The sequence below is a fragment of the Pseudonaja textilis genome, chromosome 3, assembly GCF_049901715.1.
Source record: "Pseudonaja textilis isolate UNSWEBS1 chromosome 3, rPseTex1.2, whole genome shotgun sequence".
Taxonomy (NCBI): Eukaryota; Metazoa; Chordata; class Lepidosauria; order Squamata; family Elapidae; genus Pseudonaja; species Pseudonaja textilis.
Window position 1 is genome coordinate 25,235,957 of NC_141992.1, and position 144,179 is coordinate 25,380,135.

Genomic DNA, 144,179 nt, shown 5'->3' on the forward strand with positions numbered 1-144,179 from the left:
GCATAGAAGAAATACAAAATTAATTCCTTCCACTTCTGAATCAGAGACTCTACTGCAAAAAGAAGCAGCCCTCTTTTGCGGGTAAAAGCAACTCAGCAACTAAAGCCATATTGGGAGTTTTTTTCCTGTACATATATTCTGTGTTGATTGCAGTTTCCAAATAATAATAATAAAATAAAATGCCAACTCCAATCTAAAAGTCTGGCAGATATAAGGTTCTGAACATTATCATAGCAACAGGTAGGAATGCCAGGCAAATATTATTGCTATGTACATTTAATTGGCCCACATGTTTTACATAATCATGTTTTATTTTATTTTTCTATAATCATGTTGTGTTTTCAAAACTTTTCAAAACTTTTGTTTTCAAAACTTGTGTTTTCAAAACTTTTGAAAATAGTTGATAGCAGAAGAAACCAACAAAAATCACAAAGTCCCACATAATATTATATAATATAGTGAAAAAAATGTTCTTTTTGATTTCCTTATACTTAAGAAATAAGTTTTCTATTTCAATTTGCAGGGTAACACTCTTCTAGAAGTACAGCATATGTAAATCCCACAGATGACCCCTGAATCACTTTGATTCTAATGCATTTGGCCAGGAATTATGCAAATTTTTAGTTATAATGTGTATCATTCCTAATGGAAAAGCTGCTTCATCCAAGCTTGCAAAGCAAGATCATGTCTAATTTCCTTTTGGTTAAGCTACTGATACTTTTGTGTTAACTGATCCAGATTTCAAGTGCAAAAATTCTCTACCTACATACACAAATGGCAAAAACTATTAAAATGACTATAATTCCAGCAGGAATTTAATTCCATGAAAAATATGCATATGTCCTTATTTTATCTCATCGTGATTTTCAAAATTGTTTTAAAGAAATTTAGGGTTCCCTGGAGGCTTAAAGTCTTTGGACAGAAGATCAATAGACATCAGTAGACAACCTTCCATTAAAGAAACTTTGCTTGCCAGTATAAATCTTTCAATTAAAGTATATGTGAAACAAGAGTTAAGCAAGTTCTTGTTTGGTGCTCACAATTAAGGCAATCCATTAATCTAGTCTAAAGCATTACCCTGTCCGCCCGTCCCCCCCCCCCCCGAAAAGCACAAAGGTTTCTCACGCAATATATTAATTTTGGTTCAGCCAAATCCCTTAGTTTGTAACATGGTTTAGAATATGTGTTGCTAGATGGTGTTTTGACAGTGGCAGGATATAGAAAAGGTTAACTGAGGACTAAAACTTAAGAACCAGATGTCTGCTACTACATCTTCATCCAAACTGTTTATAAGGGACTACAGCAACCCTTCTGTCTAATTACTTCCAAAGCTAGCAGGAGAAAAGTTTAGCTCCTAATATTTATTAATTAAACAAATTTACATAATATTTTTTGGCCTTGGAGGTCTCCAAGATGCATTGACAAGGTTTAGGGCAGCTTTACTGTAGCAATAAGCTCACCAGATTTACCTAACATGACTTAACGGACTGTGTTATTTGGACAAAACCTTATTGAGAGAATTCTAACAGCAGTCCTGAAGGGCAAACCTGCCACTCCCACAGCCTCTGCCCTCATGCAGTTACCACATAACCTCTTGGCAGCTTATGTGGTCCGGAGGGTGTCTCAGCCAAAGTAAATCTTGTGCTCTGCAGTTCATGAGGTTTCCAAATCCCCCATTTACAAAAATGCTGCTTTGAGACTTGCTGACCATTTGGAAAATTTGTAATCTTTACATCTGCTCTGACTCCTGAAGTTCCTTAAAAAAAAAAACCCCGTGGCTAAGGGATTGGGTAAAGTGGTAAAAGGTTTAAGTCTTACAACAACAACATTGAGCAAGAAAAGAGAAATATCACTTTATTCAGTTTTATGACTACACAGTTCTAAGGAAGTTCAGAGAATCCTTCTGTCAGCAGACTCTGCTGAGGTTATGCTCATGCACCGATTCAACTCTGCAGATATCAAACAAAAGGCCTTGTTGTGCAAGACCTCCACCCCATCCCTCCAACTATATTTCATCCATACAAACTACGTTTTAAAATAAAGCCACTTTTGAATGGGAACTAATCCTATGGGCTCAGAGAGGTAGAACACTTGGATTTTATGTGCCTTCAGGTTATTTTCAACCACTGATGTCCACATAGATTTCTTCAATGGTCTGCCCTTAACTCTTCCAACACTGCACCCATTGCCATTCTAACTGGATTCATTCACCTTGCTGCTGGTCATTCTCTTCTTCCCTTCCACCTTTCCTAGCATTAGAGACTTTTCCAGGAAGCACTTGCAATCATTCTGAATATATGAATTACAAGAACATGAATGTTAACAGAATAAGCAAGGGAAAAAAGCTAAAATTCCTTAAATTATCTAAAGATAGCATTTAGGTAAATAAAGCAGTGGTCCGGAGACCATTCACTTAGTATAAGCAGTCCAAAGCTATGCTAAGTAAGAGAGAGAAAGAAAGAGTTGACATTGATTTCTCATATCAGTAGTATACTTGGACCCAGCCAGGTACATAGCTTGATATCCAAGTTATCAAACAAAATAAAGAAGAACCAATTTTAAATTGCAGAAAATTAGAAATTTAAGTGCTTTATTTATTTGTGATATGGCACGTGTTAGCCAGGGATCACCGAGGTGGCTGGCTGCCTCTGTGAAAGGAATTTTTTTGGGCAGTGTTATCTTTACCTGCGGGATGCCTGAATGCCAAAAGGCATTCGGAGGAGGCTTTCTTGTCCCTACACGGTTTATTCACTCATGGGAATCGAACCGCCGAGCTGTCAACCTCAGAGGTGCGCAGGCCCAGTGTCTTACTATGTGAGTGTCTTACTTTGTTCTGCTAGAACAGAACAAAGCATTATGCGTTGTTAGTTCATAGTGCCCAACCAAATCATTAGTCATGAGCATAAAACATGTACTGGTACAACTGGTACTCAGAAACATGTAGCTTTGGATCTTCCATTTTGACTATATACTATCTTTTGCTTTGAGGTTAACATAAATCTTTTCAACACAAAGTATTCTACCTCCTGCTTAGTCTATTTTTTTTAACTATGCCTCTCAACTAGTTTGCCATATCAGATTAACTTTTTAGTGTCAAGAAAGCTTGATTTAATTATTTAAGTGTCTGGCACTCTCCCACTTGTTATATCTGGGATATTTCAGATGTAGTTAGCTTGTGTTCAGATATACTAAGAAGATAATCCAGGCTTGTTTGTACAGCTAAATTCTTGCATGATGTCCATGCTATCTGTTTTAATCTAATCAGGATGCCTAAAGATTAGCATAACTTTTTAAATTTGTAACTAATTAAGATATAGCTGGTGACCTTTATGGTTAATTCTGCTTTGCAAAATCATCAGTTTTGACTGACCTAAGTCTCCCTATCACCATCCCTAGGACATTATATGTAACAATTCCAATCTAGTTCATGATTTCAAGTTACATTGGAAACCTGTGTGGCTCTTCAACTATACTTCCCAGAATTCCTCAACTATAGTCCCCAGACTTTGACCAGAGTTGCTGAGAACTCCAGTTCACTAACATCTGGACAGATTGCTCATCCCATTTTATAAAATAAAGATACTTAATTAGGCAAATAGATGTATTAATAGTAACAGCAGAAGTTACTTTCTAGCCAAGAAAGATAATTATTGTCTTGCTTTACTCCCATGAACATTTTAAATCAAGATGGCCTCAAAAACAGCGTTTATCCAACTTGGGGGAAAGGACTTGGAAAAGTTAGGCAATGTTTATTTTTATTTGTCAATTGCTTACAAGATAATAGGTATAAGTAAAAACATAGTTATGAATACATGGATGCATATAAGAAAAATATATATAAAAGAAACAATAAGACAGGGACGGTAGGCACATTGGTGCGCTTATGTCTCAGGACCCTAATTTGGACTGAAAAACTAAAAAAATATCTCAGAAGGCAGCAATGGCTAGAAAATTAGAAAATATGTCCATACAGTCATCAGAAATCTAGTTCTCAAAGGACATTTTTATGATGACATTACCACAAAAATAATAATTCATTCCATTAAAAAAATTAAGTTACTTTGGAGTCAAGTTCAACCTCTTGTGTTTATACAGATGTTTCCAGTGCAATGTTCTTGGCAAGATATAAGAATACTTCGTCATTTCCTTCTTCCAGGATGCACTTTGCCTTACTAGTCTGGTCTACAGCAATAATCTTCCAGTGCATTTACACCCAAATATTAACCTGACCCAGCTTAAGAGTCTAGTTAGGCAAGGTGGCCAAACAGGATCACCTTCATACTTCACTGAAAATCCTGGAAGTTTTACTTTACCCAAAGGATGCCCGTATTGTTAACAGAAATATTACTTTTCCTGCTCCCACAAAAAGCCTCCTTCAAATCCCCTGATTAGATAAGAGTAGATTCTTTTTCTGTAGGACTGCAAAGATTCTTCCTTCTAATTAAAAACAATCTCAAGAGTCAAACATGTCTTAAATAGATACTAATAATGTCCAAAGCATATTTAACTTTTGGAAATTTCTGCATACAATGCTTTGAATTTTCCAGTCTATTCAGAAAAGTAAATAAATGTTTTTGCTGAATTATACTACAAGACTGGATTGGAAAGGCTAACCACTAACTAATACAGTAGGTTCTTAGAAAACCTGCTGTAGTTAACATCAGTTCCCCATTTTCTGGGTCCAGAGGTCATTGTGTCAGATAATCAGTTTACATACCCGCTCTTCCCCCCCCACAAGTTAAATTTTGTTTGTGTCCAACGCAAGGTTAAAAGCAAAATCTGTTAAGTGATTAAATGAAATACATCAGTATTAGCATTTGGCCAGCTGTAGAATGTTGATTAAGGAGCAGCAAATGACCACTTCATGTGAGGGGTTTTAAATAGTCATTACAATAAATGCTTCCCAAAAAACCAAGAGTTTCCATAAGCTATGCTTATTTAATTATCATGTCTCATTTACAAAGAGCAAGGTGGGGAAGATTGATAGATTGTGAACTCCTTGACAGAAGGATTCAACCTTTCTACATGTATTTACAAAAAAAACAATGTAAGTGGACTGCTTCTTAGTGAGGCTGTAAATGCTAACTCTCAACATTTTTTTGAAAATAGTTAGCAATGGCAGCAGGTCTTATACGTGACTTAAACTTCTGAGAATGTCAAGTTGTTTAGAAAGCTTGACTTACTGGGTATAATGAGTTTAAGAAAGAATGTTCTTTTCAGAGGCAAATAGCACTGATTCAATTTCATTTGCGTTACAGTCTTAGCATATAATCATAAAAAATACGTAAAAAGGTGTGTATTGCAGTGATATCAGAATATATAGATTTCCCATAATTCTCCACATCACAGCCACATTCCTATAACCTCTTATCAGACAGTCAACTCAGAGAAGATTACTTGCAAGTATGTGTGTATGTATGTATGTATGTATACACACACACACACACACACACACATTAGAAGAACAGTGGGTGTATATATAAAACTGCAATGCATGTCTGCATATAAAAGATATTATACAGTTTTTCTTTTAAAGAAACATTTCTTATTCGCTTCAGAATTGGAATATACCAAGGTTATTCCTCTTAAGTTTCACTTTACTTACAAAAGGCAAGTCTCATTAAAGCTTTTAAAAAGAAAACTATCAAAACTAAGATAATCAGTTGCTTGAAAATGATCATATTGCTATCTTGGGGGAGCTTCATCACTGGAAGCTTTCGAGAAGAGACTGCTATCTGTCAAAAATCATGTAGGGTCTTCTTGGGCGAAGGGTTGGACTAGATGACCTACAAGGTCCCTTCCAACTCTCTTACTCTGTAAATATCCGCTCACACCTCCATAGATAGGTTCTGTTGCAAACTAGCAGTGCAACCTCCTGTGTTTCTGGCCTGAGGAAAAATTGATGTTCACAGGTTTACCCCATATTTTTTAATATCAACAGGAACGCAAAACCTAATATTCTCATGCTGAGCACTGATGCTTTCAAATCTGATCTTATATAATAACTATGGATACATCTTGCTTGGAATTATTTGCAGAATCTCTCTTTCTCTGAACTTCCCGAGGCCTTCATATCTATATTCTATGGCAGAATTTGTCTGAGGGCTTCTATTGCTTCCAAATCTAAGCAATTTGCCAAACAGTCAATAACAAATGCTAGGACATCAAACATCTCTTGGGAAAATTTACCTTCCCTGTCGAGTTCATAACAACGCAACAGCTACAAAAAGGTAGAGAAATGCTGAGCTTTCAGGATGCTTGTGTACATTCTGTGTGCATGTTGACTTGATGCTAGATCGCCATACAAGGTCTCCTCATTCCATTGCTGTAGTTGATAGAACCAATATTTCCTAACTACGCTTTCTCTGCTCTACAAGACCCCAAAGGTTTCAGGTCAGATGGACACAGGATATATTATTTATGAAATACTGTTGCCACTGATTTTGCAATATACCTTCCTCCATTTCCTATGTGACATAAAACAAGCACTAGGGGGTTGTCTTTACCACCCAGGAGTTGTTTCCACTTAGTCATCTTCCATCTCAAGTAGCAACTTGTAGACAAAATCAATATGCCACAGTACTACGTCATACTTTTTCCACATGTTTAGTCTTTCCATAGACTTTCCAGCGTGACATACTGGGCCAAGAGAGCAAGGCATATCAACTATAAGCAAGAATTTTCCTAGGAAGAGTTCAGCCAGAATCACTTACTCAGCTTTCTATGTTGCCATTCCCCGCTCTATATAAAGTTTTACAGTACTACAGCCGTACATTTACACTCAAGAATTCTGAGCATTTTGCTTAGAAGAACTGTGGGTGTTTGACAAGCGGCGAAGTCGTACAGTTTCAAGTGATAGCAATGAACAGGTGGACAGAAAATATCTTACCGTTATTAAAGTCTCACAATGTAATAAACCAAGTCCTAATTCATTTACTAGTAAATATGAAAAAAAGCTAACTCAATTTAGGGTGGCAGGATTGACAATGAAACTGAGCCAAAACAATGCAATAATATCAATATTCTGAAATATATTTTATAATGGCCCTAATTTTGTGCAACTTTTCTACATTCAGCTCTAGATTAATACACAATCAAAAAAATATATAATCTTTCTGCTGCTACCATGTTTCTCCAACAATACACCTCCCCAATAGGAAGACCAAGCATGTTTTCTAAGCATAAAATGAAGTTAAGCCCCTCCCCCAAAATTAGGCCTAGTTTAAAACATGCAAAATTGGGGGGGGGGGAGGCAGGGGGGGAACTTGCCATTAGGAGTGCCCTGCGGGCAGCTATGCCTCACCATCAGCCGCTCCTAACAGCCAATCATGGTGGAGCACAGAGGGCTCCCTTACCCCTCCCTTACCCGGGTCAGCAGGCGGGCAGCGTTGGCATGGATGTCCGGCAGCGTTTCAGCCGCCTCTCAGGCCTCTGTAGCTTCCATGCTTCCCACTGGTGCTGGCGCCTCTCTCGCCAGCTCCAGCTTTCCCCCCGTCCCCGTAACAACAGGAAAAAAAAAAACATTTTGAGGCACCTGGGAGTGCCGCACGCTGCATTTTGATTTAATCCCAAGTGGCTGGGTGGGTGTGAGAAGAGCCGAATGAGTGTCTGCTGCTGCTACCCTTAGTGCTCCTGCCTCGGGCTCTGCAAGTTTGCAAAAGTCCCAGTGCGCAGCCTGTTCCTGCATTCCAAGCGCCCAGGCCGAGCTGCACCTGTCCCTCTGTCACCAGCGCCATCTCCAATAACAACGGCAGCAGCGGCGGGAACATGGAAGCATTTCAGCTGCTTCTCGGATGGGGGAGCCGCCTCCGTAACTTCCACGGTTCCCGCCTTAATCATCCCACTGTTTTGCTGATTTCTTCATTATTTGTTGTTTCTGCTACTTTACGTTCTATTAAAGTGGGAACATGTCTAATTCATTTGCCATAACAGTTATATGGGAAATATTATGAAGTCAAAGACTGAAGCCATTTCAGATAACATGTACAAACTAAACAAACGTCCATTTTTCTTTCAAATTTCTTTCCTATGTGTTTAAAAGATTTAAGATACTCCCATCTTCTGGAGACATGAGTTGATAGCTTTGGATGGTACAGGCCCAACCATATTTTAATTCTATGGCATATTCTGTCTGCTGTCACATATCCCTACATGTTTGATGACGAGAAACTATAGAAAAATCTCAAGAACTACACAAAATATTTGGCTATTCACTGATAAACATATTCTGAAGATGCTAGTAAAGGAAGCTAGTCCTCTTTGACTTTGTTTCAAGATGTTTCTAAGATGGCCAGTCTTTGAACAGGGAGTTATATCATACTGGCCCAATGAGGGCATATGCATCTGTACTGTGTCTCAGCCTGTCTAAACCACATGTTATAGATTGGAAATAAAATTACATATTTAGGCTAACAATGATGATTTGATTGTGAGAAACAGAAAACAAAACTGGGAAAGAGTAGAAAGAACAAGCCTGGGGGATCCATGGCAGCAGGACAGGACAAACCGGTTTGTTCATTAATAATGCTGCACTACTTTTCAAAACAATACGCTCAGCCAGATTCTTATATATATTTTTTGAATTTGATTAACACTGCCTGAACACCAAGATGGAAAAAAAACTTGGCATGCTGCATTTACAACACAATCCAATTCCCCACAGCAAGGCTTTGTGAATGCCAACTGTCACAGCACTGTAAAATATGATTCATGCACCACCCTTTCGTTATAATCCTTGGGGGGGCCTTCCAGAAAGAGTTAAGAGGAATTTGTGCAAAATAAAGAGTAAACAGCAGCATCAAACCAGATGCATGCACTGTAGATAAACCTATATCATAGAGATTAATCCATCAGCGTTCTATTAAAATATGTCAGGTGAATAAGCCCACAAGGAACCTGGAACACAGTTTTCAGCAAAAACAGAAGGTCCGGGGGAAATGACTAAATAGACTACAAGTTTCACAGCTTGGGCTACAGTAATTTTAATTCAGTTCATCCCAACCATATAAGACATTCTTTTATAGAAAAGGCATGTACAGGTAGTCTTTGACTTACAACAGTTCATTTAGTGACCATTCAAAGTTACAATGGCACTGAAAAAAGGGACTTATGATCTTTTTTGCACACTTACTTTTGTAGCCTGCCTATGATCGTGTGATCAAAATTCAGATGCTTGGTAACTGACCCATACTTATATGACCCATACATTGTGGTGTCCCAAGGTCATGTGGCCATCTCTTGCAACCTTTTGACAAGCAAAAACTTAACAACTGTGTTACTAGCTCATCAACCGCAGTGATTCACTTAACAACAGTGGAAAGAGATCATAAAATGGGCAAAATTCACTTAACAACAGAAATTTTGTGCACAATTGTGGTCGTAAATTGAGGACTACCTGTAATCTATCACAATCCAGATGTCGCTGAGCTACCACTCCCAGCATCCCTCAGCACTGGTTAAATTGCTGAGAACAGCAATTCAGCATCTCCTAGAAGTCCTTTCTGATCCTTCTTTTACAGAATACCAAGCAGTTAGAATCTCTGAACTTTTTGACTAACCCAATATGGCCTCAGATTCATGTAACTTTCTGCATGGATTCACTTAAAACAAGTTAGAACCTCTCATGCATTTTAGTATTCCATAAAATTAAGGTCAGTTAGTATTTAGGACACCTTCTGAAAAGCTAGATAACTACATATTTTACTAAAGACTGAAGAGACCATCAACAGAACCTTTGACTGAGAAACTGCAGGAATGTTTAAAACAAAAGTGATCAATTTCAGAAATGTTTTGTTATCTTGAAATTCTCTCAGACTCATCGGTTTTGAGGCCAAGACTTTTTGCATTTTTAAGCTAAGTGAATGTTGCTGATGAAAGCTTTACAAATTACTACTGCTTATAAATAAAATAAGCTATGCCGATCCATTACTAAGAAATGAAAGTCTATGTTCCATTAATTAAATGCAGAATTTTTAGGAACAATCAGGCAAAGGAGAGTAAACAGCAAGTACAAGAGGGTTAAAAAAATTACGCTTCTGAAGTCTACAGATAACTGCAATCCATACCCAAATCCAACGGAAATAAAAAACCAATTTGCAAGAGAAGATCACAGAACATCACAGTACAATTACAGGCAAAGGCTCAAATGACAGACAAGAAACCAGGACAAAAACTAAACTGGCAAAGGAATAATAGAGCTACATTTGAAATAAGATAAAGGGGAGGGATTAAACATGAAGCCCCAGTTTATAAATGTCACCCTTCCCCACTAGAAATACAAACTCACTCAAGTTGCTAAAAACATAAGCAAGTACATAACCTAAATACAATTTAGCCTGAATTATTCCTCTGTGCTGCTGTTCAAGCTTTCTGATCTTCTCCCAGCATAACCTTATAAAGCAAGTTGCAACTAATCTCCCACCATCTCCTCCGAGGAATCACAAAGCTTTAACGAATTTTATTTATTAGATTTTTATCAAGCCTTTATTACTTTATAAGCAACTCTGGTGGTGAACATGTCAAATACCACTTCCTCCTCCTGTTTTTTCCCACAACAAGGACTCTGTGAGGGAGGGTTGGGCTGAGGGAGAGTGACTGCCCCGGTCACCCAGCTGGCTTTCTTGGCTAGGGCTGTTACTAGAACTCAGTCTCCTGATTTCTAGACCAGTAACCTAACCCACTCTACCCAAACTTGAGAGATCAGCAACAGGCAGACCAGTGTTTGGCAAGGTGAAAGGTTGAAGAGTGTTTGCAGGAGGATAAAACAGCCTGGCCAAATAACTGAAGAGAGGAGAAGCAAAACAGGCTTTCTTTTCTCAAAAAGCAGAAGGAGGTGAATGCCTCAGGAGCAAAGCAACCACATTCAGATTTACAGGAAAACCCCAGATCTCTAATGTGTCAGACACTTGGGAATTTCACTTAATGGGTTCTGTGTGACGATGGAGAATTGCAACAGAGCCAGGCTTTGGGTCAGCGGTTACTCATTCCACAGCTATGAGCTGGAGGAAGTGCTAAATAAGGCAACAACACGGCATGCTGTTTGCTGGTACTTGGGAGACTCTGAGAACATTTGGGGCGGGTGGGGGGGGGGGAGAGAGGCTAGGAATCCACCAGGCAGTCAATGAGATGATGAAAACCATCCCGCTGGTCGTAAAGGACGGCTGAAGAGATTGCCAAGCATGAGCGAAGCTTCTCCCCCTTCCCCAATCGCAGTACGCTCAAAAGGACCGAGGAGATAGCTGCGGGTTAAGCAAACGCTGCGCTAAAAAGTAATACAAGACCGAGTAAGAATAAACTACTAAGCGGGGGCCAAAGGGGTGGCAGCGTCTCTCTCTCTCTCCCTCCCTCTTTCCTAACTTCCTGCGAAGAAAGGGAGACTCGCCCCGGCTTTAGCCCAGCGACCCTCGCTTGGAGAGAGGGTTACTTGAGAATGTGTGGACGTCTCTCCAGAAAAATGGGGACAAGGGTCTCCCTCTCCGGCGTGGCACCGGGAGTAAAGGGCGATCTCCTTTTCCACATTACTTGACCCGCAAAGCCATCAAGGGCGAAGAAGATCGAATCCCGGTACCCAACTTCGTCTTCCCTCCTAACTCCGCCAGCGAGAATGGCTTAGAAATCAAGGCCGGACAATCCCGGGCAAATTTCCCTCCTTCCCACCCCCCACAAAACCCACCGCGAACCTTTTGCTGCTCCCCCTCCTCCTCCTCCTCCACGCAAATCCCCGACAACGCCACTCACCGACTCCGCAGCCACGCAGACGGCGAGCAGGAGAGCGGCGTAAAGGCCGGCGAGGCGAGCGACTTGCATGGCGTTCTGCAAGGAGGCGAAGAGCACGGAGCGAAATCAGCCGCGATGATTCCGATGTAACCCCCCCGCGTCGGCGCTCAGCTTTCTTATAGGCGGCCCCGGCGTGGCCCGTCCTCGTTCGAGGTGGAGCCGAAGAGGGGCCTCTCGCTGGGCGGACGGCGGGAAATTTCCCTGCTTTCGCGATTCCTTTCGTATTGCTTGCGCCGCCCCTCTCGCTCCCTTTTAGGCACGTTCCCCGGGCCCGGAGGATGCTTCGTTGTAGATGGTGCCCCCCCTCTTGGACGTACAGGTAGGCATCGACTTACGACGACAGTGGAACCCCAAATTTATCTTGTTAAGCGAGACATTGTTAACAGAATAGAATAGAATACTTATATTGTCATTGCATTCCACGAATACAATGAAATTTGAAAGCTACTCCATCGCAGTGCCCCAAACACCACATCACAATCACACTACAGAGCTTAAAACTTAAAATAATTTAATAATAATAATAATAATAGTAATAATAGTAATAATAATAATAATAATAATAATAATAATAATAATAATAATAATAATAATAATAATAATAATAATAATAGTAGGACTAAATCACAAATGCACTGTTTGAATTCAAGACAATTACTGCCTTGGAAAAGAAACTGTTTCTCAATCTATTAGTCCTCATTTTAAGATACCTATAACGCCTCCCTGATGGTAACATATCAAAATATGAGTGTCCAGGATGAGAACTTTCTGTGGTGATTTTTAGTGCTCTAGAGGAATCTGGTCTTCACAATCTCTTCCAAAGAGGAAAGAGAGCAACCAGTGATATTTTGTGCTGTGTTTATAACTCTCTGGAGTATCTTCTTAGCCGCTGAAGAGCATCCAGCATACTTTTGCCCCATTTTACGACCTTTCTTGCAACCGTTGTTAAGTGAATCATTGTTAAGTGAATCTGGCTTCCCCCATTGACTTTGATTGTCAGAAGGTCTCAAAAGGGGATCCTATCCCAAGATATTGCAATGGCCATAAACATGAGTCAGTTGCCAAGCATCTGAATTTTGATCACATAACTATGGGGATGCTGCAACAGTCGTAAATGTGAAAGCCGGTCATAAATAACTTTTTTCAGTGCCGTTGTAACTTTGAACGGTCACTAAACGAACTGTTGTAATTCGAAGACTATCTGTGCTCCATGTAAAATTAGTTAGAAAACAAGGAGCAACTCAGCCAAAGCCTTGTAATTTACACAATGAGCTGCTGCTTTCAAGTTTTCTGGGAAAATTTGCAAGGGACAGAATAAGGGGAGTAATTAGGTATGGATTTCTTTCAAAATACTTGGGAAATAAGGGGCACTGCCCCAGGGCCTGGTCTCCCTCTAGATCAGTAGTTCCTAAACTTTTTGCCATCACATCTCCCTTTAGTGTAGCTCTAATGTACACACTTCCCATAAAAACTCCAACATGAACGAACACAAGTAAGAATGAAAACAATACAATAAAACTTTGGGAAAAGTGGATTTATTTTCTGCACTCCCCAAAGGAGATACACCTCACAGTTTAGGAAATTATGCTCTGGATGCATTGCAGATGCTGCTTCCTGAGTACCCACTTACTTTTTCTCACATTGGCTAGAAATATCAACTTTGAGTCATCTAAAAAAAATTCCAGGTTGTGGAAGTTCCAAAGATGCTTTTTCAGTAGGCAACTGGGCTTTCTTGTTTTTCTTTGAAGACTTTTCACTTCTCATTCAAAAAGTTTCCTCATCTCCGACTGGATGGTGGGGAATGGAAGGATTTATATTCATTGCAGACAACTGGTCATTTGCGTTCTTTTAGAGAGTCCTTGAGACCACTAGGAGGTTTATTTTATTTTTTATTTATTTTGTCAAGCGATTATAAAATAACAGGTATAAGTATAACATAGTTATGAATACATGAAATGGATATATATAAGAAAAATAAAAAGAAACAATAGGACAGGGACGGTAGGCACGTTGGTGCACTTATGCACGCCCTCTACAGACCTCTTAGGAAAGGGGTGAGGTCAATAGCAGACAGTCTAAGGTTAAAGTTTTTGGGGTTTGGGAAAGAAATCACAGAGTCAGGTAGAGTATTCCAAACATTGACCACTCTGTTGCTGAACTCGTATTTCCTGCAATCAAGTTTGGTGCGGTTAACCATGACTTTGTATCTGTTGTATCTTTTGTATTGTATTGTATCTCTTGCATTGTTATGGTTGAAGCTGAAGTATTCATTGACAGGTAGGACATTGCAATGTATGATTTTATATACTATACTTAGATCGGACCGAAGGCGGCATAGTTCTAGATTTTCTAGGTCTAGAATTTCAAGTCTGGTGGCATAAGGTATTCTGCAACAAGTAGAGGAGTGGAGAACTCTTTTTGTGAAATATTTCTGGACTTTCTCCACTGTGTTAATATCAGATACGTAATGTGGGTTCCAGACTGATGAGCTGTATTTGAGTATTGGTCTAGCAAATGTTTTGTAAGCTCTAGTTAGTAGTGTGATATTACCAGAGAAAAAGCTACGTAGGATTAGGTTAACAACTCATAATGCCTATTTGGCTATGTAGTTGGCTCTAGCACTTAGATCATTTGAGATGAGTACTCCAAGGTTCTTGACAGAGTTTGGATAATCAACAAGGTCTTGACTATTCAGCTTGTATTTTATTTTCTGGTTTTTTTGCCAGTATGTAAGACAGAGCATTTATTTGTTGAGATTTGAAGTTGCCATTTGTTTGACCATTCTGATACATAGTCGAGGTCTTTTTGAAGGGTAGCAGAATTATCTGTGGTGTAATGTGGATTCCAGACTGAAGAGCTGTATTCATGTATTGGTCTAGCAAATGTTTTGTATCTGTGTCCTCAGAGTCCCCTGAGCAGTGCATATGGGTGTGGAGCCTTCTTGGCTGCAGGATGTTTTCTCCCCTGTGTCCCTTCACTGTTGAAGACAGGAGCAAGCTGTTGGGGATGAATCTGTGATGTCTGCATCTCAAACTGAAGCACAAATGGTTCCTGCAGACTTGTAGGTTGTGGAAGGTTACAAGGTTATGGTAATTAGGTTTGGAAGATGCTTTTGGCAGGATTGCTTTCAAAGATTCACACCAGGCCTGGAGGAGAGAAGGGAGGATTTCCATGAGGCCATATGAAAAAGCAGTGGGAGAAGTAGAAAAAAATTCTAGACTGTAGTCTGTAGGCCAGTCCAGTAGCTTAGAGATGAGGAATATGATTTGTTGGATCTTCTGAACTACAGTTTCAGGCATTCCTCACTCCTGGAAGTTATAAGTTACTGTAATCTGGAGGGTGAAAGGTTTCACATACTTAACATCCCCTACCTCTTCATCATCCACATTACTTGCAACAAATAGTTTTACAAAGCTGATCACCCAATGCTGTGTCTCCAGCTGCAGAGAACTGAAACTTATCTCATTCCCAGTTATTTGTTTAACTAACCCTGCTGTCTGCGAGATGACATGGTGTTGATCTCGCTCTCTGCAAATAGGCAAGGTGTGACATTTGGATGCTTAAAGATGCAGGTTACAGGTAGTCCTCAAATTGCAACCATTTGTTTCGTGTCCATTCTTACATTCTTGAGTTGGAATTTAAGTACAGCTGGTCCTTGACTTATGACCATTTGCTTAGACGACTCTTCGAAGTTACGATAGCACTGAAAAAAGTAATGGCAGTCCTTGTGCTCACAACTGTCCCAGCACTCCCAGAATTACGTTATCAAAATTTAAGTGCTTGACAAGCACAGGCATACATTTACAACCATTGCAGGGTCTCAGGGTCATGTGATCGCCATTGCGATCTACCCAGATGGCTTCTGACAAGCAAATGGGGAAGGCACGTTTACTTAATGACTGCATGATTCACTTAATGGCTGCAGTGAATCGCCTAACAACCATGGCAAAAAAAGGTCATGAAACCGGGCACAACTTTCTTAACAACCACCTTGCGTAGCAATGGAAATGCTGGTCCCAACTCTGGTCATAAACTGAGGACTACCTGTAGTGACGGCCCCATTGCAACTGGGTAGAGAAGGGACAAAAATTGGATGTAATTTAAAAATATAGTGCATTAAAACCATGTGGCTTTTCAAAAGGATGCCTTGCCTTGTTGAAGGCTGGAGCAAAACTACCCTACAAAGAATAGGTAGTCCTCAACTTGCGACCACAATTGAGCCCAAAATTTATGTTGCTAAAGTGAGAAATTTGTTAAGTGAGTCTTGCCCCATTTTACAACTTTTCTTGCCTTATTTGTTAAATGAATCACTGCATTTGTTAAATTAGTAACATAGTTGTTAAGTGAATCTGGTTTCCCCATTGATTTGCTTGTCAGAAGGTCATAAAAGTTGGTCCCATGACTCCAAGACACTGCGATGGCCATAATTATGAGTCAGTTGCCAAGCGTCTGAATTTTGATCCCATGACCATGGGGATTCTACTACAGTCGTAAGTGTGAAAAACAGTCATGTCACTTTTTTTAGTGCTACTGTAACTTTGAGTGGTCACTAAGTGAACTGTTGTAAGTCAAGGTCCACCTGTACTTCATCAAGGCAGATCTGAATACTCTACCTATAGTTCATACAGTTCTAGTCTAGGCTCTTTCTAATGGCCCACTAATAAGCTTTCCTTACATTTTTGAGTTGGAATTTAAGTCCTCCACTTATGACCATCTGTTTAGACCAGAGGTCTCCAAACTTGGCAATTTTAAGACTTGTGGACTTCAACTCCCAGAATTGGAGTTGGAGCTATGCTGGCTGGAGAATTTTGGGAATTGAAATCCACAAGTCTTAAAGTTGCCAAGTTTGGGGACCCCTGGTTTTGACGACTCTTTGAAGTTATGATGGCACTGAAAAAAGTGATTTACCACCAGTCCTCATACTTCCCACTGTTGCTGCATGCCAGGGTCACATGATCGTCATTTGTGACCTTCCCATGGGCTTCCAGCAAGCAATGTGGGAAGTTGGATTTGCTTAGCAACCACATGATTCACTTAACAACTGAAGAGAAAAAAGGTTGTAAAATTGGTGTAACTCGCTTAAAGAACCGTGATGGAAGTTGCAGTCCAATTACGGTTGTAAGTTAAGAACTACCTGCATAACTATTTAAATTCTTTTGGCCCCACAGCCTTTCTTCTGCATGTCCTAGCAACTAGCTTAGGCAGTGTTGCTATCCTGGCATAACCCATTGCAATGCAGTTTTGGGCAGCAGTTTGTGGCTTCGCTACAGTTCTTTCCCCTCCACACAGCATCATCCGCCAGCAGGAAAACCAGCTAAATTCTGCCAACCTCTCTTTCTCTGCCCACAGAGACGTGGCCTTTCTAGCAAGAGATCTTGCTTTATTCTGACCCCAAAAGCTGCGCTATAAGCAACTCTAGCAAGAAAAAAGAAGAGCAAAACTTCAAGGGAGCTTGGAATAATGTTTAGATTTGGAATACCTTTTTTTTCTTCCCTCAGACATACATGTGTGCCTGGGGTCCCTCGTGAAAGAAATGTGCCAAGAGCAACTTTTACAAGTGGAGTGGGGGAAAGAAGCAAAAGTTCTGGGCAGGGACCCAGCTCTGTTTCTGGATGTGAAATCAGTTGGCAGAAGTGCTAAATTTTATTGCAGACGTATGAAGAAAAGCAAACCAAGGTTGGTCTTTGGCATCGAAGGAAGTGTCTTTCCTGCTGTTTCATCACAAATACTTCCACAGCTAGCAGTTCTTAAGGGCCAAATTTCCCTCAAGAGTTGGAAACCATCTTTTGATCAAAAACGAGCTTAAATTGCCGAGTAAATACTCCTGAATTACATTGAAATCAGAAATCTGTATGTCACCACCGATCATGGATTTACAGTAGCTGAAGAAACACTGGTCCACATTTCGGCCAAATGTAGCATCTTCCAATTCCTCCCAAGGAGCCTCACTTTTCCCATCTATATCTTGCTCGTTCCAAAGCTCTTAAGGGCCACATGTCTCAACAGAAATACAGTAAATAGTTATTGCACAGAATATTGGAGAAATGCCACAGCCTTCATTCTTACTTTTCCTATTTATTTCTATGAGCCATCCTTTTTTTTAATTGCTTCTAACCCAGTAAACTGTAGGAAGAAATTACATAAAGATGCTTGGGATTTTATGTTTTGGGAGGATAACTTGGAGGATAACTCTTCGAAACCTGAACAGAAACAAATCTGGTGTGGTAGAAGAAACCAGACAGAGAAACATTAAGTAAAGAAATGGTCTGAGTGTGACAGAAGGTTGGGGGAGAAAAACAGCCCAGAAAAATAAAATCACCCAATGCATCCTTATGAGACTGGCGGTTGGGCACTCTGTGGGAATGCCATCAATTGTTCCATGCTTCGCCTCTGCCTTCTGATTAGGTGACCCAAACTGGAGCTGTTACAGGTAGTCCTCAACTTACAACCACAATGGAACCCAAAATTTCTGTTGTTAAGCGGGACAATTGTTAAGTGGATTTTGCCTCATTTTACCATTTTTCTTGCACAGTTGTTAAGTGAGTCATTGTAATTATTTAGTAACATGGTTAATTTCCTCATTGACTTTGTGGGTCAGAATCTAAAACTGCTGGACACTGCTACTGTTATAAATATGAGTCAATTGCCAAGCATCTGAATTTTGATCAGGTGACACTGAGGATGTTCAACAGTTGTTAAGTGTGAATGTGCCATAGGTCACATTTTTCAGGGCTGTTGTAACTTCAACGGTCACTCAACGAACTGTTGTAAGTCAAGAACTACGTGTATTAAGGGTCTAGATATTAATTTAGAAGTCATGCTCTCCATGCTTTTCTTATGTTGTTATTCTTCCTAACTCAAAGGAATGTTGAAAAGAAATTGCCAAAGAGATTCGGGACTTTCCTTTTGCCTGTCTCATCAGCAGAATAACTTCAAAACTGAGCAGAAGAGAACCAAATGCAGTGTGCGTGGAGAGATCAAAAATGGACTGGATCTGGCTTAAGACCACAGAGAAGATAAGCTCGGGGGTGGGGGGAATCCGTAAATGTATTTATGTGGAAGAGACATTTGGGTGGCAAATAGTAATGTAATCAGCTCTTTCATTCTAAGAAACCACACTGTGAATATTTTCTGTAACTTATTATCTTCATCCATTCTGTGAATGTTTCCATTTAAGACAGAAACAAAATGTAGTGGTTTGTCTCCAAAGCAATTTTTTGGAAAGTTTTGTTTTGCACCTGGAAAGGCCAGTCTGATCTTCTGGATTAGTTACATTTCAAGAACAGGAGATGGTTCCAATGGAGTACTGGGCCATGTATGAACCGTTCCAGTTCCAGTTCCAACCATACACTTTTGGAAAAGCAAAACCGCTTCAAAACTTCAAATCTGCCCATAGAGAAGAAAGTTGCAGAAACCACCATTTTGTTTTCCTTGATGCCCCTCAAGTTTCTTCGTGCTCCAAATTTTTAAAGAGTTTTTTTAATTTAGAAAAATGACTGAAAAGCTGATTTGCCAGCGTAAATTGTACTTTGTATCTTCTGGACTGTTTTTGGACCCCAGGTAGATTCCAGTAGTTTATTTTTACAAACAAAAAATTAAAAATAGCAATTTGGATGGCTACAAATGCTTTGTTTCGCTTCTAGAACAGTGCTTCTCAGCCTTGGTAACTTTAAGGTGTGTGGATTTCAACACCCATAATTCCCTAGCTAGCATCCATGCTCTCACATCCCAGCATCCATTTTGGAAGTCCATCTTAAAATTGCCAAGACTGAGAAACACTGTTCTGAATATGAATGTTTTTTGTAATTGGTGGTGTCCACAATCACAACTTTATGACTATCTCCCTCCTATGTTCTTAAAAGTCCAGTATGTCCACTGGGCTGTATCTAACAAAATGAAATTCAATGTAGAGAAAAGTAAAGTCCTACACTTAGGCAAGAAAAACCAAAAGTACACATATAGACTGGGTGAAACCAGGCTCAGTAGCAGTAACTGTGAGAGGGATCTTGGAGTCCTAGTGGACAACCAGCTAAATATGAGCCGCCAAAAAAGCTAATGCAATCCTAAATTGTATTAACAGAGGGATACAAACAAGATCAAGGAAGTACTAATACCACTCTATAAAGCCTTAGTAAGACCACACCTAGAGTACTGCATCCAGTTTTGTTCACCACATTATAAAAACGATGTTGAGACTCTAGAAAAAGTACAGAGAAGAGCAACCAGGATGATTAGGGGACTAGAGGCTAAAACAAACAATGAATGGTTGCAGGAGCTGGGCTTGGCTAATCTAGTAAACGCAATCTAAAACCATCTCTATCTATTGGACCAGATGGAATATGTGCCTACTTCTTAAGGGAGACCCCAGCCTATTTGAAATTTATAGACCAATCTCTTTATGCTGTGTCACCTGTAAAGTCATGGAATCAATTATCCTCCACTTAGAAACAAACAGCCTACTCTCTAATAAACAATTTGGTTTTAGGAAAAAACTTATCATGTAATCTGCAACTCTTACACTGCAAAAACATATGGACTACACAACTCGATCAGGGCAAAGCAATAGACGCAATCTACATAGACTTCTGTAAAGCCTTTGATTCAGTGGTACATGACAAACTACTAAAACTAAAATCTTACGGTATCTCTGGACAACTGCATAACTGGATAGAAGCATTCCTGTCAAACAGACAACAAATGGTCAAAATTTGGGAGCATCCTATCAAATTCTGTACCTGTCAACAGTGGTGTCCCCCAAGGCAGTGTTCTAGGACCAACTCTTTTCATACTCTACATAAATGACCTCTGTGATCATATCAAGAGCAACTGCATTCTCTTCGCTGATGATGTAAAGCTATTCAACACCACAGACAATACAGCTACCCTTCAAAAAGACCTTGACTATGTATCAGAATGGTCAAACAAATGGCACCTTCAAATCTCAACAAATAAATGCTCTGTCCTACCTATTGGCAAAAAAAAATAATTCAGAAAATAAAATACAGGCTGAATAGTCAAGACCTTGTTGATGATCCAAACTCTGTCAAAGATCTTGGAGTACTCATCTCTAATGACCTAAGTGCTAGAGCCCACTGTAACTACATAGCCAAAAAGGCGTTCAGAGTTGTTAACCTAATCTTACGTAGCTTTTTCTCTGGTAATATTACACTAATAACTAGAGCATACAAAACATTTGCTAGATCAATACTCAAATACATACTCGTTGCAGAATACCTTATGTCACTAGACTCGAAATTCTAGACCTAGAAAATCTAGAACTATGCCGCCTTCAGTCTGATCTAAGTATAGTATATAAAATCATACATTGCAATGTCCTATCTGTCAATGAATACTTCAGCTTCAACCATAACAACACAAGAGGAAACAATAGATACAAACTCAAGGTTAATCACACCAAACTTGATTCCAGGAAATACGACTTCTGCAACAGAGTAGTCAATGTCTGGAATACTCTACCTGACTCTTTGGTTTCTTCCCCAAACCCCAAAAACTTTAACCTTAGACTGTCTACTATTGATCTCACCCCTTTCCTAAGAGGTCTGCAGGGGGCGTGCATAAACGTACCAACGTGCCTACCATCCCTGTCCTATTTTTTCTTTTATTTTTATTTTTCTTATATGTATCCATGTATTCATAACTATGTTTTTACTTGTACCTATTTTTTTGTAAGCAATTCACAAAAATAAATGAATGAATGAATGAATACATAAATAAATAAATAATTGAATAAATAAATAGAAGGACTAGTGGAGACATGATAGCGGTCTTCCAATATTTGAAGGGCTGCCACTGGGAGGAAGGAGTTAAGCTATTTTCTAAAGCACCTGAAGGCCAGACAAGGAATAATGGATGGAAACTGAACAAGGAGAGATTTAACTTGGATATAAGGAGAAACTTTCTGACGGTGAGAACAATCAACCAACGGAACAGCTTGCCCTCGGAAGTTGGGGGAGCGCCATCACTTGAGATTTTCAAGAAGAGATTGGACTGCCATTTGTCAAAAATGGTGTAGCGTCTCCCGCTTGGACGGGCGGTTGGACTAATGACATATAAGGTCCCTTCCAACTCTCTTTATCTGTTATTTAAATATTAGGGATACTTTTAGTCAACAACTTCCAAATAAATGATTAGAGTTAACATTGATCATTGATAATGAAAGATCACTTCAAATAAGGAATACAAAATATTAGACACAAAGAGGAGAATGTGGCTGAAAGACCAGTGTTTAACTTCATTTTTATTTTTTTCTTGTTTGGTATTTTGCTTTTTTTAAAAAAAAAAAGCCATTTAACTGTTTCAATTATCACTCATAATCTGCCAGATGAACTTCAATGTGGTCTTACTGGATAAATAATACATACGTTATGCATAGTCCTTACTTTAGAGGCACAACTTAGTGCACATTTCATTTTTTTATTAGTCCAGTTGATTTTTAAAATTCTAAAGAGATTATGTAAGAGGTTCACTTCCAATGCATAAAAACAAAATTATCTTTAAGCCTCAATGGAAAATATTTTTTCCTTTTGTAGAAAAAGCAGATTCAGAATACAGTCCTATATTTAAAAGTAACTGCTATTAAAATCCAGAATAAAAATTACGCTTAAGAAGATTTGTATAGGATAAATTAGAATTCATTTGAAAAATGAATACAAATTCATGCCCATTTATTGGAATTAAATATAGTAAGAATTGCACTTAGATAAGCACACTTAGGATCATATTATAAAAAAAGTGCATCTCATAACTTCGTCTTTCATGTTTCAAAAAGAATTAATTCCATTAAATTATTTCCTGTTACTTGTTTTAAGTGTGTAGTATATGCAGTTGCTTTTGATAAAGTTCAAAGATGGATTGCAAATCAGTTATAACTTTCAAGTTTAAAAAGTACAAATTTTCTCAGGACAGAATCAAAACACTTGTAACTGATTTTATCTTCTGTATTATTTGTATGGGAAAAGAATATTTTCAAAGACGTGCTGCTTACTTCTAAAGTATACTGCAATGGCACAAAGATTTTACTTATGAATGGTAAGTCTTTGTCAGTGTACTATTCTGTCTCTGAGAAATTTCTGAAGGTGTTACACTACTCTGATTTTTGCATCTAAAATTGCTATAAGCTGAACCCTGAGGAAATGTGCCTTAAAGCATGTTAAAGGAGCAGTTGATCGCTTTGATGCCAAAGAAAGCATATAGATGGTGGGCAGCGATGATTCATCTTTATTTCCTTCACATGGAAGGACAAGCTACTCATGTGGGTGGCTTGTCATTTGAATAGCTTGTGCCGGAACTGTATAGGAGTTCTAGGGAATTCATGAAGCTACAGGATTTCAGAGACAAAGCCAAACAGTATCTAGGCTGCCAAAATCCTGACAGTCATGAAATAGCAGCAAAGAGTTATTGTATGTATGTGTTTTATGATTGTCCTGAATTATATAGAAGCCTTGTTTTTAAATAACTAAAACCTGGGCAAAAGCTCATGGTTCCACAGATGTGTGCAATAAACAACAGTGGCAGGAAGATGACAATGTTCATGCAGTAACATCATAACACAAGCAGTGGTATTTGTGTTGTGATTCACATTCCATTGTTTTCACATCACATTCCTTTCCTACAGAAACCTATGTATGCAGCCACATGTCTGCTTAAAAGTGGGGTATATGCATGTACATTGGTTTCTTCATCTGACCTCTACATGAGCATGCAACAAAATGATATGCCTGGAGCTCATCCCAAGCTTGTGATTGAAGATCCCGAATTGTATTGTTCTTTCCTTCTTATTTTGATACTGTCCAAGGACAGGCTCAAGTGTACAAAATCTGGTGGGCTTGATCATCCATTATCTTGGAGGGAAGCCAGTGATGGTAGGGAATTGAAATCAAGGCAGTGGCAAGGCAGCAATGGAGGTGTCAGTTTTGTTCTGATCTTTTCTGAATCAAGGATGAATAGTGAGCACTTCCATTCAGCAGTGGGGAAAGACTTTTGGCCCATCTCCTAACTACTTGCCTTGTGATACGTAGTCTTGATCTGAATCTAGAGATGTGATGACTCCCTCAGACCCGTCCCCAGATATCTCTTCAGGTGTGAGTTCAGAGGAGGATAAACCAGTCCCAGGCATATCAGAAGAAGAGAGTTGGTCAATGGCTCCAAGAAGCCATCTGAGAGTGATTTGGCTGAAGCACAGCTGCAGTTGGCCAGCCCTGAAGCTTCAGATGAGGAAAGCGCACAGCTACAGCCAGTTAGTGATGAGGAGGAACTGCCTTCTGCATTTAATCCAAGAACACATAGGGCAGACAAAAGGCAGCTAAAATCAGCTTATTATTCACAAGTAGCCTCTATCAGCGTTCCAGAAAAACCCAACTCCAATTAAAACTGAGACAGGCATTTTCTCAAAGTTTCCTTTTATTAAAGTAGTTATACTGGCACATCGGGAAAATTGGAATCTGAAAGTTCCAGGTTTTCTTCCAATAAGTAAAAAACTACAAATCCATCCCCTGCACCCATCATTCCATCACATGCCCCAATCACCATCCATTCCAACCTATGACATCCCCTCTACTACTACTCAACCAGGTGCAGGAATAACATGACCTTAACTGTAAAGAAGAATGCTATTATGTCTAACCACACACACTCCAAGAAATTCCCCCCTCCCATTTTCCCAGGCTCAAGAATGTGGCAGCATGGAAGCTTCTGGTACTAATATGGCTTCCAAAGCCGAGAGGGACAAATACTTTGTCCCTCTTGATCAGAAACTGGCTATTTAGCACAGCAGACATTTGGAGCCAATGCTGGGAACAATATGTTTATTTCCTAGCTGTGTGTCTCCTGGTCATTATGATTCCTGCCTTGCTTTGGATTGACACTGACTTTGGATCGTGTCTTATGAACTGCCTTGTGAATCCTCTTGTGTGGTGGATTTAATTTTGCCTGGCGGATTTATTTTGTTTGGGAAACTATTCAAGTGCCTTGTGGACTCATTGGCCATTGCTCTGTGGACTAGCATTGGTCTGCCTTTGGCTGGACTTAATTGGGACAGTTCTGGGTTTTTGGTAAAGAAAATTGCTGGGGAATATTAGTAAACCTACTAAACCATCATTATGTGTGTGAGTAAGCAGGACAGCACAAGGGATGGTTTTCCAGGATTTCATAAACTTAGATGGAAAAAATATATTACAGGTAGTCCTCACAGTGATAATTGAGACCTGGAACTCTGTTGCTAAGCAATGCAGTCATAAAGGCATATGGTGGTACATCACATGACTGTACTGCCATATGCCCACAATTCTGGCAGTCCCAGTTGCCATTATTAGGTAAATCCCAAATGATTATAGCAGGGGTGTAAAACTCACATCATCACGGTGGCGTCAAGTGACATATCAGGACTTTTTTTTCCTCCTTTGCTAAACTGGGCATGGGCGTGGCCAGTGTGTGACAGCCCGCAGGCCAGGAGTTTGACAGCCCTGGATTACAGCATCCCAGAGTCACATAATTGCCATTTGCAACTTCTTGTCAGCTTCCCCGTTGACTTTGCTTGTTAGAAGCCAGCAGTGAACGTGGTAGGATACTGTGATGTCAAGTTGGATGTTGAGCTCCCGAACTGTGATCATGTGATTGTGGGGATACCATGATGATTGCAGCTGTGAGGGCCCATCATAAATGTCCTCGTTCATAACTTCTTTTTTTATATATAAATTTATTTATTCAACATTTCAACATTTAAAAAACAATTTCCACTTTTTACAAAGATTCCGTAACAGTGTTCACACTAGTTAATAAAGTCTATAACTATATCAATTCATAATTTCTAACAAGTGGATGTTAAACAAGGACTGCTTATATTGTCACTAACCCCTATCTGAAATTTAGCTTTTCTTGTTTTTGAGTCTTGTTTACTTTGTGATACAGACTAGAGCTATGGACTTTATTTTATGCACTTAAAATCTTCTGAGAAAGGGTTAATTGATTTTACCAGACTCTCAGAGGGTTAATAACCTGTGTTTTGTGACTATTCTGTTTTCTTTCTTTATTTCTTCATCTCTCTAAACTGAAACATGTCATTCTGGTGATCTTTGTACTTCGAATTTGCATGATGTTTTTGTAGCAGGCTCTCTTGGCAGCTGGTGTCCTTGCATCAAATAAGTAAAAACACTAAACACTACTGAATTGTAATCCTGATTGCTAAAACTCTCTTACGTCCATTGGTTTATTCTCAATTAACGGTTCCTTCCAAGAGGACTTACAGCAACTTTCAGTAGCCTGTAAATGCAAAAATTAGCAAATCTCTTAATTCATAGGGAGTACTTAATATTGTTGAAAATAAATTCCCCAGAGGCAAGCTAGCAAAAATTTAGATTTAAACCGATTTACAAAGGAAAAGGGGAGCATTATCCATTTATCACAACTATATCACAAAACAAAAAAAATGTTTTTATTGTGAAAAATAAAATCATATAAACGTCCATTGTTCAATATATTTAGTAAATTATCTATTTGTATCTGTTAAGAAAGTATAAATGAAAATTGGGAGATGGGGGGAGGAATAGATTTAAAGTTTCTCTCTTGATTCTTACTGGTGAAAAATTTCAGGAAATTTTCTCACAAAAGCAATTGACTGAAAAGTGTTGATTAACTCAATCACTACTAGTAGTAGGGATTTATTTCTGTCAGTATTTTACTAAAATAAATTCTACCGGTAACTACAATGTCATACTTCATTCTTTCCTTTTCTCTGAAATATAGTTTAATTGATATATATGGAAAGATATCTGCCCTTTGAAGCCAGCGTCATGAGGTGAATAATGTATTGGAGTGGGAATGAGAAGTCCAAGTTAAAATCCAGCCTGGGCCAAACATCTTTCCTCCCTATTTTGCAAAATGTATGTTGTAAGAAAAATGAAAAAAAAAAGAGAGTTGTGTACCAATTTGAGGAAGAAATATAGGATATATAGTAAATGCAGTGAATAACTAACATCAATACATCACGAGAAAAGATACATTTATATTATAATGTTCTGATTAATTAAGAAACTGAGGAACGCATTCTTCAAAAACATTACTATGTATTTTTATATTGCTTTGAGACTCAGAGCACTACGTAACATTAAATCTAATTCAGATCTATGAATTCAAATAGCAACAAGTGTCATATTTTCATATTTTGCAAGTAAGGAAAAGTAGGTAATATGAATTCCAAGATGGCAGACACAATCATGCAATAGAAATTTCCTCCCTTCTTACATGCATGTAAGAAATTGTGAGGCTTTTAATGATTCACTTGTGGGGGCCATTTTGATTTTTTTCAATGTTCCCCTCCCCAACCCAGATGCCCTGGGTGGACGTTAACATTTATTTTCTTTTCAAAAGACGTGACCTTCTTTTGGCAAAGGGTAAAACCACAAGACAGCTAATAAAATTGTTCAAAGCATCTCTTATCAGAATAGTTTAGAGAGGAAACCCTATCTCAAAATTATCTCAAAATAGATACCGTTTATTTTCATTTCATTATACTGGTTATTTAAATCCCATTCCTTTATTAAAATAATAATCAAATCAATATTAAAAATGCAGCATTGAAAAAAAAAACAAGCAGATATAAATACAAAAGGCATATCAAGAAGATAGCAATATTAAATATTCCAATACAGCAGGTTAATGTTTAAAAGCTATTTTAAATACAAGGTCATTATCAAATAAACATTATACTATCTTTTCAGACTTTTTGTATGGTTTGTATCACTTCAATTCATGTTTGTATTTTACCTTACTCATGTATTGGGTATTGGATAATTTACAGTGCTTTGGCGGCATATTTTTGTGTAACACCTGGCATTTCTAGTAAAATTGCATTTTTTTCTGGACCAAGAAAAATATCTCAGCAGCTACATTCCAAAACAAAGTGAGTCAATGTAAAAAGAATTTAGAGATGACCTTAGGATGGTATGAAGCATCTATTAAGGAGGGACCCGAAGAAGTGGTTAGACTGTACCGTGACTGATAATGAAAAATGCTCACTATCACCAGCCCCCACCTTGTTTTTATTTAGTATGAGAAAAAAGTCTAAACTTTCATATTATAATACCCAGAATAATAAAGTACTATTCCTAGAATCCTTGTGGGTCTTTCCTAAATTTGGCTGGCCTCAAATAACTGATAGTAGGGCTAGGACAAAACCTAAATTTGATATACAGCTAATCCTTGACTTACGATCATAATTGGGACCACAGTTTGCATTGCTAATGAAGGCAATTATTAAACAATTTGCACCCAATTTTATAACCTTTTTGTCATGGTTGTTAAGCAAATCACTATAGTTATTAAGTAAATCGCGTATGTTAAGTGAATCCGGTTTCCTCCATTGACTGCTTGTCAGAAGTCAACAGGGAAGATGATCCTGGGATACTGCAACTATTGTAAATACATGCCAGTTGCCAAGAGTCCAACATTTGATCACATGACCATAGGGATATTGTGGTGGTCATAAGTGCAAGGACCAGTTATAAATCACTTTTTTTCAGTGCCATTGTAACTTTGGTCATTAAACGAATGGTGATAAATCAAGCACTACCTGTAATTTATATTTAATTAACATTAAATATTACACTCAATCGTCATTATGTGTAGGAACGCAGTTTCCCTGTGTAGCTCATATTTAACACTGGGCAGTAAGACTCTCACACACTTTTCCCTATTCTGCATAGGACATAGGACCTATTCTACATAGAACCATGTTGAGTCTGTGTTTCATGAAAAATGGATTACACTTTTACAGACACATATAAGCAAATCTGCAGAAGCAGAATGCATGGATAATGAGGATTACTATCTTTTAGTCATCTGTTGAATAATTTTCTCTCCCTGGCACATTAAAAATTATAATTTTGGAGATCTATTGGGGATATATCCAACATTCTTGAAAACTGCCTTAATATATTTAAGCCAAAAGGATTTCTAGCTGAAACCTTGAAGAACTGCTGCTAGGTAACATAGACAAGACTCAATCCCATGGTCTAACTCTTTGCCTTCATTCAAATGCCATAATAAGAACATATTTATCCTTAGTATTAGCTTTATTTCGCCAGGAAATTGCAACTAGCTGCATCAGCTAAACTGATGACCATGGTTAATTTTATTGACCATGGTTTATTCTAGCCAAACATCACTACATTTCATCCCGAGCTTGGGTGTTAATCAAATGTGGAAGCAAATGTTCCCCATCTCTTCTTTGTAAAGAATAGGGAAGAGAAAGTGAGAGTCCACAGGATTTGTTCTCATAAGAATGAATCATCCAGTATTTTTACCATGTCTGAAAATTCTCAGTATGATTTATCTTAATACATGGTTATTTTCCTCCTGAGAAGTTTTATGAAAATGGCATCTAGTGATTAGCTACTTGGAGAAAAAAATAAAGGTAGCCCTTAACTTATGACCACAACTGTGCCCAAAATTTTTGTTCTCAAGCAAGACCATGGTTAAATGAGTTCTGTCCCATTTTATGACCTTTCTTGCCACAGTTGTTAAGTAAATGATTGCTGTTCCTAAGTTAGTAACATAATCATTACATGAATCTGATTTCCCCGTTGACTTTGCTTATCAGAGGTTCACAAAAAAGTGATCATGTGATCCCAGGAAATAAATACATGCCAGTTGCCAAGCATTCGAATTTTGATCATATGACCATGGGAATGCTGCAATGGTCATAAGTGTGAAAAAAAAACCATGAGTAACTTTTTTCAGTGTTGTTGTAACTTTGAACAGTCACTAAATGAATGGCTGTTAAGTTGAGGAGTACCTGTAATAAAAGTAGCTGTGGGATTCAGAGAACAAAACAGGACAATATGACAATGAAGAAATCCACAAATTTAGAAGATTGTTTTTGCTATCTTGGCTGGACTCTCCCTGCGATGTTGGGTTGCAGAAGCTTAATCGTTACTTCTTCTTATCATCCAAAGCCAGGGCATTTTCAATTTCAGTACTTACTTTGAACTTTCAAGATGAAAAATGCAAAGATCTTGGTTTCTCGTGCCTAAACAAAGTGATTAAAAAAAGAAAAAGATCACTGACTTGAGGCCAGTGAGTAATACATGAAGTGGGAAATCAACCGATGTGCTGGTGTGTTTTCCAGATTTGAATGAATTCAGTAACATTTCCTGAACAAACACTGAAGGTTTTCATCTCTAGTTTTAAGTTGAAACTTTTCAAATTACACTGATTCTTGCCCTATGGTATATAGTTTTCAAAGTAAGACTATGAATATCATTTTCCAATCAGACAAAAACAATTATTCTTTCAAAGCTACCCGTGCAACATCGCTAACTTTAATTCTCCATACAATATTGAGGAAATCTTGACTACATCTATAAAATACGATTTTTATAATCATAGTCAAGGTTTGTTTGGTATTGTTGCTGTAAATAGCATGCAGCAGGAGAAAGGTGTGAAAACTGCTTTTTTTCAAGACTATCCTTAAATCACATTTTAAAAGCACAGTTCATACCTGGGATTCCATTAGAGCAATATATAATAGGAATTCTGCTCAAACCACCTATAATTAATGTTTGAAAGGTAAAACAAAGGAAAATAACTTTGGTTCACCTGCCTTTTTTCAGAACAAGTATTAGTTAGGAGTCTAGAAATTATGTACATTCTGCCAAACCTGTTACAATAAATATTTTTTGTTGAAAATTTTATTTGGGTTTTCACAAAAACAAAATACAAATAAAACATCTTTTTTGAAAATAGCATGGTCCCAGGTTATCACTTCTTCATACAGACACAAAACTCAATTTCATGCTCATTTTTATATTCTATTCCATATCTTATTACCATTTTATATTTTCTACATAGTTTTTCCCCTCTTCTAATTTTCTCAACTTTGTTTTAATTATCTCAATTCAAATCATTATATTTATACTTTTGTCTGTCCTGTTACAATTTCACATTATCTTTTCTTATTAAGCAAATTTTTCCCTGTAGTTACCAATTAGAGTACGACACCTTTATATCCTTTAATTTTATCCATTCAAGCTCTTATTTAAGCTTCGATGTATAGCTTTAAGATTATAGCATTCAATATAATACATAACTTCCAATCATATTCTGATTGTTACATTCTTAAAATACACACTATATTCTTAAAAAGAAAAAATTATATATATATATGTAAATAAAACACATTCCATTCCAATTCAATTCTATCATTAATATGCATTAAAATCTTAACATCTTTAACATTTCTTTTCAATTGAATATCATACTTCCTTGGGAACACTTATAAACTTTCCATAGTTAATTCTTTTTTTCCCCATATTTTTCACTTATATTTTTATAAATCATTATTAATAATTAAAAATGTTCCCTTTTAATTCTCTCAATCATTTTAATCCATTTATTTATTAACAAACAACCCACTGCATCACAATAAATATTTTATCCATCATCATATTTTCTAAAGTTACTTCTATTTGTAATATAACAAAGCTATCTTATGTACCTTTGCAGAATCCCTTTACAATTAAATTTTCACTCATTATCTCTAAACAAGCTTATGGTTACAATCCTTATATCTTTTCCCTGTTTCTCCATTTCTTGTTTCTGTCTTTTACAACTTCTTTTCCTTGCCTTCTTCCCCCTCTTCTTCTCCCTCTCCTTTTTACCCCCTCGTCTCTCTACTTCTAACTCTCTCATCTGTAATCCCCTCTTCTGTTGCTTTCTAATATACTTATCTTTCAAATTGTTCTTCTTCTTTTTGGTTGTTTTTTCTAATCTTAAACCTTTCACTCTCTTTCCCCCCTTTTCTTTTTTTCCCCCCACTTAAAATTATTTGATCATTAAAGATGGCTTCTTCTTTGTCCCAATCTTCTTGTTCTGCAAGCGTTTCTTGTTGCCTCTCATAGTTCCAGATCTTCATTTCTAAGAATTGAAACACGAAGCCAAAAGAACTTCTCCCTTCTTGTGCGTCTTCTTTCCATTTTTTAAGTTCAGTTTTCAGTTGTTCTAAGAGTGATACCATTTTAAAAACTTTTAAACAACCACCCAGTTAATTTTAGTCATCTAGATGGAAAAACCAAAAATCACCAAGTAATCCAAATAATCCAAGGCTTTTTCTACTTGCTTCTTTTTTCCACTTTCTCTTCCTGGGGTTCTATTATTTTGTTACCAAGTTTCCATTAAAATGTATCTTTGAGGAATCTTGTTAAGATTTCACTGTAAATTCCTTTTAATTACAGTTCCATTCCTTAGTTCCTCCATTTTTCCAGATCCTGCCCTTCTATTCTTTTTTTTTCTCCTTTCCAGCTTTTAAAAACTTTTAAATATCCAAAAATCTTTATTATCCCTTTGACTTTTATTTTAAGCTTAGATGCCTATTAATGTCAAAGTGGATTTTTTTTTCAGTTTCTTGCTTAAGTCTCTTAGCTGTCAGTATAAGGAAGGGAAGAAAAAAAAACCTAATCCTTTCCCTTCTCTCTCTCCTTTGTAGCTTCAAAATCTTCTTTGGGAACAATGTTGTTAAGTTTAAATTCCAGGATACCTTATTTGTTGCTTTTGCTGTTTGACCCGGTCAACCAAAACTTTCTCTTCTTATCTTCCTCCTGCACATTCTTTTCCGGTCGAGTTCTTCTTTGTGGTGGCCATTTCTGACCACCGCTACAAACGCCTTCAGGAAAGGGAGTAATAGCCAGCTTGGGAGGAGAGATGCGGCTCTCCTCAACCCTGCAGGCAGTCTCCACCCTCTTTACCACCTCTACGGGGTGGCTTAGCCCTGAAACCAGCCGGCTCAGGGCGCTCCAGCGGCGAGCACGGATCGAAGCCTTGGAGAGATGAGGTTTCGGTCTGTCGCCAGAGAAGCTCTAACTGGAAGTCCCTACAATAAACATTTTTAAAGTGTGCTTAACCTTCCCAACTTACTATAATTTTGAAGAAATTACCCTATATATTTTTTCTTGTCAATGTCGACCCCAATTATTCCAATTTCTGCTGAAAACTCTCCTCTCAATTACCAACACCTAAAAGACCATGGAGAGATTGTTAATAGTAAAGAGCACCTACATGGACAAATGACAGTCCAAAGGATAAAGTGTGAGCCTTCAGATCAGATTGGGAGTAACTTTTGGATCAAATCCTACAGCTATTTCTTCTTCAAAACAGTAGCATATGCTTTTTAATAAGTATTTCCCCCAACATATAGTTTTAACTTTGTCACCGTTCAAGTGCAGTTTTACATTCACCTTTGAAAATTTTGCCTTACTCAAAAAGACAATGACCTTCACCTAGCTGTCCTATAAGAACTTTGCTGGATTAAGTCAAAAGCCAACCTAACATAATGTTTGGTTCCCCCAGAAGTCAAGTGCTATTATTTGCAAAACACTGGTGTTAGGTGAAATAATAATAATATTCTGGATTTAAAATATGTGAATCTACACCAAGGGTTATCTGTTATTATTTTCAAAACAACAGTATGTTAAAAAGAAACTATGCAAAGGGGCTCAGAATGCCATCCAATGAACCATAGTGAGATGACTTCCTCCAAATGGAAAAGAATGAGATTACAGTAAATGTGGTGTGGTGGGAGAAGCTGGCAAAATATGGGTTTGGAACTGCTTTGGGTTGTGGGAAAAACATTCCAGAAAAAGAATCCCAAATTCCCATTAGGAAAGGCTGCTGAATGCCCCTATCCTAAGCCCTTTTCCTGGTCATATGATCCAGAGCAAAGCACATCCAGCTTGCTCTATGCTTCCCAGTGCACACATACGGTAAATACTCAAGCACAGACAGATGTAGCACAAGGGGGAAACAAAAACACAGACACAATACACTACTTCATTGCATGGGGGAAAGTGGCCTCTTATGACCACTGCTCATAAAGGGATTGGAAAGAATTTAAAACCCGTGCTCTGCATTTTCTTAAACTTGTTTTTTTTAAAAAAAAGCCCACAGGAATTACAAAAGGATCTGGCCTTCTGTTCAGAAGATGGAAATAAAAAACATCCACTACCTTGTCCAACAAAAACCAAAACTCATGAGCAATAGCTTTCTGCAGTTCAGCTACCGTATGAATAGCATGCAGTATCTTCATCCCATAAAACTGTTGGCATCATGTATCAGTTCCCCCGACTTTGAAGGATGAACATGTATATTTGGAGCAGAGGATCAGATACGAGAGTGAGAAAATATTTTCAGAATGAGTTCTTGACCACACCAGCTTTAGAAGTGGCATTTCTGTACCATTACAAACCTATAAATTGGAATAGTAATATCTTATACTGAACTCCTCCCATTTCTACTACAAAGAGGAAAGGTGAAATCCATTGCTTAAATATTAGGAATAAATCATATTTCTTGGCAAACAATCAAAAATAATTTTGGGGTAGAGGATTAGGCAGTGGATCACAAGGTGTGGATCACACAAGGAATATGTGGAGTGATGATGCAAAAGAAATGGATTGAACAGAAAAGATTCCCGGGTAAGTGGAAAATAGGGGGAGAAAGTTTCTTCAGGGGTGGGATTCAAATTTTTTAACAACCTGTTCTATGGGCGTGGCTAGATGGGCATGGCCATGAGACTAGGTGGGTGTGGCTTTTGCAGAACCACCACCACCACCACCCATTTTCGGGCCTCCTGGGCCTTAGGAAAGACTCCTGTGGGGGGCATTTTTGCTCCCAGAAAGCTTCCCTGGGGCCCAGGAAGGAAAAAGTGGAGCTGGGGGGCACACAACACCCCCACGCTCTATTTTGGGGCCTTCTGGGCCTCAGGGAAGCCTCCTGAGGGGGCGTTTTTGCTCCCAGGAAGCTTCCCTGGGGCCCGGGAAAGAAAAAAAATAGAGGGGGGGCAACCACCACCCCGGACCACCCCCCTTTTTTGCCTCCTGGACCTCAGGGAAACCTGGCCAAAGCAGTAAGACAGCAAGGGGGATTGCAGCATAGCTGATCATCAGAACAGCTGATCGTCGGGAGGGGACAAAAAAGAAATACCTTAAGTAGTGACTGGGCTGGGGAGAATCCAGTCAGTTATGTCGGGCATGCGTGATAAGGACTGGGCGGGGAGGTGTGGGGTGGGCAGAGAGGGGCAGGACCAACCAGGGGCATGATTTGCCGGTTCTCCAAACTGCAGAATCAAAACAACTTGTTCTATAGAACCGGTCCGAACCAGTAGAATCCCACCCCTGAGGCAATTGTGCAACTGAAAATTGGGAGTTCAAGTCAGAGATGAGTCCAGGAATGGTACAACTGGATTTAAACGACTTCGCCTGGCTTTGGAGCAATACCCATTTCTTATACATCATTTCATGCCATCATCCGAACATCCACTTGTCTTAATGAAGATGCACCCCAAAGACGGATTCTGAGAATTTCAGTTCTCTGAAGTGCTCAGGAGATATCTAAAAAATGGAAACTAATTGTTTCAAATTTCTGGTATAAGAGGAAATTCTGTGGTTTTGTGGTTCTTTGTAGAGCAGGCTGAACAGCTGAGCTGGGACTTTCCCAAACATAATGGTTGATTACATCACAATCAAATTATCTGAAAAAGGCCATTTCCGGTCTTGTTGCCTGGAAAAGTCAGTAGCTACCCAAGTGGGATTTTCCTTCTTCTTTCTAGCTAAATAACTTATCATGTTTAGAAAGCTGTCCACAAATAGCAGAGTTGTGTCACATTCAAATTGACAAAAGGAAAAGGGAAGCTGTAGAATGTAACAAGCAAAGTGGAAAAATTCCTAACACAACAAATTAATCTTGCAAACAACAGTATCAAACCTCTCCTTATGCACAGAGAAGCAGGTTTTTTAAATTATTATTCACCTTTCTGAAAGCTGGGAAATTTCTGTAAAATATTATTGCTGGACCTTCCTTTTCCCTTCATACAGAAGAATATTACTCAGTTTCTTATCTCACACTGCCTTGGAGGTATCCCTGTTTATAAACCTTGGGAGCAGAATTATTTTCCTAAATAATTATAAATAAAATCATAAGAGTATAGAGGTTTGAGATAGAAACTTAAATAACCTATAGTACATGTGCACCAGTTCCATACACTTCATATATTATACACAGTACATGTTCTGCATAATAAAGAAGTAAAAGAAACACGACTTATGTAAGGAAGGCAACCCCAACTTGATGCCCTCCAGATGTTTCCCCCCAAAAGTGATGTCCTCTATAATCTATATACTGGATGTTAGGCACAGCTACTACTAGTCCACTTATCAATTGTCCAAAGATTGTTTGAAAACTGCTCACAATCTACTTTACTGATGATGGACCTTTCAGTAACAAGAACCCCAAAACATTGCTCATTCTGTGTTGTTGCAGCTGTTCTTCTGCAGCAATAACTTGCAGAGCAAATGGGTGAAACTGAAAATATTACTAATTTCGTAAGTAGTAACCTGTTCTGAATACCACTGCTAGAGGTTCTAGGGGAAAGATATGAAGCTGTCAAACAAACCTCCCTTCAGAGCAGAGGTGGAGAACTATGGTCCCTTTATGACTTGTGGACTTCAAGCAGAATTCCTGATCCAGCATGGCTGGCTCAGGAATTATGGGAATTGAAGTCCACAGGTCAAAAAGGGCCATAGTTCTCTCCCCCCCCCACTTTAAAGCTACTGTAGGTGGCCAAAGTTTTAGGATGTGTGGGGACCACACTTGAGCTGGAAAAAGATGAGTCTGAACTATTTCTGCACAGTTCCTCATTTTTTGTAGCAATGGAAACATGAGGATTCTGAAATAAATAATTTCCATTCCCTCCTCCTTTAATTATTCCAACCCACTGAAAAATTGCATAACATGGCTGCACTTGGGGAGGGTTTTGAGCAGAGGTGGTATTCAGTAGGTTCTGACCAGTTCTGGAGATCTGGTGGTAGAAATTTTGAGTAGTTCAGAGAACCAGCAAATACCACCTCTGACTGGCCCCACCCCCATCTATTCTCTGCCTCCCAAATCCCAGCTGATCGGCAGGGTCTTCTTTAGTTGCCCTGCACAGGAGAACGGAGCTGGAAAGCAGCTTAGTGGGGTGGGGAAGGAATGGGATTTTGCAGTAAGATTCCCCCAGAAGTGGGGAGGGAATGGGGATTTTACAGTATCCTTCCCATGTCACGCCCACCAAGCCACGCCACACCACAGAACCCGTAGTAAAAAAAAATTGAATCCCACCACTGGTTTTGAGATGGGAGTTGTTTCCCTTTCAGAAGCTTCTTGCTCCTTTCCCAGCTTTGAAACTCTTCGAGAATGTGGAAACCTGCCTGAAATCAAGATCCTGAAAGAAAAAAAAACTTGGGGGCATTTTTTGGTGCACTGAAGAATGGGGATAGGAGAGAGAGAGAGAGAGAGAGATCTCCCATTTCCAAACCCTCCTTTAATTCATAAAACAAAACAACAAAAGCAACACTGCAATTTGACCAACTTGCTATCACAAAGAGCTAATAGGTTATGGCCACCTGTATCTTGCAGGAATTCACCTGCTTCTAAACTACAGGGTAACAACATTTCCATATGAAAACCAGCTTCAAAGTGATGCCTTTGCAACTGAACCAGAAGTAAAAAGGTTCATCTGCTAAAGCATAGTGACAGCATGGTTTAAGAGTACTACAAAACCAATTCAGGGGGAATGTAAGCATCTGGTATAGAATTGTCCTTAGATGACATTCTTCATCACTTCCATCTCTGTAGGTAACAGAATAGGGAAAACTTGACACAAATAGCACCATATAAAACAATTAGGAAATTTAAGGCCCATGGACATTTAAAGGAATATTCAGGCCCAGTAACCCAGAAAAGTAACATGGACTATATTAATCTCCCTCATACATTGAAAAGACTGCTTTTTGAAAATATTATAATACAGGTACTCCTTGACTAACAAGTGAATCGTTCAAATTTGCAACAGCACTGAAAAGAGTTATGACCATTTTTCACACTTACGACCATTTCAGCATCCCTATGGTCACATGAGCAAAATTCAGATGCTTGGCAACTGACTCGTATTTATGACAATTGCAGCATCTTGGGGTCATATGATCCTCTTTTGTGACCATCTTTTAAACAAAGTCAATGAGGAAGCCAGACTCACTTATCAATGGTGTTGCTAACAACTGCACTGATTCAGTTAACAACTGTGGCAAGAAGGGTCGTAAAATGGGGTAAAATTCACTTTACAAATGTTTCACTTGGCAACAGACATTTTGGGCTCAATGTGGTCATAAGCTGAGGATTACCTATAGTTCATCTAATAAGCCGCATAGACCCTGACAGATCGCGTAATAATTATTTCCATCCAAATGGAATAGCTATTTTGAAGGCTTGCTCAGGAAGAGCTAGTGTAGGAATGGACACTCTTCAAGCTACCCCAAACATAAGCATTCTCAGTAGTCTTTACCAATCTGATGCTGTGCTAGTTTGGGAGCAATGGAAGTTGTAATTCAATTCAATCTGGAAAGCCTGAGGTTGGGGAAGAAAAGGAGCAAACTTATTTAAAATGTATGCTGAAATAAATGAGTTTCACACTATGCACAGGTTGACAAATACGTAAGTTGTGTTCCATCTTCATGGAAGCCATTCCTTAGAGTTTTACTACCCCCATTCAGTTATTCTAGGTCTAGGAAATAGACAGGCATTCTAGTAAGTCTCTAGAGCAGAGGTGTCAAACTTGCATCATTATAGCAGCATCACATGATGTATCACAACTTTTTCCCCCTTCACTAAACTGGACTTAGGTGTGACCAGTGCGTGACGCATCCGGCCCATGGGCCACAAGTTTGACACCCCTGCTCTAGAGGCTGCCTTAGAGTTCCTCATGTCAGTATCACTTATGTGAAATACACATATTTTGTTTTGCTTAAGTGAAACCAAACCATTGGAAGAATCACATCTTGTTTCAATTCTGCACAGCTGAAGTTGTTGCTTTCATGCTGCCAGATGGCATTCCCCTTGTGTACTTGTAAAGACCATATTAAAGCCTATTGTAGTGAAGGGAATTAGCCCAGCATGTAGAGTGAGCTAGCTTTTTCCTGCTTACGGGCACAATACTTCTGTACTAAACTGAAATAAGCACTGAGTGTGACCCAGACAAAAGTGTTCTCTGAGTCTCCCCTTTTTCTCTCTCTTGTCATCCTCTTCTCTTTCTTCCAAGTCAAGTAGGCCCTTAGCATGTCTCTGATTAGATTTTCTGCAGTGGGTCTCTGAGAGCCACAAAGGATTGCATTGTTGAGTCTATTAGAAGATTAATTTTCTTTTCTATAAATCAGTTGCCAAAGAAAATGAAAACTAGAACAAAAGTGGTTGCTCGTTGGGAAAATAAGTCATATTGGGCATGGTTTGTTGTGAATGAGAAGTCTTGATTTGTTCTTCCCTTTATACAACTGGGTAAAATTAACCAGGAATTCATGATATTTTAACCTGATTTAGCTGCCTTACCTTCCTGTCTCGTTGATTCTGTATTCAGACACCAAAATAAGTTACCTTTTCCTAGTTTACTTGCTTGCATTTCACTGTATAAATTGGGAATTCTGGTTCATTGTTGTTATATATGAGTATGCACATGTCTAAGATTGTTTAAAGCATTAGAATCATCTCAGGAAGAAAAAAGAATGCCAAAAGCAGTTATGGGCTTTATTTAAATATTTTCTGCAGCAAAAACAACCAAGTGCCCAATACTTATTTCAGACTTTAAGCCCCATCATCCCCAGTCACTATAAATATTGGGGAATGATTGTTGGGATTGCCCCAAATACCTAGAAAATGTCAGATTATTTGCTAGATCAAACCAGGCAATTTGGAAATGTTTGATATGTTCAAAGAGTTGCTCCCCATATGAAATAATGGGCTTTTGCAACTAAGAGGAAATTCAAAAGCAGTTTGTGAAAATTCAACCAAATATTTCACAAACTCATATAAGGTTAGCATCATTATTGCACTAATGCTATAAAACTTTGGGACAGTGTGATAATGGTTACCTCACACTAGATAGAGAATGAAAATGAAAAGGAATGTATTTATCTGAAAAAAGTAGGTCACAACCTATGCAGAAGTAATCTAGACAAAAGTCCTTTCGTTATATTAGTAAGCCCCACCTGCCCAGGGATTTCCAGTGTCTCTGACTGGGGAAAGCACCCTGCTGTGTGTAATGGACCTGCATATTATTTCTGCTTTGAATATGATAATGAGAGAAGTAGGTGGGGCTCAACAGGTTTTTGAATACAACACGGCATTCAAAGATTAGAAGTATATGAACAAAAGGAACACATTTATATGATAATACACATTTCAAGAACTTAAACTATTTTATGGTTAAATAATACTTGTTTACTTCTTAGATTTGTCTCCATATCTCTTATTGCCTTAAGTTTATTGTGGCATGCACTATTACATTTTTATTTTGTTAATCTATATTTTATTTACTTGGGCTATGCTTAATATTTTAATTTTGCTCTAGATCATTTTTCTCTTCTACATTTTGCATCATCTCCCAGAATTCCCCTATATTTTCTTGTTTCATTCTTCCAGGATTTATTTATGCCTAGTTTTCACTATTTCACATAGATTAATGTATTGCTCACACATGTGTTATTTATAATATTTCCACCAATGACTAAATTGTGAGGGTGCTGGAAGTTAAAAATAACAATATGTGGAATGCCACAGGTTGTCCATTCCTCTGCTAAGTCCTACCTAAAGAAATCTCATGTAAATAACATTACTCATTTTATCCCTCTGAATTTGTTTGGCTTATCTAGGCTTCAAGCCAATTGGAAATGTAGACAGAGGATTCTGCAATGCAGATGAGAAGTAGGGAAGTGGGGCAAGTAAGTTGTGCCAAACCATCACAATTGTCTATTTGTTAACTCTTTATAGCCCCCCCATCTTGTCAGCTTTTCCTCATAAATGTAAGTGATAATATAGTACATGGCACACTGCCATGACAGTCTTAGCAAGGCTCTAAAGTGGATCATCCAGAAGACCTGATTCAGTCAACCAGAAAAAGTACATGAAAAATCTGCACAGGAGTTGGAAGAGTCATATTTTCTCCTCCCTCCATCAATAGCATGAGAACAAACATTTCCTCATTTTTAACAATCCAAATTACAGGCATGTTACTACAAGCTGTGGAAAGCAGCTACATTAGAAAAGAAGTTCATATACAAAATTATACATCCCTGAAAATAAGATGTCCCAAAAAATTAAAGAGCATTCTTTAAAAAATTTGATTTGGTTAACATTAGTTATGCAATTCTTAAAAATAATTGTTGCAACCAAACCTAGATTATTTACTGTATTAAGAGGATTTGCCGCCTAGTGACAGCAAAGCAACATGACACCAAGATAATTACAAATATTTCAGGGTAGGATTTGCCCATCATAGATCATTAATGTATCTTTAAAAAACTGGTTTAATGTGCTTTAATCTGTTTTTTGAGATGGTAAGTTTGCTGGCACAATGTTCCACCTACATTTGTCAGTCTCTTCTCTACTCGATAACAAAGCCAGCAAGTCCTGCTTAAGAGCTTTCTCTAGGAATTATTGTTCTACTAGCAGATAGACTAGGAACTTTCTAAAACAACCTGCCTGTTAGGACCATGTAACAACAAATTCCCTAACAGGCAAACAAGATTGTTAGAGAAGTGAAAATCTAAGACATTTCTGAAGTGATTCAGTATGGTGTCAGTCCACCATCACCAATCATAATGCTCAAGAAGGAAAATTGGCAATGACTGGAGAGGAAAATGGTTGCAGAAACCAACAGGAACTACATGAGCTGCAAAGCTTGTATTTGGAGAGAATATAGAGACACACTGTTTGCATATGAGATCAGGACACCCTGATATTAGCTGGACTTGGATGTAAATTGTGGATGACAAAGAAGATTATCACATAGCCATGTCCCTAAAGAAGCTCAGTGAGGCATTTTCAAGTTGAAGGTAGAGGAATGCGGATGTGCCCCTTTTGATACCTTAAAGTTGGTTGAAGAGAAGGATGGAAGAAGACAGAGGTAGTATATGACGAATAAAATTATCTTTGTTCCTTTCCAAATTCAGAAAGTAAGATTCCAGAAATCCTTGCAAAATGTTTTTAGGATGATACTTATTTATATTTTCCACTTTGCTTAAGAGTTCAGAGTTGCACTGAAAACAGTTTCACAATCCTTACTTTATGATCGCAAGAATCCTGCAAAATAATCATGACAGAGAAACAATGCCTTATTTTAATTTCCTTCTTGTAAGTTTCAATGCATAAACATAAAGCACAGAGTGGTGAGAAGAAGAAAGACTAAAGGCTGTTCTGCAATAAAAATAAAAAAGCAATTCACAGAACCAAATGCAATGTATGACTTCATTATTTCCGTTAAACTCAGACATAACCATTCTCAGACAAGACTTTGCATATATCAGCCAGCCTTCATTATGGATGTCCTCTGTTTTACTTATACCATTTTTGTTTCTCAATAGAATTTGCACTTCATTCAGTAAGACTGAATATGATTTAATCCCAGAATCTATGTTTACTGCATGGGCTTAGTCTTGGATTACAACATGGAACAATTGACTTTGTGCCTTGACTAAGAAAAAATGAGGCACTTCTCTTTACCAAAAATGCCCATGAAAGAGTTGTCTTGGCTCATGTAAGAACTACTGAATGCCTTTGACTGTATTATAGAATGATCTCAAAGGATTACTTCCATTAAGGCTTTGATAAACATGCCTTTGCAAAAGGTTTGCACAGCCATCACTGCAGTAATCAGCCTCTATTCAAAGAGAAATATGGATCTAAAAGTCATTGCCCCATTGCAATTTTTCCTGGCTGGGCCTCCAGAACTAGGCTGGCAGTCTCTGTCCTCCAATAAGGATAGTGATTGCTACTGCTCCTGACATGAGTAGCAAGAGTTGTTCTAAACGGGTTGTAGGCAGGCTGTAAACATCTAGAGACTTCAGGCCCTTGCTTCTACAAATACCCAAAAGAAGGGGATGTAGACAATGTGGGACCTATCCACCTATGTATCCTTAATTATCAATATGTAGGGCCAGGGCAGACACTGTAGTTTATTGATAGTTAGCCCAAGAAAGAGGACAGCGGAGACTATGGACAGCCGCTCCAAAGTCCCAAGTGAGTGCAAGTCCCATCATGTACAGCTGAACTGGGAGAGCCATTGTCAGCGCAACCCCTTCCTACTGGAGCTACTGATGTGAGCCTACAAACTCAGACAGCTACTGATGTGGGCCTACAACCTCATATTATTTTTGTTTTTGTGAAGAAATGGAATATTGTCTTTTGTGAGGTTAAGACTTTCTTGACACATACATTGAAAACTAATCAATCTTGTGACTCAAAATATTCATATAAGAGGTTTTCTTCCATTTTCCTATCTGAGCAACCTTGATCTAGCTTTAGTCTGCCTCAGCAGCCAACTGGCTCCAAGATGGAGGCCTTGATGTGAGGACACATCATAAACAGTAATCAGGCTATCTTGAAGGCAAGAGATAATATGAATGAGCTCAGTGTCCGGATAAGCTACCTACTTGCTTAGTCTTAGTGTTCCTTTTATTTTACTTACTCAATTTACTTACTTACTAAGACTCAGTTTAGTCTTTGTGTTTATTTTATTTACTTAATGTCCAATTTTCATGTGCTGGGAACATGTAGGAAAGTCTTAACTGTTGAAAGGCAACTTCAAAGCTTTCCTTTCTTGTAGCTCTTTATTTTTAAATCCAACAGCACTTTAAGTAGAGGATACTTTCAAACAAAGAAATGTCCTTCATAAAGGAGAGCATATTTCACAAGATCGCAGTATAACTGTTTACCTTTCTTGAGAATTTTCAAAGAAAGATTAGAAAAACCACCAGTCTGGCAACCCGATGTCTCATTCTTCAAAGGTAAATGCCACTGTTGCTTCCAAGAAAACATACCCAGGTTTGCAGATTCAGAAATTGACTTTTTAGTTAATTCTTCTTTGAAAAGGAACTAAACCCATTTCACAAGGGTCAGCAGAAACAAACTTGCTTTCCGATAGCATATTTCATTAGTCACTGCACATGGTTGTTTTTGGTCTGTGTCAAGGAGGTTGATTCATCTGTCTTATGATTCAGATAATTTCACCTTAATAAGTTTTTTCTAGTACTCTTGATTTTGAAACTTCTTCCTCCTTCCTTCTTTTCTTCGTTTCCTTTGTTTCATCATATAGAGCCTGGCTAGGCTAGGAATGGTGAGTGTAGACATTTTGAAACTCACAATGTTTTCCAAAACTTCCTTGATTGTCTTAGTAATGGAACGATGACATGAGGTTAGCTGGAATGAGAAAAACAACATTGGAAACAAACAAATAGAGAATAAGAAAAGGGATGTTATTTTCATGTTTGTTTTCACAACTACAATGAGGATAGCATAGGATAGCCTTTCCAACTGGATTTCTTCAAGATATATTACTGCTTACCAGGCAGCTAGAAGATAGTAAGCAAGATAAAGCAGCCGTACATATTTAGAAGTTCTGTGTTCTAATCAACTTGTGTTTTTTTTTTTTTAATCTTTGCACAGCACAACACTTGTTGGAAAATATTGGGGGTGGTACTAGACAATCCTGAAATAAGAATCAAAGGTTTTGCATAGAATCTTATAGTTGAATAAATGCTCCTCGATGTTATTTTCTGAACAGTGTCATTTGATTAGCAATGTATTCCTGCATTAAAACAGCCCGTTTAAACTGATAAGAATGTGGTCAGTTATTTCTGGTGACTGCACATGCCTTGTTTATTTGCAACAACTAAATTATTTGGCACTGCTTTTATTCTGGAAAGTTTTTTGGGATGTCCCATCTTAGGTACAACTCAGGATTTTCTGATATTCTCAAAAAAAAAAAAATCCTGTCCAGTGCAACACTTAACGGTATTGTACGCTACGCCTATTTGGTTTTGAATTTCTCAGCTGCCCCATGGGGGCGGGATTGGGTATTCTAATCCAAGATACAGGAGGAGTTGCATTAATTGAATTCTCCTATCGGGTATCAAGAAGAGGTTTAAGTTTTCTCTCTTTACATCTTCGGCTGGGAAACCGACGGCCCAAAGAAGTTATTACACAATGTGAACGTGACGGAACGAGTAAGGCTGACTCAGCGCTGGGTCATCCCGACCCCTCTAAAGCAGGGCTCCCCAAACTTGCCAACTTTACGACTTGTGGATTTCAACTCCCAGAATTCTCCAGCCCGCATAGCTCCAACTCCAATTCTGGGAGTTGAAGTCCACAAGTCGTAAAGTTGGCAAGTTTGGGGACCTCTGCTCTAGAGGTTCCCTAGGAAGTGATGCCTCTGGAACTAAGATTCAGGCAACATACTCAGACATGCTTGAAATGGAGAGTGAAACACTGCCTGTACTTTTGGGGAAACATTTAAATATTGTGTTAGCACCGTGGCATTAGCACTTACCACTGTTCTGTGCACCGTCCAATGTTCACACTGGAAATTAGAGCCAGTTCACTTTTTTAATGAGAGTTTGTAAATATTCAGGCGTATTTAATGAATGGATTAGAGCAAACTATCTTCTCTTCATTCTAAAAGGACTCCTAGAAAAATATTCAACGATTTATATTTTTTTAAAAAAATGTATTCTCTAATCTTCTATCTCTACGGCTCAGGGACAACATAGAATCATAAGCTCCACCCGGCCCGCACGTTTCCTGTGGTTGATGTCACTTCCTTTTTACTGGCTACCTTTCTAGGCGCGCGGGGTTGTTTCTATGGTTCTTTCGAGGGATGTGGTTGTCTCAATGCTCCTTCTAGGCGAGTGGAGGCCGCGTGACTCGATGGTTCGACGAACGGAGTCAGCTGCGAAGAACGGGCCTGGCGGTGGATGAGCGGAGCCTGTGCTGTCGTGGCTTCTCGGTCTGGCTGAAGAGAAGGACCGAGGAAATAAATGCGAAGGGTAAATCGGGAGGATTTGGGGGAAATTACGGGATTGCCGCTGAACGCCGCGTCCATTGGGAGCAGCGGTCGTGAGAAGTGGGGCGGATGGGCTCCTTTTTAGGATGATGCGTCTTTCTTTCGTTTCCTTCCCTTGACAGAAAACCAGCAGAGATGTTTTCTCCCATCACGATCTACAACAATGGACTGATCTTTCTTTTCCTTCTCCCCCCACCCTTTTCTTTTCTCTTTTCTTTCTTTCTTTCTTTTTTTTGTAAAGACACCGGAAGCCGTGAGCTATTATTTTGGTCTTTTAAAGGTCTATACTTTCAGAGATCATTTCCATAGTATCCAACTAGAGAAGTGCACTCAAGCACTGGAGGCTTTCAAGAAGAGATTGGACTGCCATCTGTCAGAAATGGTGTAGCGACTCCTGCTTGGGCAGGGGGTTGGACTGGATGACCTACAAGGTCCCTTCCAACTCTGTTAATCTAAAGTCTACTTTTGTACAACCCCCGAAGCCTATGGTTTGTAACTCGTGCAAAGAAAACTCAGTAAGACGTGGGAACCATGTCAAAAGATCTGGGGTTGGCTTCACAAACCTGACCAGGCACAAACTCATATGTACATGCATAATTTTGTATTTATCTATTTACTTATTTATCTTGTCATGTTTATGTTTATATTAGAGATGGAGACCCTTTGAGAGCTGTATGCAACATAATTTCATTTTAATGCATGCCAATTAGTATTCAAAGTGACAATAAAGTTATTCTAAGTCAGCCAATCGTGGTTTAGGGTGACTTGTGAATTCAGTCATTTGTGGTTTGTTGCATAAATAGTGAGTAAACCATTAGTGACTTGGAATTATACATAAAGCCAATTCGTGGACCAAGCCCTTCACCTAGCATCTTTCAAGCTTAGTATATGTTGATGGTGAAAAGGTTGCCATGACTGTAGAATTGAAGTTTATTAAGGCTTTTGAATCTCTTGTTAACATGAGTGATGGTGACTAGGTTTCTACATCATGTTAGACTATAATGTGATTGTTTTGGGCTTAGTATAATGTAGGAATCCAGTCACTGTGATTGGCAGTCTATGTTTTTTGCCTGTATTGTTTATGAACCCAATTATAGTAACATAACATCAGTCTGGTTGCAGTCTAAATAGATAAATATATCCGTCAGTTAAAATAATATGTGAGATGCCACCAACTTCTTGGATTTTGGAGATGTATATTAGAATGCCTTCTTTTTGTAGGGTTTAATTGGAATGAAACTTTTTTTTTTCAGATGCTGATGGAATCACTCTGCATTCTCTAGACAGTGACACGAGGGATTTCATGTTTTGAGACATCCGTGGGTTATTTATATATTTCTATGCAGTCTATGGGCTGTTGCTTCAGGAATGGCTCCGCAGTTCCGCAGTTATGTTTGGGATCCTGCACTTATCATTTCTCAAATCATGCTCATGCAAGCAATTTATTACAGCAGTCTGGGGCTTTGGTTGGCTCTAGTAGATAGTTTGGTGCAGAGCAACCCTTCATTGGATCAGATTTTTAGTTATGAGGTAGGTAATTACATTTTCAGTATATCAAAAAGAAATTCTGACAAATCAAAGAAGGCAGTAGGGAAAGAAAAATCTTGTAGAAAATTTTTAAGAGGAATTACTGAAAACTATAACTTCATGGATAACTTCTCATATAATTTACATTTAAATTTAAAGTACTTTTCTGGTATATATTATAAATGAAATCATGAATATCTCAAAAGTTAATATGCACTGTTTCAAATAAGTGCCTTTATTATATCAGTATTAAAATGACTTTGATTACTTGTCCAGATAGTGCCTCTTGAACTATAGAGCTGATGTAACAGGATGTATCATTGAAGCCAATAGATCTTAGCTGGTTTACAGTTTATTGCAATGGCTATGTTTCTTTGTATCTGTACAGGTTTTGGGATTTGCCACCTCTCCTGGAAGACTTTCCACAATGGCGTTTATCCTAAATGCACTCACCTGGTAAGTCGTGATATATATTTCTGACATCCTCAAACTAAACACCTTTAGAGTGGTGAGCTGCCTCTTGATAAAAACAGAAGCATTCAGATTATCAGTGCTGAAAATTGAAGGCCAAACTAAAGAAGGTTGGGATTAGGCATTTGACATGATTAGCTAAGTAGCCCAAAATATCTTTCTGCCAGGTGGGCAGATTGAGCTACAGAAGCAATGGATACACATCTGAAAAGACCAGGCTGGGAACACAGTGCCCAGGAGAAAATTTACCTATGTAATTCCTAAGAGAGGACACTGAGTTGATAACACATAATGAAATCAGGTTGGATGAACTGCTCAAATCCTATGGAGAGATCCTGAAGAGGAATCCAGAGAAAAAGTATAGAAGCAGGGCCATACAGAAAGATGAAGCCAAGGTTGCTAAATTATAAGCCAAATAATGGTGACATCTAATGCAAAAGAAAAAGAAATTGGAGTTGTTTAAGGTGCAATGAAGAAAAGGAAAGAGTTTCAAGAGGGAGAATATCCAAGAAAAATATGCTTAAAATTTACAGTTTTAGAAAGGAAAAACACGTGATTTTAATTACCCAAATTTTCCACAACTCACAACCATTCATTTACTGACCATTCAAAGTTACAATGATCGTGAAAAAAGTGACACAGAACCATTTTTCACATGATGGTTGCAACAAACCCTGTGTCATGCCCCCGGTGGAGACTGACTCTAAGGGAGAGGAGGAACAGCGGACAGGGAGTGGAAGTGTGGCTCCGGAGGTTGTGGAGGAGGCTGGGGAAGGGCAGAGCCAGCTGAGCAATCAGAAGAGGATCCAGGCCCATCCCCTACCCATCCTAGAGCACGCAGAGAGGAGAAGATAAGGGAGAGACGTGGTCTACTCGGGAGGAGTGGGCCTTGATCCTCTTCATGGGCTGCAGCTGTGACAACTGAATAAGAGTACGGACATGCATACGGGCGAATGCTGGAAACAAAGCGTAGAAATATCTCTAGTTGATGGTTCCTCTCTGAGTTTGGCATCCTTCCCAGTGTGTTGTATCTGTGGATGTCCTCCAGCCCTTATCTTGCCTGGTTTGTGTTGCTTTTTTCCTTATAACTGTGTGGGAGTTTTTTGTCTTCCGTCAAGAATATTCGGAGCTTGAAAGCAAAGTGAAAGAATAAAAGGGGCTTCACCTGTTTTCTGTGACTGTTTATTTTGTATCCCACCCTGGCTCATCACACCCTGTGGCCAGGTGATCAAAATTCAGGCACTTAGCAACTGGCATGTATTTATGTCAGTTGCATTGTTCCATTGTCATACGATCACAATTTGTAACCCAAGAGACTTCAGACAACGTTAAGGAGGTGAAACTAGATTTGCTTAATGACCACATGATTCATTCAACAGCTGCAGTGATTTGCTTAACAACTGTGGCAAAAAAATCGTAAAATGGGGGAAACTCACTTAACAACTGCCTTGCTTAGCAGTGGAAATTTTGGGCCCAATTGTGGTTGTAAGTCAAGGACTACCTGTACATAATTACTCTTCTAGAGACAATGATAAAAAAATCAAAGGCATACATATAAAACAGAAGAGTAAGGAAATTTTTATATTAGAATTTCACTTTATTTTCAGCTACCAATTTTTTAAAGGGCCTAAAAGTGCTGAAATGGAAAAGAATATAAAATGTCTATCTTTTGAATCTAAAGTTTCCTTTAATTTCTTTGCTTTCTCACATCGCTTGGATAAGGGTTTAAATGAAAATCCATGAGCTATATCTTGCATAGCTTATATGGAAAATACCATGTTGAAGATGGTGTGTCTTAAGGTTTGACACCATTCTTTTCTTTTCTTCTGCAGTGCCATCGGTTTATTGTATTTCATTCGACGCGGAAAGCAGTGCTTGGATTTCACCGCCACCGTTCATTTTTTCCACCTGTTGGGCTGCTGGATTTACAACGGATACTTTCCAACAGCTTTGACCTGGTGGCTTGTACATACTGTGTGCACAGCACTCATGGCTGTGATTGGGGAATACCTCTGTATGAGGACAGAACTGAAAGAAATCCCATTAAATTCAGCCCCCAAATCCAGTGTATAGGCCGTCAGGGGGCCTGTGTTTCTCCATCAGTATCAGCATCTTGGTGCTAGTTTGTAAAACGTGGAAATGCAACCGAAGAAATCCAGAGGGCCTTAAATATATTAGCTGGGAGACTGACATTTGCAATACTTTGATAGGCCAAGATGAATATAGTTTTTACATAACTCATTTGTATTACTATGCAGACACGCCCAATTTGCCAAAGTGATCAGACTCGAGTATTGGATAAAATCCATAAAAGACTTGGGAAATATTTTGAGAAGCGTGCAGTGAGTGGTGATGATCACAGTTTCCCTTCTCTATAGTGTGAACATCAGTTGACTAGAGAACTCCAACAATTGCACAATGGACACTTTGTTCCCTTTTATCCTTCATATACCTGATACTTGTTTTACTTCCACTTTTTGAATTAAAGGATCAAGGAGATGAAACAATGCAGAAAGGCACAGTACTGTGACTCACTTGGCTGCTCAGATTCCAGAAAGCTTATTAACAACAAAGAGTAATGTGACTGTATTTATTGGACTGAAAAAAATTACTATTTTATTTAATAAAGATTTCAACTTTCCATTGAAGTTTTATAATGTATTCATCGGGCTGGATTGTATTACTGATATGACTATGAAATGAGAAAGTCATCAGTTGGTAATACAATTTAGAAAACCATGGCCTAGACAGTTTTAAACTACTGGCTTCAAAAAGGTGAACAAGGACTAACCACTCTTGTTCATAATGTGTGGCATAGAGAGATAACTGCCCCTGGTCACATACTTCGAGACTGGAGTTGTTTCAAATAAGTCCTCTTGTTTACTGCAATGAATGTTTCATCTTGAAGATTCACTGTTCATAACCAAGGAAATGTGCAAGGTGTTGTGCAGGGCACATAAAGCAGGATGGTTAATTCTTTTTGTAACTGCTACTACTGTCAAACTTGTTTTGCATATAATTGTAATTGTCTTCTTAGAATGGAACCTGAGTAAACTCCAGAGCTCATATTGACTTCCTGTAAAAAGAAAGGATGTGAATGGAAGGTTCATCTATAATGCACCCCAGGGTAGCTGTAAAAATATATATATATACATACATACATACATACATACATACATACATACATACATACACACACACACACACACACACACACACACACACACATATCCCAGAGTTTTCCTTTTTTACATAAATGTTTGGGAATGCTAATAATTTGTGTCGGTTACAGTTGGGAAGCTAATGCTTATAATGATTAAGGTGAATAATTTTGGAAAATGAATTTTATCAACCATCTCTCAAAGTACTCATATGGGATCCATTGATAACATATAAAAGAAACCCCAAAGTTCTGCCAAAATAGCATGTTCTGGTCCACATACTTAAATATAGATTTGGGCAGAAGTAATATCTTTCCTTGCACCATTGCTGTAGTTGGGAAATATAGGTGAGTCACACTGCCTTCATCCAACGTTAACATATTGTACTGTATAGTATGCTTGTTGAATTATAGCTGTGATAATATCACTTCTTCCAGAAGATGGCACTGCTTTCTTTTGAGACAGCAATGTAAGCCACTGCAATTCCTGTTGTAAGCTAAGGTATTAAGCAATCTGTCTGCAGTGTTTATGTGTATGAGCATGTGTGCTCAAGGCATTTGTTTTCCTTTGGGAGTATCATAATAGCATACCTAACACAGCAAAGGAGATTTTCAGCTATTTCAGTGAATCTCTGTAGACTAACATTGACTAAAGACTAGAATCTAATTAGGCAAACAGTGAAAATCTAAGTGCCAAGTTTTTCCATCCCCATTATTTAAGGTCTATTTAGCAGATGTTAGCAGGGATTCACTTGTCCTTCCTTGATGTGGTATTAATGATATGCTTTGAAGAAAAACTAGGGTGCACATTTATTTATGGTTGACTATGTTTGGAATTCAGGGACGTGCTTAAATAAGGCAAAGTGAAGAAGTAGTTAAAAAGAAATGACTTTGTTTGCAACTTATTCGACCCCCACCTACCTTTCCATACATTGACAGAATTCACAAGCAAAACATGAATCATAAGGCCAAGGAAACCTGGAAAATTAAGCAAAATAGTGACTTTCTGGTAACAATGACAATAATTAGTTTCTGCTAATCAAATTATTTCTTGATTGCTGACACAAGTCTTCAGATCACGAAAAGCATACCTGTATGTGTGGACATCACCTGATGGACTAAGCAGAAAGAAAATCAATTGTATTATTGACACAACAAGATTTAGTTAAGAAAGACTGAAGTGCGAGACTGATTGAAGATCACAAACTGATCGTGTACAAGATGTAAGTCAATGTCCATGTGATTTTGAGCATATATCCATCATTTTCAAGACTAATACCAATAATTTCTTCAAGATCCTGGCTCTTATTGACAGGCAACCAGAGGAACAATAGAATGAAGTCAAAGAGGCTGTTAAAGATTGATGTCAGAAGTTCTTTAACTCAGAAGGAAATATAATCCTTAAATTAGTATAGTAAGGGACTCTAATGTACAGATAGCAAAAGTTGTCCTCAACACACAACTATAATTGGGACTGGAGTGTGGTTGTAAGTCATTGTAGTTATAAATTGAGGCATCCACATGACAGGACACAATTTTTTAATGGTTTTTACTGTGGCCATTAAGTGGATCATGTGTTCATAACTATGAAGCCACTCTAACTTTGAACAGTCATTAAACAATTGGTCATAAATCGAAGATTACCTGTAATGATTCAAAGAAGATCAAACAAAAACAGAAGTAATATACTGACATTCTGTACAGCGTGATGTTAATATCCAAGATACCTTAGAAGATTTCACCTATTTACATGAATGTCAAATACTAAAAAAACAAATTTGATCAACACTCCAGTAATTATCAAGTCAGAAGGCTACAAGAATTGATGAAAAAGCTACGGAAATATAGCAAGCAACAGAAGAAGGATCGGTAAAGGTTCTAACCAACCATGCCATCAAATCTGGAGAACAGCACAGTGGCCAACAGATGGGAAGAAATCAGTCTAAATACCAATATTAAACAAAGGCAACTTAACATTAATGGTGGCAATTTAAGGTTGCTTTGTATATTCAGTACAAATTAGAGAGGCGGAATTGGAAAGTAAGAGAAATTATGAGAATACGTTGAAAATAGCTGCAACACATGGCATATGTATAGCATAGAGCAGAAGTGTCAAACTCGATTTCATTGAGGGCCGCATTAGGGTTGTGTTTGACTTTGGCGGAGGCAGAGTGGACGTGGCCATGGGGCATGGCCAACTCGGCGTAACTCTTGTCGGAAGTGCCTGTGGTAGCCCAAGCGCTCTGCTAGTGAAAACAGGCTCCTGAGCTCCATTTCCAGCTGCAATGGCCTCTTGCAACCCCCTGCCAGCACAAGCGAAGCTCAGGAGGGTTGCACATGACCCTCCTGAGGTTTGTTTGCACTGGCAGAAGCGCCACGGGCCAGTCCTTCGCTGTTTCCAGGGCCAGATCTAAGCACTCCACAGGCTGCATCCGGCCCCAAGGCCTTGAGTTTTGACACCCCTGGCATAGTTATACAAGAATTCATATGGACTTTAGGGTGGGGGTAAGGAATGTAGGGAATTTCCAAAGTTGAACTGCAATTCCCATGAGCCTCAACCAGAATAGGCAGTTATCAAAAATATAGCCAGAGAAGCAATGAACAAGGCAATTCCATGTCTCCACTGCTATTTTACAGCCATGGTCATACTTGATTCAAGTGATCAACCTGCAATACAAAAGTTTTCCTTTAAAAAAATTGCAAGAATGTTTACTTCTCACTGAATTGTTTCTTTCCATTTCAGAAATATTTACTATACATGACTGTATTTTGCGACATCCATGGGAAAATCACGGAGGAGGAAAAACTAGTTGTCAGGAATGGAGGAAAAAGGGTATCACAGCATTATTCCTTGCAAACCTGTAGATGGGTTCAGAACTTCAGATGCTATTCCTTAAGTTATCTCAGAGTTTCGGTCAATCTTCTTTAATTCTCAAGTCAAATACAACATAAACTAATCTAAACTAATCATTCCTTCAAACACCTCTATAACAAGTCAATCATCAGTCTGTAATCTTTCGACATTTTGGGTAATGAAACCAGCATGTTCTGCTGAGAGAATCCAGTTATTTTAAAAGCTCATATTATCCTCTTGAGTTCCCCAACATTTTATTTCCTAAAACTGCCAATCTATTAATTACAGAAGTTACATCTATATACAAAAAGAAAGTTGCTACAAAGTTCTTTAAATGGAGAAATTAGTACAACTGTTGGAATGAAAGGCTTACCTAATTAGCAGATCAAGATACAAAATCTAGCAACAGCATTCCATTCCTGCCACAGTTTCCTATTCAAGCTGTATTTTAGTAATTTAATTTTGAGATCCTTAAGGCATGCACAACTTTTGATTGTCAAAATTCAATTGGAACACTTGCCATATTTACAACTGATCTCACTGGAAAAAATAAATACTAGAAAATTCTGCTACCACAATCAAAAAAATCACTAAAAAAGAAAAAGAAATGCCCCAAACAATATTTTCCAAATATTAAGGGGAGAGAAAGCATATGTTCATTTGTACAAAATCACAGAGCTGTTGCTTTGGTTTCATAAATTGAGCCAAATGAGCATCAGTGTGATGCCTAATAGAAAAAGGGTTGGGACCTGGGATGAGGGTAAATTCTGGTAGTTATTGGAGATGCAGAGGTCAAAAAGATTGCCTTCAAATTTGATTTTTCTAGATTCCTTTTTCAATTTCTCCCAGACAGTCACCATCTCCTTCTGGCATACCCAAAGAGTAGCCATCACACAATTATGAAATTCATTCCAATATCTGCAAAAGAAAAAGGAAACAATAAGTTATTTACCACCAACAGAAGAGAATATTTATAGCTCGGGGTTGAACTGTGGGGTCCTTGGTGCTCTCTGAGATCCCATCAAGTGCAGAGAGCACTAAAGACTTCACAGTTCTTTGCCACAAAAGTCACAGATAGACATGGGCCATCTATGAAGAACATAACCTGTCCCAACATCATAATATCTGGTTAATTGGTCCATGCATTTAAGATCTTCTTTAGTTCTTTTTTAAATAAATTACCTGCTTTAATTCTATCCATTATAGAAAGTCAACTTTGAAAAACAAAGGAACCTACCCTCACACAATTACTATAATTAATATATAGTTCCTCTGTACAGAATCTTTTCCAGGTCACAGAAGGATACTGTTCCAAGTATGCAGCAGGATCTCCAAAATAATCCTAATGGAGTATTTAACACTATGCAGCTGAAAAGTGAAATATTAGTGCCTGCCATATAAGACCATACATGTTTATCTAGTCAAGAATGGGAAATTTTCTAATGATTTGGGGGGGGGTGCATTATAGGGAACTCAAAACAGACACCTAAGTAAGGAGAATCGCACACATTGATGCAATTGCTATTTTCTGAGAGTTTATAATTTTTTTAGACTGAGCATTTTTCCATATCTATTTATCTGAAGCCTATTTTAAAGTTTCAGAAACACTTTTTGTAAGCTTCCTGCAGCCTGCCTAGAAATTCCAAGACATATTTCCACTTATTTTTTACTGTTAGTCAGGCAAGATTACAGGGCAGCAATGAAGGGTTTCAGAGATAACTCTTCATCTGTGTATTTTTCAAACTTCAGATGGGTAGAATTCAACTCCCAGTCCATCCATCTTAAAGTTGCCAAATTTAAAAACTTCTGATTTATGTGGATGCAGACCTTCAAAATACTTTTTTCCCCTTCCCTTGTTTGTTTACCAAGATTAGAACTAAGAATCTGGTTTCTAGTCTAATCCTTTAACTGCTACACCAAACTGGTGATATATTTACAATCTTATATTGTTCATATATTGTGCTTTCATGTATCATGCTTTTATAGTGTGCTAAAGCAGCCTTAGTGAAACGGTTTTTGTCCAGAAGTATTGTGTTAAAACTGAGAACAAGAAATAGTGTTGGTACCACTTTAAACCACTAATATGGCTATTTTAAGAGAAATGTTTATCTAAACAACCCACCACTATATATTCTTAGTACATTCTATATCAATGTAATGCTTTTCTCCATTTACTTTTATTTTGTACATTGAAATACAAAGCATAATAAGAAACCATTATAAATTGACAAAATAGCTTTTGCCAATTTGCATGAAAAAATATTAAAGCATTGGATGATTTCAAATGTTAATTTATCCTTTGGAGGGAGCTTCCACCGTGTGGTGGTGCCCAGGGCAACTGCTTTCCCTTTAAAAAAAAATCCCTGAAATCACACGAAAGAGCCTCTAGTTGGCTGCCAACTGTCAAGAACTCATTAAATAGAAGAAATGCAGTAGAAGAAATCTTTTAAGACAATAATAAGAGATTGGTGCAAAACAAGGTAAACTCTGTTTTGATTTTCTCTGGTTATTTCCTCCTAATCCTGCAGCAATGTGTGTGTGTGTGTGTTAGAGTAAGGGGACACAATCCAGTGTGAAAGCAGGTACCTGGTTCCATATTAAAAACAAAAACAAAAAGAAAGGGGGAGTAACTAGTAAGGAGAGAGGACACCAAATCAGGATTCTCTTTTTTCACTTTTCCACTTTCAATTGGATAATTGAAATTTCACAGTGCCTGGTTTTTAGAGACTTTATTTGTTTGGGAATGAAATTATGTCACATAATTTGTCAGTTCTCTGTCAGTTCTAGATTTTGGGGGATGTTACACAATTCAATCCCCCCCAAAGGCAAATAAACCAAAACAAAACAACCCTAATGCTATTATAAATCATTTTCCATTCTAATCATATCTGTCACCAATGAGCCTTTTCTTCTTGTAGACAGCAGAAAAGTAGAAGCTTCCTCAGAAAAGGTGCTAGTCTTAGATGCACAACAGTACTGTAGAAGGAAGACTAAGATTGTTGTCTTTGTCTGATTCAAGTCTTGTATCGCAACAATAGAGACTTTGTTTATTTGTGCTAGAAACCCTCAGGAACCAAAATTGTTCCTGATGCATAGGTACTAGGAAGATTTATGAGATTCGCACAACAGAGTGCTTCCTCACAAAGAGGAGGGAAAGTTAGAAAAATATGACATGGGAACAGGAAAATGCCAAATAGACTCCCCATCAACACAGCAAATGTGCTGTCAAATCTGTGACCAATATAACATCAACACAGCAAATGTGCTGTCAAATCTGTGACTAATATAACATGGCTATAAAAAGACAAACTTTTCAGTAAAGTATCTATGTATTATGTAATGATTGCCTTAAGCCGCATCTTCTAATGCTGGCAAATACTCAGGGTGGACAACAAAATGTATGAAAAACAAACATAGAGTATAAAAAGGTTTAAAACAAATTTAAAGTATCCCATATCATCTATATTAAAATCACTGAACAATTAGGAACCTGGAAAAAGGATTAACATTTTTTCTTAAATGCTAAGAGACTGATGACAAATATAATTCCTGAACAACAGCATCCTATCAAGTGGGAGCCAAACAAGAGCAGAACTTCTCTGTCAGGAACCAGAAAAATAATCTAATAGGGGCATTTTCAAAAGGACTTCTCCTGCATGCCAGGTTTGGAGAATTGTACCCTAAGTTATCTGGACTTTCAAAGCCAAGACCAACATCTTAAATTATGCTTGGCAAGTAACTGGCAGTACTGCAAATCTTTCAAACTGGGAACTATGATTCCTGTCCCTTGCATCAGCCTAACTATACGTTTTACATCAAGCCGTATTCTGTAATAGCTCTGTTCATTTTTTCTGCCTGTGGGAAAAAATTATTACATTTTTCATCTTCACTTTTTCTCAAGGTTGCACATTGTCATATTTTCATTGTTCATGTGTGTAAAAGTGTTCCTTCAGCACTGAATCAAGAACCACTTTCATTTTTCAATGGTTTTTTTTTAGTTAAGCTTCATTATCAGACTATTGGTTTATTTTCCATTACTTTCTGTTTTGCATTTCTTCACATTTTGCGTATGCAAACAGGCCTAATACCAGCACACATTTAAGTTTGAAGATTCTTCTGGTAACTGATTTTTCTTTTCTTTTTAAAAAAAATTGAAGTGAGTTTTAGAAAATCTTGTTCTGTTGTGTGATAGATGAGGAAAAAACAAAAGCTTTGGCATCTTTTGGGGATCTGTCAGCCCCCAGAGATAATGTAAACTAAGAAACCAATGCCACATAGGTCTGGACTGTTTTTATTTTAACAGATTTAGTACCGTTATAGAATCTTCCAAGTCTGAATGTACTTTCCCCTCCCTCATTTTGTCTTTGTGTGAACTAAGGAGAGACTTGTCTGAGACGTTTTTCTCAAGTTATTATTATTTTTGGCCCAGGAACCATTAATAAGATATTGACTCTTCCTCCCGTCCTTCTCTATTCTCAATACTCAACCTGAAGGAAGTGTATCTAGCTTTCAATATCCCACTTTAGCTGCAATGGTGGACTCATAAGCACCTTCACTGCCATTGTCTTTCATGATAAACACAGCTAATTTTGTGCAGAGGCTACAAAGTGACTGATGCATTGTAAAACATCCAGTTCAAATCTTCTGTGAATTCATGCTGACCTTGTATAAATCTTTCCCACCCTCCCTATTGAAAAAAAAAAAGGACTGGGGACTGAATGATGTGGCAGGATTGTTGGGAGCAACAAAATAATACATTTAAAGTGCTTTTAATATTCGAAAGCACTGTGCAATCTTAACTTCTGTTCCTCTTGGTCACAGACTCTGCTTCTTTTGCATTATGCTAACTTACTGTAGTTCACACAGCAAAGCTAGCAGCTCATGATGCCACAAGAGGTTCTGTTTTCCTGCCAGCTCGTTACAAGGCCTAACAATGAATAGGGCTGAGAGGGAGTGACTGACCCACCATCACTCAGCTGACATCCATGTCTAAGAAAGGACATGAATCTCCCCAGCCTTAATCCAACATCTTAACCACTACAACAGGCTGGCTCTTTTGAAAGTGTTATACAGTTAGTCCTCGACTTACAGTAGTTTGTTTAGTGACTGCTTGAAGTTATCATGGCTCTTTAAAAAGGTGACTTATGATCATTTTTCACACTTACAATATTTGCAGCATCCCTATGGTCACCTGATCAAAATTCGGATGCTTGGCAACTGACTCATATTATTGATAGTTGCAGTGTTCTGGGGTCCTGTGATTAGCTTTGGCGACCTTCTGACAAGCCAAATCAATGGCAATAGCACAGACATATACACCACTTTACAGTATTTACAGCACTCTCTAAGCAGGTTACAGAGTCAGCATATTTCCCCCCAACAATTTGGGTCCTCATTTTATCCACCTCAGAAGGATGGAAGGCTACTGAGTCAACCTTGAGCCTGGTGGGATTCGATCTGCCAAATTGCAGGCAGCTGGTAGCCAGCAGAAGTAGCTTGTAGTACTACACTCTAACCACTGCGCCACTGAGGCTCAGTAGGGGAACTCAGATTCACTTAATAACTTTGTTACTAACTTAATAACTGCAGTGTTTCTCTTAAGAACCGAGGCAAGAAAAGTCATAAAATGAGGCAACGTTCCCTTAACAAATGTCTCACTGAGCAGCAACAGAAATGGTAGGTTCAATTGTGATCATAAGTCGAGGAGTATACAGTAATCTGCATCATCATCATCATCACTATCTAGTACTATGATTCCACATCCAGTAATGTTCTTTACATTGGATTCCCTTCTTCTGTCCTCTACCAGGTGCTTATTTTTCCTTTATTAGTCCATTTTATTACATGAAAAATGTCTTTGCCCTCTTCTATCTGGTCTTTCTATCAGCTTCTAAACCAGAGGTCTCCAAACTTGGCAACCTTAAGACTTGTGGACTTCAGCTCCCAGAATTCTGGGAGTTGAAGTCCACATCTTAAAGTTGCCAAGTTTGGGGAGCCGTGTTCTAAACTAATTTATTGTGGTTTCTACATTCCGCATCTCAATAGTTCTTCTTGCACAGTTTTGACAGGAAGGTGCTTCTCCAGAACTTCTGACTTTTTCCTTAATTGTTTTGTACATTTCCTAGTTTATCTATAGGTTTGCTCTGTCTGTGTTTTACCCTTGGAACCTTCAATGATTTGCATTTATCTCTACAATTCCTTTGTTTCTTCCCATTCTCATGTCTGCTTATAATCATTCTCTGCTCAGATTTGCTGCAAGCTAAATTCCCAACATCTTGATGCTTTTGCTATTTTACTGTCTTCTTCTTGCACTTGATTAGATAAGCAAACAGCTGTGTCTTTATTTCCCTCAGTCCACTGGCTGTGAAGCTGCCCAAGGTAGAAAACCAAGCCTGGCAAAGAACAGAGGTGATAGCAAAAATACTACCATTACGATTAATATTGGTAGTTAGAAAGTGCACAGTTTAAAGTCAAAGGCCATTGCAGACCCAGGAAATACAACAAGCACCACCAAATAAATGATAGCGCTATATTAATTGAGGTTTTGAAGGTTGTTGGATTAAAGCAGGGGTCTCCAAACTTGGCAACTTTAAGATTTGTGGACTTCTCCTCCCAGAATTCCTCAGCTAGTCATGCTGGCTGGGCAATTCTGGAAGTTGAAGTCTACAAGTCTTAAAGTTGCCAAGTTTGGAGACTCCTGGATTAAAGTGAGTGGAGAAATTATGGAAGCTAAAGGATGAACTCCATCCCAGCACTATAACCATAACTCTGTATCATCATCCCCTTATAGTTGCCTTAAATCAAAGAATTGGATCCCAGAAAAATCTAATCATATAATACCCAGGATTGAAGGACACTGATAGGCTGAAAGCCACCATACTGAATTAATAGCCAACCAAAACTGCTCAGGTTCAGATTGATTTCCCAGAAGCAGGTATCTTAAAATTCTAATATGGTACCCCATTCTTTACTTGAAAGCAAATGCATGTTTCATAAGAGGCAACTGAACTGGCTGTGCCTTTGCTGTCTACAAAATGACATTTCTAATTGTGTTTAGAATCTATGATAGTTTTGTAATATGTCAATAATGGACAGCAAGCACTTCTCAACAATGAAGGATTTTTTGTCTTGTATTGGTCCTAACTTCAATTAGTCTTTTTCTTTCAATTGATGGTTGTCTTTGAGGAAGTGCTTATGTTAGCACTTCCTATGATAAAACTGTAGTAAATCCAACCCAGGTTCAAAAGAAAGTTCCCTTCCATTATTGTGGTTCCTTTGGCTAAGCAGAACCATTTTCTATGCTGGCCAACTGATAGAGACATGAGATCAATTACAGCACTTACTATGAGAGTGGAAACCTTCACTTTTTCCACTAGTATTTGGAGAATATTCTGTGGAAACATTCACAGAGGAGAAAAGGGAAGGGGATACCAGTCATCCTGCTTTAGAAGGCAGGCAGGACGAGAAGCAATGGATGGAAGCTAATCAAGGAGAGAACCAACTTAGAACTAAGGAGAAAATTTCCTGACAGTTAGAACAATTAAATCAGTGGAACAACATGCCTCCAGAAGTTGTGAACGCTCCAACACTGGAAGTTTTTAAGAAGAGATTGGACTGTCATTTGTCTGAAATGCTCTAGGGCTTCCTGCTTGAGCAGGGGGTTGGACTAGAAGCTCTCCAAGGTCCCTTCCAACTCTGTTATTCTTTTATTCTCAATTGACAACTATATTCAAGGTACGCATCATGATAGGATGTTCCTACAGTACAGTTAAGAAGTTTGCTGCTCACCCACAAACAACCTGCAATCCTTGCAGCAGACTTTGTCGGTTCACTTTGTCTTCTTCAGCTTCTTCTTCATATCTAGCCATGTTCTCTCCTAATTTTAAGATGCAGCCAGAGAAATCCTGATAAATATTTTCACACTGAGTTTCTGCCGTCAGTAGCTTGAGCAAGTGCCCTGCAAATGGAAAGGGGGGTTAATGTAGCATCTAATCGTACACCTCTTTTTCCAGGCACTTCATCTAAAGACCAAGAGCAATTTTCCTTAAATAAAAAGCATAAAATATATGTGTGCAATGCACACACATACACACAGACACACAATGAATGGCCATCATATGCAAGAGGCGGAACCAAAATTAAGTACTAAGTAGAATTCTGCTCCAGACATTGCATTAAGCCATAATGTCATTATCATATCATTTGAAAGTCACAGTGCATGGTTTGTGTTACGCAAACCAAGCCAGTTGTGGGATTTATTCAATAAGCCATACTTTAACAAACTATATCATGGCATAGTAAGACACAGTTTGCTCGACAAGATCAGGGTTAGGGATTTGTCCTGGAATACATGGTTTCCAAAGGAGGGACTAACTAAATGATGAGCTGAGCCAGTATGATCTCTTGTAAAGAAGGTAGCTCTTTTACAAGGCTATTTAAAACGTAAAATGGAAAAAGAGATGAGTCTGGTACTTAAAAGAAAAACCAGCCACGAAGAATAGAACGAATCAGTAAACGACCTGCAAAGTAAACTTGCTTCATTCTGAATTCGCTGTCTCTGCTTTCGGAAAGTCTCACCAATTTAACTAAATTCTGAAAGTGTTCCTTGGAAAGTTTTCCTTGGAAATGAAGCCGTGGATTGAAATAAGTATGTAGTTTTAAGTTGTCCATCACTAACCCTATCCTGAGCTCTTCTAGCATCTTATCAATTTCAGGAAGTTAACAGAGGAACGTTTCCCGTAAACCTTCTAACGATGCAGAGAAAGAGGAATTAGCATCGATTCTTGCCTCGTAAACTGTGTTAACAAATCCGAATTTCTTTTTAAGTTCCCTTGATCCTTTCGCCCCCACCACGTACCCAACCAGAGGATGCCGTTCCCGCTGGACCGGCGCCCGCGATCGGGACGAGATTCGGGCTTACCCAGCGTGATGAGTAGCAGCACCGCGCCGGGTCGGAGTGCCATTGTCGCCGCTGTGGCTGCCTGGTTTAGGGGTTCCGGGTAAACTGGGTCGCGGCCAGCGGCAGCCCTCCCATTCCTCTTCCCTGGGGAGGAGGACCCGAGGGGCTTCTCGACCTCCCGATGAGAAAGACAAGGCGGGGATTCCTCTTCGGAGCGCGCTTGCTCTGCCTCTCTCTGTCCCGGGTCTCTCTCGCTCAGGTGCTGAGGGCAAGGCAGACGTTGGCCAGGTGCTTGGCGGAAGAGCCACGCGAGACGGACCCGGCGGGGGACGTCGCTGGCCGAAGGAGGCAGCGAGATAAAAAGAGGGACAGGGCAGAACACGGCCCCTTCCAAGGAACCCCAACTGAGTCCATTCCGGTCGGCTCCAGCCACGTAATCTTCACCCCAAGTCCTGGCGCAGGTTCTGAAAAAGGTTGGAGATCTGGAGCAGTTATGATATCAACTCCCGTGACATCCATTAGGTCCAGCCAATCATCAGGGAACGTGGGAATGACGGGCACTCTTCCACTTAGGATGGCAACTGAACCCAACACCAGAGGTGGAATTCAGCAGGTTCTGGCCAGTTCTGGAGAGCTGGTAGTGGAAATTTTGGGTAGTTTGGAGAACCGGCAAATACAACCTCTGACTGGCCCCGCCCCCACCTATTCTCTGCCTCCCAAGTCCCAGCTGATCGGATGGGTCTTCTTTGGTTGCCCTGCACAGGAGAACGGAGCTGGAAAGCAGGTTAGTGGGGTGGGGAGGGAATGGGGATTTTACAATATCCTTCCCCTGCCACGCCCATCAAGCCACGCCCACAGAACCACCAGTAAAAAAATTTTTGAATCCCACCACTGACCAACATGTCTGTTGCTAAGTGAAACATTGGTAAAGGGACTTTTGCCCCATTTTGCTCTGCCGTTGTTAAGTGAATCATTGCAGTTCTTTTAAGTTAATATCATGGCTGTTAAGCAAATCGGACTTTCCCATTGACTGATCAGAAGGTTGCAAAAGGGAATCACGTGACCAGAGACAATGCAACAGTCATAAATATGAACCATTTGCAAAGCATCTGAATCACATGACCATGGGGGTGCTACCACTGTTGTAACTGTGAAAAACAGTCACTTTTTTCAGTGCTGTTGTAACTTTGAATAGTCACTAAATCAAGGGTTTTCAAACTTGGCAGGTTTAAGACTTGTGGACTTCAACTCCCAGAATTCCTGAGCTAATATGAATGGAAGAGGAATTCTGGGAGTCCACAACTCTTAAAGCTGTCAAGTTTGAAGAGCCCTGCACTAAATGAACTGTCAAGGACTACCTGTATAATCCCAAACATCCAAAGAACACCATTTAGAATTATTTCTATCTGGTAGAAATTGGATGTGTCTAAGGCAGGACTAGAACTCACAGCCTCCAGGTTTCTAGACTATACCAAACTGGTCCTCATAATATGCTATTAAAATCCCACAAAAGCTTAGAGATGTCAGCATTCCTACCCAATGCTAAAATATTATTGGCTCGCTGTTGCACAAATAGAGGCAATTGGGATTAATTACTAAATCCTGATTCAGTTAAAGCTGCTGGTGTATTAGACTCTTTTCTGGCCAACTGACAACCCTGTTCTGGCATATATTTTTTTTTTGAGGGAAGTGCTTAAGAGTTCACTTTAGCCTCTCCAGTATAATTTCTGTTACATGTAAATGATTCTGATGCAGAAGAGAAACCATTTATTTCTACATTCCAGCTGGTGCCATGATTACATTGCACAAGGCAGCCATACCAGAACACTAAAGCCTATTGTGTGTAAATATCCTAAAATGTTGGCCCATGGACGATCCTGAGGTCATTTAGTCATGAGAGGATCTTAGAGAGCAGACATATTTATTCTGTATGCTCACTGATGAGTCCTAAGCCTATTTAATATGTAAACCATATTACTTCTTCAGATCAAGAAAGTTATCTTTCAAAACCAGAATACTAAGAGAAATGTGTTTTCATAGAACGAGAGAGTTGGAGCCCATTCCTCTCTTAAGCCATGTGAGCAGATGACTATTCAACCTTCCTTTGAAGGAGAGATCACCCCTTCTCTTGCACATGCTATTCCATTGGCTAATGGTCAATCAGGAAGTTCCTCCTTATATATAGTTTTCCTTGCAGTTTTAATCCAATGGTTCTGGTCCTTGCCCTCTTAGGCGTTAAGGAATGGCCTCCTTCTGTGTCACAGTGTCACAGTCCTTCAAGTATTTGAACATTACCATGTGTTTCTCTTCAGTCATCTCTTCTGTAGTCCAAATATATAAGAGCTGTGGTGTAGAGGTGATATTCAGCAGGTTCTGACCAGTTCTGGAGAACCAATAGTAGAAATTTTAAGTAGTTCAGAGAACCACCAAATGCCACTCTGACTGGAGATTTTGCAATATCCTTCCCCTGCCATGCCCACCAAGCCATGCCCACAGAACCAGTAGTAAAAATTTTTGAATCCCACCACTGCCATGGTGGCGCAGTGGTTAGAATGCAGAATTGCAGGCTTACTCTGCCCATTGCCAGGAGTTCAATCCTGACCAGCTCAAGGTCGACTCAGCCTCCCATCCTTCCAAGGTTGGTAAAATGAGGACCCAGATGGTTGGGGGCAATAGGCTGACTCTGTAAACTGCTTAGAGAGGGCTGCAGTGGTATATAAGTCTAATTACTATTGCTATATCAGATTTTTTTAACTGTCACTCATAAGGTTTAGTTTTCAGACATCTTACCTTCTAAGTAGTCTTTCTCCTAATTTACTCTAATTTGTCACTCTGTTAAATTGTGGTATCCAGGATTGACAATATTTTAAATGCGGCTGCAGCGATGCCCCACCAGCTCACATACTTCTTCTCTATATTTCCCACATAAATGATGTTGCTTAATATGGTCATGAAACATTTGCAATCCTAAAACCAAGTTGACAATAATACAGTATATGCTTGCTATGCCTTCAATCTGTTCTTCAGGAACATTTTTAACAATTCTGACACTACGAGAAAGCATAGTTAAATCAGCCACGAGCAAAGACTTGGCTCCCACACTTTTAATCTTCCAAAAGGCACTCAAGACCCAACCCCTATTTTGAGGAGCCCTGGTGGAGCAGTGGCTAAGTGCAGTATTGCAGGCAAACTCTGTCCACAACCTGGAGTTCAATCCTGACAGGGCTCAAGATTCAAAGGTGGGCTTCAGCCGGTTCACACCGGTTTGGGTGAACCAGATGTTAAATTTACAAGTGGTTTGTCAAACCGGTAGTTGAACCAACTGGCTGGCCCCACCAACCCCTCCCCTCCCAGGAGTCTCCATGTGGCCCGTTTTGGATGCAGGTAGGTGCAGGGTCCACGCAGAGGCTGTGATAGGGCGAAAAATGGGCCTTCTGGAAGTCTGGAAACGGGCCTGTTTCCAGCTTCTGGAAGGCCTCTGGATCCCAGGGGAGGCCATTTTTGCCCTCCCCGAATCCCAAGGGAAGCAAAAAACAGCCCTCCCGGAAGTTCTGGTAGGCCACACCCACCATGGCCACGCCCACCCAGCAACCGGGCAGTGGACCGGTTGCTGGGATTTTTGAATCCCACCCCTGTCAAGATTCCATCCTTCCGAGATTGGTAAAATGAAGATCCAGATTGTTGGGAGCAATATGCAAATAATGCTGAGATTGTAAACCACCCAGACAATGCTACAAATCACTATAAAGCAGTATATAAATGCTATTATTGCTATCTCCACCCCCCTCCTACCCGCCCCCCAGCCCCCATATGCTGGGATAGAGGTTGGTGAGATGTTGATATGGACTGAATGGAAAATTTTGGCCAATGATGCCATGTCTTTTATTTGTGGTGCAATACAAAAGGATATAAATAGCATTGTACATGCCTCTTGTTATTAGGCAAAACCTAAGGACCTACCTGGAAAACAAATCCCATAATCTTTGACCATTCTTCCCCTCCCTTGGCCTAAATAAGCATGCCCAGTTCATTGCAAACTGCAGACAGGTTTTGTATTTGAAGGATGATCAACATTCCATTTATTGCAGGAATATGAGTTAATAGGGCACTTAATAGATCTATCTCTTCAGGATTCTTCTTACTACAGTATCTTCAGACCATCTGAAATGAGCGTCAGTCTGGTCAATCCAGTTTCTTAAAAGAGAAAAAAGGTAAAAAGGATGCTCACAAGTAGGACTTCCAAACCAAGATTCCAAAATTCTACCACTGCTACTATTCATTATTAATATTAAAGTTTAATTCCTCCTGTTCTTTTCTTTTGCCTGTGGCAAACACATTTTCCATCTACTTAGATCTATCAAAATCACTCTAATAATCATCCCAAAGACATTCATCATTTCTTTTAAATCTGGTTTTATTTACCTGATTTTAACCTGATTTTATTTACTTTTTTAAAAATAGTTTTTAACTTTAAAAGCAATGTGGAAAACTACATCTTGCAGAGTAAAGCTTTGGCCTACAATATCACATAGGTCTGAGAGATATTCCTAAGAAATAAAACTGGAGAGTGACTTATAGCCCATCCTTAAGTTTTGTTTGGATATGAATCAACTTGGTAACAGAAAAAGACAGAGATGTCTGGAGATCAATAGCAATGGTCTGGAGAAAGCTACAGAAATCAACGAGAAGGACCCCACCCCTCTGCTTTCTGCTAAATGTTGTGTGTTGTGTGGGGAGGAGAGACAGAAAAGGAGGGATTGGTCTCGATCCTGTGATAATTCTTTTGGGGAATGTGCCTACAAGATGCTCTCAAAATTTAGCTGTGATCACTAGTCCCAAAGAAATAGCCTCTCTCTGTTTTAATTCCACGCAAAAAGTCTTGCAAGAAATGAAAGTAAACTCTTAATTGTAAATGTGTTTCCTCAATCTGAGCAGGCAACGATATTCCCCGTTTTGGTTGGTTCAGCAACCCTTGTTCTGTGTGTTCTCATTTTTAATAGTTCCCAACCTATTGCTGTGGCTTTCCCCCCTTTGCCTTACTGAATCTATTTCCTCTTGATTGATTAGATCAGATGAGCCCTTTGAAACCTGCTGTTTATACAATTTCTGAGTCTTTACCCTCGTTCGCTTCAAGAAGAAGCAGGATGGGATTCCCAGATTGCTTCAGAGTAAAGTGCTGAAGCTATTGACAAGACTGCTAAAGAGACTCAAGCTTAACCTGTAGGCAAAACCTGGCTTTGTAGGCAGGCATGAGTTTCTTTAAGAGACTCTACCCTAGACAACAATAATTGAAATTTGGTTGCTCACAGAATATGACTTCTGACATTCTGAATAATTGATGGTGATGATGTGTTCCAGAGACTCATTACACGATCTGGTGCAGCAGGGTTTGGTCCATCTCAGAGCTGAAGGTCTACAGAGCATTCTGGGTGCTGGCATGTGGAACCGTTGAGGCAGGCCTTTCAGGCAGAGTGCTTCATAACATCTTGAGGTTGAAGCCTTCAAGGATGTCTCAGGAAAACAATCATCTTCAACCTCTTTGTCAATAGACACCTTAGCAATATCCATGACAGGCTCAATGATTGTATCAGCATTAGAACTCAGTCTATCTGCAGAAGTGACACTCATCCTGCCATATAAGCAGAATGGAAGCATTATTATGGATCTGCGTTCTGGTTTGCTCTGTCTTTCTACCATGGAATATAGAAAAAAAATGTTGGCTTGTTCCTCTGGAACCACCCAAAGCATTGATACTTGGCTTTACTAATAATGTAATACCACAGACGGGTATTTCTGGAAGTACTAAGACTGCAGCTCTAAGCCAACTTGGCCAACATGAAGCTGTAATCCCAGTACACTTCCACGTGCAAGATTGGCTGGTCTAAATTTTGACAGTATCAAGTTGATTAAAATAGTATATTTTCACTAATACATTTGAAATCTGTGGCATAGCCTTTCTGACTGAACTGGGAAAATCTTTTGCACCACTGCTTTCTATGGGGACAGCCATATGAAGTTCTGTTTCAATTCTTGAATTTATCATGTTTTTTTCCATCCTTCCCTGAGATCCAGTGGTCACCATAAGGTCAAATAATAAATTGGCTTGTGAATAACCATTGTTACAAGAATGAAGTAATATTTGGATGAGAAATCACCAGGATATCTCAGGTCTGTAGGAAGTCAAAAAACATTCCCACAATAAGACCATGCAACTCATGTCCATATTATTGCCAAGAAAACTATCATCAGCTCAACTTTACTTTTCTTGATAGTGAGTTTTAAATCATCTCACTTTAATGATCCAACTTTATCTCATTTAGGCAAAATGCTTGCACAAAAATTTCTCAATTATTCTCACTTACCCTAAAATGGAAGTGGAGTTCTTTGATGGCTTCTCAAGCACTAGCATTTTCAGATATTTGTGGGCTAATTCACAAAGCCACTTAATTCTACGGTTCCGGCTCTTGAAAATTTTCAGTAGAGCCAATTTCTTCATTATCTACCAGAGTTCAGAGAGAAACAGTAAGTTTGAAAATGCATTCTACTGTTTTCTGATCTTAACTGTGTCTTCTTTAACAGTAGACCACATTCCTGAACCAGTGTATTGTAGTGATTAAGAGTTTAATGTCTTTCTGATGACTGTGAAAGAGATGAGACGCTAAGGGAGTATAAAATTGTTGGGAGATGCCTTCTTAGTTCCAGGTGTCCAACATCATCTTTCTATGGGGTGCACATATTTGCTCTTAACTATGCTGTTGCAAAATCCTGTTTCTCGTGTTTTATATTCAGCTAAGATCTTCTGAGGAAACTGTACACTGTGGACAGGTTTATAGAATTCTCCTCTGAAAATGAAAAACTTTGATATTAGGCTGCCCTGGAATTCTCACAGTAGAACTCACAGTGTGAACAGTATGAACAAGGAATGTCAGGAATTGACAACTGTTGGAGATGCTACACAGTGCTATCATGATATGAGAACACATCATAGAACTTATACTCATTCTTTTCAGATTATGAAGGTGGGAAGAGATGGCTGCTGACAAATTATGTAGATTTGCTGTCAAGCAGTTCCAGGATTCCAAAATAAAGTTCCCACTGCAACAAAGAATGGTGTACTGCCAGTATGCTTCATTACTAAGAGACCAAATACATTCTTCTAGAGTAGGCTTGATTGATATGCTCCAGATATCAATACTGTTCTTTCTGAACATTTATTAAACAAAAAACAAAAAGATCCTGGGTGCCCTTGGGCCACTCGTAGTCTTTCAGTCCAATTTACCTCACCAGATATCTGTGTGATATGAGTTTCCTAAGGATGTAAACAATGGTGGGATTCAAAATGTTTTACTATCGGGTCTGTGGGTGTGGCTTGGTGGGCATGCCAGGGGAAGGATACTGTAAACTCTCCAGTCAGAGGTGGCATTTGCTGGTTCTCTGAACTATTCAAAATTTCCGCTACCGGTTCTCCAGAACTGGTCAGAACCTGCTGAATACCACCTCTGGGTGTAAAGCACTATGAAGTGATATTGCTATTGCTATCCTATAAGACTCTGAAGAAACAAGGTATTTGTTTGTTTATTTTGTTTGGTAATCTAATAAATAAAGTTGCTTCTTCCCAAACCATTCTGCCTAATTCAGGATTTGACTCATAATTTGACCAAAAATAGGCCACAAGCCTACTGAAAATCCTTTGGGGAAGATGGTTGTGTCCATTCATTCATTCATGCTCTCCCATTTATTGTGATACTTAGCTATCATAAAGCTATTTAACCTAAATTAAATTCGAAGGAGAAAGGAAGAAATGCCATCTTACCCTTTTGAGTTGGCTTATTACTTGTACTAAATTGCTTATCTGTGGTACTTCATTTGTTACATTAATGATCTGAAAAAGAGAAAGGGAAAGGGAAAGGGAGAAGGAGAAGGAAGGGGAGAGGGAGAGGAAGAAAGGAAGGAAGGAAGTTATAAGGATAAGAGAAAAAGACACATGATTAATAGCAATAAAGTATTAGAATAGCCTCACCCAATAAATTAGGTTAATTCTATAATATCAAATGACCCTATACTAGTACAACTTTTTAAAGCAATACTTAACTGTAATCTGAAAAGTAAGCTTGACCATGACAAAAATATAATTTGAATCTATTTTATTTACATTTAAATTTAATGAGAAGAATGCAAATAAATAAAGCAAATATTATTGCTATTGTATATTTGATCATTTTTCTTTTCTATCGCCCCGATATTTTTGCTGGCAATGCTTAGAAAGTCCCTGGTTTGCAACATCCACAGAGGATTCAAGGCTGGGTATATAGCTTGGGCCTTTAGAAGTGAACAAAACCAAGTGGCCTTAACAGATATCAATATAATAAGAACTAACTCAGAGGAATGAAAATGGGTGTGATCTGCACCCTCAGTGTAAAATCTACCAGTTCTGAAACTGTCCTGAGTAATGGGTTAGAAACATCATTACAGAATTGTGGAAACTATGTATCTAAGTAAGCAAACTAGATGGAACTCAACAGGGGTTTTTCATAGATATTGAGAATTCAATGAATTAAAACATGCTAGTTTAGAGTTGGATCACATATTGTCATAAAGAGCCTCTTAGGATATTAAGTAGATTCTTGCACTATGCAAGAGATTGAACGCTGTGATCCCCAAGTGATCCCTTCTAATCATACCTGCTATGAATCCAAAGAACAAATGTTGCATTACATATACCCTTAAGGAACAAGTGTCCCACAAATTTAACACAGTTGCTGAGTTAATCAAGTTTCTTGGCTAACACAGTATATTGGAATATAAACTAACCCAAAGGGCCTGAGCTGCAAATTAGATTACATCTACAGTGAGCATGATTTGTTGGAAAAAGTGAAAGGCAAACCTGAAAAAGGGACAAATTAGAAAAAGGTTCATAAGAATAAAAAATGTAATTGTTTATGTTTATAACTTTGCTGCACAAAGGACAATTAAAAAGCAAAAGTAAGGAAAAAACTATATACCCCTCCCAAAATAGCTTGCAAAGGTTCAAAATACCCAAGCTTACTATTTGGTACAAATGTAGCCCTAGATCTTCAATTTAACTTGCTATAGAATTGGTTATAAATATTCTGAAATGACTATAGAATAGCTTTCCCCAACAAGGTGTTCTGTTGAAAAACTTTCAGACCTCTGAACCAGCATAGACTTGGGAATCCTTAGCACATTTGAAGGATGCCATGTTGGAGAAAACTGCAGGAGATGAGCTGTAAGTAAAAATACACATGACAGAACAAAGAAAAATGGCTCAGCTTTGTGACCAAAGGCCAAAGGCCATGCTGGCTAGAGAATTCTGGGAATTGAAGTCTACAGATCTTAAAGTTGCCAAGGTTGAGAAACTCAGGCCTAAGTTTAACTTCTCATGTATTTTTGAGTTCAATACTATTTAATTTGCCTTGTTTGTTTCAATCTATCTTTTGATTCAAATATTTTGCTGTACACTCTAACTCAAGATTCTCAAAGTGTCTCTATCTTTAAAAATATAATGGGTTAGATGCAGAGGTGGGATTCTACCATTTCGCACCTATTCGCTAGAACCGATTGTTAACATTCTAAGCAGTCCGGAGAACCGGTTGTTAGAAGAAATTACTGCCTAATCCTGTAAGGAAGCAGGAAGGAAACATTCTGGTGTTGCTTACAGAAACTGCCTCTCCATTAACCCGTATTACATTCTTGGCAGGACTAGACTTCCTGTCTCTGGAGTTTTTTTTCCCTCCTTTGCTGGTACTTTGCTTGTGTGGAGTGACCATTCAAAGTTACAATGGCACTGAAAAAAGTGACTTATGACCATTTTTTCACACTTATGACTGTTGCAGCATCCCCACAGTCATGAGAGGCCAGGCGGGGAGATGCGTGCCTCGATGTGAGTGATATTGAGTTGGTCACGCCCAGCCAGTCACATGATCACCAAGCCATGTCCACCACCTAAGCCATGCCCACAGAACCAGTTGTTAAAAATTTGAATCCCGTCCCTGGTTAGATGCACATTTATGGTCCTTCTATCCAGTCATTGCTTTGTCCCTTTTACCCTCAGCAACTCTTCCAAGCCACTACACCATCATCCCAATTGCTGTGCTCATATAGCTGACCAGCATTCCCTCCAGCTGTCTAATAAGAAGGACCCCACCCCCAAAACAGCTAATGTGCACCTTGAATCCATGTATGTCCAGCAACATTTGCTTTTTTCAGCTAAGAAAAGCATACCTAATTGCTCGCTGTTTAAGAGGGCATCCATGCCATCTTTTAAAGAGATTGGAAAAGATAGGAGGAAGAAAAAGTGCAAGAGAGAATAAGGAAGTCACAGGATCCAGGAGGTGGGATGAGGTTGGAGTTTGAGTAGGAAACAGACTGCCAAATAGTTTCAAGGAAAATGCTGCAAATCAGACTTTCCAATGTATCCTCTAAAGCAGGAGCTGCTCATCCTGCACACACATTTTCCATGACAACATGAAGACAAAAGCAAACAGTGACAATTGATCATTGCAATTCTTGGATTGTGGAAGAAATTATGGACAAGACCAACTCATTGGAAATATTAAGATACCGAATTCAAAATACTTCTGTTAAGCATTATTACATCAAGAATAGGCTTTAAAAATATCAGGCAGTAGCTGCATTCATTTCAGCAAGTCTGTGACAAAAAAGCAGCTAAATTAAGATCCAACCTGATTAAAATAAGATGTGACAAAAACAAAAATAGCAGAAACTTGAGAAATACAAATTAGCAAAAATGTCTTAAAGACCAATGGCACTGACTGCTTCTTTAAGCATCCCATGTTTTCACTTAGCAACTGAAAATCACTGAAATAGATACAATATGAGTTGCCTCGGAGGGAGTGTTCCATCAATAAATTGCCATTATCTTGGCAGAAGATGGAAGTCCCATCTATAACTGATTGCCAACTGAAATGCTGAAAGTTAGGTTTATTTTATTTATTTATGTGCAGTCCATCTTATCTACAGATTTATACGAGAAGTAAAATCTATACTCAATATAAGATACCGACTATTCATTCTTATGATTGGCAGGGTGTATACAAGTAGCCCTCATCTTACAGCAGTTCATTTAATGACTGTTCAAAGTTACAGCACTGAAAAAAAAGTGACTTATGACTATTTTTCACACATATGACCGCTGCAGCATCCCTGTGGCCACATGATTTACATTTGGATGCTTGACAAGGTGGTTCATATTTATGATGGTTTAAATGTCTCAGGGTCGTATGATCCCCTTTTGTGGCCTTCTGACAAGCAAAGTCAATGGGGAAACCAGATTCACTTAACAACCGGGTTACTAATTTTGCAGTGATTCCTTTAGCAAACGTGGCAAGAAAAGTCATAATATGGGACAAAGTTTACTTAACAAATTAATGAATTCTGGGCTCAGTTGTGGTCATAAGTTGGGGACTACCTGTATTAGGTAAAGTGTTTTTTCTGGACTAATGAAGTGACCAGTCAAATTTTAGTCAACTGGAAGCATCTTTCTCTTCTAATAGTTTCCAGACTTGAATTGGAAGACCTACAAATTGTGGGCAACACATAATCACTGTTTTACTTTTATGAAGCGTAATTTCATTCAGCTTTGAGACATGGGATGGTAGAGACAGAATGGCCTTGTAATCTTGACATATGGTATATGCTACCCACCATCTACTCTGGCTGTCTCCTTTATCTTTGAAATCTCCAAATGACTTTTACTGTTGGTGGATAATCCTATTTAGATAATCAAGCTCCTGGAATAAGAACCATGATTTTGAGGATTTGGATATTGCTGCAATATCATTTGTTAGATTGACAAATATAATTTGTTAGTTCAGCAAATTGCCAAAGTCAATATATAACACTGATTACAATTAAAAGAGACCTTTATTGGTTTTGCTTCTATAAAAGATAATTCAACGTTTCTACCTTTATATACTATGATTCCTCAGCTTTCTTCCCCAAGAAAAAAATTATTTCCTTCCTTTTATTAGTCATTTAATAATTTAGGATTTAAACCTGCATACCAGGATGGGCAACATAGGATCTTCCAAATATTGCTAACTGAAACTGCAATCAACCCCAGGCAACTTGGCCAATAGTGGGGAATCACAGAATATGTGGTTAAGCAACATCTGGAAGGTCATCTCTTCCTCACATTTATGACATTATGGCTTGTGGATATTAATTAGTCTTACTTCTGAAAAGAACAATGTAGCCCATTAAAATCAATGGACAAAATCATAATGCAATAAACATAGTTCAAATAGAACTCAGTATTACAAGGTTACAAATTATTACTCCATAACAGGAGTTTGTTAGAGTCACTGTTAAAATGATAATCAACTTTCAAATGAAACTTAGGTCCGTAATATTCAAAATGCCGCAAGAGGGAATACATTAAGATATTCTTTCTTCTTTCCGACAGCCTTCATCTTATTTCAGGTGGTTCAGCCAGAGATTCAAAGGAGGGCCTGTAGCTCAAAAGCAAGATAGCTGAGAGAAAATTTGGTGACTGCTCCCTCTGGCTCTGAGAAGCTACTGGGCCTCTTGGGTTTGGGGAGCCATGAGTGATATTCAAGTTGCACAGGTGCTGTGACATCATTTCTTTGTGACATCAGAAACCATGACAGTAATGGCAGAGAAATTAAAGTGCTGGAGAAAAGGGTGGGAGGAGCAGGATTATGGAAAACAACTGGAAATATTACCTAAGTGGTTTTTTTTTTCCTGAGAGGCTGAGACAGATTCCAATAAGGGAATCCTCAGATTGGCTTTAGGTTAAGGCTGAGTAGGCAGTGACCTGGTGGGGAAAAGCTTAGGACAGAGGTATCAAACTCAATTTCATTGAGAGCTGCATCAGGGTTGTGTTTGACCTCAGAGGGCCGGGGTGGGGGTGGCCAGAGCAGTCATGGCCTACTTGGTGTCACTCATGGGGGCACCTCTGGCAGCTCGAGCAGTCTACCAGCGAAAACGGGCTCCTAAGCTCCGTTTCTGGCTGTGAAAGCCTCCTGCAACCCTCTGCCAGCAAAAATGGAGCTCGGGAGGGCCGTGTGTGGCCTTCTTGAGCTTTGTTTTCACTGGCAGAGGGCTACAGGAGGCCATCGCAGCCAGAAACGGAGCTCAGGAGCCCGTTTTCGTTGGCAGAGGCACCCTGGCCCAGTCCTTCACTGTTTTCAGGGTGGCTCCGCAGGCCAGGTATAAGCCCTGTGGGCCGGATTTGGCCCGCAGGCCTTGAGTTTGACACCCCTGGCTTAGGAGGTACCTGCACCACCCCTCCTTCCAAATCATTCTACAAATGCAAATCTTTGCCTTGATGGGAGGCAAAGTAGGCAATGTATCAGCCTAGGTGTATTGGAGAGCACCAGCTGCTCTCCGAAAGAAGGAGTAGCTCTAACTGGTTTGTATTACAATTAGGACAACCCCCCTCAATGTATTGTTCTTCAGATGTGGAGTGTCTATGGAGATTCTCAGTCATCCAGAATCTGATCATGGTTGCCCCCAAAGTGCTTTTTTCAAGAGGCAACTGGACTTTCTGGTTTTTTGTTTGAAGACATTTCGCTTCTCATCCAAGAAGCTTCTTCAGCTCTGACTGGATGGTGGGAAATGGGAGGATTTATACTCCTTGCAGACAGCTGGTCATTTGTGTTCTCTTAGCGAGTTGTTAAGGTTTATCTGTGACCTCAGGCAAATGCCTGAGTGGTGCAAATGGGTCTGGAGCCTTCTTGGAACTGTTGAAAGGACTGAGTGCTACCAGCTACAATAGTTCCAAGAAGGCTCCTCCACACCCATTTACACCACTCAGATGACCCCGAGGACGCATTCCCCACCATCCAGTCAGAGGTGAAGAAGCTTCTTGGATAGGAAGCGAAACATCTTCAAAGAAAAAAAAACCAGAAGGACCAGTTGCCTCTTAAAAAAAATACTTTTGCGTTCAGATGTGGAGAGTGAGATTTGTAAAGTTCCCAGCCAGAATTGCCAAACAATTTCTTGTCCAGATAAGTGTGCTCACATGCTTGTACCCCAGCAAACTTGTATTTAGCTTCTTTTGACTCAGAAGGTACTAGATTGTGTTCTGTCTGCATTTCCTCCTGAAATTCTTTATTTAATCTTTTTGAAGGAACTCCTGCTTTGTTTGAGAGGAGAGAAAAACAAATAAATAGGGAAACAGAGGGAACCAAAAATCAAAATTATTTTTTTCAGCTTATAGTTTACTTTCATAATTAAACCAGAATGACCTAACCGCTTATCAATTATTCATAACCTAGGCATGTAGAGTCTTGTTATTATTTTTAAAAAGATGTTTATACAGATTTGGGAGCAATGCCTCACATGTGCCATTGAGTCCTGACATCACATTCTTCATTTTGAGACATTGCACCTTATTTAAAATTCTTCTCAGATGCAGTGAGTGAGGAGATAGAAAGGAATGAGATTATCAAGCAAGCTGGACTGCTTTTAACTGATTGCAAGACTAAAAATATTAACTAGTCTTCGAAGTGCAGGATGCTTAGGTATTTTATCAGCAGGGGGCAATGTTGCTCAGATTAAAATCACCATGGAAACTACAGTAAAGCAGGACAGATAAGCAAGGAAGATTGCATCCTAATAGAACTGTCAAGTAATAAAAATGATTAGTCCATCCGCTGTTTGGCATTTAACATCTTGGTTCACGAACCTGTTAAAATAAACACTGAAGTGTCTCACAGATAGCTGATACAGTACTTGAAAGACATTTATACTACATTTCTACAATAGGAAAGTTGGGCAAAGGATCATACTGCTGCTTACAAGATCAAAGGCAATCAACAGTTTTATCATGTGGGACTTCCAACACCCAGAATTCTCCAGCTGGCAAGCTGGCTGACTGGGGAATTCTGGGAGTTGAAATCCATATTCCTTGAAGCTGCCAAGACTGAGAAACACTGATATAAATGAAACAAAATTAGCACTATTAATTGTTTAGCATAGGTTAGTAGGCTGCTAGAATATACCACTGCAGTGCGGTAGATTAAACCAAGAAATCTAAAACTCCCCATGAAGAAAATGATGGCAAACTCCTTCCATATTATGCCAAGAAATCTATGTAAAAATGTCCATAAAATTAATAGGAGAAAAGTTTGACTCAGAGGTGAGTGTACCTTTTTCAGTGGATGGAAACTAGAATGTTAAAGCCACAACAATGGGCTTAATGAAAACATACTTAGACAAAACCATGTATTATGTTCAGCAAATTATTCCAAGAGTATTTACTGAATTTAAAAAGTGCAAATAACTTGGCAATATGGTTCCTTTTGTAAAGGACAGTTTTAAATAAAATCAAATTTTAATTCCACCTTCTAAACTGGCAGTGAATCAATTCACTGCTGATGACTGCTGCTCTGACTCTTAAAAAATAATTCTTTCATTAACAACCAGATTCCATACATAGCTCTCTTGCACATAAGTAAGATTGCAAAAACAACACATGAAAATTCAGTTAAACCCAGATATGCCCAAAAGTTCTCTATCTGGGAAATCTTCTCCCATCCTTACATAGCTCCAACCTTATTGGTTCTAGAATTGGGGAGAGGACCTGTCACCCACCTCATGCTGCTGAATTATATATAGGTTTCATTGGACACATGGACTAATTCTTGTTCAACAGAATTCAGGGTTCCCTAGCATCTTTCCTCTTTCCTCCAATATGGGTGAAAGCAGGAGTTCTCGATACCTTCACTTTCCATCTGTACAATACAATCATCCTTCCTCTGTCATCCAGTTAGAAACAGTTGGTATGGAAAAGAACAAGAGCAAGTGATCCCAAGTGAAAAGACAAAAAGGTTGGTCTAATACAGGGGTCCCCAAACTTGACAACTTTAAGACTTGTGGACTTCAACTGAAGAGTTGAAGTCTACAAGTTTTAAAGTTGCCAAGTTTGGAGACTTCTGGTCTAATAAAGTCAGAGGGGAAACCTGAAAGTGAAAGAGAAATGCATGAAAAGACAAGACAAGCAAGCCAGTTAAAATAGCCTATATGTCATGCCCCTGTTGGAGTCTGAGAGTCTGGAGAGATGGAACTGCTGACAGGGAGTGTGAGCGTGGCTCCGGTGTTTGTGGAGGAAACTGGGGAAGGGCACAGGCCAGATGGACATTCAGAGGAAGACCCAGGCCCATCCATTCTTCATCCTAGGGCACACAGAGAGGAGCAGATAAGGGAGAAATGTGAGTGGCATGGTCTACAGGGGAGGAAAGGGCCCTGATCCCCTTCATGGTCTGCAGCTGGGAGGACTGTTTAAAAGGACAAACTGCACATGGCAAAATTGCTGGAAGCAAAGCGTGCATTCTTGTCGGAACTTGTGTTTTGGCTTCCTCCCAACTGTGGTTGCTGCGTTATCTGGTAGAAGTCTACAATTAATCATCTGTGGTGTGTTGGGTTTTTTATTTCAAATTAACTTTACTTTGGGTGAGGACTGCATTTACTCCCTCCATAAACTGTTTTCTTTAAGAGTTTGATATCCAGCCGAGAAGAATTGGACATTGTAGCCAAGTTGGAAGCATTAAAGGGACTTTCTTCTATTTTTGTGACTTGGTTATTTTTGTGTCATGCCCTGGGTCATCACACTATTTATAACAACACACTGACACAATGGTAGGACAGTCTCCTTGAATTTAACACTCTCCAGATGAGAATTATATGCATTCCAACCTGGGGTGGGGGGGGAATAAGGTTGAAAGAGAGACAAGTCAGGCCCATATTTTCATCATAGTCCCTAAGACCTTCCATAAGTGGCTCTGATTATGGGAGTTAATACACTCCTGTTGAAGACTTGATGGAGGAAGCCACGGTTGTTTAATGGCGACTTGGATGAAGAGTCTCTAGGTCACTCTCTTGCCCTGGAGGTGACAAATCCTCTCTAAAGGAACAACTAGCCTGGTCAATGGCATAGCATGTGGAAAAGATCTTGTTCTTACCACATCCTTCTCTGCCATGGTCAGCCATGAGTCAAAGCAGACAATAATGACTCAAACTCAACCCATTCAACTTTGTTCACTTGAATGAACAAATGGTAAAACTAGAAAGGCGACTATACAGGCAGAGTTGGAGTGCCCTGGCTGCCAAAGTACAATTATTTATTTGTTTGTCAAACATGTACAAGATAACAAGTATAGGTAGGAACATAAAAATGAGCAAAGGAAGTAAATACAGATAAATGGGGACAATAAGACAGGAATGGTAGGCACACTAGTGCGCTTATGCACGCCCCCTTTAAGGATCTGTTAAGAATGGGGTGAATTCCACGATAGACAGTTTGAGGTTGAAGCTGTGAGGGGCTATGGCTGTAACAATGGAGTCGGGTAGGGTGTTCCAGGCATTGACCACTCTGTTGCTGAAGTCGTATTTTCTGCAATTGAATTTGGAGCGGTTTACCTTGAGCCACAAAATTATACTTTGTGCAATTCTCACGCCATGATTTATTTGCATGGCAGCATCAGGAATCAAGAACCAATACTTAGGTGTTACAAATGTAGTAGTGACATGCATCTGTCAGTCATTCAAAGTGGTCCCAAAAATGGCAAAGAAAGGGGAGGTGGACAAATGTGATCAGTATTGGAGATTATAATGGCATCCTTTGTTCATTGTTACTCTTCAATTTTACGGCATTGGTAAATCAAGGTTTAGAAAATGTATCTATGAAAAGGTCTATTACATCTTGTTTTCAATGCCCATGAAGGCTGGCTAATATTTGCCTAATTAAGAACTACGGGATGAAATATAAAGGAGTACTAAATCCCAAAGAGATCAGGCATTTCAGTTGCTTTGGAGTGGAATTCAGCACCTTGGGTGTCACATTATCCATCAGCAGAGAAACATAGCATCTGGCAGGATTGTCCCCCACAGATATCTGTCCCACAAAAGATGATTCCATTAGCCATCCTGGTTAATAGCCATTCATAGCATCATCTTTTAATTTGTCTGAACTAGTAGCTGAAACTGCATCTGAAGTAGCACACTGAATTCCATCAATTAATTGGGCTCAATGCGCAGGAGTACTTCAAACTGATGAATAATAGATCAAAACAGATCAAATCACTTCACAGCAACAAGATATCTAGGAGAGAAAATCTGTGTGCCAGGGAGACATTAGACACTATCAGTGGATTAAGTAACATTGGACTCACAGAATTGTTAGCTGCTAAGCAGGGTTTTTTTTGGCAGCATGGATCTTTATACCACATATGTTTTTCTGATCCTTAAGCATTCGTCACTAATATCATCAGACATGAGAAACCGTGGGAAGAGAGCTGTGTTAGTCTACGGAGGCAAAAGATCTGATAAAGTGATCCCAGGCCTTTTAATTAAAAAAAATTGTTTGCCGGAAAAGGGACTTTCAGGAATTTAGTTTATCACACCTGCTGCCCTGCCTGCCCTCCTTGCCTGGGTTCCTTTCACAGGCACAAGGGAATGGAAGCACCTGTCTCACCTCCCCACATAATTGCAAAATAGTTCAAAACACGGGGACTTCCCATTTATAGTATGCACAAGTCTGAAATTTCCAATTCTCTGTTCCTTTATTGCACCCACGAGACGGACAAAACAAAACTCTCCATATCCCTGTTTCTCAACCTTGGCAGCTTTAAGATGGTTGCGCTTCAACTCTCAGAATTCCCCAGCCAGCCTTGGCTGGTTTGCCAGAATTTCCTGGCCAACTAACCGGCTAGGGAATTCTGGGAGCTGTAAGTCCATCCATCTTAATTTTAAAGATGCCAAGGTTAAGAAACACTGCTCCAACTGCATTCCGTTTGGTATGAAAGAAACAGCCTGCTGGCTTTCAGGTGTCCCAAAAGCTACATGTAGGTGTGGGAAGGCACATTTGAGACCACATCAGCTGTATTATTATCATTTTCTTCATATTTCCAGATGTCTCTAGGAGCTCCATGCTCCCACTTAGGGCACAATTCCTTCTTCATTCCCTTCCACCACAACAACCCTGCGAGGTAAAGTGAGTTGAATGAGGATCACTTAAGCCGACGAGGGCTTGTTCCGCCGATCGGCCCTGGAGTCCCGCCTGACGGCGCAACTTTGCAGCCTTCCGCCTTTCCTTTATTTATTTTTATTTATTTATTTTTGTCAATTGCTTACAAAATAATAGATATAATTAAAAACATAGTTATGAATACATGGATACATATAAGAAAAATAAAAAATAAAAATAAACAATAGGACAGGGACGGTGTACGCTTATGCACGCCCCCCTTCTCCGACGTCTGCCTCCGACGTCTGCCTTCCTTTTCGTCCCCGTCCGCCTTTCACGCCTACAGCGGTCCTGAGGGGAAAAGCGGCCTTTATTTTTTAAAAAGACAACAACAACCACCCCACGGGCGAATCTATGGGGGCTCCAACGTGCTCGGGAACGCCTGCGCCATCCCAGCCTCCTCATCCTGCCCTCCGCTTCCGACGTCGCCAAACGAGGCGGACGGAAAATCAGCGCGAAGAACAACACCCTCCCCTTCCACCCACCCACACGCCGCCCCGCGATCTGCGGCTCCACCCCCTTGGCATCCCGGCCACTTGGTACGTTGTGCTGCCGAAGTCCCAGTCCGCCCTGCTGGAGCCAGACAGCCGGAGTTACGGCCGGTGGAGTCCCCGGAGCTGCACCACTCCCTGGGAAGATGAGCAGGCGCTTGAGAGCGGCGGGAGTGTCGGCGGCCGATCTGCTGCTGTGAGAACCTCCTTCTGCCCGGGAAGGTCGTGGACTATCCAGGCGAATCGGCGCGTACTTGCCCACGGAAAGCGATGTCTGGACCCGAAGCCCATCACGGCCACAGCCGGAGGCTGCCCTGTAAGTCCGTCCTTTTGCCTGGGGAAAGCCAGGGTGGGAGTGGGCGCCCTCCCGCCCCTCGTTTTTCCGAACCGAAACTTTTTATTAGGCATTTCTGAGAAACGAGAATGCCAAGGCAGAACCGGCCCAAGGCGCCTGGCAGGTGAAATGTATGGAGGTGAGAAGATAGGGCTTCCTTTCAGCCTTCCAGGATCCGGCTCCTCTCCAGACTTCGCCTGCAACAACTCCCCGCCTTGCCCAGCCAGCAGGTGTAAGGAGGTTGTGTAGTAGACTAGCCTGGAGTAATGGGGGCCAGGCTGAAGACAAGCCCATTTTCCCTTCATGCCCCCAGACCCCAGAGTCCTTGCTCCCAGCTGGGATGCGGGGCCAGGTTTTCTCCCTATATAATACATACAGAGAAAAAAGAGCTTTTTTTATCGGAGAGCAGGACTCCCCCCTCCCCCCCATTTCCTGCCCTGGGATATTGTGGGGGAAAGTAGCTTGACTAATCCATCATTTCTGGAGTGGGGGAATGGCTTGGGCACAAGTACCAGGATCCATACCTCTTGATTAACAGCAGGAAACCATCTTAACCATTGCCTTCTAATTTCAGTTCATCTCTTAGGATTTTGTCACTTCAACAACAGCCCACAGCATTTTTTTCTGGAAACAATCTGACTCACAGGCTTGCATATATATTCCCATTTGAATCTAATTTACATAGCTACATCATTTATGTACTGTTGAGAATTTCACACACACCCTCTTCTTAAGAAATTATAACTCAATCAACCTCAACCAGAATCAGAATGGTCCAAACCCCCATCCTTATTGGTTCCTGCCTACAAATAATTCTCCTTCTAACCTTAGACTTTGTGCCTCTTCCAGTCTCTTCCTGATTTGCATTCAGGAAATACCTATAGTCAGATCTAAACAATGCCCCCCACCAATTCCCACCCTTCTATGAAGTGTGTATAAGGTGTTTAGTTTACATTTGAGAGGCGTTTATGGTAAAAATAAATAAATGTGTTCGTTGGTGTTTTGGCTGAGAAAAATACATTTGATACCCCAACTCTCTCTCTTTCTCTTCCTCTGTGATCAGTGTAAGAGCACAAATTGTAAAGGTGTTTTTTTTTCCTGGCAAAGAGAAAGTATTGTTCTCATGGGTGGGTGTTTATATGTAGTTTCACAAGTGCAAGTGGTGGATAATTGCTATGAGACAGCAAGATAAGAATAAAAGCAATTAGCCCACTCTGCATTTCCTCCCTCTCGTTTTTAGTCAGAGTATGCCCTCCTCACCTCCCCCATACCTTTCTAAAAAAATACCCTACACTTAAGAAGTTAGGCTTCTTGTGTGGATCATCCCAGCAATTTCAACTTTGCTCTTCATATGATATCCCTGCTTGCTCTGATTTAAAGGAGACCTTTTAACTCTAGTGGATGATGGATGGGGTCCCTGAGCTGGTGTGATAATGATGTCATGTTCCTGACAAGATACTTGCCACCCCCATGAAAAGCTATGCGTGAACTCTTATTCCCAAGAAAAACATCCTCTTCTGTAACCTCTCTTCAGAATGTACTCTCCATATCAATTCTGATGAATGTACGTAATTCATACATTGATAACATTTTTTACATTGCCATCTATAGAGAAGCTAGATCTATCTTTGCATCATTTCATACACAAATATACCATATACTCCCTTTTCTTAGATATTCCTTCACTTTACAATCAGCCTTTGATATTAACAACATTAATTCTTTTAAGAATATAAATGTATTTTTTTTAATGCAAAGATGTATTTAATGTCATGTCCAGTTCTATCTGTAGGCTACGGGGTTTTTTTTCCTGGTTGGATGAAGAGCTTTCATTTTTAGATGAGGTTGCTAAAACAAGTCTCTTTTGATCTCCATTTAAAGTCTTTTTCCCTAGGCTCTGGAGAGAAATTGAATAACACTGGCTTTTGTAAGATCTATTAGCCTATGGCAGATTACTGAAATAGTTTAAAAGGTCCCTGGTAGATTTCCTTTATAGAAAAAGAAAATAAAACCCTTCTGTTCCATAAAAGATGATAGATAAGCATGTCTTAGGAATAATATGCATGGGAAGAAGAACTGGCCTAAAACTGGAGATTTAAAATCCATCCACAATTCCCATTTGAATATTCCTCTTAACCTTCTTTTGGGAAGCAATACTGCAGTAAAAGCATAACTCAAACTGCAGGGAGATGAAGTACAAGAAAAAGAGGGAAGGAAGGAGGGAAAACCGAAAAGCTGATGTTTTGAGAGAAACAGGGTGAGGTGAAGAAAAATTGTCCTGTGACCCTTCCCCCTGCCTCAAATTCATAATTAAAGCTAGACTGGCCTATCCTCAAAATCCTTGAGTCTTGAAGCTAAAAATATTTTCACAGGCCACAGCTCTCTCTCCAACAGAGACAACATCATAAGACCTGGCTATTTACAGGGCCACGAGTTGCTTTATATAGAACGAAGAGCAGGATAAAACCAGGAGCACATTAGAGAGGTTGATGGGAGGGCAAGAGATCTTCAAAACCCCAAGGACAACAAAAGGAGGCAGCTTCCTTGTCATGCTTGAACCAAGCTATGAAGCCAGCATCCTTGCCTGGTTCAGTCTCAGAGCTGTCTTAATTCTCTAGAGGATTGAAGTATGCTCTATATTAAAAGAATTTCCTGTTCCTCAACTTTTTCTGCTCTCTTGGTGATTTTATTTTGATTGAAGGAACAGTGGTGGTGGGGATTAAATCAGGAGCCTAAAGGGAGTATGTAGAAAAGAAGGGTGGGTGGATGGGAAAGAAAGGTGTCCAGGGTCAGATTTGGATGGAAATCACATCTTTGCTGAAGAAAATTTATCCCTTAATCCAGATACCTGCAATTGCATGCAATACAATTAAAGCATTCTGCACCGATAGAAATGCTATCTGTAAAACCATGTAAATGTAGAAAGCAACAATCCATTGATATTCATGCAGTAAATCTAGAATCATTCCTGACAGTAGCTGTGTTCAATGGGTTGAATAACCTTAATAGTGGGATTTAACCTCCAGATGACAAATAATTTATGGTTCCTATAGGTCAGCATTCCTAATCTGAAGACTTCCAAAATGTGTTGAGTTTGCAGTATAGAATTACCAACTAGCCAGAGAATGCATTCTCCATCCCAAAAGAACAGAAACGAGGACCAATGGTTGTTTTTCAGTGCTATGCATTCTTCCACTGGAAATAAATGAGAGCCAGGTTAAAGTGCTGGACTAGGAGAGGAAAAAGCTGAGTTATGCTATCTTTCTGCTATCTGGGTGATTTTGGGCTCGTCACTCCCTTTCAGCCTTAGGAAGAAGAAATGGATGGCAAATCATTTCCAAAAACAATGCTTAGAAATCTGTAGAGATTTGTCCATGGAAGGAGTCAAGGCTTTCTTAAAAGAGAAAAAAGAAGAGGAAAAATCCCCCATGACTTGCAAAAATACATCAAATTATATAAAAAGGAACAAATATATACCATTTATATGTAGATCCTTGACTTACGACCACAATTGAGCCCAAAATTTATGTTGCTGAGTGAAACATTTGTTACATGAATTTTGGGCCATTTTACGACCTTTCTTGCCACAGTTGTTAAATGAATAATTGCAGTTGTTAAGTTAGTAACACAGTTGTTAAGTGAACCTGGGTTCCCCATTGAATTTGCTTGTCAGAAGGTTGCAAAAGGTGACCACATGACTTGGGACACCGCAACCATCATAAATATGAGTCAGCTGCCAAGCATCTGAATTTTGATCGCATGACTATGGGGATGATGCAATGGTCGTAAGTGTGAGAAATAGTCATAAGTCACTTTTTCCAGTGTGTTTGTAAGGTTGAACGGTCACTAAACTGTTTTAAGTTGAGAATTACTTGTACTGTCAACTTCCCATTTTTCAGCCATGAAAGTTTAACAATGTCTGTGAGTTTGAGGGAACCAAATTCTGTGTGTATGTTACTAGTAAACATAAGTAATGTTTTATCATGGCATAGCAATAACAGGCTCAAAAAACTCCTTTTCATACAAGTGCAAGCCCTTTGTTTTATATAGTGGCTGAGTGTGCAAACCATGAGCCACTATCATTAGCAATTGTAATTTAAACTAACCTAGCCATTCATGGCTTGGAAAGAATTCCAGATGTTACGTAGTGAGGAAAGGTAAAAAGGTATCTCTTCCAAACGGGATGTTTTAACCTTAAGGAGCTGCATTTTGAAACTCAAAAGATTTTTAAGAGCCTCTTTAAAGAAGAAAAGCCCACCATCGTCTCTTGGATGTATGCCTATGGTAACAACCCTTCTCTTCCATCTCCTTTCATTCATACTGCCTGCCTCACAATAGGCGTTTTGTATTCAGGATCTAACTGGACAAGAAAGAATGACAAAAGCTACCACTCCCAGCTGAAATCCAGTCCAACAATTCTGATAAGTCTTGTCCAAAACAAGACTTTTACTTCCTGGTCTCAAGACAGCCCAGTAAAATCTAAGCCTGCCCTAGAACTCTTAGGTTAAATATATCCTCTGTTCCTGATACTTCTGCAGTTTTTAACTGCCAGATTTGGCAGGTTTTCTTGCAAGTTTTATTTCTGCTGAATTTTTTTTTTAAAAAGGTTTTATTGTAAGACAGCCTTGCTAGACCAGGTAGCTAGCAGATGTGTGGAAATTTCAATTCCCCAGCTAGGGTGGCCATGAGTTTAGAAGGCAAGAGTCTATAGAAAGCTACTCTATGCTGTTCTCATTTGGTGTATTGATTTAGTCAAGACTGCTAAAATAACACCTTATTTATACTGAAAGAGATACAAGCTAAGGCGATAAAGATGATCAGAGGAATGATTCCTGCCCTACCAGGAATGGTTGAAGGATCTATGCTTACTCTTTAAGAAAAGACAGGTGGGGACTTCCGGTTTGAGCTTCTTCAGCAACAGGCCGAAACCTCGTCTCTGCGAGGCTTCGATCCGTGCTAACCGCTGGAGCGCCCCGAGCCGGCTGGTTTCGGGGCTAAGCCACCCCATAGAGGTGGTGAAGAGGGGGGAGACTGCCAGCAGGGTTGAGGAGAGCCGCATCTCTCTTCCCCAGCTGGCCATTACTCCCTTTCCTGAAGGCGGTTGCAGCGGTGGTCAGAAATGGCCACCACAAGAAGAACTCCACCGGAAAAGAATGTGCAGGAGGAAGATGAGAAGAGAAAGTTTTGGTTGACCAGGTCAAACAGCAAAAGCAACAAATAAGGTACCCTGGAATTGAAATTGTTAAAAAACAATAACATTGTTCCCTAAGAAGATTTTTAAGCTGCGAAGGAGAGAGAAAAGGGAAGAGATTTGGTTTTCTCCTTTTCCTATACTGACAGCTAAGAGACTTAAGCAAGAAATTGGAAAAAAAATCCACTTTGACATCAATAGGCATTTAATGCTGAAAATAAAAAGTCAAAGGGATAATAAAGATTTCTGAATAATTAAAAGCTTTTGAAAACAGGAAAGGAGAGAAAAAGAATAAAAGGGTAGGATCTGGAAGGGAAGAGACTGCCTGGAATTTAAAAAAAGAACTTACAGCAAAATCTCAACAAGACTTCCAAAAGATACATTCTAACTGAAATATCACAACAAAAACCCCAGGAAGAGAAAATCGAAAAAGAAATAAGAAGATATAACTCGGGACTATCTGGATTACTTGATGATTTCTGGATTCTTGGTTATTGTTTTGAATGACTAAAATCAATCGGGTGGTTGTTTAAAACTGTTTAAAATGGCTCCACTTTTAGAAGAACTGAAAATGGAACTTAAAAAGTACAAAGAAGATGCACAAGAAGGGAGAGGGTTTTTTGGGTTCGTATTTCAGTTTTTAGAAATGGAGATTTGGAATTATGAGAAACAACACGAAATGCCAGCAGAACAAGAAGATTGCGACAAAGAAGAAGCCATCTTTAATGAACAAGTAATCTTAGATGGGGGAAAAAAAGGAAAGGGGGGAAAGAGAATGGAAAATTTAAGATTAGGAAAAACAACTCATAAAAGAGTGAAAAATAAGTATAAAATCAGAAAGCAACAGAAGAGGGAAATGCAGAAGAGAGAATTAGAACTAGAGAGACAAGGGGGTAAAAAAAAGGGGAGGGAGAAGATGAAAGGGAAGAAAGAAAGGAAAAGAAGTTATAAAGGACAGAAACAAAATATAGAGAAACACGGCCTATTTAGAGATAATGGGTGAAAACTTAATGGAAAAAGGGATTCTGCAAAGGTACATAAGATAGTATGGTTATATTAGAAGCAGAAATAATTTTAGAAAATATGAAACAATGTATGATTAAAATGTCTGATAAAATAGCTATCGTAATTCAGTGGAATGCTTGTCAATAAATAAATGTAACAAAAGGTATATTTAATGATTTATAAAACATATTAGAAGAGAAATAAGGGAAAAATAATTATGGAGATTATATGTGTTTTTAAGGAAGTACGATATTTAATTGAAAAGAAGTGTTAAAGATGCTAAGATTTTAATGATTATTAATGATAGAACTGAACTGGAATGGAATGAGGGTTTATAATTACATATATTTACAATCTTTCTTTTTTTTAAAAAGAATATAACGTGTATTATAAGAATGTACCAAGCAGAAATCGATTGGAAGTTATGTATTATGTATGATATTGAAGGTCATAAACTTAAGGTATATATTGAAGTTTAAATAAGAGTTGAATGGATGTAATTAAAAGATATAAAGGTGTCATACTCCAATTTGTAACTATAGGAGAAAATTTGTTTAATGAGAAAAGGTAATATGAAATTGAAACAGAACAGACAAAAATATAAATATAATGATTTGAATTGAGATGAGATAATCAAAATAAAATTGAGAAAATTAAAAGAGGGGAAAAACTATATAGAAAATGTAAAATAGTATAAGATATGGAATAGAATACAAAAAGGAGCATGAAATTGAGTTTTGTGTCTGTATAAAGAAATTCAACCCGGGACCATGCTATTTTCAAAAAAGATGTTTTACTTGTATTTTGTGTGTGAAAACCCAAATAAAACTTTATTTTAAAAAAAGAAAGAAAAGACAGGTGAAAGAAAGATTGTACAGTATTTTTCAGGAACCAGAAGGAGTGTCACAATAAATAAATAAAAATCCCTCAGAATGCAAGTCCAAAACAACATTTAAATTTCAGGAAAGCTGATTCTTTCATTTGATGTTATGAAAATGTTTTCCAATAGCAAGAGTAGTTTGATGATAAAACCAATTAGTGAAGGGAAGTCGTGAGTTTCTCTTCATTGAAGTTTGCAACCAGATGTTAGGTAAACAGTTGCTGAAGATACTTAATTTGAATTCGTGTGTTGAATGGGAGACTTCCTCAATGGCTTTTTCAAGCTTTATTATTCTATGAAAAGCAGTACCTCATTAATTATCTGTTACTTGAAACAACAGCATAGGCAAATATGTCCTTTCTCTTTTTGGATTTATTGGTTTATCAGAATAGAGAACAAAATGCTGGGTTAAAAGAACTGACAGACAGGCTGGCTGGGGAATTCTGGGAGTTGAAGTCCACAACTTTTAAGTTGCCAGGGTTGGAAACGCTTGATCTAAATGGTAATAGTTTTTAGAATTAACAATTAATGAAGTTGGAGTGGCTTACCTATGTGACCTCAGCAACTCTGGAATTTTGTTCATGCTCATAGTCTTTATGTTACATTTCCTCATAACTGTGTACAATAGCTCACTGTTCTCATTTTGCAGTCAGACAAATATAAAATAGCCATGAGATTAGTAACTTGTACTATATCCCCTGGTGATCTCATATCTGAAATGGGATTTGAATCATCATGTTAATCATCTTCAGCTTTTAAGTTGGGTCTCATAGGCTGACCATGTTAATTCAAAATAGTGAATAATTCTATTTATCAGTATATTTCAATCTATGAAGTAGACCAAGCAACTTAAGAGAGAGGAAGTCATTTAAGATGGTTTGGCTGATCTCAAAAAACTAAGGTCAGATCTGGTTAATACTTGGGACAGGATAAACCAGAGTTATAAACTAGATTGAAAAATTATTAGAAAAAGAATTAGAAAAAGGCAGTGACAAATCATTGATATACAGGTGGTTGCCAACGTACAACCATTAGTTTAACAGTTAAAAGTTATGACAGGAATTCAGGTGCTGGGAACTAGCTTGCATTTATGATAGTTTCAGTATTTTTCAGTCACCTTATCATGATTTGTGACCTTCCCAGGGAGCTTCCAACAAGCAAAGACAATGGAATTTGCTTAATAGCCACATGATTCACTTAACAACCATGATAAAAAGGGTTGTTAAATTGCTTCTGTTGGTGTGATGACTTGCCTAATTGTATCTCTTAGCGACTGAAATTCTGGTCTGCATTGTGATTGTAAGTCAAGGATAACCTGCATTGTTTCTAAGAAAACTACATAACCGTATCCAATTGAATCAAAAGAGGCCTTTACTTTTATAGTACAGTCTGTGGTGGAATGTGGTCCAGATTCCCAAGATGGATGGATCACATTCCAGAGGAGCAAAAGACAGCAAAGTTTCAATAGTTTGGTTGGAAGTAAAAATAGTTAAGACAGCTCCTCCCTGGGAGTCCTTAGAGTATATGTTTAATGGTGCAAGCAGTCTACTTTAATTCTGTCTAAAGGTGAGGAACAATAAAGGAAACTCCTTAGAACAGGGGTGTCAAACTCAAGGCCCAGGGTGCTTAGATTTGGCCCATGGGGCTGCCCTGGAAACAGCAAAGGACTGGTCCACGGTGCCTCTGCCAGTGAAAATGGAACTCAGGAGGGCTGCCCGCAGCCCTCTGAGCTCCATTTTCGCTGGAAGAGAGTTGTAGGAGGCCATCACAGCCAAAAATGGAGCTTGAGAGCCTGTTTTCACTGTCAGAACGCTCAGGCCATCACAGGTGCCCCAAGACAAGTGACGAGCTGGCCACACCCATCCTGGCCATGCCTACCCCAGCCCCCCAAGGTCAAACACAATCCTGATGTGGCTCTCAATGAAATCAAGTTTGACACCCCTGCCTTAGAAGAACCTTAGCATATCTTTTTTGCTTTTGCAGCTTGACAAAGACAGACAAACATTCAGGGTCTTTATGGGAGCTGCAGTATGAATCATTAACAAAGTCGAGTTGCTGAGATGAACTTTTTATGCCCTTCTTTTTGTGGAACTTAGAAGCCTAAGAGTTGAGAAAAAGGATTTAGAGAAACTACAGTATTGTGGTTAGATAATTTTATACTCTGGATATAAGGATTTTCTGGGCCCACACAATATGACCATTTGTATTATTTTAGTTGCAGAAGCATCAAAATAATTTGAGAATAAATAAACATCTGTTAAGAAATATAGTGGATGCATATAATCATGTACAAATCCACCTACAATAGCTTGCCCCTGGCAAACCAATGATTGTAAAAAGAAGGAAAAAATGATCAGCTTCATCTATTATGGACTCTATCCTGTCCATATAAATCCAGTTACTAATGCTGTAGACCTATGTTGTCGCCATGACAACCTACTTCTTAATCAGATTTCAGTAACTAACTTAGTAGTGGTTATTGCAATAGATTAAAATCTGAGAAAGTCAAGTTGAACTACAAAATGCCATTGTTCTATCCAAAATGTACATTTGTGTAGGTAGAGGTAATCTATGAGGAATTAATTGACTAATGTAAGTTTTAAAAAAAAAGAACAAACATGAGTAAAACCTTTCTTAATTAAATGACATTTAACATTCTGTTAAATTGGCAGCTGATGCAACTTGCCACTTTTAAATCTGATTAAACACAAAAAGTATTCTTAGTTTCCTAGTATTTTGCTATTGTAAATTTGCAGCTAATAATGAAAATTAAATTTCTTATGTTGGACTATTTTATAGATGTCCTGAGAATACATGGATTAAAAGCTATATTAGTATTAATTTCTGGATTGTTATCTAATCTCTTGAAAAATTTCAACTTAAATAAGTACAATTAGATAGAGTAATACAGTGCTTTCACGAGAATCTATATATATGATAGAATTTAATGTGTTCATATTAAGTGATGTGGATATGCCACACATTCAGTGTTAATATTCTTGACTTGTATGCTAAACTTACCTCCAGAAGACATTAATACATTTCAAATGAAATTATGCAGTCCCAACTCTTATGCAGAATACATTCAATAGAACTCTGTTGCCCATCAACAATAACATTTCTAACCATATAAACCCATCTTTTGAGGGCTTTATATGCTTCTTCCTTCAGATAAAGGTACAGCACCTGATGCTAAGGTTAATCTAGCTGCTGGGCAGCCTCGCTTTGTTTGAAAAACCTTTCATGTAGATAATAAACAGATGAATGAGAAGCAAATCTATAGGTTTCACTCCCAGATTCATTCCTTTCTTACAGTCCTCGCTTTCACATTCAGCCCCAGACCTCAGTGCATAATGAGTGTGCAATGAGAGCCGGAAGGATTAGTAGGCAATAGGGAAACTGGTGCTTTTGGAACCCAAGTAAGAAACGCATTGGGGGGAGGCAGCCTGTCAAGAGAAAGCGCTGTTGCACGGTTCACCCCACTCCCAGTTGTGAATGAGCGCAGGCCCCCATTGGTTGAATGCCCTGGGAAAGAAAATGCAGCAGCAGGTATTTTTCTCTCCTTAAACAAAGAATGCAGCCCACAAGAGGAAGCATTGTGAATGAATACAGAACAGTCATGGGGTACATGCCATCCTAGTGAGGCAATCTCAGTACCGGGCAGTGTATGAGAGAGCCCATCGGTGCTGAAGAGAAGGAAAAGCATCCGCTCTGTTCTTTGCTACAGGGAAGCAGAAGAGAAGGATGTAAAAAAGCTTATATCTAAACCCTGTTGCCTTCTTGTCTGCCCAAGGTGGGATGAAGAAGATGGCACCATTGCTGACCCTCAGTTGCTGCCTTAGTGCAGTCCAGCCCACCATCAGCTGCTCAACAAAGCAGCTGACTAGCACCAAGAATTAGATAATGGCAATTCAAAGCTTGTGGTCAACTGCCCAGCTGGCTAATGAAATTTCATCAGGAATCTATCAGCAGGTTTGTTAATTTATCTGGGAAATAAATCCCAACAGATCTTTTTGATTCAGGCTCTGACATAAAGCATTTTGTCCAAACCGTGGCATGTTGTTACACAGTACCAATCCGTTCCATCTCTCTTTGTCTTGATGCCTAGGATCACTTTCTTCAGCTTGGTTTCCCAGTGTATTTGCTCAAACATTAGAACTGTTCTACCAGGAGAAGAGGAGACCCAGCATAGTGACCAGTATTGAATTAGACCACCATGGAATGAGAACTGCAATTCATTTTAGAAAGCTTTTCTTTCTGAGCTGAAACTAAACCTTGTATTCTCAAGCAATAGGAATAAGGGTTTGCTCTGGATATTTAGTTGAAAAGAAAAGAGTGCTGGGTTTTTTTTTAAAGACCCAGCATTCATACAAGTTTCAATTCTATGTCAAATGAAATTCATGACTGAGACCTTATAATATTTATCAGAGCACTGTGGGCAGATTGGCAAGTTACAGATCACCAAGAAAACCAGGAAATGAATCAACAAAAAAGAACAATAACACAATAGAAGAACAAGTTTATATAAAATTGCAATTATCAATTTAGATGTAATCAGAGACAAGATAGGCAACTTTTAACCTTTCAGATATTGTTGAACTATACTTTCTATCAACCTCAGTCAATAAATAGCATACTAATGTCTATGAAGCTATAGTTATCCCACTCCAAAATAAAACATAACTTTACATTAACCATGATTGCTGGCGAATTCTGGGACTTAAAAATCTGCATATTTGGAAGGTGCCAAAGTTGGTGAAGGTTATTTAAAGAGAGGACCGCACCTTCTAAAGGAAGAACACAAGAGCATAAGAATAGCCTTGCTCATTCAGGCTAAGGTTCATCCTTGTCTTGTTTTTTGTTTCTCACTATAGCCAACTGGATAATTCTGAATAATACTTACAAGCAAAATATGGCAATACACCCTTTTCCAATCATAATTCTCCTGTATCTGGTATTTGGAAACATGAGTCTTCAAGATTAACGCCCTTGTTAAATATTAACTTACCAATCCCTTTTTAAAGCCTTTAACTTTGGATTTAAAGTTGTCATCATCACTTGGTAGTGTATGTAAAGCAATATTTTTATTCTAATTATGGGTGGATGTGTTAGGGAGCTGGAAGGAACATCAGATGAGGAAGATGAGAACATAAGCAGTGCATTGCTGGATTGGACTCCTGACCCATTTAGTCTAGCAGTCTGTTCTCAAATGGCCACCCAACCTCACTAGAAGCCTACTAGTCTCCCAGCAGATGGACTTCAGAGGTAGTCCCACTACAATCAAGGCTAATAGTAATTGATCCCATGACTTCCATGAATTGTTCCAACCAACCAAGCTATTAGTAGCCAGCACTACATCCCAGATAGTGATGGGATTCAAAAAAAATTACCAGTTCTATGGGCGTGGCATAGCTTAGTGGGCATGACCGGGTAAGGATACTGTAAAATCTCCATTGCCACCCCACTCATGGAGGAAGGTTACTGCAAAATCCCATTCCCTCTCCACCCCACTAACCTGCTTTCCAGCTCTGTTCTCCTGTGCAGGGCAACAAAAAGAGACCCAGCCGACCATCTGGGACTCAGGAGGCAGAGAATAGATGGGAGTGGGGCCAGTCAGAAGATGGTATTTGCCGGTTCTCTGGACTACTCAAAATTTCTGCTACTGGTTCTCCAGAACTGGTCAGAACCTGCTGAACACTCCTATCCCGGGGTAATGAATTCTAACATTTAATTATGTGTTGAGTGAAAAATTATTTCTTTTTGTCCGTCCCAATTTTTCCAATCAATTTCATTACATGTCCTCTGGTTCTAGCATTTTGGGAAGAGAAAATAGATTCTCCTTGTCCAATTTATCTACACCATACATAATTTTATATATCACCATCATGTCCCTTCTCATTCACTACTTTCTAGACTAAAAAGCCTCAAGTGTCACAATCTGTCCTCATAGGAAAGCTGCTCTAAATTGTGGATTACGTGATGCTACAAACAGCCCTAAATGTGGTCTGATTGCTGAACACCTATCATTCAGTCAGGTGACCATGGGGAGGGTAATCAACAAAACTTTGAATTTGGGTCATAAGTACTCCCCAGGTAAATCCATCCGAACTTTGAATGGTCACTAAATCAGTGGTCACCAACCAGTGGGCGGGGGACCACTGGTGGTCTGCAAGAAAATTTTGGTGGTCCACAGAGAAATGTCCCCCCCCCCAAGCAATTAATCCAGGCTGCACGGGAAAAACAAGGCTGTGCCGCCCATATGGCCCATAGGAACACAAGGCTTGAGTTGCTTGCATTGTGAACAACACAAGGTAGTGAGGGGAGGGAGGAAAGGGTGGAGCGGGGAACTTGCTCCACTCGGCCCATGTGCCTGGCCTGGCCACTGGGCTGCTTCTTTCCGCTTCTTTCTTCTGCTTTTGGCTGCATGCAAGGGAAGCAGCAAAAGCCTTTCTTTCTCTCCCCCAAACTCTGCCAGAAATGAGTCTTTGGGACACTGCAAGGCACCCTGCTCTAAGAGGCTGCACCAGCACAAGTCTCACAAAGACTCATTTCTGGTGGAGTTTGGGGGAGAGAAAGAAAGACTTATGCTGCTTCTGCTGCTTTCCTTGCATGAAGCCAAAAGTCTCTCTCCCCCCCCCCTCTCTCTCCCCCTGAGAACAGAGCAGGAAACAATATCTTGCGATCCCAAATAAAGAATGATTGATCGGTAGGAAAACAGGGTGGGGAATTTTCATGTAACTTTTTTGGGGATTTTCCCAGGGTCTCTGGTCCACAGGATTTAAAATTATGAGTTTGGTGGTCCCTGAGGTCGAAAAGGTTGGCGACCCCTGCACTAAATGACCAATCTTAAGGACTCCCTGTATTTGTTCCATTTTTTTTAGCATTACATAGTTCATAGGCACTACATAGGGTACTTTCTCTCATTGTTTGCAAAATATCCCTGCAACAATTTAGTGAAGTAGGTCATAGTCAATATTACTTCCAAACTGAGGGAGCACTTACAATAAGCTTTAGCAATCAAAATATCAGTTAATTGTCTTCCCTTCCTTAAAGACATTTTTTTCCTTAGGAAAAATATGTGTATTAGAAAGTGTATAAAATGGAAATACATTATGCAAATAAGACATGGAGCTTCCACTTTGAAAATCTTGACTGCGGATGTTTTAAGTTAAGTAATGATGACTGAACTGAACACTTTTTCACAGGCTAGTTTATATTTCCACCCTAGCTCTAAACAGTATCACACAGTTGGGTATATGGCTTTCATTGTCACCCCCTTGAAGACAGAAAAATTTATACGTATTGGCTTTGTCAGTATCCAAAAATATTTTTCTGCTGATGGTGTCAGCCAGAATCTAAGCTGGATGAAAGTTCCCTTTTGTCTGCAATAAGCCTTAAAGCTCAAGCCCAGATTCTGAAATATTTATTATATTAAAGTGAATATATTAGGAACACCTTGTAATTTTTAAAATTGGCAATGGGCTCCCTTGTGCAGTGTTGATTTCAGCATTTCTCTCTGACTTTAAGGAGATTAGATATGTTCACCAGATATGCAGTGTTTGTCAACCTGCAAAATGACTTCAGCTGAAGCCATGTTTACTTCTGCTTCATTTCTTGGTTGCCATTCAAGGGGTATAGGGGAGCACGCGGGGGGGTGGGAAGTCAGGAATGTGGTGCCTGAGTTGGCCAGCCATAACATGGCATGAGAACTAAGGTCACGTCAACAGACACCTGTTCTGTCAGCAGGAACCTACATGTGGACTGATTGGTCCATATGACCTGAGAGACAAAGTGGGGTGGGGAGGTCTCATTCTTTTTAACTATTCCTAAGCATGGGAATAATTTAGAGGTAGCATCACCTTTCTAAGTGCCTATATGATGTATTCAATAAAGGATCTCTTGAACCTGAGCAAAGTGTTAGAGTCCTGACTTCCCTCAGTCCATTACTTGGAATGATGACATCATTATTATCAGCACCTATTCTAGTTGTATTTGCTGCTGCATTTGATGAAGAACGAAATGAGCTCTCCAAGCATTGGTGGTTTTTTTTCCCTTTTCCTTTCATGTTTTGTTCATAAGTAAGTCTCCAGGTATAGTATTAACAAACGGTGGCCTTCCTGATATTACTGTACTGCATCTCCCAGCATTCCTCACTCTATGCCATAGTGGCTGAGACTAGTGGGAGCTGAGGTTCTGGAACATCTGGAGTATTCATATGATGGACTTCAAAGTGTAAAGAGTGTTGAGAGTAAGGCATTGTACTTAAATGGCTTTTCAATTCCATGAAAAGCAGAAACCAAGGCGATCATGCAAAACTAAGACAATTTAGAGATTGCAGAATTTTTACTGTCTTGCTGAGGGTGCCATTTAGGAAGTAAAGCCTCAGCTTATGCCAGCTCTTATCATGCAAAAGCTTTAGGAAATTGAACAAGTGCACCTCCAGTGTTTAGAAATCATTGCCTCAGCCATCAAAATCTGTTCCTTTTCCATCAAAATTTTGCTTTAATTGCTGGCTGCTTTCTATAGGAAAACTCATCTAAGCAGCCAGAAATTCATTCATGTCTGTTAATAAAGGATTCCAGAAGAACATGGAAATCTTACTGGAGTAAAGAAGAACCACTGTGGCTGAAGAGATATTCAATAGCCATGGTTAAGTATTTTGACCACGTGTAGACCCATGTACAAAAGCTGTCACGTGCATGAATCTGGAGGAATTGGTGTTGACTGTGTGATCAGTACTGGACCTTCCCCTATTTTGCTGATTTCTTGATATATTGGTTCTTTTCTGGATCATTCCCTTGTAATTGTGAAGGGCTTGCACCTCCCACTGATTCTCTGAACTATATCAGTGGGAATATGCACTCCCAACATTGTCACGTATGACAGGTCATTAGGGGGTAGACTAAATTTGATCCAATATATTTTATACCTTTGCTTTTTAGCTATTGTGCATTATCCAAAGTCATCTTGGGTGACATGGGGAGCTATATACATAATGTTTATAGCAAATACCTTCATCCAACTGCCTAAAAGATTACTGTTTTTGATAATCAGAAGGTAGGAATTATTTTTATTGCATAATAACAATCCTGGATACTGGCACAGAAAAGGCAGAAAGAAAGAATTCTACATCTCCCTATAAAAATTACAGTACAATATTACACAGACATTCGTTTTTATTTCCTTTGAAGCACCCACTCAAACTTATTTATTGCATATGATGATGCAGTAAAAATAAAAATTAATTAAATGGATTAGATTTGATTAATAGGATTGCCTGAAGAACTCTAGAATGAAATTCATGGCTTCATTAAAGATGATGCCAACAAAAATACCCAGTTTTTAAGAAGATATGGAAAGCACAGTACGAAAAGTTGAATTAAAAACATGACAGAAAATTGAAAATACCCTTGAAGGGAGAAAGAACAAGTTGTTCAGTACTAGATCAAGTGAAAACAGGTTGCTCTCTAAAAATAATAATGATGAAGCTTCGACATTTTGGATCTATAATGAAAGGGAAGGTCATTGGAAAAGATCTTGATGCTTGGACAAATTGAAGGTAAATGAATAACTGAGCAACAAAAACTCCCATAATGCTTAGCTTTTCAACATGCTGTTTGGCAATTATGTTTCAACACATCTGGTTGGACTAATCTGCTCTGATCTTCTAGCCTCTAGGACAAGAGAGACATTATTTTCATCATCTGCTACTGGATCCCTTTTAATTGAAACTTGTGCTAGGTGGAAATTCTGGAATTTGAAATCTCAGCATATTTGAAGGGTGGCATGTGGGGTAAATTTTATCTTGAGTAATTTCTCAGGTGGAAAAACACGTTTGTTGGCTGATGACCATGAATTAAAATAGTACATGAGCCATATCTATATCAAGTGGTTAAACATGCCTTCTTTTACTGTATTTGGTAGCTGCAGAGGTTCTTGAATTGCTTCTTGAAACATAAAAGGCTGCCATTGCCAGGTTGATACATGGGAAAAATAGTTTCAAATCAAACATTGGGTGATGCCTTTCTTAGGACCAGCCAAATGATAGGAGTGTAGCTTTCCTACTTCTCCTGAATTCAGTGACGATTGATGAAAAGTTCTGGAGAACTCAAAATTGCATATTCGTTACATCATTTTGGTTGGTACCAATGGATTTAGAGATTTTTTTTCTCCCAGTCTGGAGCTGAATGCATAGGCCACACCAGAGAAACACTGCCTCTTCATCTCCCACTTTTCTTTTTCCCTTCCCAGAACAGGAAGTTTAATAGTAGTTGCTGTTGAGCTGAAATTTCCCCTGAGGCAATTGAAAAGGCTGTTGTACTTGAGACAATTACAATTTTCACTATTTGTTTGGTTTCCTTGGTTATGGCACTGCCCAGCTTAGTAATCACATTTTCCTTATATCAGTCTAGCCAGTCCCTGCACCATCACTTGTTGAATAGAGGAGCTGAAATGTCTTTAATTTTTAAAGGCATCTGATATTTGCTATGGAAAATCTCCTAGATAAGGTCAAGGGGCCATTCTTATTCCATCTGTTACTTTGTTTCCTTGATTATGTGGATTTTCCCAGGGAAAAAAAAGAGATTTCTCAACATTCAGCCTTTTTATAATGGACTATGATTACTTGATTGAATCTAGTTCCTTTTTGTCTCTTTGTGAGTTGCATCTTTGAAATAATTTTTAAAAATCAATTCAAAAAACCCAAACTTATCTTGAATATCCTGTATTCAAGGATCAATTATTGTATACGCTGGAGAAAATTTATGACGGGATTATAGGATCCAAAAAAGAAAATATGGGTGGATTTCATTCATATTAATCACACTGAAAAGAAGCAGATTTAGCAATGTTTGTTTTTGAAGGAGATACTCCAAAAGGTTGGTTTACTTACCCTCTGAAATGGGCTTCATTATTTCAATTTATTTTGGTCAGTTTTCTAATTCAGAAAGTAAACAAATTGTCCAGTGAATGGTCAGAGTGATGCACTTTGCAACAAACCTTGTATTAAGTGAATCCACTAAGACTACAAGACAATTTCTTTGCACAGTAAGTAGTTCAAGTAGTTTCTTGCAACTTCAGAACCTAAACAGAACCTGAACTGTTAGCTTCAAGCAGATTACACTAAGAAAATATAATGGCCTTAAAAACTAATTAAGACTAGCTTTGCTAAATTTAAACTGACATCAGAAGATATGCTAATGTTCTTGGCAAAGATTTAACAAAGCTTTTGTCCTTTGTTTAGCATAAAAATATTGGAAGAGTTGTCTCTGTCTATTCATGTTCTTACTTCTGTGAGCTCCATTCAATATTTAGAATAAAATAGAATAGAATTCTTTATTGACCAAGTGTGACTGGACACACAAGGAATTTGTCTCCAGTGCATAAGCTCTCAGAGTACATACAAGCAGCAAAATGGTAGGTCATAGATTATAAATCACAATTATTGTAAATCATATTTGTGGCCCACAAGGTTTTTTATTAATTTATCAATATGTCCCTTTTCTCTAGATAAGTTATACAGCCCCCACACAACCTGAATAATACATTTAAATGAATTATATTTTTCTTGTGCCAGTTCTTATATAACATTTCTTGTCTGTCTACCTGCCTGCCTGCCTATCTATCCTATCTAATTTATATAGCTGCCCATTTCACAGAACAAGATTCTCTTGGCAGCTTACAGCACATTAAAACAATAAAACAATAAATACCTAAAACCATAATTATTAACAGAAAACACTGAAACATTTATCTATTAACTTATTTATTTACATAGATTTCATTACATGGATTGGAAATAAGCGAAACCAAATTATTTTTCTTATAGGTGGATAGGCAAAGCTCAAAGGGGAAACATATTAAATGCGAAATAAGGAAGCTTGTTCCCACCATGTCAAAATGGTTTCATATTGGATAATGATGAATTTTGCCCTCAAATATATCCTCTTCAGAGGTAGTATTTATCAGCATCCTTTCAACGTAAATTTTTTGATCTTTTATTTGGTTTAGTGAATCAAAAGGAACCAATCAATTTGACATTTTGAAGGTAACCTTTCTTGTTGATTCCTGTAGCCTAGATAATTCAATAAGTCTTTACTATGTCATTTTCTGGTTCATTTTGTGTATTTCACAGAACTGGTCTGCTTCGTAATGAGTAGGGCAAAAGTTTTAATGTTTTTTCCTCATCATCACAAATAGGAAGTTCAATGCATTTCTACACCACCGTGCGTCCAAGAGCTCAAAGCTGTGTACATGGTGCTTTTCTTTGCAAAGCAATTCTGTGCTATAAACTGCTGCAGTATGAATACATTCTAGAAAGGATTATAAATTATTTGAGACTTTGGAAAGTGAAGAGGATTAGCTGGTCAGAATATAAGCTTTGGTTTGCATCATCTTGCATCACGTTATAGTTCTGTAAAAAATAGTCCAATTGATTTAGCAAGTCAGAAATTGTTGGGTCTGGTTTCTTCATATAACTCAAGATAGCTTGAAAACAGAAAATAATTTATACTAGTTACAATGTGTTAAGTCTTCTGATTTTCACCACTACTAAACATGCTTTAATGGGGTTTGTTCCTACTTGGCAGGAAGTGACAATAAAACGAAACTATAGAATCATGCATGAAAGTATGTAAAAATGGAAAAGGATCTTGGAGATAATTTTAGTCCAGCTTCCTGTCCTGTGCAAAAACCCACAGAAGTGAAACTTTTTTCAAACCATTAACATTTCTCTTTAAAGAAATGTGTTTCTATCCTGCATGTTGTTAAGGACAATTTTTGGTTCTGAAAAGAACAGGAGAGAACACTTCATTATTTCAATTTTTCATTCTGATTTCATTTCAGCTGATATTGAAAATGGACAACGGGGGCTGGACCCTGAGCAGATGCAACAACAGCAGCTGAAACTTTGGGAAAGGCAAAGATTCTTTGAAGAAGTTTTCCAGCATGATGTTGATTTCTTCTTCCCAGTATCACACCTGCAGATAGAACACAGGAGGCGTAAGTTCAAGTGTCAAGTCCATAGATCATACATGGGCAACCTGTATCATCAAGTACCAGTGTTCTACTCCAAATCTCTTTTTGTGACATTTTACAGCAATTGTACCACTGTTTTTCAGCAGAAAGGCAGCTTTTTCCACCTTGAACCCTCCAACCCCCCCCCCCAAAAAAATAACAGTATGTGCCCTCAAATAGGCCCAATGCTGTTAAAATAATAAAACATCACATACAAATCCTAGAAGAGTAAGAAGAAGAAAAATAGGGAGGAAAACCTGGTCCTGTTCATGCTATGATGCAGCCTTGTCTTCTCTACATCATTGTGCAATTTAGTTTAGGCTCCAGGAAAGGCTGCCTACCCTGTTTCATGGTACTGAATGAGAGTATGGGAAAACTATGTGTTATTTGTGTGAGAACAGTCAGTAACTTTGTAATTTACTTGTGATTAATTTGGGCAGCAAGCTATGAAATGGATATCCATTTCTTCCATAATAGGTATAGGTACAAACAGTTATCAAGCCATGTGTAGGTCTTGCCCTGTGGTATTATGAGAATTCTTCATGCAGTGAAACCTCTGATAGTCCCTACATTTTCCCAGCTCCCCTAGGTAGCATTTCTTCCATGGAGGTCAATGTGGACATGCTGGAACAGATGGACATGTTGGATCTCTCTGACCAAGACACTGTTGATGTATTTCTTAGCTGTGGGACTGAGGATAACAACAATGTAGCTACCTTATTGCCAGGTATGTACAACTTCCATAACTATCCATATCAATTGTTGGCCGCTGTGTTCCAACTGGGATATCTTATGGTAAAACTCTGTTCAGGGAAAGGGTTGGAAATTTAACCAAGAATGTGGGCATATGCTGTTTATCAACAGGTCCAGCACGGGCATTAATGGTAGAAGTTAGTATGGCTGTAGATGCAATGGGCAACAAGAATAACCTTGAGAAACAGGAGAACAGTGCTTGTAGTCAGGCAAAAGAAATTTCAGTCTGATGCAGAAATTTAGCTTGAGGAAGCATCTCAGACTTAACCCTCTTTAATTCTGATGAAGATAAAGGGAGAGGAAAGGAGATGTATTCATTTGTAAAAAAATATATGTTACTGTAATATTACAATAAAAATAGTAGCATTCTTGACTTTAATTTCCTAGTCTGGTCTACCTCAAAGGGCTGACAACAGAAGGGAAATGGCCTGCTAGAAAGCTCTTAGCATCCTGGTCATTAGAAATACCACCTTAACTTATCTTCTCAGCCTATGACACAGCTTTCATTGGTATCCTTTTCTGCAACTATGAAAAATACTGTAGAAATGTAAAAAGTTATACTGTTTTTTTTTGTTCTGTCACATTTTCTTGCTCTGTTTTCTAAAATTAAAGCCAGGTAGAAATAGATAGGGTAGAAATCAGGGAAGTACCCAGAAAAATATTCATAAGTGGGATGGTATACAATGGAACCACTCTTGTATAATACATTGAAATACTATGGTACCAAATAGTCAGTCAAAGAAGCTCTATGCCCAGGCATATTCCTTTCAAGGGAGATTGTTACAGCTTCTTAGTGGGAGCATTGATTTGGGAGATGAAGTCATAACCCAAAACACATTTCCAGATGGCCACTGGACAAGGCTTGAGTTTTTTTGTTTTATAAAATCCCAACTGTAGCTGAAAAACTCAAATACCCATAATCAATTTAAACCCAGAAAGTAGTGTAGGCCTTTGTGTTAATCAAGAAACCTCATAACCCTGACTAATGTTCTGCTATTAGTACAGAGCAACTCTTTTTTTGTCTTTCTGACAGACCATTTTTTATTTGCCCTAAACTTTCAAGTATTTCCTATTACCCATATATTCTTTACTCCTTTTTACAAATGTGTAACTTCCATTTTGTCATGTGTGGTCTTTTCTGTATTAATCTGAATTGAAGAAAATTGAAATAAACAATGAAGTAAGCACCAAAGACCATGGATGTGCTGTTGGCAGTGGATAATTCTGGCATTTTGTAAAACTTAAAGCATCACGGGCATTTATATAAATTAAAATCTAGGCACTAGGGAAACAATTGGCTTTCTTATTCCCACTGACAAGATTTGGGTGTTTGTTTATCCACTTCTAACCTTAGCAATGGGAATCTTAAAGGCAGGAGTAGCCACATTATGGGTCTCTGACATGTCCCCTAGCCCTATTGTGATCCCCAGAGCTTCTTCAGCTCACACTACTCAGAGTGGCAAAAATGTTGATACCATAAGTAAAGGTTTGGAACAAAATAAGGGGTAAAACAGGAGCAGTATGGCCTCCTTTAGACTTAATACACCTATTTCACTCCATAAATTTAACTCCTAAATTAGATTAAACATTTTTGCCCTAAGAAGCTTCATGATATATTAGGGGCCATGCTCAATAAGCACTTGAAACCAGGGGTGGGCTTCAAAATTTTTAGCAAAGGTTTCTCTGCCCAGTTGCTGGGTGGGCATGGCCATGGTAGGTGTGACCTAGTTGGCGTCCTGCACCATGGTGGTGTGTGTGTGTGTGTGTGTGTGTGTGTGTTCTTGCCGTCCCTGGGCTCTGGAAGGTGAAAATGGCCTCCCAGGGCTCCAGAGGCTCTCTGGAAGCCGGAAACTGGCCCACTTCTGGCCTTCCGAACTTCCAGGAGTCCCATTTTTCACCCTCCCCAAACGTCCGTGTGCGCCCTGCACTTTCCTGCATCTAAAACAGGCCGTGTGGGTGGGGACTCCTGGGAGGGATGGGGTGGGGTGGGTGGGGTCAGCCAGGAGTGGGATTTGGGGGTTCTCCAAACTGCACAGAATCTTAGCTAGGGGCTCTCCTGAACTACTGCGAACCCCCAGAAGCTCATCCCTGCTTGAAACCCTTTCAGAGCTAGTTTTAGTTGGAATGATTTATAAGCCATGTACTGGTAAATAAATAAATGAAATAAATATACAATAATTCAATGTTAAAAAGGGAGCAGTACAGTTTCTGGCTATATATGGTATCAGCTTGTAAAATACCCTTCTGGGCTTTTCAGGACAAGTCATTCCACCCCCATTCTCCCCAAGAAGTGAACCCAAGGAGCTCCCTGTGGCAGATACATCCCATTGCTGTTTTTCTGGTCTTTTTGGATAAAATAAAGTAGCCAGCCTTAAGAAGGGGGAATAGCAAAGGCAGCCAGGCTTCCTTCAAGACAGTATTTCCCCACTTTGTGCTAAGAGGGCAGACCGTCTCCACTGTACCTGTTTTGTGCCCTGGGATAGCAGGCTGCACAAAGAGGTGTGCAGAATGTTTCAGAGCAGAAACGTTTCAAACTCAGTCTTAAAGCTCAGAGCTCATTGTTCTGACTTTACTGGAATTGTTTCAAGTTAGAATCTGCTCTGTTTGGGTTAGAAAATGGGGGTTTGGAGCCATTTGGATCTGCTGTCCAAAACTGAAAGAGAAAAACAACCCGTCTGGTGATAGTAGTGTTTTGTGTGCCTACACTGTCTGCAGTCTGTACATTGTGAACTGTTTTTATAGCACCTTGTCGTCTTCTTCCCTCTGGCTTTTTACTTATCACATTTTCTCCCCTGCTTTTTTTTTTTTTTTTGTAAACTTAACAGTGATGTTTATTCTGAGGAGTGGGGAATGGAAAGTGCAGGGAAGCTGTTGCTTAACAACCCCATACTTGTTGCTAAGCAACAGTGCTTTCCTTACTCCTCTCTTTCTAGGTTTGCCTCAGTAACAATGTCTGAAATTTATGAAAAGAAATAACTGTTCCAAGGACACAGCCAAATTCCCCTTGATAAATCTCAAAATGCTAGATTACTAATAGAGGTGCCCGCATTTCTCTTGTGTTCTTTTATTATTAAAGTTGACCCAATATTCTTGTGAATTGCTGAAGTAGCTAATTTCATTCAAGTCAAACAATGGATAAATGCACAGGAGTAAACTGTGTGCATGTTTTGTTCATGTGGCAATCCTGACAGAAGATGCTTAATTTTTCTTCTTGGCTGCATATACTAGTTTTTGACTTAAGAATTGAGCAAAAATGTATTTGACAGGGAGTGGTCATTTTCTATCACATCTTGAATTCCATCACTCTGTGGCTTTCTTTAATCTCATTTCATGAAATATAATAGCAATATGATGAGAGAGTTGGAAAAGCATGCTGACTGTATTTCCTGACCTATATAAAAAACTTCTAAGTTAAATACCCTTTGCCAACATCACTTTAAGGACCATTTCTATGGGGTTCTAGATATTGAAACTACAACTTCCAGCAGCTCCAGCCAATGTTGAGGTACATTTGAAGTTGGAGTTAAACAATGTCTGGAAGAGCACAGATGGCCTCACATCATAGGTTGAGGTAGAAATATCATGCGCAACAGGTTATTATCATACCAATTATGCATCAAATGGCATATGTATCGATGCTATGTGTTGTGATGCATGTGATGTCACTGTGCTTCTATCAAATGCTTTTATTGAATGCATGTACAGTGAATGAAAACTATGAATATGTAAAAATAAAATTATAAAAATCCAACAAAGCATCTAGTCAGTTTGTTAAGTCCCTGGATAGTCAGCACTGCTAACTTCTTCTAAATACTTTTGAATTTGTGTAGATTAAGAGGTTTTTTAAATGCTGGGATTTAAGATGACCCATCTTCCCTCTAATTTCAGGAGACTTTAGATTTTGTGCTAGAAGGGAGAAGGACTCAGTTATGCCACAATGATTCACCCTGAGAGTGATTCAGACATTTTACAGCTTAGCCTTCTCACATTCCAATTAAGTAACCTCACTAATGAAATCTCCAGACTATGAGATTTACAACCCAAGCACCAAAGCTCCTGTCCAAAGATGGAGAAGGAATGTAAATCGTTTGCATTGCATAAAGAATAGCTCAAAGATTCATTCATGGATAGGATCTAACCAAACAACAGCCCAGCTCTGTGTGGAAGGCTACAGGATCACTGGCTTCATCTGTCCCTGAATTCAGTGGATCACATATTCATTAACATGTTTCATAGTGTTTCATTAGCCAGTTAGATCCTAACTATTATGGAGGGTGACCCTTACTGGGTGGTTCTTTGAAGTATCTGGACCTTATGAGCGCTGGTGGTGCAGTGGTTAGAATTCAATACTGCAGGCTATTTCTGCTGACTGCTGACTGCCTTCAATTTGGCAGTTTGAATCTCACTAGGCTCAAGGTTGACTCAGCCTTCCATCCTTCCGAGGTCAGTAAAATGAGGAGCCACATTGTTGGAGGCAGTATGCTGACTCTGTAAACTGCTTAGAGAGGGCTGTAAAGCACCGTGAAGCAGCATATAAGTTTAAGTGCTATTGCTAAATGCTGTTGCTATTATGGCAACTTGGGGATGTTTCCTATCATGATTACATCACTTCACCAGGAAGTATGAGGAGAGATTAATACAATTCTGTATCTTCTATTGGATAAATAATTCTGCCTTTGAAATGTAAATTTTGTACAGAGAGGCAGAATGTAGACAACATAAAAATGGAGATGAATGATGCATAATAATCACAGGTGTAGTAGAGCAAGCAGCTGCAGAAACTGTTTAGACTCAGGAATGTTCACTCAGGGTACTTCCTACATATTTGCAAATTTTCTTCCAAGAGCAAAAGATTCAGAAATATGTTGTGCAGGAATTTAGCTCTGCCCTTGAGAAATAGGTGGGAGAAGGAGAATGTTTGCTTATACCTGGGAGAGTGGAAAGTATGGGGAAGAGACTCAGCCTAGCTCCATCTTGATTTTTTTGGCCTTCAAGGGGGACTGTGAAGATTTTGCACAGGATTTTCAAAATTTGTAAATAACTCTACAACAGTAAAGTGGCCTTTCTTGAATCCCTGCAGTGTATGTTTTCTTGACGTGGCCTCTTGCAGCACTGCAAGGAGTCGACACGTTTTCCTTTTCTTTCATCTTAAGGCAAGATCCTAGAGAGCTGATTTTTTAAATAACTCATAGTAGGTGAAGTAGTGATGCTGCGGTCTTACAATAGCATTTTTATATCCAAGTCACATCTCTTTCTCTAGTTAGCATCTATACTACGGCATTCTGTGAACTTAGGCTGACTGAACCCATGCCATAATAAACATCATAAAATAATAATTAATCAGCATGATTCAAACCATACAATTAATCTGCTAAGCAAGGGCTAGTTATACCCTTCATGAAACTGGTCACCTCTTTTGGACCACCGCAGAATGTTTAATGTGAAGCACAGAGGGAAACTGTCTCACTGTTGCCTCTCAGATTACATTTTGTGATTTGTATTATAAACTGTGCAGAATATATCCAAAGATGTACATGTTTGCAACATTTTAAAATTAGGTCAGGCATACAAAATGCCTGAAAAGGCTGCTTATGATGGATTCTTCTGGAATGCAGAACTAGAGAAAAGGGATCCTCTTCCACCACTCATTATCAGCAGGGTGACTGCAAGGAAAGATTAACTCAGTTTGTGGAACTGCGTATCATTTCTGCACAGCTGTATGTAGTGCAATGACTAGTTGTAATATTCCCTGCAGTGTGTAACTGTCAGGGGGCATTGAGTTCTAGGCAATCTGCAAGGTTTTGTTTGTTTGTTTGGAGAAGGATTGATCAGAAAAAATTAAGTTTAAACTCCTCTGACCTAAAATGGCATTTTGCTTGTCCATACTATATCTTTTGGAGTGATTGACATGCAACTTATTTAAGTCCAGAATAGTAGTACGAGGTATTACTTTGTACAACTCATGATGCAATGATAAAATTTAGTGCATTTTGCATTTTCTATTAATAGCTTGATGTGCATGTATCTATTAACTGATTAAAAAAAGCAGTGCATATCTTTGAAAAACTGCAGCAATTTCCAACTGTACTTTCTACAAAATGAAGTGGCAGGATATTTTAGGATTGGATAGCATCTGAACAAGAACTTAAGTTAATTTTGTGTCTTCATGAATGGATGCACTTGCAAAAATGGAAAAATAATTATAATTTAGATTTCTGTGCAGACTTACATCATTTTGCATTTAAAAGCATTTTAAAGTTTGTTATTCAAAACTTGCAGTTTTCTAAATTTTTCCACAAAGTTTATCAACAAATTTGTCTGTAAGTCATAAAGGGAAAGGTCTGCACAAAGATATAGATGTTCATAAAATAAAATAGAATAAAATACACTAGTATATTATTAGCTGATAATGTATGCAGTAGGGTAATATGACAAAAGAAGTATGTATGTTTACAGAAATGTGCACCAACATTCATGCAGTTTTAATGCAGAGTTCTCAAGTTTGGTCAAGCAACTGCAATACACAGTAGCTGTAAAATAAAAAATAAATCTGGTATAGTAGATCCACTTATCCCTGAGGGCTGATATCAGGATATTGTGGAACAGGATGAACCAAGTGCCAGTCGTCTTAATGTCTTCTTTCTTTCCTTTTTGTCCATCTCCTTTGCCAGATTCTAACACCTTCCAGGAAGATATTTCTCTGCAAGTACCCAATACAGTTGAGGTCAAATCACGAATTTCGTCCACATCATCTGCCTCTACAGACCTGAATAGCCTGGACACCAGTGAAGAAGGAGCTGAAACTCCTGTGGTGCAGTCAGATGAGGAAGAATTGGAGCAAGATGGGTCTGAAGAACAGGAGATCAAGAGCTAGCAAGGTTTTCCATCCATCGTGCTACAACGGACCCTGCCAGCATGAGATTATGAACATGACTGGATTACTCTGATTCCCACTGTGTAAAACCCACAGAAACTCCCTACCCAATTGTTGTACTTGGGGAAGATTCAAGATAATCTTTCCCCCTGCAGGATGGTCAATGCATGGATAAGGCAACAGAAGAGGGAGAATAGGGTGAGGCATGGGTGCTACAGAATTAAAATAGAATTTAACTCTCCATCTTTTTACGCATATAGTAATGCTTCTGCTTCCCTCACACCAGGGCTCAGTTTGCTACAAGGCGACAAAAATTTAAAACAAAACCTTTGTGCAAACTGACAGGCTCTCTAATCCTAACACATATACACACACAAACATGAATGCAGCATGCCTTTTAATAATAGAAGATTACATTCCTTTCAAACAAGCAGCTGGGATGACATGTGTTACTGGGAAAGAAACAGTGAGGCTACCTGGATAGGAAAGATGGAGAAGAAATGGCTGAAAGGGGGTGGGACTAAAACAATTTGAAAGGTTCTTGGAATGAATCAGATTTTTTATTAACTTTTTCATTTGTTTGATTTTACATCCTTATATTGTAAATAAGCGGCATGTACCACAAAGCGCAGGAAGAGCTCTGGAGGAGGGAAATGGGTCTTAAGGAAAAGCTACACAGTCAGGACAGTCTTTAGAAAAACTTCCTTTGAACCTCCATACTGAATACCTCAGTAGCAAAGTGAACTTTAATTGCTCTCCCCTAAGTTTTAAAGTAGCCCAATCATTTCTATGGTGAAAATGTCTTCTCCATTTACCCCAATCATTCTTTTTTTATGGCTTTCAGATCTTTTTCCAAGGGAGAAGAACATTTTGTAGATTTCTCTTGGCTGTGTCTTTATATTTACCTTAGTTGCAAAATGCCTGAGAGATACTTATGTGTGTTCTAGCTTTCATTCCACAGCCATGTCTCCCACTGTCAGGCATCCCAGCCTTCAATTATATTGGTGAAAGTCAAATCAGACAGACTACCAAAGAAAACTCCTTCCATAGAGCTTTTTCAGATTAAGAAGAAGAAGTAGGTAAAGGTGCTGTGGAATGATGCAGGTACAGATAATAGGGGACAAAAAGAACTACAGACTGCCACGTTATAAAATTATCGATTATACCGATAGAATATTTGTAGCTGTAGGATTGAGCTGTAGAATTGAACTGTAGGATCCTTGGTGCTCTCTGAGCTTGGTGGTTTTCTTGCAGACGTTTCATTACCAAACTAGGTAACTTCATCAGTGCAAAAATATTTACACTAAAAATGATTCAAAAAAATTCTGGGCATGAGGCAGATAGTATGATGCAGAAAAAGAGAAGACTCTTTTTTTGGGAGAAGGAAGCTTTGTTGAAATTGGAGGACAGATTTTGGCACTTAAATTTTGCTTTCCTTTTGATATATTATTACAAAGAACTTGCCCCCTTCATTATATATATATAAATATATATATAATTTTTATTAGCACTTTTCAAGTTATTAAAAGATAAATATAAAAATAATACAGTGAGAGACCAACAAAAAAGAAAAGATAAAAGTGTAAAGATAGTACAAATAGAAAAAAAGAAAAATATATAAAGAAGTAATCTCTTCCAATCTCCTTTAGAGCAATTACAAATTTATTCTGTCTATTTCCTCTTTAAAATTATCTTACATGATTCTCTTCCTGTATTTTTAATTCATTTTTATCCCACCTTTATATTATTTTTATAAATATTCAACACTTTTTAAATGGCAAATCCAAAAATCACTTTTTCCGTTTTCAGCATAAAGTCCCTGTTCCAGTCTTTTATAAAAAATACTTGTTTTATCCCTGCTCAGTTTTGTCATTACCACCAATTCTGCCATCTTCACAATCCATTTCTCCATTATGGGTATTTTTTCCAACTTAGGGAATATAATAGGTTAGCTGCAGTTATCATATACAAAACCTATAAAGCTTTTCTAATTGGTTAACCATAAGCGCTAGTTTCACTTGAATGTTGAGCTTTAAAATTCTTTATATCATATGCATTTCTATCCTTTTGTTTTGGTTTTCACAAGTCTGCCACGCATGGCAAAATGAACCTTCATGTTTTTCACATTTCCAAGATGGGTTAGAGGTACCGTTATACAGGAGCATGTATCCCTTTACATACTGCTGAACCACTGTTTTGTAGCTAATGAGGAGTGATGCTGGAAATTTCATTTCAGCAAATCTGGAGGCCAAGAGATTCCTTGTCTCTGATATGTAATGGCCACATATGAAGGATGCGTGAGATGAGTTTCAGTAAAATCTCACCACCAATATGAACCAGAGAGTTAACTGTAGCATCACTTCATCTCTTTTCCAAAACCTTCCTACTTCCTCACTATGGAAACAATAATACTGAAAAATACATTGGTTGCAGTATCGAATTCTATAGTTTTAAGAAGTTGGTACAGCCAATTGTTTTTATATATATTTTTGATGTAATTGGTTTGATCCAATATAGGCTTTAGAAGTGCCCCACCTCACAGGGACATTTGGGGGGGGGGATCCAAGAAGGCATATGTATGTAAAGTGCTTTGAACATTAAATGCTAAATAGTTTCATTATCATTTTTTTCATTTTAGCTATTAGGGACAATTCAAAATCCTGGATATGTTTAGTAGGCAAGTTAGTAGTTTGGAGAAAGATGATGTTCTTCAAGAAACATGCCGAAGATCCTAACAATATGCTAGATTAGGCTAAAGTGAATAATTTATGGTTAACTTGACATGGGAACCAAGCAACTTTCTTAGTAAGTTATGTGGATCAATCCACACTTCATCCCTTCAGTTGAAGGGAATTCAGGCAGCAGAATTTGTGACTCCATTGTCAATGGGGACAGTTTGTAGGGTTTTTCTCCACTGCACTGTAGAACTGAAGATACAGATAATCTTCAATTTATGACCGCAATTGAGCCCAGAATTATGGTCAGAAGTCCTTGCAATCATTAAGCAGGACACCATGTGACAAGACCTGACTTTAAAATATTTTTGTGCAGGCATTACATGAACACAGCAAATGTTAAGCGAATGCTGCAGTCATTAAACCAATCCATTATACCCAATGGATGATGTTTGCTGAAAACTGCCAGAAACCAGCAAAAACATCAAAAATTGTAGCCATGTTACCACAGGATGTGCAAAGAGCCACAAAGGTGAACCAGTTGCTAAGGACACAAAACAATATGACTTGGGGGTGGGGCAGCTATATGTAAATTCGAAATTGGGTGGTAAATATCTTGTGGGAGGTTCCATTGCAACTTTGAACGATCACTTAAGCAAACAGTCATAATAAACCATGCCTGAAAAATGTTACAAGTTCAGTGACATGTCAAACCGTCAACATCTTACAAAGCATTTAAGAGTAAACTAGTAGCAGATTTAGTAGCAAAACCACTGTGAGAGATAGAACTATAATATTCATCCGAAGGAGAACTTTTGTGGCTTGGGGCATATTGTTGAATTCCAATTCCCATTAGCCCCAGCCAGCATAGAGAATAAACAGCCATATAAGTCTCTGGGGGAAGAGGTTTAAGAAAACATCAAGGTGGGGACTGCATGACCCGAGCCCCACCCAAATTTTATGTGCACAAAAGAGGTGAGGCTTCAAATCTTGTAGTTGTGGCTGCCATCTTGACTACTTTTAATCTCCATGTATAAATGCTCCTGAACAATAATGATAGCCATTGTAGTCAATAAAGATTTGGCAGTCCCCACCCCGCCAGGAGAGAATGATTATGGAATGTTTCAATATTCCTGATACTTAATTCCTCTGGGTTTTTTTTGTTGTTGTTGACAACCTCACTGTGTGAAATTGCTACCTTTGTGGACAGAGCCCTTCCTGTAGCTCTTAGTCAATTGGTTGGTTTAATCCATTAAAACATGATGACTGACTAAATAATGTCTCTGAGTTAAATCTCTGCAAAATCAAGTGATAATTGAGAAGTAACAATTGTGTCAATTATAGAAGTGTTACAGGATCAAAAGCAGGGGTGGGATTCTACCAGTTTGCACCTATTCGCTAGAACTGGTTGTTAACATTCTAAGCAGTTCATTGGCCTAATCCTGTAAGGAAGGCAGGAAGGAAATATTCTGGTGTTGCTCACGGAAATTGCCTCTCCATTAGCCCTTATTACATTCTTGGCAGGACTAGACTTCCTGTCTCAGGAACTTCTCTGGAGTTATTTTTCCCTTCCTTTGCTGGTACTTTGCTTTTGTGGAGTGACCATTCAAAGTTACAGTGGCACTGAAAAAAGTGACTTATGACCATTTTTCACACTTACGACTGTTACAGCATCCCGACGGTCATGAGAGGCCAGGCGAGGAGATGCGTGCCTTGATGTGAGTGATGTTGAGTTGGCCACACCCAGCCAGTCACATGACCACCAAGCCATGTCCACCACCTAAGCCATGCCCACAGAACCGGTTGTTAAAAAATTTGAATCCCACCCCTGATCAAAAGCAATCTGATTTGGGGGTAACTACATGATTTGATGTATATGGCATCAAGTGAGGAATACTTGAGTTTTAAACACAGTAACATATTGACCCATGGATAGGGCACTGGAACTTGGGAGGGAGAAAAACATGCAGAGTGCAATTCTGTAACAAAATTTATACAACTCTGTAAACAGCCTAAACTGCCTTATTAGTTCTCAAGCCAGGTTTGTGACCACTCATAATGTTAGTTTACAGACTGGTAACCAAGGCTAAAGAACAAAATTTTATAGGTAAATTTAAAACTTTTAATGCTGAAGTCTGCGTCAGGCACTGCAATTTTACTCCTCCAAAGATAAATCACAAAATAATTTTAAGGGTGGAGCCAGGATGAGGGGGGAACCAACCTTGACTGTTTCACAGAATCAGTTGATTCAGGTTAATACTGTATATAATTTTAAAACAATTGTTTCCAGATACACATGGAATGGGAATGGGTGTGCGTGTGCGGTGGAGAAGGAATCGGTGCTACAATGAATAATAGAGAAGTGTTGTACTTGCTTGAGTTCTGAAGCATTTACTCCAAATACTGTTTCAAGTGTGTACAGTGCTACTAGGAAAAGAGATCCCTTTCATTACCAGTGGCAATTTGTAAGGACATTAATGTAATTAATTAAGGTAAGAACATTATTCCCCAATAACAATGTATCTTCTGGTACCTTAAATAATGTCATGCCTTGCCATCTGCTCTGAAAAAGAACAGGTGTTCTTTTTTGTGTGGCATCCATTCATGTCCTTGAAAAATCGTCCAAAATCATTGCTTTATTCTTACAGTTTCTTCCCTCTTCTTCTATGGTTTATTAGGGCTAGAAACCTGAGGCTGCAAAAATCCAGACAAATGCTATATGGCAGCAAAGAGATAAAGACAGTTTCAGTTCTCTGCTGCCATCTTGTGGTCATCTGGATATTTTTAACCTTAGGCTTGGGTTTACACAGTGAACCTCACCTTACCATAATCTGCTCAGTAAATCCACTTTTCTGAGTCTGCATGATACACTGAACCAGGGGTGGGATTCTACCAGTTTGGACCAGTTCAGGAAAACCGGATGTTATGTTTTCATCTGGTTCACCGAACCGATATTTCAACTGACCGGCTGGCCCCACGCAATGCAGGTAAGTGCAGGGTCCGCATGGAGGGTCTGGGAGAGGGGAAAACGGGCCTTCCAGAAGTCTGGAAATGGGAATGTTTCTGACTTCCAGGGGGGGTTCCAGAGCCCAGGGGAGGCCATTTTTGCCCTCCCAGAGGCCCGGGGGAGGCCTCTGGACCCTTGGGAAAGTGAAAAATGGCTCTCCTACAAGTTCTGGTAGGCCATGCCACCATGGACATGCCCACCCAGCAACTGGGCAGCAAACCAATTGCTGGGATTTTTGAATCCCACCCCTCCACTGAACCATTAACTGATTGCATATACACATTCACATAAGCCATTAGATTAGTCCAAACTGGAGGATGCAGAGGTGGTTTTCAGTAGGTTTTGACCAATTCTGCAGAACTGGTAGTGGAAATTTTGAGTAGTTTGGAGAACCGGCAAATATCACCTCTGATGGGAGATTTTATAGTATCCTTCCCCTGCCACGCCCACCAAGCCATGCCCATAGAGCCAGTAGTAAAAAAAACTGAATTCACCCACTGGGTGGGTGGCTAGATTTTGTGGCTCACAGACCTTAGAAAACTGACATAGGAAGCCACTGGCCTCAAAAAAATATTCAGGTTGCCCATAAACTGTAAGTCGGTTTAAACCAGAACAGTGGTGCCTAGTGTAAAAGAGAATATAAAACTCTCCTTGAAAGAATAGAATAAGCTCAAGAGGAAAACAAAGTGCAATGTATAAATAACCTTGGGCTGGCTCAATTCCTGGGGTTCTCTGTATTTGCCTGGCATCTGTACTGAGTCAACACATCAGCCAGCTTTTTGTGACTCCGGTTGCAGCTTCTAGCACTAAAACTTCCGTCCAGGTGCAAATGACTCATAGACTCTCTTTCCCCCACCCCACCCCCCCTTGCAAGTGCAGCTTTAGTCATTGTTTTTGAGAGAAAGGTTGAATAGAGAGGGAGGGACTGAAAGGGGGAAGATTTTGAGAAGAACAGGTGGGTGGGGAGAAAGTCCAGAAAAAGAGATCTGGCAGCCACAAACCTCCCCGCTTCCCAGTAAGGGAAAAGTCCAGTGAAATAATGCAAGTGTTTTGAAAGGTCAACAGCTGAACTTCAGTCAGAAAATAATTCTTAATAGCTTTGCAGAGGAAAATGTCATTAACATTCATCATATCTAATCATCTAGTCTAAAGCTTTTACAGAAAAGCAATGAAAAATCTGGGAGTGGAATGTAAACAAGTAAAATGCATTAAAGTACACAAGATATAATTTGTGACAATTCCATTAAGTAACTGGCCAGTTTTGTTAAAGGCCAGCTAAGGTTTAACATTAAGTGAAGGAAGCTCCTTCCTCTTGAACAGATATGTGAAGACCCTTATAGCAATAGCACTTAAACTTATATACTGCTTCATAGTGTTTTACAGCCCTCTCTAAGCAGTTTACAGAGTCAGCATTTTGACCCCAACAATGTGGGTCCTCATTTTGCCAACCTTGCAAGGATGGGAGGCTCGGTCAACCTTGAGCAGGTGAGGATTGAACCCCCTGGTAGTCAGCAGAATTAGCCTGCAATACTCCATCCTGGCCACTGAGCCACCAGAGCTCTTATAAAACTAGATTTCTTCCACTTCCCTCTGTATAATCATTAATAGATTAAAATTATGCCTATCTTCTTTTGCGGCTAGCAGTTCTATAGGGATACGAGAGGTCTAGGAACATAAATATAAATAAATAAAATAAATCATACAGCTGAGTTCACACACTGAGCTAAGGCACGGCTTGCTTAACCATGCTATACTATAGACAGTACATCTGACACCAGATATTTCCATCAGATGCTAACCCATAAATCATGGTTTTCAAACTACACTGTGGTGTACAGGCTCAATCAGCACACAAGGCCACAATCAAACAATCATGTTACACTAAGCTGTCATCATGCATACTTAATAGGCACAAAATTCAGAAGAGGCCCACCAAGAGGCTCAGGGTGAAGGAGTCATTTTATCTGCTGTGATCTTGAAAAAAACATGTATTTCTGCCAGCAACTGTTTCCATTGGAAGAAATGTATCACAAGGTGCCAATTACAACATGCATCTTGCTTTCTGAAGGTAATGACAGAAAAACATCCGGTGAATTCCTTATTACATGCCATGTAAATATTAAAACATTTTAAATATTCTCAGATAATTACTCAGAAGTAAGCACACAATTTAAAGGGTTGACCTGATTCTTCCTTCCTTTCTGCAATAAATCACACTTTATCAACTTTGCTTTCTAGAAGTCCCACGTATAGAAAAATGAAGCTGAGAAAATTGGCCAGTGCTTTATGAGGGTGACTGACATCTTTATATTATCCCTTTTTTGTTCGTTTAATTACTGTATTGTTACTCTTATCACATCCTACGAGATCCAGTTCAGTGGTAAGAAAAGTAAGATCCTGTACTTAGGCAGGAAAAACCAAATGTATGGATATAGAATAGGAGGTACAGCCTCAATAGTAGTAAATGTGAAAAAGATCTAGGTGTCCTGGTGGATAAACAGATAACAGATAATCAGAGTTGGAAGGGACCTTGTAGGTCATCTAATCCAACCCCCTGCCCAAGCTGGAGACCCTACACCATTTCTGACAGGAGTCCAATTTCTTCTTGAAAGTCTCAAGTGATGGTGCTCCCACAACTTCTGAGGGCAAGGTGTTCCATTGGTTGGTTGTTCTCACTGTCAGAAAGTTTCTCCTTATTTCCAGGTTAAATCTCTCCTTATTCAGTTTCCATCCATTATTCCTTGTCTGACCTTCGGGTGCTTTACAAAGCAGATTGACCCCCTCCTCTCTGTGGCAGCCCCTCAAATATTGGAAGACTGCTATCATGTCCTCCCTGATCCTTCTCTTCACTAGACTAGCCAAGCCCAGTTCCTGTAACCATTCGTTGTATGTTTTAGCCTCCAGTCCCCTAATCATCCTGGTTGCTCTTCTCTGTACTTTTTCTAGAGTCTCAACATCTTTTTTGTAATGTGGTGACCAAAACTGGATGCAGTACTCTAGGTGTGGTCTTACTAAGGCTTTATAGAGTGGTATTAGTACTTCCCTTGATCTTGACTGTATCCCTCTGTTAATACAATTTAGGATTGCATGAGCTTTTTTGGCTGCTGCTACTGCACACTGCTGGCTCATATTTAGCTGGTTGCCCACTAAGACTCCAAGATCCCCCTCAGAGCCCTTGGTGCTCTCTAAGCTTGGTTGTTTGCCTGTAGACTTTTCATTACCCAACTTAAGTGGATCACCACTTAAGTATGAGCAAGAGTGTGCAAAAATGCCAACACATTTCTAGGCTACATCAACAGAGGGATAGCCTCAACATCATGGGAATCAGGGGTGGGATTCAAAAATTTTAACAACCAGTTCTGTGGGCGTGGCTTAGGTGGTGGGTGTGGCTTGGTGGTCATGTGACTGGGTGAACATGGCTTGGTGGTCATGTTATTGGCTGGGTGTGGCCAACTCAATATCACTCACATTGAGGCACACATCTTCTCGCCTGGCCTCTCATGACTGTGGGGATGCTGCAACAGTTGTAAGTGTGAAAAATGGTCATAAGTCACTTTTTTCAGTGCCACTGTAACTTTGAATGGTCACTCCACACAAGCAAAGTACCAGCAAAGGAGCGGGGAAAAACTCCAGAGATGTTCCTGAGACAGGAAGTCTAGTCCTGCCAAGAATGTAAAAAGGGTTAATGGAGAGGCAGTTTCTCAAAGCAACACCAGAATGTTTCCTTCCTGCCTTTCTTACAGGATTAGGCCAGTAATTTATTCTAACAACTGGTTCTCCAAATTGCTTAGAATGTTAACAACTGGTTCTAGCGAATAGGTGCGAACTGGGAGAATCCCACCTCTGATGGGAATGACAGCACTGCTTTATGCTGCACTGGCAAGACCACACTTGGCATACTGCATCCAATTCTGGTCACCATGACACACACACAAAAGATATTGAGGCGCTAGAACAGGGCTGTCAAACGCACGTCATCACAGCATCATCACATGATGTATCAAGAGTTTTTTCCCCTTTGCTAAACTGAGCATGGGTGGGACCAACGCGTGGCACATCCTGCCCAAGGGCCACAAGTTTGACAGCCCTGCCCTAGAAAGAGTGCAGTGAAGAGCAATGAAGAGGATAAGCTAAAGATGGTAGCTAAATTATATCATGAATGGTTAAGGGAACTAGGTATGTTTAGCTGAATGAAAAGAAGGCTCAGGGGAGACGTTATAGCAGTCTTCCAAAACCTGAAGGGCTGTCACAGGGAAGAGAGAGTGTTGATTTATTCTCCACAGCACCTTGGGGCAGGACAATAAGCAATGGGGATATACACTTGTCAGAGGGAGGTTCAAACTGGAAATAAGGAGGAATAAGAACTACTCCCAAAACTAAAATCTTATGGTATCTCTGGACACCTGAATAACTGGATAGAAACATTCATGTCAAACAGATAACAAATGGTCAAAATTGGGAGCGTTCTATCAAATTCTGTACCTGTCAACAATGGTGTCCCCCAGGGCAGTGCTCTGTCTTACATATTGGCAAAAAAAATATCAGAAAATAAAATACAAGCTGAATAATCAAGACCTTGTTGATGATCCAAACTCTGTCCAACTCTCTTCATACTCTACATAAATGACCTCTGTAATCATAAGAAGAGCAATTGCGTTCTCTTTGCTGATGATGTAAAGCTGTTCAACACCACAGGCAATACTGCTACCCTTCAAAAAAAAACCTCGACTTTGTACCAGAACGGTCAAACAAATGGCAACTTCAAATCTCAACAAATGAATGCTCTGTCTTACATATTGGCAAAAAAAATAAGAAAATAAAATACAGGCTGAATAGTCAAGACCTTGTTGATGATCCAAACTCTGTCAAGGACCTTGGAGTTCTCATCTCTAATGATCTAAGTGCTAGAGCCCACTGTAACTACATAGCCAAAAAGGCATTAAGAGTTGTTAACCTAATCCTATGTAGCTTTTTCTATGGTAATATCACACTACTAACTAGAGCATACAAAACATTTGCTAGACCAATACTCGAATACAGCTCATCAGTCTGGAACCCACATTACGTATCTGATATTAGCACAGTTGAAAAAGTCCAGAAATATTTCACAAGAAGAGTTCTCCACTCCTCTACTCGTTGCAGAATACCTTATGCCACCAGACTTGAAATTCTAGACCTAGAAAACCTTGAATTACACCATCTTTGGTCTGATCTAAGTATGGTATATAAAATCATACATTGCAATGTCCTACCTGTCAATGAATACTTCAGCTTCCACCATAACAACACAAGAGGTAACAATAGATATAAACTCAAGGTAAACCACACCAAACTTGATTGCAGGAAATACGACTTCAGCAACAGAGTGGTCAATGTCTGGATTACTCTACCTGACTCTGTGGTTTCTTTCCCACACCTCAAACTGAGGTGACTGTCTACTTAGACTGTCTACTATTAACCTCACCCCTTTCCTAAGAGGTCTGTAGGGAGCGTGCCTACTGTCCCTGTCCTACTGTTTCTTTTTTATTTTAAATTCTTTTATTTTTTTCTTATATGTATCCATTTCATGTATCCATAACTATGTTTGTACTTATACCTGTTATCTTATAATTGCTTGACAAAATAAATAAATAAATAAAAATAAATAAATTTCCAGACAGTAAGAATGATTAATCAGTGGAACTGCTTGTCTCCCTACATTGTGGATGAAAGGGTTTTCAAGAAAAGATTGCACAACCATTTCTCTGGGATGGAATAAGAATTCCTGCCCTGGGCCAAGGTCCCTTCTAGCCCTAAACTTCTATTATTTTTCTCACTGTATTATTTTATATTGTGTATTTTTATTTGGTAAATGCTCAAAAGTCTTTGGGGATCATGTGGTGTATCAATCAATCATTTCCCACATGAAACTCTAGTAATCAATGTACACCAATCTTTAACCTGATATTATCACATGCTTGTTGTCTGAGCCTCAAAATGCTACTCTGAATAGGGATGAAAGAGAAACTTCAATAACATAACAAGCTCAGTAATCATTCCTCCTGAAGCCCTTGTAAGACAAAATCACTGTTATAAGGAATGTGGCTCTGAAGCACAAAACATGTCACCCTCCTACCATAACCCAATGTGGGCAAACTGCAATGTTCATATGACTTGCTAAAACACAATTAAACAAGCCACCTTAGGGTATAGCACAGAGGTGTCAAACTCAAGGCCTACGGGCCGGATCCAAGCTCCATTTTCACTGGCAGAGTGCTCAAACCACCACGGTGCCTACGACGTGAGTGACATCAAGCTGGCCATGCCCCCTGGCCACGCCCCCCCAAGGTCAAACACAACCCTGATACAGCCCTCAATGAAATAGAGTTTGACACCCCTAGTGTAGCACAATATGCCATCCAGGTGAGTCAAACAAAGTCTACAAAGACCCAAGGGACCACTAGATGGCAACAGATGTGGAAGCTCTATTGGAGCCTAAAAAGATTAAAAAGAGCACAGCTACCTTTGCAGGATGGACCTCTGCAAAAAAATGAGCTGTAGTCTCAAAAGATAGTGATTGCCCTCTGCTGGAAAAATATTTCCTCACTATATTAAAATCTGAAATACTTGTCAAGAGGCTGCCTTTAATATAACTTTAACTTCTGCAAACTGTAATACAGCTGTAGTTTAATGTCTATGAACTCCTTAGTAGAACTAGAGAGAAAAATCAGGAAAAGGAAGATTTACAAATTATAGATTTAATTTCATGACTTTGTTAACCTTAAGTTTAAATATATTCTTTTTAGCTTTTTCTGTAATAATTCATTCATATGCATATAAAATTTTGTTTAAAAAATTTCATTGCCTTTTTTCTGTTCAGCAATGACCAATGACCGTACCATATTTTTTTTAGAAATATCACTTCAAATAGCACAGATTCGAGTAATGGGACCCTTCCATTCCATGAAATTCATTAACTTCACAAATCCAGACCTCGCTGTATTGGTTCAATGATCGGATTGTTATCTAGTGTTAATTCCTGCTTAATTGAGTGTTGATTGCTTGATAGGATGTGCTCTGATCTTTTCAATTTTCTTCCTAGATTATTTTAATTCTTCAGCCAGAGAAATTGTTCTGTTTTACTGGTATGTTTTCATGTCCTTTTTCAATGGCCAACTGGTCCTAGTGCACGTCAATCAGCTTAGCATCTTTTGAGTTCTTCTGGATTCATTTCTTCTATTTTTGCCCAGTGAATAACATTTCCTGTTTTCTTTGATTTCCTAAGCCGCAACTTCCTAAATTGCAGACGTACCGTCTTGGATTTAGCCCCCCACTCTTGCCTCCACCCATTTTCACAATTCTGCATGCCTACATTTAAACTGCTTGGCAAGTCAAGGCAAGTGTTACCTTTCCATCCATCTAGATCTCTGAAAGCAATCTGGCCAAGCCCAAATTCCTATCCATTAATTCCTATCCAAGCCCAACGTCCTATTCATTAATTCTTGTTAGCATTGAAGCACATGAATAAAGAAGTGCTTTCAGTTTGCTCCCTCTATCCCCAAACAATAATTGTGCAATACAATTATTTATGGGATCCATAAAAAGCTCTTTGTAATCATATTTCTTCAACAGAGCCAATACTAGATAGCTGCATGGATATTGTTTTCCGGATCCTATTCTCTCAAGTGATAATGTTTAAAGAACTACATTTTCATATGCCCATGCTACACAGGAGTTTGTGATTATAAATTGCTATATTTGTCTGTGCTTAGAGGGGTATTTAACCATCGAAATGTTTAAAATCTATTACTATATTTTAAAAATCAAGATAAAACATGTGTTTTTTGCTATTGTGTTTAACCTCTCTTTCTGTATATGCCAGTGCTTTTGCTTATATAGAATGACATCACAATATTCAAACTCTTCCTGGATTTTTTCATCTCAACTCGTGGTGGCTTTACTGACCAGCCTATATAATTTGCGCAGCTGCAAAATGGAAGTGGTTTAACTATTTTTCCAAATTCTTAGTCCGGCACAAAAGGGGTTCTCCCATCCCAAATATTAAGCAGGTTCTTCCCTGCTTCGATGTTTCATGATAAACATGAAGATAACTTATATTGCAATATGCAAGACTGACTAGGCACTGCTACATGCTATGAGTGAAATTTGGAGCAGCAGTTCTCCAACATTTTAGCATCAGGACCCTTTGGCATTCTTAGAAATTTGAGGACCAGAAATCAATTTCATTTACCCTAATTGGGACTGGCAACTCTATCCCTAAGCAAAGTCATCATTAAGTAAAATATCAGGCGACTGCCACGCTTAGTGACCACAGCTCTGCCAGTTCCATTGATGTAATTAAGCAACTCATCAGGAAAATTTAAAATAAAAAAATCATGGGAACACGATGCCTGACCTCTTGCCAGCTTCCCCATTAAGTCTGCTTGCTCAAAGCCGCTGGGACAGTTGCAAATGGCAATATTACTGCAAGATGCTGCAATGATAGTAAAATGTGTGACAGTTGCCAAGTGCCTGAAATGTGATCACGGTGGGGATACTGAAATAGTTGTAAGTGAGAGGATTGGTCATAAATCACTATTCTTCAGTACCATCAGAAGTTCAAATAATCACTATTTGATTATAGTGAATGGTCATTAAGTGAGGATTACTTGAATGTGGGTTATAGCTGTCAATATTTACTGATCAGAAATTAAAACAAAAACTTTTTAAAATATTTTTTATTTCACTTCCCTGACCCCCTGAACGGATCTTGAAAACCTGAAGACACACTTGAAAATTGATGATTTACAGCAAAGTTTTCCCCAAGACCCTCGCAACAGTTTGCAAAATCAAAATTATTTGCCATATATTGAAGATATTTCCAAAAATGTAAAAGAATGTCACTCTTAAGTTATTTTTATTTGTTAAAAACAGGGTTTATGAAAAATATTTTACATCTTAATATCCAATGGATTTAAATTCTTAAATAATTCGACACATTTTCTACGAGAGCATCCTTTTGATTTTTTAATATAGTAAATGTTGATAAATGTAACCCGTACAAAAGTTCTTTTGGGGTCCTTCAGAATTTTTTAAAGTGGGAAGAAACAGGGATTTAGAGCATTTTGAGAGTTATCCTCTCCTCTGCGGACTCGGAATATCGGAAAAAAAAAACAAAGAAGATACATCGCTCTATCATCTTGTCTCTATGTTACCGCAAGAAGAGTTCCTATTGGCTTCAGGGAGAAGGGAGGGGCGGAGTTGCCGAGGCTCGCCGGCTGTCCGTTGACCAGCTAGAGGTGGGGAGAGGCGGAGCTTCGTCTTCCTTGGCGCGGCGAGAATGGAGGTGGCCGTCTCGCTGCTGGGCCTCCTGCTTTGGGCCTCGGGGTCGGCGGAGAGCGCCGCCGAACCCCCTCGGGACTCCCTGCGGGAAGAGTTGGTGCTCAGTCCGCTGCCTTCCGGCGATGTGGCCGCCACGTTCCAATTCCGCACCCGCTGGGACTCGGACCTGCAGCGTGGCGGCGGTAAGAGAAGGACCTGCTGCGGGGAGCCCGGGTGGTGGCAGAGCCCGCCCGGGAAGGAGTGGGAGGGGGGAGGAGGAAACGACAGGGCAGGTGCCTGCGCACACCTGGGTAGGTCTGTGCATTCTGGCACCCGATGTGTAGTTTTCCTGCCCTTGGGAACCCTCGCTTGTAGAATAGGAGTAGAGTAGAGTAGAGTAGAGTAGAGTGGAATAGGAATAGGAATAGAATTGAATTCTTTATTGGCCAAATGTGATTGGACACACAAGGGATGTGTCTTTGTGCAAATCCTCTCAGTATACATAAAAGAAAAGATACATTCATCAAGAGTCAAGAATCATCAGGTACCACACTTAATAATAGTCACAGGGTACAATAAGCAATCAAATCATACTAGGAAGCAGTCAATATAAATAGGATACAAGGGACAAAGTTATAGTCACAAGTTGGGAGGGGATGGGTAATAAGGAGTGATTAGAAGATTAATAGTAATAGTAGTGCAGACTTTGTAAATAGTTAGTGTTGAGGGGGCAGCTTGCCTGCTGGCTTCTTTCGAAAGGGGTTTTAAGAAAAGCCTCCGTGCTCTTCCAAACATAGAATAACAGAGTTGGAAGGGACCTTGGAGGTCCATCTAGTCCAACCCCCTGCTCGAGCAGGAGAGTCTATTCCAACTATTATTAGCCTCTACTTAGGATCAAACTCACAAGCCTCCTGATTGTGAGGCTCCACTCTTGAAAATCCCCCATGGAGGAGCAGAGGGATTTTAATGTGCTTGCTCGCATTTAAAAAATTGGAAGAGGAGGAAGCCCAGCTGCTTTATTGATCCTGGTAATTATTGTAATGTTTCAAAATAGCAGAGAGCTTCCTGTTTCCCTGCAGTAGGCTGACTTCCTGTTGTAACTGGTGGATTCTACCTAAAAAAAAACCAAAACTTCTCCAATTGGGCACCTTTCCCACCCCTTTAGGTTTGGGGGATAGTTTCTGGAGTTGTGTGGTTGCAACCCTCTGGAGGATGCAGGGTGACAGAAGGGGCTAGACTATTTAATAGTCTGAATAATAGCAGCCATTGCTTTAACTCAAGGGTCCCCAAACTTGGCAACTTTAAGACTTACGGACTTCAACTCCCAGAATTCTCCAGCCAACTATAGCTGAAGTCTACAAGTCTTAAAGTTGCCAAGTTTGGAGATCTCTAACTGGAGGATAAATGCCGCTAAGATGTTTTTTTTTTTCAAAAGGCAACTGAACTTTCTTTGTTTTTCCTTGAAGATGTTTTTGCTTCTCATCCAATAAGCTGCTTCGGGTTTTGGATGAGAAGAAAGACGTCTTCAAGGAAAAGCAAAGAAAGTCCAATTGCCTTTTGAAAAAAAAAACATCTTTGGGACAACCCTGACCTTGGATTCTGAGAATCTCCATAGACACTTGGGGAGGGGCAGATAAAAGGTGGGGCAGATAGGAGTGAGAGAGAAGGGATGCTATTCTCACTTTGCTTTCCCATTCCGTCTCCATTTTCTCCCAGTCTCCCATTATCGGCTGTTCCCTAAGGCTCTGGGCCAGCTTATTTCCAAATATTCAGTGCGCGAGTTACACCTCTCCCTCACTCAGGGCTTCTGGCGGACACGGAGCTGGGGACAGCCCTACTTGCAAGCTCCTGCAGGCGCAGAACTTTGGGTCTGGTTCCAGGACACTGTCTCAGAGTAAGTCAGTTCACAGTCTCCATTAGTTTATGTATTTATTTGATTTACTTACATCCTGGCTAGGATGCCTCCAACTGATTATTTTTTTCTCAATAGAAAGCCTGTGGAATAGGCTGGGCTAAAAGAAAGTTTCAGTAAATCTAGTGAGTTACTGAACCTGGGTTTCATGGATCCTTTAGCCCACGGTTGTCAAACTTGCATTGTCACAACATTGTTAAGTATTGCAACTTTTTCCTCTTTGCTGTACCAGGCACGGGTGTGGCCAGCACATGATGCATCCAGCCAGTGGGCTGCAAGTTTGACAGCCCTGCCTTAACCACCTACCCTACACAGGCTATGACAACGGCAAATATATAAAAGTGATGTCAGCCTTCCCTTTTTGCTTGGTTACTTGTATTTGTTTACTTATTTAAATGCTGGTACAGAAGTTGTGATTTCCATAGGTCTTAAGTCAATGGAAGCCTCCAGAAGGGCTATGGCAGTTGTTTCACAGTTTATAGATGTGACAGATTGGCTTCTGTCAGTCTGACCATACAGTACAGAGACTGGATGGTGGGAAATGTAATACATTTCAGAGAGCTGGGAAAGGCTTGAGCTGATCATCCATTATTCATGCCCACATCATATGTAGACATGAATTGCACATATATTAAACCATAATCTGAATTTGGGATTCTTTTGGCTTATACTGTTGTAACTTGGATGAATCCATCATGGAAGGGTTTTTCAGTTTATAAATGATGGTTGATAATTTAGCAGTGGTATCATGTGCTGATACCTTTTCTACTTTTTTTCCACTAATGGTATCTCCAATCCACTTGTGCATATGGGTGAGAAAAAATAATCAGATATTATAATTGGCTGCTGAGGGCATGACCACCCTATAAAAGGCTTCATGGGACTGCAGTCCCAGGAACAGCTCTCTTTTTTGCTGATGCTGTGAGAGAGGAGGAAAAAAGAAATTCTTATTCTTTAAATGTTTTAGCAAATACGTATTTTAAATTTCAGATAACTCCTTCACAAACATAAGGCTTACTCTATGTTTTCCTTTCTTAGTGTTGACAAAGCTTGGAATGATCTTAGTAACATCCTCTCAGGAATATTCTGTGCCTCTTTGAACTTCATTGATTCCACCAATACAATCATACCAACGGCATCCTTCAAACCCCTGGGGCTGGTGAATGGTGAGTTTATATGTATTTATTCATCCTATTTATTATTTATTTATTCATCCCTTATCTATGTAAAGGGGCTTATAAAACAAATTCTATAGGTGTTCACCAAAGACAGTTAAAATTTTAAGAATAACATAACAATAGTTTAACAAAAAGTGCTATTTAAAAATATGGGTACTTGGATAATTGGAAAAAAATCATTAAAGGTCCTATGATTATGGCAATTGACAATATATTCTTTAAAATGACATGCAGCAAAAAAGAATGGAACTAATAATTGTTAAAAAGCCAAAAAATAACAAAAAGGGTTTTAACAGTTTTTTCAAACTTCATTGAAAGCACTATTCAGCCTCCCCAGGAAGAGTTTTCAATTGAGTTACCGTAGTTGAGGCAATTCCATTTTTCTTCAAACATTTTACAAAACATATGTTGCTTGTTCAACAGTAGTTTCTCTTTTTCTCTCTCTCTACATCTTAATTCCCCAGGATTGATCTGAGGCATACAAGAAGTACAAGAAATCCAGTTCATCAGCATCATAACCCATTTATTATATGCTACTATATATAGGATAATATATAATAAAAAGGGGATATGCATATGTCCATAAACCTTCTTATCCAGGTTTTCCCTGATTGGGGCTTCTGAGTGTGCTGGACTTTTAATTCCCATAATCCCTAGCAAAATCCAGGTTGAGGAAAGTTCTAATCTTTGACTCCCTCATTCAGTAACAGATCATCGTTTCCTACGATATGCTGTCTTGCCCCGTGAAGTTGTATGCACTGAAAATCTCACACCCTGGAAGAAGCTGTTGCCTTGCAGCTCAAAGGTGAGACGTGTGTTAGCTGCAGTAGTTGAGCCTTAAAGCAGCAGCATGTCCTTTGACCCCTGGAATTCTTTCACTCTTGTAAACATTACTTGGATATCTGCAACATCGCTTCAGGGGTTTTGTCTCTTTTTTGATGGGTATGTGTAACTTGGACTTGTACCATAGCATCATATGTACATACACTAGTTGCATAGTTCCTAAACTTATTTTGGATTCTGCAGGAAAAAAAGGCTTCTTTTTATTTTCCAGGCTGGCCTGGCTGTTCTGCTGAAGGCTGAGCGACTGTTCCACAGCAGTTACCACTCCCAGGCAGTGCATATCCGTCCCATCTGCAGGGTGGGTTTTTGGATGTTTGGTTCATCTGTCATCTGAAAGAGTCGAGGGCAGAATGCCCAAGACTGATAATGCTGAACCTATTCTAGTCTTGGTTCCCTAATTAAGTGAAAGATGGTCCTCTTAAAAATTGAATGTAAAGAAATGGGTAGATCAGTCCATGTTTAATTATTTCGGCATTCCATTACCATCATGATCAACCTAATATCTTTGAAAAATCACAAGCCTGCTTCAATTGTGATCCACAGCAGTTGGTATTTAGTGGCAGTTGCCTCGTTAACACCACAGGTAAAATATAACCTTCATAAGCAGAAATGACTGATAAGCCTAATGTCAGTTATATGGCAATTCCTTTTTAAATCTCCAAGTTGGTGGTCATTGCTGTATTTGCATCCTTCGGTTATATTATGGGATTTACTATGAGCTAGATTCAGAAGAATTTGCTTTAATCTGACCTGAGTCTTCCATTATCAGCTTTATTGACTGAGGAATCTTTGGAATTCTCTTGAGCTTTGGTCTTTGCTTGCAAACATTTCATTACCTGACTAAGTAACAATATCAATGCCATACATTGACTGACTCAGTGATCCAAAGCTTTGCCTCAGCTATTAAGTTGGGTTTTCTTATTTTTATATTTGTTTTGGTGGTGTGCTAATAAGAGTTTTATTAGATGCTGGACCGCACAAATATCAGGAGTAAAGTGTTGGCTACCACAATGATGACTGTTTTCTAACAGGCAAAGATACCACCAAGTGATATGTGCCCACATTTAAAACCAGGCTGAATAAAAGACTGGTTGTGAAAAATTAAAAATGGCAATGAGCAAGTTGAGCAAAAAAAATCCAAGCAGTTATATTGGGGCTCTTAAGAACAAAATAAGGAAGTTATCCATGTATATCTTTATGTTGGGTAGGAAATCTTATTTATATGTCTTAGGATTTCGAGCGTGTAAAAATTTTTTTGCTGGCGTAATTATAATTCTCAGGGCAGATTACTCTAGAAATTCTGGGAAGAATGTTGAGATTACTATACTTTTTAACACATCGACTTTTTAAAATGTGGGTGTTTTTGTCTCCCTTTGCCTTTTTCTTTCAGGACAAATCTTGTCTGAGCTTATCTTGGGAACTCAGGCAAATCCTCACTGTTGTCTTTGATAGTTTTGCCAGTGCCCAAGGAAAGAAAGGTAACTCAGGCTACTGTCTCTGTGTTGGTACTGCTGGTCTGGATTCATCTCTTAGTTGATCTTGTGTCGTTTTCTCTTCAGATTGGTCGCTCTTAAAAATTTTCTCTCGTACTCTCACTGAAGCCTGTCCTCTGGCATCTCAAAGCAAGGTTTATGTTGATATATCCAGCAAAACCAAGGTACTTTTTTTTGTCAACCATGTTTGAATATAGATGTAATGTTAATATGCTGAGCACGGTTTTTTTAATTTGTATAAGACTAGAAAAAACAGGAATTGGGAGGGAGAACAAGACTTGTTTTGTTGAGGCTTTCTAGACTTTTGAGTGGTTCCTTTAGGTCAGGGGTCTTTAAACTTGACAACTTTAAGCTTGTGGACTTCAACTCCCAGAATTCCTCCTGTCACATTAGCTCGGGAATTCTGGGAGTTGAAGTTCACAAGTGTTAAACTTGCCAAGTTTTAAGACCCTTGCTTTAGGTAAAATAGGTGCTTTAATCTGGAGGGTGTGGATTACTTAATGTAATTTGAAAATACATCTAACCAAATTTTGATAATATGATCTGCAGTATCTGCATCAAAATAATGGCTGGAGCGGAGGCACAACAGGTTGCCCTCTTTAGCACAAGATTCCCAGCTTTATATTTCCATAGTGTAATCATCTCCTGAAATGGGCTTTAGACTGAGCTCTAGTTGGGTGAAAAAATCCTGTTGGAAGCTTCCCATGTAAATGGACTGAGTGGGTATCAGGTGTGCTCAAGGAATTTGGCTTTTTGCAGTTGAAATGCTTGATACCTTCAGTAGTAAAATCTGATTGTTAGTGAAGGCAGTGTCAGGTAAAAAAATATTATACTGTCATTTTTAGTTTTTATAGATCGCTTTTTATACTTTTGGTAGTGTGTAGGAGGTCCCTTACTTGGTCTAGGTATCTTACTTGGTTTTGCTACTTTACTGGATCTAAATTGTGTTTTTTTTTAACTAGATGATCATGCTTCTGTAGTTTATATGTAAAGATTTATAATTACAGGTTCCATTACACATTGTAATGTTTTTATTGACTTTTAAAATAGTTATAACATGCTCTATTGAAGAATTATTATTCTCATGGACATACCCATTCAGTGTATAGAAGGAGTACCTGTGATTTGCTGTGCTTGCTTTTCAGTTGTCATGTTTCCATGTGCTGCTTTGAAGAGTGTTTCAATGGAAGAATTTCCAGTGAATTGGGGAACTTGGGCAGTTGTGATTCTGAATGCACAGAGAGACTGCCTCAACAACTTGTGTCTAGTTGCCTTTATAAACATAAACATTGCTCTAGAATGCACATAAGGAAGGAGATGTTGAGCATGTTTTCGCTAGCTGTGATATGAGGATGTCATATGTTGGCACAAAGCAAATGAGTGTGCTTATATTCTCAGGTGCAAGAGCTCCTGGATGTTTCCCCAACTCCTTTATCTGTCTATGAAGCATCAGTCCAGGGAGACAGGAGAACTTATGCAGTCTATGACCTTCTGAACCCAGCACTCTTCAACGCATCTCGCAACCTCAATGTGCTGTTGAAATGGAAACGGCCTCAGGATAATTGTGAGTGATCAGTGATTTCCTGCTTCTCCATACTATTTTAATGGTATAAAGGATACCATTGCACTGTGCCAGTTAAATCTGCTAACTAGGACTAATACTTAATTAGTCCTCACACACTCCCATGACCTAATACTTTAGAGTTGAATTTCATCCATATGTATTTCAAAATATTATTTATTTTGAAATAGGACAGCAGTACAAAATCCAGTAGTATTCCCAACCATCCAGGAGAAATGTCTTTAAAGAGACACTACAAAAACTCTAGAAATTCAGAGAAGTGTTTATTGTCCTCTCTTACAAAAGTGTCTAAATCATCAAGCAGTGATTTGGTCACATCTTATATAAAGTAGGAAACAATAGTCCTTGCTCCCAATTGGCAAACAATGGGGAAATCCTATGTAAGTAAGGAAATTTAGTTTTTCTTTTGAGGTATTGCTTTAGGTGTATTTCATCTGATACAGATGCTGAAGTTGAGTTTCTAATTCATCTAATTTGTTTTCTTCAGTGGGCCTGGCAGTACCGGTGCTCCATGCTCAGCGCTACGTGAGTGGTTATGGTCTCCAAACAGGAGAAATCAGCACTCTTGTGTATAACACACATCCATATCGAGCTTTCCCTGTGCTTCTGTTAGAGACTGTGCCCTGGTACCTACGGCTCTACATTCATACCTTGACCATTATTACTAAAGGAAAGGAAAATAAACCAAGTAAGATCGAAATTCTCTCTAATACATTCTTCTTCTAATCCTTTTCTTTCTAGAAAGAGAAATCCTTTGGAAGAGAACAGTGGAAATGCAGAATTGTTGCTCCATTTATCCTTTGCTCCACAACCAATTTGTATCCATGGTACTTAGATCTAGAGGATTGCTTTTTTTATTTTTTTAAATTTTTTATAAATTTAGACCAAATTGGGTTTTACTCTACCATCTTCACCTTTAGGACAGTTAATTGCCCTAATATTAAATACCTCGGTATATAATTAAAGAACCATATAAATGTCCAATTTAATTGCCCTAATAGTCAAATATTGGTGTTCTGACAGGGTTATTTTATTAAGAGTCTGGCCGGCACATTTTGTTCCAGATATAGCTTGTACCAGATACAGTAACTGTCCTGGTAAGATTGAAAGTGATGCATGAGCTGAAGGCCTTTCCTGATCACAACTTTCGCTGTTTAAACAAGAAGCTCCCAGCTGATAAACCACCTCCTTCAGTCAGCAGTATTCGCAGGATCAATGTTCCTGCATTGCACTGATATTTTGATGACAAACAACTCCATCTTGTTAGATTTAATCCAAATTATTTTCATTTGATTCAGATCATAGCATTCAGGCATTGATTCAGAATTTCGACAGCATCTGCAATGCAGCATAAAGTGGCAATATATAACTGAGTGACATTAGCATTTTGGTAATGCCTTGCTCCAAATTGCTGAATGGTATCCCCCAAGCAGTTTCATGTAGATAATAAACAATAGGGGAGAACAACAAGTTCTGATGCCGTCCACGTTGGCATTCATAAGAGCTTGAGAGTTGCAACCTTGTGTCTACTGACCGGAACCACTGATTGAGGTGGGCTTGGAAATTGTTGCAATGCTGTGCCCATAGCTCCCAATGACCCAGAAGGATACTATACCATGGTGAGTGGAATTTTTAAAAATCTAAAAATAATACATGGATGAAATAATTCATGGCTAGTAACACAGTAGAAGATACCCATTTTGGCAACTACAGTAATTTTTTATAGAACGTGATTGCTTTGGGTTTGACTTGTATTGATTTCATCAGTATCTTTATACATTATTTTAGGACTATTAACATACCATTTTTTAAAGAATTAAAAATAATAAATTGCCTGCTACTTTGGAAATAAACCCCATTGTATTCTGTTTGGCTTTTTAGCCAGCCAGTATAGTCCTATGCTAGATTTGTTTGTTGTGTTTTTTCACAAATGAATTAAGATGTTTAATCAGAATCCCAAAGATTCTGATTGCATTCCAAAGGGTTAAAGTGGAGCAGTGTGATCTGCTCTGCAAAGGTGCTGTGGAGATCATCTGGGCCTCAGCAAGAACATTCTTCAGTATATTTATATGAACCTCATGGAAGGATTTTGTTTATCTGAAATGCTAATTATATTTCTTTGTTATTAGGTTATATACATTATCAGCCAGCACAGGACCGAAAACGTCCCCATCTCCTGGAAATGTTGATTCAGTTGCCAGCAAACTCAGTCACCAAGATCAACATCCAGTTTGAGAGAGCTTTGCTCAAGTGGACCGAATACACACCTGACCCCAACCATGGCTTTTATGTGAGGTAAGCGGGGACAGTCTTCAGCCAAAGAGTTGTCTGTGCTCCATCCCTTTGAATCCTTGTCTGCTTGTCTTCCTGAAGGGGCTTATAACCTTAATTTTCTTTTTTTTTCCTCTGGATTTTAGCCCATCTGTCTTAAGTGCCCTAGTACCAAGCACCATTGCCATAAAAGAGGAAGATGAAGCTGTAAAACCACTTTTTGCTTCACTGTGAGTCCCTAAACCTTGGCAAATGAAGGAGGGTGGAAAGTGGGAAATGCATAAAGTTGATATTGCTGCTTTGTGTAGTGCTATTGAACATGGGAAGCTGCTTATACCAGCTTTCATTGTTTGGCCATTGAGTCGTTATCTGTTCCATTCTCCCCAAGATATTTCTTGCATATTCTTGCCAGCTCCATTTTGTAGACTAGACCAGGGAGGCTAAAACTACTTTTATTGAGATTGGCTATAACAACAAAACCTTGCAACCTTGTGATTACAATCACAAGAAGTGAATAGTACCACTCTATACTGCACTAGGTAAGGCCACACTTGGAATACTGTGCCCATTTCTTGTCACCATGACACAAGAGATGCTAAGGTCCTAGAAAGAGTGCAGAGAAGAGCAACAAAGATGGTAAGAGAAAAGCAACAAAGATCATGTGAAGGCTAAACCATATGGTGAACGGCTAAGGGAACTAGGTATGTCTAGCCTAACAAAGAGAAGGCTTAGTGGGGGAAGGCTTAGCCATCTACAAATATTTGAAGGGGTTTCCTTGGAAAGAAGGGGGTCAATTTATTCTCCATACATAGCACCTAAGGATAGGAGAAGCAATGGATGGAAGTTTTATCAGAGGACGATCCAACCTTGAATTAAGGACAAATTTTCCGATAGTGGAAAAAAATGATCAGTGGAACAGCTTACCTCCTGAAATTGTGCGTGATCCATTGCTGAAGGTTTTCAAGAAAAGATTGGATAACCATTTGTCCAGGAAGAAATAAGGATCTGGGGTTTGGACTAGAAGACCTCCAAGGTCCCGTCCAATGTGATGATTCTATTGACTTCCAAAGATGGTAACTATGACTGCAAAGATTGTCATTTGTAAGCATTGCAGCCATGCTTTACAACTGCATTGCTTAGCAATGGAAATTCAAGTTCCAATCGTCATTGTATGTCAAAAATTATCTTTATGGAGCATTTTGGATTGGATAAGGCTGACAGCAATAGTTTGCAGTTTCTTAAACACTGATTATCTTTTCCTCATTGCCTGGTATTCTAACTGGGATCACTAGCACTTGAATTTGGAAGCCTTCTGCATACAATAGTGCATGTGATTTGTCACTTGAGTATTTGCTGCTGAAGCAAGATCATACATGCAGGAGTCATTATCTTATGTGGAATATGATGCCCAAAATATGTTGTATTCATATGTGATCTTAGTTGTATTCATATCAATCCTATTTGAATGCTAATACCATATGAAGTAAATGTCCAATTCCTGAATGAAGCCTCATGCTAAATATTCATAGTAGTTTGTGCATGCTAAAGCACTGGACACAGCTAAAAAAACTAAGGTCTTTTGACAGGTAAGTTATATATCTTTAATCTTCCTCAGCCAATGGTGCTGTCTACCTCACCATAGCAGATCTCAGAAGCTATGGGATCTTACTGGGTTGAACATGGCTGGAGGACCACCTGTGAATTCCAGGATTACTGGATTCTAGGGTAACAAAATTGAAATGCATTTTGGAGGAAGGCAGTGGTTTATCAGCTCTATAATCTGCAAAGAAAATTGCACTCGTCATTGGAAGTAGGGCTTGACTCAAAAATATCTTTATCTTCACCTCTGATTTTAAACTGCTGGGTTTTTTTTTATTTCCCAGATTTCCTTCCTTTGATGGCTCCAGCTACTTTGTACGTCTCTACACTGAACCCCTACTGGTGAATCTGCCAACACCAGATTTTAGCATGCCATATAATGTGATCTGCCTGACTTGCACTGTGGTAGCTGTGTGTTATGGCTCCTTTTACAATCTTCTGACCAGAACATTCCATGTGGAAGAACCTAAGAAGGGAGGCCTAGCCAAGCGACTAGCAAACATAATTCGTAAAATAAGAGGTGTACCTCTTCTCTGAGGACAGTTGGTGCATGTACTTCTGAAAGCTTTAGGAACTCTCCAGCCAAGAAATGAAGGCCAACTTGTGGGAAGGTAGATGGTTGAAGCAGGGTACCTTTTGCAAGACTTTATTTATTTTCTTGTTATGGATTATTTTTCATGGTTGTTGAAAAATAATTCCTTCATTGCTGATCTCAGGACTGTAAATAAAAATGCCCAGGGGATAAGCTTACTCTTCTGAAGATGTTTACATTATCTGAAAAGACAACTTCAAATAAGACAGAATTGCTCTTGACTTTTTATCTCCCTGGTTTTGGTAAAGTAGAACCACTCTTATCTCATTAGCTAATTTACTTCAATTGCCCTATATACATACTGAGCTTGCACCTTTTAATTGCGATGTGCAACTTAACTGAAGGCAGAATTTTTTTTGAGAGCAATGCATCAACACTGTGTTGGTGGATGTAAGAGAGAAGAAACAAAAAATATTAAATATATAGATTTGTGCTTGAGGGCATTCTGCATAACTATTTAATTTTGGCAAATTGCTATTTTAGAGGAAAAAACAATTTGAAGCACACTGATGCAATTGTCACTGGAGAAAGCAGCTTCTAGAAATCTCCATAACAGTTTGTGACTTAAAGAGCATGAGCTACCTGGACAAAGAAAACTCTAAAACAGAAAAAAAAACATGGTGCTGGCTAATGATACCCACAGGATTTAGATTAAGATGATAATCTAAATTGGGAAATGAATGCTGTTTGTATGCAAACACAAATAGTTTAAAAAGGTTTCAATATATAATTGACAAGTGGTATTAAGGTCTTCATAAAGATCATATTAATCAGTCTTCCATGTACCATACTGCCTGATAGCCAAGCAAAAATTTCACCTGAGTGAACCCATCAAAATCATGCAAGATAAAGAAATTGGTCAATAAGTTTTCATTAGAAGTTTTCATTAGAAAACTTATCAGTTTTTATCCCATGTTCACTAATCCATTCTGAAGTATACTGTTATTTTGGTTGATGGTGTGAAGCTAAGGAGAATAAGATTTGGATAGTACTTGGATAAGAGAAAGCCAGGGAATACCTAGTCTGTACATTAGACAGAAGTTGAAAAAGCATTCAGGAAAAAGGCAGTGGAAAGCACTTGCAGTATTGTCAAGAAAGCTACAAGTATGTACAGTGGTGATAAAGTTTATGAATAGCTAAAATGATTCTGATTAAAGATGCAACACCCAAAACAGTGCACAGTCTCATCTTTATTGAACTCTGAGTTAAATATTGTTCATTATTAACGTCCAGAAGCTGAGGGGGTGTGTAGAGAGAAAGAAGCTCACGCTAAATCTGAGTGCTATGGGTTCTAAGGCCTCCCAGATATGGGAGACTTTCTCACATGATCCAACACACAATGGACATGCTCCAGGTCCTTTCAATTAAGCAACATCATTTGATGGGATCAAGAGACACATGTCTGCCATGATGCCTTCCCTGTGGAACAGTATACACCTGTGATCCAGATGGCCTACATCTTGCCAGTCTTTTGTGAAGCACTTCCACTGGGGTGCTGGACAAGGATAATAAGTCTTTAAGGGATGATTAGGCAAGATACACATGTGACCTCAGAGGCAATGTGCTTTTAGGCTGCTTTGTTTGATACTGTTTGCTGTTTTGATCAGATATTAGCTGCTCAAATATTAGAGCTCCAATTCTAATTGGATAGCCATCTGAATTGAATCTACAAATAAGTATTGTAAAATCCAAATGTGACCTTTAATCCAGAAAAAAAATTAAATCTGTTCAAAACCACATTTCGATTTGCATTCAGATTTTTTTATTTCCAAAACAACAATCTATACCTGAAAGGCAAATTACTAGCCATGGCCTGCTCTTAATGAGTTTCAAAGAAAGTTCATTACTATTATCAACAATGGATCTACTTTCTATGTTCTATAATCTAACCACATGAATTTACATATTTAACACCATATAAAAAGTTGCTATTACCTTGTTACAAAGGTAATTCACTGGAACATTAACTTATTCTATTTGCTGATCCTACTGCTACCACATTGGGGTTCAGGTTATTGACTTTATGACTGGCTCACTCTATGCAAGGAGGCATATTGGCTTTTTCACTACTTCTCTAACAATTAGGTGGTCATTAAGAGTCAAAAACATTTGAAAACTATTAAGATAACTATATGAATAAGACTAACTCAAGATTGACAGCCTTCCAAGGTTGGTAAAATGAGGACTCAGATTGTTGGGGTAATATGCTGACTGTAAACCACTTAGATCAGGGGTCTTCAAACTTCACAGCTTTAAGACTTGTGGACTTCAACTCCCAGAATTTCTCCCCCAGTCATGTCAGCTTAGGAATTCTGGGAGTTGAAGTCCACAAGTCTTAAACTTGCCAAGTTTGAAGACTTGACAGAGAGAGTTCTGTAAAGCACTATAAAGCGGGGAATAAGTCTAAGTGATATTGCTATTATATACCACCAGAAGGTGGTATCTGCATCAGAATATTGAGATTAACATTTTTGAACTTTATAATACACACTATATTTTATTTTATTTGGTTTGTCAATTGCTTACAAGATAATAGGTATAAGTAAAAACAGTTATGAATACATGGATACATATAAGAACGGTAGGCACGTTGGTGTGCTTATGCATGCCCACCCCTCTTAGGAAAGGGGTGAGGTCAATAGTAGACAGTCTAAGGTTAAAGTTTTGGGGGTTTGGGGAAGAAACCACAGAGTCAGGTACAGTATTCCAGACATTGACCGCTATGTTGCTGAAGTCGTATTTCCTGCAATCAAGAATTTCAAATCTGGTGGCATAAGGTATTCTGCAATGAGTAGAGGAGTGGAGAACTCTTCTTGTGAAATATTTCTGGACTTTCTCCACTGTGTTAATATTAGATACGTAACGTGGGTTCCAGACTGATGAGCTGTATTCGAATATTGGTCTAGCAAATGTTTTGTATGCTCTAGTTTCTGGCCATTTTGTTTAAATACACCTTTGTCTTTCTATTCAATTAATATTTGAAAATGGCATTTGTTTAGCTATTTCATGCAATGAAATAAATCCAGATATTCCTCCCCTAGTATTTAAAACATACATTTTTTTAAAAAAAAAGTCTTATGAAAGAGGTATAACTGCACAAAAATTGAACCTAAGTAATGAGCAAGCTATACAATTTGTAAATCACCATGCTGAGTCTCAAAATTGATCAGCAAATCATACAGGGGCCTCATTTAGAGCTACATAAATTCGCTGAATTTCAATATGCCACAATTGAGATCACAAAACTTTCTTTTTGGCAGTTCCCGTCTTCCTCAAATGCTTTCACCAGATTCTCAAGCTTAAAGTACTACTAAGCACTCTCCCATTTCTGTCGCGAGAGGAAGGGGAGTCTCTATGTGTGTGGAAAACGTATTTCTCAAATGAACGTGTGTGTAAATACAAAAACATAAGCTATCTTAGCCTAGCAGTATAGTTAAAAGCCATTCCGTGTACAAAACAAAAAGGGGTCTCAAACTCCATTCCAATAAAAATAATTTAACCCCCCCACCCACCCCCACCAAATCCCAATAACAAACCAAACGAACGAGGCAACTAAGTTCATAGACTCCTGCATCCATTTCAGGTCCCCAATTAAATGTGACAAAGACATTTTTCAGTATCTCTGAAAAGGTCAAAACAAAAACTTCTGTAAGATAAAAATACATTTATTGCGAAGACCATAATAAAGAAGAGCAGAGCCTTTTCAGCCCTGATCTGCCTTGCAAGTAATTCATAGCGAGTGAAGTGTTCCAAAGTGGTCTCCTCTCCAACCTAGATTCTGGCTTGCTGCGTTTCCACCTCCTGTTGTGGCCGAAGCCCCAGACAGCATGGAGCCTGTCACCTTTCCAGAAAAACGACCCCCGTTACCGTATTGCGGTCGAGAGCATTTCCGTCGCCGCCACTAAACGAGGTAAGAAGAGCAGGAAACCAGCTTCACTTTTGTCATCACAGCAGTGCAAGCCACACATACGCTGCCGCCTTCGAAGTCCGTTGTCTGTCGTATTCCAGTCCGTACTTTCCATCCAGCTTCCCTCCTCGTTCTCTTCCATGCAGACTGCACAGTATTTATAATGCATCTTCAGCTTCCAGCCTAACGAAAAGGACCCTCCCTCCTCGTCAGATCTAGGACGGTGGGGTTGTCTACAGCAATGCCTGTCGGAACAACGCTTGATTCTTGGGAACAGCTCGGCGGTTTCTGTAGCGGGAGAGAAAAAGTGGAATGAAAGGCTCGCGCGGAAAGCCGCGGGTTATCCTCCAGGTTTCCAGGAGAAGTCGAATCGCGAGCGCTATTTTTTTAAAAAACAGGCGCCGGGTTGGACGATCCAAACGACAGTTGAAGGCCCTGCGTGAAGCGAGAGACCTGCGAGCGAATTAGCGTGGCGAGGGGCGACGACGGGGCGCTATGGCGTGGAGGGAAGGTAATACGGCTGCTGGGGGCGCGGTTGGGAGCTGCCGAAGGTGCTGAGGGGAACTGTCGCCGGGAAGGTATAAGCCCAGCGGATTCGCTCCTGTCCCTCGACGGCAACCCTGAAAACATATGTCGTCGCCCTGGGTGAGGGGAAGGGTGTGCCGGGTACCCCATAAGCAGAGCTTTGGCGGCGTGGGGGACGGAGTGGGCACGTTCGTTTGGGCGGGTACGCTATGCCGTACGAGCCGAGGAGATTGTCCCTGGACTGCGGTGTCCGTGGCGGCTGATCGGCTGGACCGAACGATCGCCTCTCCACCCCACCCTCCCGACAGATCCGTTCCCAGGGAGGATCGAGCAGGGAATTTCGGCTCTGCAAACGTAAAACGGATCGGCAGAACCGCCCCCCCCCCGCCTGCCCAGATCCCGACATTTGCTTCTGGAAAACCCTGCAACAAGAGGATGGTTATTGGCTGCTTTTCGGTTCAGCCCTAGTCCTCTAAAAGCAGCTCAGGCAGAGGGGGAGGGGAAAAAAAGAGGGTAGCCAGAAGTTATAAATCTTTCGAAAAATGCCTGGCACAACTGGAACAACTAGCTTAGCTGGCTGCACTGGTTGCTCCGAAGGGACAGAAAGGGTTGTGGGAAATGGATCCACGAAGGGCTGTTACACAAGTCGCAGCATGAGAGACCCAGGGTTTGACAAGAGCCTTTGGGGGGGCTCCATAGAGGCATCTATGAAAGGCTGCTGTTGACACCGAATGATGAATTAAAGGGGTCTCGTGTCTCGACCTCACACTTCTTAAATATTAACTCCTTTTACAGAGGTCATTATAACTCTAAGTATCACTGTTCGTGGTAGGCTTACTTCTTACTCCAAGTCTTTTCCATCATACTCTCTTGCTTTGGGCATTAAGAATAGGCAGTAGGATGATAGTTAAATTGGTTTGTACAAGTGGTAGACTAGTAAAATCGCCCATGCTTTTTCTAAAATGGGAGTCTCTGTCTTAAAGTATTTCAGCATAGGGATTTAGTAATCAGTTTTAATAGTTCAATAAGAGATCTAGAACACCAACATGTTCATACAGATTACAATATATATGGACCGTTGAGAACTGAATAAACATTAGTTTGCAAGCCTCTTTCCTGTTAAAACGTAGCACTAAAGAGCTTGGAACAGAGCGTTTTTTCCCTTGCTGGAAAACTATGGAAATTATACAGCTAATACAGCTTTTGACAGCTGTATATTTTGGATTACTTTAGTTCTCTGTGTGTGGAAACTTAATGTTTTAGAAAAATCAAGAGGCAAATTATTCCTTCTGGTATATTTATGATTATTCTTTCTGTTTTCATATCTGACGTGTCTCCTTTAATTTTTGAAACTAGTTGATGCAGGAGGTAAACAACTACATTGAAGTGCAAGGAAGAAATACATTTGTAAATCAGATTTGTGTCCAGTACATTATAGAGAGAGAAAGGAAAATGTTATGAGACTATCAAGATAGTTCGATTCCACAGATTAACTGTTGGGATTGTGCACTAAAAATTGTAGTCCAGATGTGAATAAACAAATCAGAGATTGTGATTATTTTATTATAATTGAAGGCCCTCTCCTGCTTTTATGTGAATTTTACTTTTTACCTTTTTGAATTTAAGAAGGTTTTCTGTTCCAAATTGTATAGTTCCAGGGAATTTTGATAATTATCTGTTTCAACTCCATATATTCTTCCAGCTCTTTTTCAATCCTCTGATTAACTATGTTTCATACAAAGAATATTTACATGAATGTAATTTTTTAAACATTACTCCACATTTGATAGCGATAGGACATCTGGCTATAAAACAGGAGACAAATGAGTTCTAATCCCACTTTATGCATGAAAGCAGCTGGGGCCAGTCACTTTCTCTCTTGCTAAGAAAAAGGAAGGCAGTAAGCAAACCTCTTGAAAAAGTATTGCCAAGAAACTGTAGGACTAATCCAGATAATCTCCAGTAGACAGCACTGATTTCAAGATACCAAAAAAATGCTGATAAATCACAGGGGGAAAGTTTTCGTTATACTTGGTCTTTTATCATGAAGTAATTGTTTGAGGTGAATATATTTCACCTGTATTGCTTTTGTGACCAGGATAGTTTGCAGTGTATTGTTTCTGATACACAGATAAATTTCAACCTATTGCTAAGGCCCTCAACAACAAACTGTTTCATTTTCTTTAAGGGAAGAAAGACTATCTAGCTACACTGAACACCAAAGCTACAAAAAAAGGAAAAGATTTCTCTCAATGAAAGTGCATGCACTAGGGTAAGAGATTTAACTAATTTTCATTCATTTGCAGCAAAAATAAAACTGCTGCATTATTTTATTTTTAGCTCCTGTAAAAATGGAAATATTTAATTTTACTGATATTGATCGAATAAAAAGGCACTGAAACCTGGCTTAAGATGAAAATCCTGATTCATAGTATTTCTCCATTTATTTGAAGATTTGATTTTATTGAATAACAAGTTTCTTTGCCAAAAGGGGAAAATGCCTGCTTTTCCTTTTATACTTTTCACAATTGGAAGATTTAAGATGAATCTAGTATTTTACTTAGTATTTTATTTCTATTATTTCCATATATTTATGTTATATGTTATTTCTCGTGCAATGAAACTATAGCTTCCACTTATATGGCTTGCATGTCTGAGAATTCAGATTATTGAACAAAATTCTTTTGGTTTTAACTTTTTCAGATATTCTTGATAGCTCAGGTTCTTCTGGTAGACTGCTGGAAAATGTTGGATAAAAGCTTTATATGGTTTCTTGTCCCCAGATATTTAGAACAAATAAATGTAAAGTGTAGATTCTCTTGCTCAATGTTCATGAAAACTTTGTAGGCTGTGGCCAAATATAAAGGAGAACTAGTCGTGATCTATTTCATGCCATTCCCAGATGATCTCACGATGTTGGCATGTAAATGTCTCAAAGTGGCAACGAAATAGGAATTAAGTTTGTAATGGATGATATATGCTAAGAATGTGGAGAGGAAAGTGAACAGCATGAACTACAAAGTTATTGTTTTCATTGTTCTTGTACTTTGAAGTTAATGCAAATTTGATTACTTGAATGCTCCTATTAAATCTTTCCTGTTGACTTCAATGC

General features: G+C 39.1%; 6 protein-coding genes, 2 long non-coding RNA genes and 1 pseudogene across 11 annotated transcripts in view; 4 read left to right on the forward strand and 5 right to left on the reverse strand.

Moving 5' to 3' along the window:
• Positions 1–11,863, reverse strand: part of SDC4 (syndecan 4) — a 26,640-nt gene extending 14,777 nt beyond the window's left edge. Inside the window, exon 1 of the mRNA XM_026697562.2 lies at positions 11,737–11,863. Coding sequence (XP_026553347.1) covers positions 11,737–11,805 — 69 coding nt within the window. The 5' untranslated portion in view covers positions 11,806–11,863. The remainder of the gene's footprint in view (positions 1–11,736) is intronic.
• Positions 11,864–39,411: 27,548 nt separating this feature from the next.
• On the reverse strand, positions 39,412–45,408 carry LOC148126040 (uncharacterized). The gene is made up of 3 exons (XR_015742712.1): positions 45,188–45,408; positions 43,575–44,058; positions 39,412–41,943 (listed from the first exon to the last, which is right to left on the reverse strand). It is a non-coding gene; the product is annotated as an uncharacterized LOC148126040 (long non-coding RNA).
• Positions 45,409–45,493: 85 nt separating this feature from the next.
• On the forward strand, positions 45,494–50,339 carry SYS1 (SYS1 golgi trafficking protein). Its single transcript, XM_026697565.2, has 4 exons — positions 45,494–45,683; positions 46,954–47,230; positions 47,616–47,683; positions 49,531–50,339. Exons 2-4 carry the CDS (start codon positions 47,069–47,071, stop codon positions 49,769–49,771), a joined length of 471 nt encoding a protein of 156 aa, XP_026553350.1. The 5' UTR covers positions 45,494–45,683; positions 46,954–47,068; the 3' UTR covers positions 49,772–50,339.
• Positions 50,340–50,368: 29 nt separating this feature from the next.
• On the reverse strand, positions 50,369–53,155 carry LOC148126041 (uncharacterized). The gene is made up of 3 exons (XR_015742713.1): positions 51,950–53,155; positions 51,780–51,836; positions 50,369–50,774 (listed from the first exon to the last, which is right to left on the reverse strand). It is a non-coding gene; the product is annotated as an uncharacterized LOC148126041 (long non-coding RNA).
• A 730-nt stretch (positions 53,156–53,885) lies between these two features.
• LOC113434250 (neuritin-like) lies at positions 53,886–63,101 on the reverse strand. Its single transcript, XM_026697314.2, has 3 exons — positions 62,633–63,101; positions 61,501–61,669; positions 53,886–54,630 (listed from the first exon to the last, which is right to left on the reverse strand). Exons 1-3 carry the CDS (start codon positions 62,673–62,675, stop codon positions 54,405–54,407), a joined length of 438 nt encoding a protein of 145 aa, XP_026553099.2. The 5' UTR covers positions 62,676–63,101; the 3' UTR covers positions 53,886–54,404.
• LOC113434547 (large ribosomal subunit protein eL20-like) lies at positions 62,793–69,771 on the forward strand (annotated as a pseudogene).
• On the reverse strand, positions 67,886–69,107 carry TP53TG5 (TP53 target 5). The gene is made up of 2 exons (XM_087928693.1): positions 68,974–69,107; positions 67,886–68,240 (listed from the first exon to the last, which is right to left on the reverse strand). Exons 1-2 carry the CDS (start codon positions 69,105–69,107, stop codon positions 67,886–67,888), a joined length of 489 nt encoding a protein of 162 aa, XP_087784819.1.
• A 12,378-nt stretch (positions 69,772–82,149) lies between the features above and the next one.
• DBNDD2 (dysbindin domain containing 2) lies at positions 82,150–112,800 on the forward strand. 3 transcript variants are annotated; one of them, XM_026697570.2, is made up of 4 exons: positions 82,150–82,448; positions 102,386–102,541; positions 103,137–103,283; positions 109,981–112,800. In XM_026697570.2, the coding sequence occupies exons 1-4, from the start codon at positions 82,403–82,405 to the stop codon at positions 110,181–110,183; spliced, it is 552 nt and encodes a 183-aa protein (XP_026553355.1). In that variant the 5' UTR covers positions 82,150–82,402; the 3' UTR covers positions 110,184–112,800. The 3 variants fall into 3 exon arrangements, with proteins under 3 accessions (XP_026553355.1, XP_087785198.1, XP_087785197.1); XM_087929072.1 differs by lacking the exon at positions 82,150–82,448 and adding an exon at positions 99,221–99,335; XM_087929071.1 differs by lacking the exon at positions 82,150–82,448 and adding an exon at positions 99,935–100,419.
• Positions 112,801–125,144: 12,344 nt separating this feature from the next.
• On the forward strand, positions 125,145–137,807 carry PIGT (phosphatidylinositol glycan anchor biosynthesis class T). 2 transcript variants are annotated; one of them, XM_026697566.2, is made up of 12 exons: positions 125,145–125,368; positions 126,882–127,059; positions 128,116–128,243; positions 128,960–129,060; positions 129,310–129,396; positions 130,489–130,576; positions 130,658–130,755; positions 131,990–132,155; positions 132,661–132,861; positions 134,303–134,468; positions 134,591–134,674; positions 136,328–137,807. In XM_026697566.2, exons 1-12 carry the CDS (start codon positions 125,185–125,187, stop codon positions 136,578–136,580), a joined length of 1,734 nt encoding a protein of 577 aa, XP_026553351.2. In that variant the 5' UTR covers positions 125,145–125,184; the 3' UTR covers positions 136,581–137,807. The 2 variants fall into 2 exon arrangements, with proteins under 2 accessions (XP_026553351.2, XP_026553352.2); XM_026697567.2 differs by having other exon boundaries at positions 125,164–125,368; positions 126,968–127,059.
• Positions 137,808–144,179: the final 6,372 nt, after the last annotated feature.

Excerpts from the sequence above, each read along its gene's own strand:
- SYS1 (XM_026697565.2), top strand. The coding sequence starts at position 47,069 with ATGGCTCCGCAGTTCCGCAGTTATGTTTGGGATCCTGCACTTATCATT. Across the intron at positions 47,231-47,615 it reads ATCAGATTTTTAGTTATGAG|GTTTTGGGATTTGCCACCTC; the intron begins GTAGGTAATTAC and ends GTATCTGTACAG. Across the intron at positions 47,684-49,530 it reads ATCCTAAATGCACTCACCTG|TGCCATCGGTTTATTGTATT; the intron begins GTAAGTCGTGAT and ends TTTCTTCTGCAG.
- LOC113434250 (XM_026697314.2), bottom strand. The coding sequence starts at position 62,675 with ATGGCACTCCGACCCGGCGCGGTGCTGCTACTCATCACGCTGG. Across the intron at positions 61,670-62,632 it reads GCTGCTACTCATCACGCTGG|GGCACTTGCTCAAGCTACTG; the intron begins GTAAGCCCGAAT and ends TTCCATTTGCAG. Across the intron at positions 54,631-61,500 it reads GGATTGCAGGTTGTTTGTGG|ATATTGGAATGAATTTCATA; the intron begins GTGAGCAGCAAA and ends TTTCTTTTGCAG.
- TP53TG5 (XM_087928693.1), bottom strand. The coding sequence starts at position 69,107 with ATGAAGAAATTGGCTCTACTGAAAATTTTCAAGAGCCGGAACCGTAGA. Across the intron at positions 68,241-68,973 it reads AACTCCACTTCCATTTTAGG|GATGAGTGTCACTTCTGCAG; the intron begins GTAAGTGAGAAT and ends CTTATATGGCAG.
- DBNDD2 (XM_026697570.2), top strand. The coding sequence starts at position 82,403 with ATGTCTGGACCCGAAGCCCATCACGGCCACAGCCGGAGGCTGCCCT. Across the intron at positions 102,542-103,136 it reads GCAGATAGAACACAGGAGGC|CTCCCCTAGGTAGCATTTCT; the intron begins GTAAGTTCAAGT and ends ACATTTTCCCAG. Across the intron at positions 103,284-109,980 it reads TGTAGCTACCTTATTGCCAG|ATTCTAACACCTTCCAGGAA; the intron begins GTATGTACAACT and ends CTCCTTTGCCAG.
- PIGT (XM_026697566.2), top strand. The coding sequence starts at position 125,185 with ATGGAGGTGGCCGTCTCGCTGCTGGGCCTCCTGCTTTGGGCCTCGGGG. Across the intron at positions 125,369-126,881 it reads GGACCTGCAGCGTGGCGGCG|TCTCCCATTATCGGCTGTTC; the intron begins GTAAGAGAAGGA and ends ATTTTCTCCCAG. Across the intron at positions 127,060-128,115 it reads TTCCAGGACACTGTCTCAGA|TGTTGACAAAGCTTGGAATG; the intron begins GTAAGTCAGTTC and ends TTCCTTTCTTAG.